We start from the raw sequence: 144,179 nt of genomic DNA on the forward strand, positions 1-144,179 counted from the left end.
ATTGTGCTTTGAATGATATTGCTACTTGCCACTGACTATACTTCTTAAAATTAATGAAAACCAAGCAGTTATTGTGTTGGACACTATTACGCAGAAAAAATAGTCTACATCGAAGCGCACATTTGTATATAGCACAGTGTGAATTTACTACCACCGTGCGGAATGGTACTGTACATAGTATCCTCTATAGCATCTTTAGGATTTTGAAGATATTCTTTCTTTCCCTGCTTTATGAAAAAAGTTAGAGAGATATTCTAACTTTTGCAAGACACCATTCGTTTTTTATTTACGCAAACTTATTTCATCATTTTTTGTGTTACCCTCAGTGGGATTTTAATTGTTCAGTCTTACATGACGCTAACAGGTTATTTTGTGTTGGTAGCATTATAACTATCACACATTTTTTTACAGTCTGTCATCTGCAAACAACATGACGATATCTCTTCTTCTGTTTCTCATCAATTTCAGACTGAAAATAGTGTTATTTAGCATGTTACGTACAATTTTAAGTCTTGTTTCCCGTTATTTCTAATATGTTAAGAAACTTATTTTCTTTGTTAACGTAAAAAAATGATTCAAATGGCTATGGGACTTAACATCTGAGGTCATCAGTCCCCTAAAACGTAGAACTACTTAAACCTAACCAACCTAAGGACATTACACACATCCATGCCCGGTTCCTGACTGACGCGCCTAGAACCGACTGTGAACATAAGTTTTAAACCTTATACTCGCATTTTCAATTATTAAAAAAATCTTTTGATAGAATACATTCACACGTGTTGTAACATATTCCAGATATGTTGCAGAGATCTTGGATGGTCTGTTAACGGTCTTGCAGAATCAGATCCCTCAATTTCTGAAGATTATCGGTGGTAATCTCAGTTGACGGCAGACCGGAACGGTACTCACTCGTTTGTGAAACGCTCATATAGTCTATATGTGATTTATAGCGTTGTCCCCAAAAGCTTGTGTCCAAACTTTGGTGCATTCCTGCAAGATTTTCTCACTTTCAAAACAAAGTTTTCTACAGATACATCACTCTATAAAGTCAGTCATCAGAGAACTGCAAATTCGCGAGAAAGCGACAATGAAATTATGCTCACCAACTACCAAAATGTGATAAATGTTTTAAATTTTTCCGTTGAACTTAAACCGAAAATTTAAGTCTTATTAGCGCTGTCACTTTCCACAGCGAACGTCATACGCGATATTTTCAGGTTCAGGACCTTGCTATCAGTATCTCTTTAAAAAGTATGTTGTGAGTAAAAATCAACAAATTATTCAGGTAGTGAAGGGAGACGAAAATTTAATAGTCATGGGTGACTGGAATTCAACAGTAGGAAAAGGAATAGAAGGGAACATAGTAGGAGAATATGGATTAGGGATAAGAAATGAAAGAGGAAGCCACCTGGTAGAAAAAACTACACCTTTTTAAAAGTTTTTTCTGGTGGTCGGGCAGCTTTCTAGTACACGTTATTGAAAATCCGTAGATATTGCTAAGAGTGCTCTAAAGCATATATTCAGGTTCTGGATCCTACTAATACGTCAGTATCTCTTTAAAACATTCGTCATTTAATATAAGTCAACAACACTTACCGAACGCTGCTCTTTTTAAAACATTTTTAGGGTGGGCGACAGTAGCCCCCCCCCCCCCCCCCCCCCCCGGTTGTTAATGCGCGTTATAGAAGATACGTTGATACTGATATGGTTAAAACGTACCTGTGATTAACCATCGGCAACAATGCGCAGCACCATTTATCCGTTAGGGTTCGGTGCCCTGTGGATATGGGCGACATTTATGATAATAAGCCACTAGAGGCGGAAGCTTTCCGGTGGGACTTCTGTTGCGTGAAGCGAATATTTTCGATGCGTAAATTAAAACGACTTGATATGTAAATGTCGTGGTTTGAGCCTGAAAATGAATCCCCTGCCTAACCAGCTGTCGGCTCTCTCATTAGTCAACAGTACTCTCCGGAAACGTCAGAGGTTTCGTTGGGTGGGTGGAATCAGTAGTTATAAAAATACTGTAGAGATTTAAAAAATTGTCGCGGGAGCGGTAGGTAACTATTCCGTATTTTAATTTAAATTCCCTCTTTGTGCGCTTAACATTTAATTTCACGAGTCCTGTTGGCGTAACTATTTGCCACGTGTTTTGATGTCGGCGGCGCTTGAAAGAAGGGCGGACACAAGCTCATCCGTTTGAAACGCTATAGGAGAGTTAATTCTGAAATTTGTAACGACGAGTAGTTGCAGCAGTGAAACAGACCTAAGATTTTTAGTGAAGAACCAGAAAAAGAGAGCGGATACCCGTATTACTACGCGCGTTCTTACGTACAGTTGTTTCGTAGGTAAACGAGATTATATCAGAGTGAAATTTTTTCCTGACAGCATTTCATGTGCTAAATACTAATGTACTAGAGGAGGGTATAAACTTTCATAATGCATAATAGAATTAACAGGATCTGTCACGAACTGTTAAATACAAATTGTTGAAGAGAGAAATTAATTTAATAAACTGTCCTAAGCTCTCTTGGTGTACGATCCATTTCCGTATATAAAATATTCCGAAGTAACAAGCTAGGTGTCGTATAGAGGCAAAAGTGTAATCGTCACAAGAGAAAAGACTGGTAGAATTTTCAAATTTATTTAAGAGTATAAACATATTTGTGTTTTTTGGTTTGGAATATATTAGTCGGCAGTCGTAATGGGTAAAACGAGGTCTGTTTTTTTTTGTTATGACAAAAGTGATTCACGTCAAGCGAAGAACTCAGTGTCCACACTGTCAAGGGGAATATACGAAAATTCTTTTTCAAATCCTAAAGTAATCATTAGTAATTTTTAATTTAGCTTTGACAGTGTGTTCTTCTAGAATTCTATATATATCAGTATTTTCTATTTTAGAGATGTAAATGGGGGAGATACACTAGGCAGACAACCTTGTAGGTAGTGCAACCAAAGGTATGAATAATCATCGTGGGTATAAATAAACCGCTTCAGTTGTATTTAGTCCTTTAGTGTTAGATCATTACCGATTTCATGGCACTAAAAACCATATGTTCAGGTGATCATCTGCTTAAAAATGAATTAAGAAGGCATAACAACCGAGAAACATCCATTGATATGATGACACACTGCTAGCAGATCTGTTTCGTTGCCGTAATATATGCATCTGATGTTTCTGTTTCAAGAGTTCCTTTAGGTTAGCATAATGTACGGCATTACTAATGAAAATAGATGCCAACTATCACCATCACATACTACGGATTGTTTTTCAAAGAAGTTTTTCTGCTTGTTACCTCAATATTCCTTGTTCTCATTCACCCTTCATGCGTCCCAAAAGACCACCGATCATTCGGCAGAGCTTGCGTATCACCAGTGGATGCCTGAGCCATCTATAGGCATGCTGTTTACTTTCTTGTCGTCAGCAAGAGACAGCATGTGGCCGTGTCCCCTGTTCGCGAGTGCGTATACCATAAACCGGAGAAGTCGAAAGTGCGGTTTTCAGGTTCTGCTTTTCCGTCAATAGCAATTTCTCTGACGTATTTGCACCAGGTAGAACATCACTCCATACTGTTGCAACCACTTCTTGGTTTTTGATGCTAGCTGCAAATTAGGTCTTAAAAGTTTTCCATTTATTTTCATCTTATCCGTAGATCACTGCGGTGTAATTTGTTTAGGCCCCATTCACCATACTGGATTGGGATCCATGCACCCGGCAGTTTTGATTTAGTGACATACCGCCTTTTAGAGGTATTTTTCTCTGACGGACAACAAGTGTTAGGTACAAAATTCCGAGTTTTTTACCTCCAATGTTTTAGTTACTTGAGTACAAATATTTTAATAATCTCATGTAAATGTTTTTAATAGATTTAAAACAATTAAAAGCTTAAAATAATTTTGTATAGTTATCGTATCAGTAGATGTCTCACTGTTTTCCTTCTTGATTTTTTGTCACGCAGATGTTCACCTGAAGATGTGGCTTTTAGTGCCATGAAATCGGTTGTGATCTAAAAATAAAGTATTAAATACAGCCGGAGCGGTTTATTAATACCCAAGAATATACATTAGAGTTTTACGTTCCTTTCAGGACGAGGTCATTAGAGGCATAAACGACCGTACACAACATAGTTATGGAAGGAAATTGCCTAAGCCCTTTTGTCTAAGGAACCATCTTGGTATTCGCCTTAATACGTCCAGCGGAGGTACGGAAAATCTAAATCAGGCTGACTGGATGAGGGTTTGATCGCCGCGATTCCCGAATGCCGCTTTAGTGTGCTCGCTACTGCATCTTCTCACTCGGTTCAAACATATGCAAGTTTATTGTACGTTTCGTAAAGTCCATCTTTCGCTATAACTACACCAGAAATACTCTCCGCTAAACATCGGAAGTTCTCTTGAGGAGTATAAAGGTAGTTGTAGTCAGTATCTTACCATATCGAATACACCAAAGAAGATTTATAATCCATCTATTTATTTGGATGTATACTCCTTACTTTTGAAATAAGTTTTCATAACAACGTCATGAAATCATCAAATTCTGTGGTTTCTTTTCCCCGGTTATTCGTGTCTTTCTAGTTGTTCTGAAGATTCTTTTGGAACTGTCCGCTGAATAGTCTTAGGTTCTGGGTGCCTTTTGATTTGAACTTTATGATTCACGGTCTTATGTTAGATCCGCCAGAAGCACTGATGTAGTCATCTCCATTTCAGTCGCTTTGAGAATTCAAAAGCTGTGTCTTGTCAACAGAGGCCAAGAGAGCCCATCCAGTAGCTACGTGATCAAACTAGGTGCACAACGGACCAACCGCTCAGTTATACTTATCTCGATAGCATGGTGGAGAATATTGTCAGCATTCTATTTTCTCGGTATTTAGTGTCACATTTCTTAAATATCAGTGTCTTATTCTAGAAGAATTCATTAAAAACAAGAAAAACTCTTTTCAACATTTTAAAATATAAAATAACTGATTGGATTACAATAATTTCAAAATGTGGGAATATGGAAAATCCTCCTCCCCCTTTTGTATTACTAGGATTAAGAAGTGTTTTCAAAATTACGTATCTCAAAATATTATTATACAGGATTGTACCAAAAGGTCCAAGAAATTTCAGTTTTGCTCGCGAATGGTTACGAGTACAATTAATTACCGCTAAGTGCCTCACCTTCTTGAATTAGTATGGGAGCTGAGTGGTTTCATTAGTAGTTGAGCGTACCCCACCCTTGGCCCTCCACCTCGTATAGTTGTTGACAAATCCAAAATGGAAAGCTCTGCAAGGTTACCAGACAAGCTGATCGCTCAGCTATTGTTGGGAATACGTCATCCTGGTTGACTGTGGGTGGGAAGAGCCCAGCCTGACTGGCCACACAATATGAGTTATGCACACCGTATGTATCCTGGCTCCAGCTGACTAGTTTACAGAACATCACGTTTACAACTCTCTCCGCCGATATGCAAGAAGCTTTGTTTTAGAGCGTTATTGTAATGTTACCGTCAGTTGATGAAGAAGAGCCAGACCGAGTACGGGACACGTATCGGCATTGTTGGGCAGAGAAAGGCAATGTTTTGGTAGAGATTACAGTGTGGTAGATTTTACCAGATGTAATGTTCTTTCAGATTTGTGACGTTCGATAAAGAAATGAGAAAACTGAAGTTGTGAATGCGAACCGTGAGTCTTACGTGGATAGCATAGCCTGTCAAAGACTTACGAGTCCTAGTCAGTCATATAGTACTAACGTATTCAGAAAGTTTCATAACTGAGCATGCAATGCTGCGGTGTAATAAATTCATCTTGATTAAGCCGTTACTAAATGAAGAGTAGAGGTAGTATTTCGAGCTCAACAGAAAATCCTTGGTGGCGGAAATGACATGTCAGAAATGCTAGTGCTAAGATATCGATGTAAAGTATGACGGACTGTGGCCATTAGCGGGAATATGTTAACAGATTAACGAAACATACAATATTTTATATTTAAAAAATAATAACCTTTCCTTAGTTGTACATCGTATTGTACAACAGCATATACTCAAAACATGCTTTTCAAGAACAATTGCACTAGTAAGCACAGAAAAATTCACATTTGCAATGCACCACATAAAACTTATTGCTGTCACTGCTCTCTATATACCTGAAAATTTTAACAGAACAAAAAGGTAGGAGCTTACCTAACAAGCAACTTCGTCTAATCGAAAGATTGCTCTTATTGTTGCTGTAAGTAGTATTTCAGTAGCTGCATTGAAAAAGCCTGTGGATTAAATTAAAGTCTCAGTCGTTTTTCTTTATTTTTAAAAATGGAAAGCAACTGAGGTAAGCTATTAACCGCTATTAAGCTAACTCGAGGTTTTAGATACAGATTGAGTTGATAAGGAAATAAACAATGTAACTGGACAGTATAAACATGAGAACATATTTCAGAGATGTTAACCTAACATGGCTAATGCGTTCTGATGCACATTATTAATTATAAAAAAATCTACATCCTTACAAACAGAATGGAATTAATATCTGCACTATATAGGAGAGACAAGATCTAGTTGACATAAGAGGTAATTTACATACAATTTGGTTCTTCCATCACTATAAACTCTCAGTGCTAGTATCTCCACAGCCAAAAAATCTAATGACGGTGTATCTTCCGTTTTAGTTTCAACGCGATGAGAACTCCCGAAGAGAAAGGACTCAAAGTTTCCTGATTTTCGGTCTCAGAAGTGCTTTCTATCAAGAATAGCTTTTGTTATTCTCTGAATCTCTTGAATATGTCGAGATGTTTTAAACTGTTGCAGCGGATAGAGATATCTATAACAACCGTTTCAACTACTGAATTACTTCATAAAACTTTTACGTAATGTTGAAGCAGACACCTCGCCTAAAAGTTGTGCTGGGGAAAATTGGCATCTTACGGTTAGTTATAGGGTACACAGCCATAGAGCAGGTCAAGTTTGCCAACCCACCCCTGACTGGCAGTCTTTTGTACAGTGGTATATGCTGATGTGGTTTTAACCAGTTTTAGATTGTTTTAGTTGCAGATTTGCCATGAGCAGTTCCAAAAAAATGTCTGAGGAGCAAAAAATTCTGTACGAAAAATTTTGACCAGTGTTCTCGTGAGAGTCTTTCCTCCTCATCCCCCCAGTGACACACCAACATCGAGGTGAATTGTCACACTGGAAGACTTTCACTTCTTTCCAAAAGTAGGACCACGAAGGAGTCCAACCTTGGCATGAAAATGTGGCACATAACCAATTTGACAGACACTGGCAATAAAAATATCTAAACGAAAAATATACGATCTAGTAGGCCTATTTTAGGCACAGCAGCTCAAAAAAGAAGAAGAACAAAAGTTCACAGGAAATGGGCTGAAATGGAAGAATCTGGATATGATGTATCGGATATAACAAGCAATGGCGAGTACTCGAATCAGTTCCCCATTAGACATAGACGCTGAAGAGGAATGTGAGCCCAAGCCTTCAGGGTCTAAAAGCTGCCCATCTTCACCAAATACACAGAAAGGCCCCATGAAAGCCATTTGAGGAGGATATTCGGAGCAATATAACGTGGATGACTTAATAGTGGTAAATTATAGTTGCAGATTATATCCTGGATAGATATTAGATATGGATGGTGATGAAGTAATTGTTTCCATTAGGGTGAAAGAAACGAAATTTTGGAGATGGACAGATATACCTTTCACAATTTTGCATAAACCAAAACAAATTGTGTGGTAATTAAAACATCCATATTATTTTTTTTACATTATGTATTGAAGTAGAAGTTTTATAGATACTAACATACGTTTATTTCTTTTTTCATAATTAATTAGTAGTGAAAGAATAGCACTATCTGTAAGCATTACATAAAAAATAGGAAAACAGGAAACTAAAAACTATTCCAGCCAGATACAGTCTCCAATAAGTAAAGTTGCGGGATGTGTGTTTAAGTCGTATTGTGCCGTTTTAATTACTTTTTAGGTGGTCAGGGCTTAGCCGTTGTCCAGCGGTAGTGTCTTTGATTACTAATCCAAACGTCCTCGGTCCTGGGTTCGAACCCCGCCACCGTTTAATTTCTGAATATAAATTACTAGCATTGTCCGCCGAAGACTTCCGGCATAAGAAGTCGCCCTCATTCTCCTAATGGCCTTGTCAAAGATGGCGGAGGAGCGGGCAACGGTTCAGGGCACTTTCTGCCCTTGGAGTGGGAAACTGCCCATAAGGGTGGAAGAACCAGCAATGATCAATGACATGGGGATGCAGAAGGCAACAGAAACCATTGTATTAAAGACACATAATGTGTATCAACAAGACATGTGGCCTGTAACTGAAAAAGTGTGTTGATGATCATGTCTCTATTGGCAAAAGATTCCGGAATAGCCCACCCATTCGGATCTCAAACAGGAACCTGCCAAGGGGGAGGTGACCATGAGAAAAAGATTGAATAATCAACGAAAGGATAACGCTCTGCGAGTCGGTATGTGGAATGCCAGAAGTCTTAATCTGGAAAGCGAAATGCAAAGGCTCAACCTACATATAATGGGAATCAGTGAAATGAAATGGAAAGAAGACAAGGATTTCTGGCCAGATGATTATAGGGTATAGCAGCAGAAAATGGCATAACAGGAGTAGGATTCGTTATGAATAGGAAGGTAGGCCAGTGAGTGTGCTACGGTGAACAGTTCAGTGACAGGGTTTTTCTCATCCGAATCAACAGCAGACCAACACCGACAACGATGGTTCAGATATACACGTCAATGTCACAAGCAGACGATAAAGAGATAGAGTAAGAATACTGAACGGGTAAGGGAGATGAAAATCTGATAATCAGGTAGCCTGGAACTCGGTTGTAGGGGAAGAAGCAGAAGAAAAGGTTATGGGAAAGTATGGGCTTAGTACTAGGAGTGAGAGAAGAGAAAGTCTAATTGGGTTTTCCCATAAATTTCGGCTATTAATAGCGAATACTCTGTACAATAATCGTAAGAGGAAGAGGTATACATGGAAAAGGCTGGGAGATACGGGAAGATTTCAGTTGGATTACATCATGCTCAGGCAGAAATTCCAAAATCAGATACTCGACTGTAAGGCGTGTCCAGGAGCAACATAGGCTCAGATCACAATTTAGTAATGTGAAGAATAAGCTGAAATTTACGAGACTACTCAGGAAGAATCTATCCTCAAACAAGTGGGATTCGGAGTATGAAGGAATGAAGAGATACGCTTGATGTTCTCTGAGGATATAAATACTGAGATAATAAAGAGCTCAGTAGGAGGTTCAGTTGAAGAGGAATGGAAATCTCTAAAAAGGGCAATGACAGAAGTTGGAAAGGAAAACAAAAGTACAAAGAAGATAACTGCGAAGAAACCATGGGTAACATAAGAAATATTTCAGTTGATCGGTGAAAGACGGAAGTACAAAAATGTTCAGGGAAATTCAGGAATACAGAAATAGAAGTCGATTGGGAATGAAATAAATAGGAAGTGCAAGGAAGCTAAGGCGAAATGGCTGCATGCAAAATGTGAAGAAATCGAAAAGGAAATGATTGTCGGAAAGACTAGCTCAGACTATAGAAAAGTCACAACTATGTTCAGTGAAATTAAAAGCAGGAGTGATAACATTAAGACTGCAATGGGAATTTCGCTATTAAATATAAAGGAGAGACCGGTAGGTCTAAAGAGTACACTGGCCTCTATGAACGGGAAAACAGGTCTAATGTAAAAGAAGGCGAAACAGGCGAGAAGAGATAGGGAATCTAGTATTAGAATCAGAACTTAAAAGAGCTTTTGAAGACTGAAAGACTTAAGATCAAATAAGTCAGAAGGGATGTATAACATTCCTTCAGAATGTGTGAAATCAATGTGGGAAGTGGCAACAAAACGAGTAATCTCGTTGGTGTATAGAATGTTTGAGTCTGGCGACATACCATCTGACTTTCGGATAAACATCATCCACACAATTCCGAAAATTGCAAAAACCGACAAGTGCGTTAATTATCGCACAGACAGCTTCATAGCTCATGCATCCAACTTGCTACCAAGAATAACATGCAGAAGAATGGGAAAGAAAATTACGGATGTCTTAGATGGCAATCAATTTGGATTCACGAAATGTAAAGGCACCAGAGACGCAGCTCCGACGTTGCGGTTGATAATGGAACTAAGATTAAAGAAAAATCAAGACAAGTTCATTGAATATGTCTATTTGGAAAAGCATTCTAAAATGTCAAATGACGCAAGACGTTCAAAATTCTGGAGAAAATAGGGGTAAGTTGTATGGAGAGATGAGTAATATACAACATGTACAAGAGCCAAGAGGGAATAGTAATAGTGGAAGACCAAAAAATAAGTGCTCATTTTAAAAATGGTGTAAGACAGGATGTAGTCTCTGGCTCCTACTGTTCAATGAAGAAAATAAAAGAAAGGTTCAAGAGTGGAATTAAAATTCAAGGTGAAAACATATAAATGATAAGATTCATTCAAAAAAATGGTTCAAATGGCTCTGAGCACTATAGGACTTAACATCTATGGTCATCAGTCCCCTAGAACGTAGAACTACTTAAACCTAAGTAACTTAAGGACATCACACAACACCCAGTCATCCCGAGGCAGAGAAAATCCCTGACCCTGCCGGGAATCGAACCCGGGAACCTGGGCGCGGGAAGCGAGAAAGCTACCGCACGAGCGATAAGATTCATTGATGACGGTGCTATACTCAGTGAAAGCGAAGAAGAATTACGTGATGTGCTGACTGGAATGAACGGTCTAATGAGTACAGAATATGGTTTGAGAATAGATGAAAGAAAGACGAAAGTAATGAGAAGTAGCAGAAACGAAAATATTGAGGAACTTAATATCAGGATGATGGTCACAAAATAGATGAAATTAAGGAAGTCTGCTACTTATACAATAAAATAACCCATGACGAATAGAACAATGAGGACATCGAAAGAGGACGAGCACTGGCAAAAGTCTACTAGTATCAAATAGAAGCCTTAATTTGAGGAAGAAATTTCTGAGAATGTACGTTTGTAGCACAGCATTATATGATGATGAAATATAGACTTGAAAAACCGTAGCAGAAGAGAATCGAAGCATTTGAGATGTGGTGCTACAGGCGAATGTTGAAAATTAGATGGACTAATAACATAAAGAATGATGAGGTTCTGCACAGAATCGGAGAGGAAAGGAATATGTGGAAAACACTGACAAGAAGAAGGGACAGAATGATAGGACACCTGTTAAGACATAAGGGAATAACTTCCATGGTATTAGAGGGAACTGTGGAGCGTAAAACTGTAGAGGAAGGTAGAAATTGGAATACAACCAGCAAATAATTGAGGACATGGGTTGCAAGTGCTGCTCTGACATGAAGAGGTTGTCGCAGGAGAGGAATTCGTGACGGGCCACATCAGACAAGTCAGAAGAGTGATGGCTCAAAAAAAAAAAAAAAAAAATGAAAATGGTGCATCTTTTAAATAATACATATCACCCGAAATTTTACTTACTGTCTAGATAAGGTAAATTATATATGTGATACAATTTTTTTCTAGAGCATGTGGCATACATACTTATATTAGGTGATTGTAGCATTTATTTTTGAATAACATGAAAGAGAATTATGTTGAAGATTTGTTGAAAAGGCTTCATTCGTGTGCTATCTTTGCTCATTGAGGATATCATGTGGAGCATTGCTTTTGTTTACAAAAATATCTATTTCTTCAAAAATACTCATAATATTGATTATATCAGAATACTGAATGATACGTAGCTGGCTTGCAGTGTTTTCCGTATAGTGCCACCCTTCTTGCAATGTGAGCATCAAAGGTACATTTCTTTAGTTTTTTAGGTGAAGAGCATCGCATTCCTTTTAAACCTCATTTGATAAGCTTATTCCAGTTTACCTTTGTAGATTTTGGGCAGAATTAACATTTAACCTGATATGTTACAGACTTCTTGTATGGAAGGGCTTGAGTGCCTAAATTACAAATAGTTTGTAGTTAGAGTTCATTGTTTGTGTAAAAACATATTTTTATGTTTGATATAGCAAAGAGAATTCGGGTTTTTAGGTGCTTATGTTGGTGACAAAAGGGTATTATGTGTATATGTCCCTTTACATTTTGCTTGAAAGTCTGTCTTATTTTGTTTCACTATACACCTGATGGTAAAATATTTTTGTTGCAACAAGATTTATAGCCGTGGCAAATTCCCAGAATAACAAAATATTAAACACTGGCCATCATTGTCTGAAGTCAAACTTGAGGAAAATATGGCAAATTTTTGTTCTGTCATTTTTAGTTGCATGTGTATTCAATATTTTGATGCATTTGTTATCTATTTCAGGCTGACTCACCCATTCTCAAATCACACACATAAATTTACAAAGTGCATATCATACAGAAATGTGTACCTACATTCTGTATGCCTATATCGCAGATACTTATACCTTATTATGGACCATAAATAGTTATACACCATGGTGCCAAAGGGCATGAATACAATTGTACAAAAAGTCCAAGTGAGAGCAACAGATATTTCTAATGATAAAACTGCCTGTGTGGCTTCTGTTACATTTGAACGAAACAACCAAAGTGACAAATATAATTTCTAATGGTCAAAAAGATACCTTAATAGATGTCACCTTCATACATATATGAATGTGCATATAGCTGCCTATTAGTTTTCCATGGCGCTGCCACAACCACTGCCATTTATTGATAAAACTTATACAATATAGAAAATTATCTGTTTAAACTACAATACATCTTAACAATTTTGTTTTACAAAATAACGTTGCATCTGGATCATACACACAAAACCAGGAGGTGATAACTAGGTTGTCCCCCTGTACACTACTCTATATTTTCATCACAAGGTACAAAATTTGAGATAATATTACAATACCAAAAATTGCTACGTTCCATACAGAAAGTTAATATTAAAATCTAAAATATCCTTCTCTTATTATATGTTATTCACATATGGTGTGTAGGAACAAAATAAGGTGGAACACAAAGGAGTAGATCTTTTTTACTAACCAGTGTTAAGTAGTGGACGAGACCTTTATTTGTCAGTGTTGTTGTCACAAACCACAAGCGGGCAACATATCTAAATCAAGAGTCACGACATTGTCCAGAATGTTTCAAAGAAGAGAAAAATGCTTGCAAAATTTGTCTTGCACATCTGGACTCACGAACTAAAACATGACTCATCGACGCCTGCTTGAATGTCAATAAATTGCAAAGTGAGGAAGTCATTACAGATGACGAGACAAGGTTTTTTCAGTATGAACCTGTCACAAAACATTAAAATCAGACAATTGTAAGATAATAATATTCTTAATGTTGACACGTGACTATCAAATCTCGCAGCTACGCATATACTGCCAGAAGGCTGTGTGACATGAAGCGTCACACTTTGACAACATAATGAGGTTCAAGCTAATGTGGCACAACATCCTAAAGAAGGATTTTTCTGACGGATCCTCATTGTTGTAACGTTCTGTGCGTTGTTAGGTGTGTTTTTGAGTGTATGTGGGCGGGTGGGGGGGAGAGGGGAGGGAGGGAAGAGACCAAGTAAAACACCTGAAGCATTACAACCACCATCTGAAGGGGGGATTGTACGCGAAATTCGTTGAAATTTGACAATTTCTGTTTTCTACTCCGTTATGCATTTTGGACTTTCCTGAATGTTTCAGCATATAATACATTAAAATCAGACAATTGTAAGATAATAATATTCTCAATGTTGACACGTGACTATCAAATCTCGCAGCTACGCATATACTGCCAGAAGTCTGTGAATTGCTTTGTCTTGTGCCTACTGCTGCGTCTCAGAACTTGGCATTACGAATAAACAAATCAGTCCCTGTTTCTGATGCTAGTTATCGTTGAAAGTAGTGTTATTATCTGCAATTTTTGTAGTAGGCTAACTTCTATTGCTTTTTATAGGTAAATAAAATGAGTAAGCGAAAAAGTAACTTCAAGAAACGCGAATTTGCGGGTAACAGATATGTGAGACCTGCATTTTCTTCTGAAGTACTTGAAAAGACGTGTGCTAGCAGTGAAGAAAACCATGTCATGCTTTGTGTCCACCTCCACTAAACATATAATATAGGCAAGCTGAATTTACTGGCACCCTGCATGAGTTTGCACATAAGCATTCTCTTCCTTTGGCAGTAATGGAGGCAATCAAGTCTATTTACAGAGATTTGGCAAATCGTGACCTATTAAAGAAGTGTTTCCATGAAAAGATCCAGAATGTGAATGAGTTCTTCAATAATGTTGTGTGGTGCCGTGTGCCTAAAAATGTATTTGTTGGCCTTATGACTCTAAAGTTAGCAGTGTATGGTGCTGTAATAACTTTTAATGGTGGGAAGTATGAAAGACTTAAGGTTGTGGAAAAGGTAGGGGTAAGATTTGGACAGAACACAGCTAAAGGACTGCAGGAAACGGATGAGCTTCGTGTACGTGAAGCAGAGTTAGCTGCTTAGCAAATGACAAAAGAAGGAAGAAAGAGAAGGAGGAGGCAAGCACTGGGCTGTTGTGACACTAAAGAAGATACTGACTATAGGCCTAGCCAATTCTAGTGCACAAAAGACGCATAAATGTAAGTCTGTATAAGAATTTGTAATAAAAAAAGCTTTAAACCTCAATATCTCTTAACTACATTTTTTGCAATAAATGACCCGTTTTCTAAAAAAGTACTGATGGTAGAGACATGAAATTTTCACAGCATTCCAAGTGTGAGATTCAACACATATGGAATAAATAATTAAAATATCCTGAGTTGTTTTGTTTTTATGTTCCTTTATTTTCAAAATTGTGTCAAAAAATTGGGTGTTTGAAAAAAAAAAAGATAATGGGCTCCACAATACAATTTTATTAATAATTCTAGTTCAGTGTATCTAGAAAGGTACATTCAATAATTATGGAAAATTGTAAGTTGGTGTCATAAATAGTTTCCTAGATAATGGGTCACAAAATTCGATAATTTAACATTGGTGGCGTAAGACATACAATGTCCCCTTAACGTTTCTCTTTTTTTTATTAGTCCAGTCTAGAAACTTTTATGAAATGAAGGGGCAGATATATTAGCTTATCAAAAGTATCCGGACACCACTATATAATGCGGAATTGACCACTACACCACGACAGGCGGACTTACCAGAAAAAAAGGAGGCAGCGAGTATTATGTTTTCAGTACAGAAGCAGTAACATCGGAATAGATCTGTCAGTAGAGCACAGTGATTTCGAACGTAGACAAGTCATTGGGAGTCACCTGAGTAACAAGTTCATCATCAGAGACATTTCAAGCCCTCTAAAGCAGCCCAGATCGACTGTTAGTGACGTGGTTGTGAAGCGGAAACGCGAAGGAACGACCACAGATAAACCACCCCAGACAGAGTTCATCTACTGCAGGATGGAGTGGTTGTAAAATATCGGATGAAATCAGCGGAAGAAATCACTCCTGAGTTTCAAAGTGCTACCGAAAGCCCAGTTGTCACAATGTCTGTCCTTAGGGAGTTGAAAGGTGTTGAATACAGTGGTCGAGCCATATATTTCTGTAGTCAGTGTTAAATGACGCTTGAGGTGACGTAAAGAGCGACGCTACTGCGCAGTGGATGACTGGAAATCTACATGTACGTGATTTTTCTGCTGTTCACAATAAAGTACCTGGCAAAGGGTTCAATGAACCACCTTCATGCTGTCTCTCTCTACCGTTCCACTCTCGAACGGCACGCGGGAAAAACAAGCACTTAAATTTTTCTGTGCGAGCCCTGATTTCTCTTATTTTATTGTGATGATCATTTCTCCCCAAGTAGGTGGGTGCCAACGGAATGTCTTAGCAGTCGGAGGAGAAAACTAATGATTGAAATTTCATGAGAAGATCCCGTCGCAACGAAAATCGCCTTTGTTTTAATGATTGCCACTCCAATTCACGTATCATGTCTGTGACACTTTCTCCCCTATTTCGCGATAATACAAAACGAGCTGCCCTACTTTGTACATTTTCGATGTCGTCGTCAGTCCCACCTGATGCGGATCCCACACCGCACAGCAGTACTCCAGAATAGGACGGACAAGTGTAGTGTAAGCAGTCTCTTTGGTAGACCTGTTGCACCTTCTAATTGTTCTGACAATGAATCATAGTCTTTGGTTTGCTCTACCCACAATATTATCTATGTGAGCGTTCCAATTTAGGTTATTTGTAATTGTAATCCCTAAGTATTTAGTTGAATTTACCGCCCTCAGATTTGTGTGACTTATCGCGTAATCCAAATTTAGCTGATTTCTTTTAGTACTCATGGGAATAACTTCACACTTTTCTTCATTCAGGGCCAATTGCCACTTTTCGCAACATACAGATATCTTATCTAAATCATTTTGCGAGTCGTTTTGATCATCTGATGACTTTACAAGATGGTAAATGACAGCATCATCTGCAAACAATCTAAGACGACTACCCAGATTGTCTCCTATGTCGATAATATGGATCAGCAACAATAGAAGGATTATAACACTTCCTTTGGGAACGCCGGATATTACTTCTGTTTTACTCTACGAATTTCCGTCTGTTACTACGAGCTGTGACCTTTCTGACAGGAAATCACGAATCCAGTCGCACAACTGAGGCGATACTCCGTAGGCACGCAGTTTGGTCAGAAGACGCTTGTGAGGAACGGTGTCGAAAGCCTTCTGGAAATCTAAAAATATGGAATCAATTTGACATCCCCTGTCGATAGCACTTATTACTTCATGAGTATAAAGAGCTAGTTGTGTTTCCCAAGAACGATATTTTCTGAATCCGTGCTTACTATATCTCAATAAATCGTTTTCTTCGAGGTACTTCATAATGTTCGAATACAGTATATGTTTTAAAACCCTACTGCAAATCGACATTAGTGATATAGGCCTGTAATTCAGCGGATTACTCCTCCTTCTCTTTTTGGATATTGGTGTGACTTGAGCAATTTTCCAGTCTTTACGTACGAATCTTTCTGTGAGCGAGTGAATGTATATAATTGCTAAATATGGAGCGCTTTTATCAGCATACTCAGAGGAACCTGACTGGTATACAATATGGACAGGAGGCCTTGCCTTTATTAAGTGATTTAAGCTGCCTTGTTATACCGAGGATATCTACTTCTGTGTTTCTTATCTTGGCAGTTGTTCTTGATTGGAATTCAGGAATATTTTCTTCGTCTTCTCTGGTGAAGGAGTTTCGGAAATAAGTGCTTTGGAGTGATGATTCACGCTGTGCGCTGGGGAAATCCGATGTTAGAGTTTGGGTTTATTGAATGCCTAAAGAACGTTACCTGCCATCAGTGAAATACTGGGGAGGTGGTGTTATGGGCTCTTTTTCGAAGTTACGGCGAGGTCCCATTATTGGTCTTAAGGAAACGGTAAATGCGGAAGGATATAAACATTTTTATAGCGTTGTGTACTGCGTACAGTATGAAACATTCCCTTTGAAAAATTAATGAATTACTGTGCTGATAAACTTCTACGTAATTTGATTTTCAAACAGCTGAGCAAAACTGAACGAACTCAGACATTACTCTCTTTACTTATTCTGATGAACACTAAAATGACACACAATATTTTTAGTGCAACGCAATCTCACTTCAAAAAATTCCTACAAAAGAATGGCCCTCACTAATATTAACCTATACCTTTCATGAATCACTTACCTCACAAAAATCTTCGCTACTCGAACTACTGCAATACAGCGAGCGCCACAACTGCCAGCTAAATAAAAGATTCTAACTACTGAAGGCACTAACTACTGATAGGCATAGTCAGCAAATGAAAGATTTTGATAGAGAACAAACAATGTATTTACCTTAATAATGTTCAAAAGTCATAATATATATATCAGTTCATGATATCCAGTATTACAAACTTACGCTTTCTGGCGGACACACGTCCAGATCGTCCGCTCTTGCAATTCTGCCATATCTCTCCCCACATCCACCACTGCTGGCGGCTCACCGCCAACTGCGCAGCGCTACACACTGTTCACATTCCACTGCCCAACACTACAATAGCAAATATTGCAACAATGCAAACCAGCCACAGGCTGCACACAGCACAGCCAGTGATTTTCATACAGAGCGCTATGTGGCGTTACCAACATAAAAACCTAAACAGCCTACTTACAAGTAAAGTTGGAGATGATGGTATCAGCATGGCAATAGACACTGTCGTAAAGCAGCATCTCTGAGGCAATGATTTGTGGACAACATAGTCCTGAAATGGACTGGCAGGTTCACGGTCTCGACAGGAACCTAGTGGAACATCTTTCTCAGAACGGCGACTTCGCTCGAGACACAAGGGTCCAAAATCACTGTCTTGTCTGGTTTCGGCTCTTGTGGAAGAATGGTCGACCATTCCTCCACAGACATTCAGATACCTCACTGAAAGTGTCTCCCGCAGCATTCAACAGCGGAGGGCTAATAATTGCTCGGATACTTTTGATTAGATAGTGTAAGAGCCAACTTCCTTCCTTTTACTTTATACACTACTGGCCATTAAAACTGCTACACCACGAAGATGACGTGCTACAGACACGAAATTTAACCGACAGCAAGAAGATGCTATGATATGCAGATGATTAGCTTTTCAGAGCATTCACACAAGGTTGGCGCCGGTGGCGACACCTACAACGTTTCCAACCGATTTCTTATATACAAACAGCAGCTGACCGGCGTTGCCTGGTGAAACGTTGTTGTGATGCCTCGTGTAAGGAGGAGAAATGCGTACCATCACGTTTCCGACTTTGATAAAGGTCGGATTGTAGCCTATCGCGACTGCGGTTTATCGTGTCGCGACATTGCTGCTCGCGTTGGTCGGGATCCAATGACTGGTAGCAGAATATGGAATCGGTGGGTTCAGGAGGGTAATACGGAACGCTGTGGAACGGCCTCGTAATCACTAGCAGTCGAGATGACAGGCATCTTATCCGCATGGTTGTAACGGATCGTGCAGCCACGTCCCGATCCATGAGTCAACAGATGGGGACGTTTGCAAGACAACAACCATCTGCACGAACAGTTCGACGACGTTTGCAGCAGCGTGGACTATCAGCTCGGAAGCCATGGCTGTGGTTACCCTTCACGTTGCATCACAGACAGGAGCGCCTGCGATGGTGTACTCAACGACGAACCTGGGTGCACGAATAGCAAAACGTCATTTTTCGGATGAATCCAGGTTCTGTTTACAGCATCATGATGGTCGCATCCGTGTTTGGCGACATCGCGGTGAACGCACATTGTAAGCGTGTATTCGTCATCGCCATACTGACGTATCACCCAGCGTGATGGTATGGGGTGCCTGTTGTTCGCATTGACGGCACTTTGAACAGTGGACGTTACATTTCAGATGTGTTACGACCCACGGCTCTACCCTTCATTCGATCCCTGGGAAACCCTACATTTCAGCAGGATAATGCACGACCGCATGTTGCAGGTCGTGTGCGGGCCTTTCTGGATACAGAAAATGTTCAACTGCTGCCCTGGCCAGCACATTCTCCAGATCTCTCACCAACTGAAAACGTCTGGTCAAAGGTGGCCGAGCAACTGGCACGTCACAATACGCCATTCACTACTCTTGATGAACTGTGGTATCGTGTTGAAGCTGCATGGGGAGCTGTACCTGTATACGCCATCCAAGCTCTGTTTGACACAATGCCCAGGCGTATCAAGGCCGTTATTACGGCCAGAGGTGGTTGTTCTGGGTACTGATTCCTCAGGATCTATGCACCCAAATTGCGTGAAAATTTAATCACATGTCAGTTTTAGTATAATATATTTGTCCAATGAATGCCCGTTTGTCATCCGCATTTCTTCTTGATGTAGCTATTTTAATGGCCAGTAGTGGAATCTGAAAATTACTGCACAACTGAAACTGTATAGGAATGGAAACAAAGTAAAGCGAAGTTTTACTTTATCCAGTGACTGACAATTTCGTAAAATGTTGCCATTTAGACCAAATTTGATCTGAATTGAGAACTTTTCACTATGAGACTTTTGAAATTTACGAGGCGTGTTTTTTAAGTAAGTACCGTTTTGAAATTAAAAAAAAGACGTGCTAAGATATCTCAATAATTTTATTTTTACATGAAAGCCTGTACCTTAATCTAGGCACTGACGCCATTACAGTCTGATTCTTCCTTGTTTACGTTGTGTACTGAGTGTTTAAGATGCCTTCGAAAATCGTGAGTCCCACCGACTGTGAAGTACGGGCTGTTATAAGATTTATTACTGCTAAAGGCCTAAAAGCGATCGATATTCATCGTGAGATCTATGCAGTTTACGGAGAAAATATTATGAGTGATGGAATGGTAAGAAAGCGGGTGAGAGCATTTAAAGATGGTCGCACAAATGTGCATGACGGACAACGGAGTGGGCGTCCTTCGGTCGTTAATGAAGTGGACAATAAAGTTAGAGAAAACAGATGCTTTACTTTTTCCTCCTTGCGGGATTACTTTCCTAATGTTTCTCGTAGTGTTTTGTATGGCATTGCGACAGAGCACTTGAATTACCGAAAATGGTGCGCACGTTGGATACCGAAAATGTTGACGGATGTGCACGAGACCAAACGTTTAGACAGTGCATTGACTTTCCTTGAGCGGTACCATAACGACGGTGATGATTTCTTAAGCCAAATTGTTATGGGCGATGAAACATGGGTGGCCTACGTCACACGAGAATCAAAGCAACAGTCCATGGAAGTTGAACAAGGGCATCGTTTTGCTGCAAGACAATGCCCGTCCGCAGACGAATCAGACCAAAGATCTTATCACATCTTTTCGATAGGAAACTCCGTACAGCCCCGATCTTGCGCCCAGTGACTACCATCTGTTCCTCCACTTGAAGACACACCTGGGCGGTCAGCGTCTTCGACGATAACGAAGTCAAAACAGTGGTGATACAGTAGTTAACAAGTCAGGCGACAGACTTCTGTGAGGAGGGTATTAAAAAACTGGTACAACGTTATGACAAGTGCCTCAATATTGACGGAAATTATGTAGAAAAGTAGATTAAGATACAGGCTTTCATGTAAAAATAAAATTATTGAGACATCTTAGCACGTCTTTCTTTAATGTTAAAACGGTACTTACTTAAAAAACACGCCTCGTATTTCACATTACGCATATGTGAAAAGTGTAGTTTAGAGTCATAAATCACACGCTCCAAAATAATGAAAACTGAGATGCCGATGTGTTCTTATATAGCTTTACACAAAGAACATAATTCACGAAACAATTATTCACATTTGGCACAAGATCCTTGAGAAAAGCGGTGTTCAACTTCATGGTTAGTTTCAAAAGTCTCATGATCCGCGGGATCTTGTGAGTTTTCCCCCGTACTCCATCTTGACCAATCAGGGATTAGGTCACTCGGCGCCATTTTCTTGTGTAGTAGTAAATATTGATGCCAGTGGAGTGTGTTTCTGTTCTGTTCAGTTATTTTGGGGAATATAATTCAATATAGTGGTTGGAATAAAACTGATTTGAGACACAAGTCATGGAAGAAAACGTTTCACCCGTTGGAGAAAGAGGAAGGCCAAGGAAACGTTCACAGCATCCAGAAATGTGGAAGCAAACGAATGAGGTTAGAATTTCCTGTTTCTTCATTGTTTTCAAATTAAACTGATTCTTGTTATTGGCTTGATTTGTTCCTCCACGTAAGAATGTATAAAAAATGGTTCAAATGGCTCTGAGCACTATGGGACTTAACATCTATGGTCATCAGTCTACATCTACATCTACATGACTACTCTGCAATTGACATTTAAGTGCTTGGCAGAGGGTTCATCGAACCACAATCATACTATATCTCTACCATTCCACTCCCGAACAGCGCGAGGGAAAAACGAACACCTAAACCTTTCTGTTCGAGCTCTGATTTCTCTTATTTTATTTTGATGATCATTCCTACCTATGTAGGCTGGGCTCAACAAAATATTTTCGCATTCGGAAGAGAAAGTTGGTGACTAAAATTTCGTAAATAGATCTCGCCGCGACGAAAAACGTCTTTGCTTTAATGACTTCCATCCCAATTCGCGTATCATATCTGCCACACTCTCTCCCATATTACGTGATAATACAAAACGAGCTGCCCTTTTTTGCACCCTTTCGATGTCCTCAGTCAATCCCACCTAGTAAGGATCCCACACCGCGCAGCAATATTCTAACAGAGGACGAACGAGTGTAGTGTAAGCTGTCTCTTTAGTGGTCTTGTTGCATCTTCTAAGTGTCCTGCCAATGAAACGCAACCTTTGGCTCGCCTTCCCCACAATATTATCTATGTGGTCTTTCCAACTGAAGTTGTTCGTAATTTTTACACCCAGGTACTTAGTTGAATTGACAGCCTTGAGAATTGTACTATTTATCGAGTAATGGAATTCCAACGGATTTCTTTTGGAACTCATGTGGATCACCTCACACTTTTCGTTATTTAGCGTCAACTGCCACCTGCCACACCATACAGCAATCTTTTCTAGAACTTAGAACTACATAAACCTAACTAACCTAAGGACATCACACAACACCCAGTCATCACGAGGCAGAGAAAATCCCTAACCCCTCCGGGAATCGAACCCGGGATCCCGGGCGCGAAGAATGTATAGGACTCTTTCTTGGAACTTAACAGTGAGGAATCGCAAATTCAATATTTTAAGTCCATTTTTGAAAAATAAACAGAACCTCACAGTGTAGTTCGTTCTATCATTATAGGTACAAACCTTCAGTGCTGCCCCCGTATCCGACATGTCAACACCGTGGAGGAGCATTTAATTGTTGTTCAGTTTCTATGAACGATATCAAAAACTTTCATGATCTGCATATCGAGTCGCAACACGATAGTTCCCACGAAACCAACATCGTCCAAACAGCTCAGTACCAAAACTCACAAGATCCAAAATGGGGATTGTCAAAAATTACATGTTCCATAGCTCATTAACAAAACCCACATGATCCATAATATAACCTTAAATAATTGTAATTTCTCAACAAGCAAATATAATCTGAAATATACGTAATGATTTATAGCCATTGTTCTTGCACATACTGATGTCAATATATGGGACATGCGCACGACGCATGTAAAACACGTTTTTAGTCATTTGTAAAAATTTATGTTTTTGGAGCATGTAAGTTATGCTTCTAACCTACTCAAAAGAATAACACGAGGCACACAATGTCAGATGAATTACGATAAAAAAAAAATAGAATACAGTGTTTACATATCCACAAGAGACGTATGTGACAGGTAGGCAGTTGAGAGGTGAGATTCGCGCCGGAAACCACGTCTTTGCCTTCCGCTGCTGAGGGACGTGTAGGGAGGGGGGGGGGGATATAGGGAGGGGAAGGGAGGGGCGGTAAGGCGTTGTGCGGGCCCGGGGGCACGCGCCCCCCTGAACGGTTTCCGGTGTCTGCGCAATGGAAGAGTGCTGTCGCCGCTCATCCCCCACATGTGTGCCTACCCACTTGATACGCACACCACGTGTGGACGCCGCTATTTTCACTTCTACACTCTTCTCATTCCTCGCTAAGCCAAGCCAAACTACGGTCATCCATTTGCAGATGAGGACAAAGTACTTGGCACGTGTGACAACTGAAAAAGTGCCGCTCTATATCTTATGTGGTTAATGTTTCTTCAGGTCACGGACACCGGTATTAAAGATTTCTGTATGATGAAAGTCCGAATATAGTAAGCTTCTAATAGAATTAACTCATCGTAGAATATATTACTCACTCCCTTCAACGACCACAGTGGTCGCCATGCAGTGTTTCGATCAGTGCAGAACTACCAGGGACTCAGCTGACTGTCCACTACTGATGTACGAGGGGCCTTCAATAAGTAATACCATATATTTTTCCAACAATTTCGGTTGAAAAAGCCGGCCGCTGTGGCCGAGCCGTTCTAGGCGCTTCAGTCCGGACTGCGCTGCTGCTACGGCCGCAGGTTCGAATCCTGCCTCGGGCATGGATATGTGTTATGTCTTTAGGTTTAAGTAGTTCCGATGTTAAGTCCCATAGTGCTTAGAGCCATTTGAATCATTTTTTTCGTTTGAAAATGTGGGGAATTTTCTGTGGGTCATCGTGTAATATTTCCACTTCAGCCCGTATAGTTTCATGAAGTTCCGAGAGCTGGAGTCCCTATACGTAGCCTTCGAAATGGCGTCTGTGCCGGAAGTACGTTCCAAGCAGATAGCTGTCATTGAGTTCCTTTTGGCGGAAATTCAGAGCGTCACAGACGTTCACAGTCGCTTGCAGGATGACAACAGAGGTCTGGCAGTGAGGAAAAGCACGATGAGTCGTTGAGCGCGTCCTCTACTATCATAGCAATGGAAATACTATCGGCGACAGTGCTGCTAAAGCAGAGTTGCTAAGCACAGCTTTTCAAGAACAGCTGCAACCGTGAATAAGTTAGAAGCATATATCCTCAGAGTAATGAAGCAACTTAAATCAATAAAAGCAAGTATTCCGGTCCAGACTGTATGCCGGTTAGGTTCCTTTCAGACCATGTTGATGCAATAGCTCCATACTTAACAATCATATACAAACGCTCGCTAGACGAAAGATCCGTGCCCAAACTTGGAAAAATTGCACAGGTCACACCAATATTCAGGAATGGCAGTAGGAGTAATTCACTGAACTACATGCCCATATCATTAACATCGAGCCGGCCGGGGTGGCCGAGCGGTTCTAGTTGCTACAGTTTGGAACCGCGTGACCGCTACGGTCGCAGGTTAGAATCCTGCTTCGGGCATGGATGAGTGTGATGTCCTTAGGTTAATTAGATTTAAGTAGTTCTAAGTTCTAGGGGACTGATGACCTCAGAAGTTAAGTCCCATAGTACTCAGAGCCATTTGAACCATTAACGTCGATATGCAACATCGTTCTTGTGAAACAGAACCAGCTCTTTACTCAAACGAATTGTTGAGTGTTACTGACAAGGGATTTCAAATTGATTCCTTATTTCTAGATTTCCTGAAAGTTTTTAACACTTACCACACAAATGACTTGTAGTGAAATAGCGTGCTTTTGAAAAATTGTCTCAGTCATGTGACTGCATTCGTGATTTCTTGTCAGAGAAGATGAAGTTTTTAGTAATTGATGGATAGTCACCCAGGAAAACTGAAATGACTTGTGGCGTTCCCCTAGATAGCGTTATGGGCCCTCTGCTGCTTTTTATCAATATAAACGATTTAGGAGACAATCTGAGCAGCTGTATTAGGTTGTTTGCAGATGATGCTATCGTCTATCGTCTAGTAAAGTCATCAGAACATAAAAAAATTTCAAAACGGAAAATATATCTGTATGGCGCGTAAAATTGGCAGTTGATCCTAAATAATGAAATGCATGAGGTCATCCACATAAGTGCTAAAAGGATTCTGTTAAACTTCGGTAACACGATAAATCAGTAAAATCTAAACGCCGTAAATTTAACAGGTGTACAACTTTGCTTCCGCCGTTTGCCGATAGGTGGTGACAACAGTAAGTAGCGGTCGAAAGAGACAGATCGCAGACGTCAGGCAGTTAGCTTGGACCTCGGTCAGCATAACCTTATTTAAACATTAGTCGATTTGTGTCTGCATCGTAAAGTTGTTCTTGACTGAAAATGTCAGTTTACGAGCGTAATTCTCGTCATCTGAGGGAGGTGTCACTGTTTTGTTCCAATATGAAGAAAACAGCGGCTGAGTCTGATAGAATGCTCTCAGGTACGTATAGCAAGGACGCTATTAGTGAAAGAACGTGTCGTGAGTGGTTTCAACGCTTCAATAACGCTAATTTTAACGTCGTAGACGGCATAGTGGTAGAAGAGAGAATGTTTTTGAAGATGCAGAATTGGAGACATTGCTGAATGAAGACTCGCGTCAAACCCAAGATGAATTGGCACGATTAGTGGGAGTGACACAGCAAGCCATTTCAAAACGTCTCAAGGCTATGGGCATGATTCAGAAAGAAGGAACTTGGATCCCATGTGAGCTGAAACCAAGAGACGTTGAGCGGCGTTTGTGCGTTTGTGAACAGTTGCTTCAGAGGCAAAAGAATTTCTGCATCGCATTGTGACCGGGGACAAAAAATGGGTTCATTAAGAACACACTAAACTCAAAAAACCATGGGGATATCCCGAACATGCTTCCACGTCGATTGCCAAACCGAATACTCACGGCTCCAAGATCATACTCTGCATTTGGTGGGGCGAGCTCGGTGTCGTGTACTACGAGGTGTTAAAACCAAGTGAAACCATCTCAGGTGCTCGTTATCGAACACAGTTAATGCGTTTGAGCAGAGCTTTAAAAGACAAACGAATGCAATTCAGCGAGAGGCACGATAAAGTGATTTTGCAGCACGACAACGCTCGACCCAACGTCGCAAAAGAGGCCAAAACGTACTTGGAAACGTTAAAATGGGAAGCCCTACCCCACCCCCCTTATTTTCCAGATATTGCTCCCTCTGACTATCAACTGTTGAGATCAATGGCGCATGGCGTGGCTGACCAACACCTCCGATCTCATGAAGAAGTCACAAATTGGATCGATTCGTGGATCGCTTAAAAAGACGAACAATTTTTTCGACGCGGGATTCGTACACTGCCCGAAAGATGGGAGAAAGTAGTGGCCAGCGATGGAAAATACTTTGAATCATACATGTAACCAATTTGCTTCATTAAAGCCTCAAATGTTGGGGAAAGCGGAAGCAAAGTTGTACACCTTTTAAATACCTAGGAATTGCAATTACGACCAACTTGAATTGCAAAGAACACGTAGAAAACGCTGGGGCGAAAGCAAACGAAGACTGCGTTTTATTGGAAGAACACTTAGAAAATGTAACAGATCTACTAAGGAGACTGCCTACACTACGCTTGTCCGTCCCCTTTTGAAGTACTCCTGTGTGGTGTGGGATCCTTACCAGACGGGATTAACGGAGTACATAGAGAAAGTTCAGAGAAGGGGGGTTCCTCATCGCCTAACAGAATACCATGAAGAGCATCGAAGGACCATTTTTACGGAGCTGCTTGGGTGTTACGAGGCTTATCATGACAATTTTTTGTCGAATATCGTCACAGACGATGAAAAATGGGATCATCACTTCGAACTGGGAACGAAACAGAATTCCGTGGAGAGGCACTACACCACCTCTCCTCCGAAGAAAAAGTTCAAAGCCACACCCTTAGTCGGAAATTGGAAATTTATGGTAAGTCCTATGGGACCAAACTGCTGAGGTCATCGGTTCCTAAGCTTACACGCTACTTAATCTAACTTAAACTAACTTACACTAAACACAACACACACACACCCATGCCCGAGGGAGGACCCGAACCTCCGACGGGAGCAGCCGGGCGAACCTTGACAAGGTGCCCTAGACCTCACTGCTTGCCCGCGCGGCTCAATCGGTAAAGTTATGGCGACAGTTTTCTGCGACGCTGAAGGGGTTGTTCTACGGCGACAGTCTTCTGCGACGCTGTAGGGGTTATTCTGTTTGATGTCCTCCTTCATGGTGCAATGATCAACTCTGAAGTGTATTGTGCTACCCTCCGGTAACTGAAGAAACATCAGCGTGTTCGTCGCCACAGAAATGCAGACGAGCTTCTCTCTCTCTCCAGGACAACGCAAGGCCTCACACAAGTCTTCGCACTCGAGACGAGCTCACAAAACTTCATTTGACTGCTCTTCTCTTCCTCATCCACCCTACAGCCCGGAACCCGCACCTTCCGATCTCCATCTGTTTGGCCAATGATGGATGCACTTGGCAGGAAGCAGTACGCGGATGATCGGGAGGTTATTGATTCAGCAAGACGTTGGTTCGGACATCGACCAGTAGAGTGGTACCATGCGGGCATACCGGCCCTCCCAATAAAGTGGCGTAAGGTCGTCCCATTGACTCGAGATTACGGTGAAAAATAGCATTTTGTAGCCAAAAAAGTGGGGAATGGAAATGAAATGGACGGGAGCCCCCTATTCGGTGGAGTTCGGCCACCAAGTTTGGCCAACAAGTGCAAGTCTTATTTCATTTGAGGCCACATTGGGCGCCTTTAGCGCCGGTGATGAGGATGAAATGATGATGATGACAACACAACACCCGGTCCCCGAGTGGAGAGAATCTCCAACCCGCCCGGGAATCGGACCCGGGCGCGCTTCATTGGGTTCTATTTTGTTAGTTGCATATCATCGGGGCAGACGTCTCATGACACCAATTCAGGTTGTTCGTTGATCCGTTCACTCAGTTTTTTTTATTATAGAGGGTAGCTAAACCTTCTGACCGAACACGCTGAGCTACCGTGCCGGCGGCTAAGCAGGCGGAATAGTTTGGAATAACACGGTGTATTGCAATAGTGAATAAAATCAATCTGCTTTCAGAAAAAGGCTTTGCATACTTATTGAACGCTCCTCATAAATCATGACAGTGTTGTGCTATGCATGTGTCTTTCGGTTGTATGGAACCAATGGAGCAAGATGTGTGGACGTGAGACATGACATAATGATAGAAAGGAGTTTGAGACCCAGTCGGCACAAATCCTCGCATGCCAGTTTTGTATAATACTTCTGTACCCATTGCAGCCGATGTCATAAAATTCGCTTTTCTCGAATAACTTGGAATAATGTTTCATACAGCTGCTAATAGTCAAATCGTATTTAATAATTTTTTTATGCGTTCTCAGCCAACGATATCCGACTTAACCCAGTTGTAGAGAATTCGTTAGATACTGTATTTGTATAATTTACTAAGCAGCAGACCACATCTACATCTACATCTACATGGATACTCTGCAAATCACATTTAAGTGCCTGGCAAAGGGGTTCATCGAACCACCTTCACAATTCTCTATATTCCAATCTCGTATAGTGCGCGGAAAGAATGAACACTTATATATTTACGTACGAGCTCTGATTTCCCCTTATTTTATCGTGGTGATCGTTCCTCCCTATGTAGGTCGGTGTCAACAAAATATTTTCGCATTCGGAGGAGAAAGTTGGTGATTGGAATTTCGTGAGAAGATTCCGTCGCAATGAAAAACGCCTTCTTTTAACGATTTCCAGCCCAAATCCTGTATCATTTCTGTGACACTCTCTCCCATATTTCGCGATAGTACAAAACATGCTGCCTTTCTTTGAACTTTTTCGATGTACTCCGTCAGTCCTATCTGGTATGGGTCCCATACCACGCAGCAGTATTCTAAAAGACCACGGGCAAGCGTAGTGTAGGCAGTCTCCTTAGTAGATCTGTTACATTTTCTAAGTGTCCTGCCAATAAAACGCAGTCTTTGGTTAGCCTTCCCCACAACATTTTCTATGTGTTCCTTCCAGTTTAAGTTGTTCGTAATTGTAATACCTAGGTATTTAGTTGAATTTACGGCTTTTAGATTAGACTGATTTATCGTGTAACCGAAGTTTAACGAGTTCATTTTAGTACTCCTGTGGATGACCTCACACTTTTCGTTATTCAGGGTCAACTGCCACTTTTCGCACCATTCAGATATTTTTTCTAAATCGTTCTGTAGTTTGTTTTGATCTTCTGATGACTTTATGAGTCGATAAACGACAGCGTCATCTCCAAACAACCGAAGACGGCTGCTCATATTGTCTCCCATATCGTTTATATACACTCCTGGAAATTGAAATAAGAACACCGTGAATTCATTGTCCCAGGAAGGGGAAACTTTATTGACACATTCCTGGGGTCAGATACATCACATGATCACACTGACAGAACCACAGGCACATAGACACAGGCAACAGAGCATGCACAATGTCGGCGCTAGTACAGTGTATATCCACCTTTCGCAGCAATGCAGGCTGCTATTCTCCCATGGAGACGATCGTAGAGATGCTGGATGTAGTCCTGTGGAACGGCTTGCCATGCCATTTCCACCTGGCGCCTCAGTTGGACCAGCGTTCGTGCTGGACGTGCAGACCGCGTGAGACGACGCTTCATCCAGTCCCAAACATACTCAATGGGGGACAGATCTGGAGATCTTGCTGGCCAGGGTAGTTGACTTACACCTTCTAGAGCACGTTGGGTGGCACGGGATACACGCGGACGTGCATTGTCCTGTTGGAACAGCAAGTTCCCTTGCCGGTCTAGGAATGGTAGAACGATGGGTTCGATGACGGTTTGGATGTACCGTGCACTACTCAGTGTCCCCTCGACGATCACCAGTGGTGTACGGCCAGTGTAGGAGATCGCTCCCCACACCATGATGCCGGGTGTTGGCCCTGTGTGCCTCGGTCGTATGCAGTCCTGATTGTGGCGCTCACCTGCACGGCGCCAAACACGCATACGACCATCATTGGCACCAAGGCAGAAGCGACTCTCATCGCTGAAGACGACACGTCTCCATTCGTCCCTCCATTCACGCCTGTCGCGACACCACTGGAGGCGGGCTGCACGATGTTGGGGCGTGAGCGGAAGACGGCCTAACGGTGTGCGGGACCGTAGCCCAGCTTCATGGAGACGGTTGCGAATGGTCCTCGCCGATACCCCAGGAGCAACAGTGTCCCTAATTTGCTGGGAAGTGGCGGTGCGGTCCCCTACGGCACTGCGTAGGATCCTACGGTCTTGGCGTGCATCCGTGCGTCGCTGCGGTCCGGTCCCAGGTCGACGGGCACGTGCACCTTCCGCCGACCACTGGCGACAACATCGATGTACTGTGGAGACCTCACGCCCCACGTGTTGAGCACTTCGGCGGTACGTCCACCCGGCCTCCCGCATGCCCACTATACGCCCTCGCTCAAAGTCCGTCAACTGCACATACGGTTCACGTCCACGCTGTCGCGGCATGCTACCAGTGTTAAAGACTGCGATGGAGCTCCGTATGCCACGGCAAACTGGCTGACACTGACGGCGGCGGTGCACAAATGCTGCGCAGCTAGCGCCATTCGACGGCCAACACCGCGGTTCCTGGTGTGTCCGCTGTGCCGTGCGTGTGATCATTGCTTGTACAGCCCTCTCGCAGTGTCCGGAGCAAGTATGGTGGGTCTGACACACCGGTGTCAATGTGTTCTTTTTTCCATTTCCAGGAGTGTAGATAAGGAACAGCAAAGGACGTATAACACTACCTTGGGGAACGCCAGAAATCACTTCTGTTTTACTCGATGACTTTCCGTCAGTTACTACGAACTGTGACCTCTCTGACAAGAAATCACAAATCCAGACACACAACTGAGACGATATTCCATAAGCACGCAGTTTTACTACGAGCCGCTTGTATGGTACAGTGTCAGAAGCCTTCCGGAAATCCATAAATACGGAATCGATCTGAAATCCCTTGTCAATAGCGCTCAACACTTCATTTGAATAAAGAGTTAGTTGTGTTTCACAGGAACGAAATTTTCTAAACCTATGTTGACTGTGTGTTAATAGAAATTCATAGTGTTCGAACACAATATTTCTAAAATCCTGCTACATATCGACGTTAACGATATGGGCCTGTAATTTAGTGGATTACTCATACTACCTTTCTTGAATATTGGTGTGACCTGTGCAACTTTCCAGTCTTTGGGTACGGATCTTTCGTCGAGCGAACGGTTGTATATGATTGTTAAGTATGGAGCTAATCCATCAGCATACTCCGAAAGGAACCTAATTGGTATACATTCTGGACGAGAAGACTTGCTTTTATTAAGTGATTTAAGTTGCTTCACTACTCCGAGGATATTTACTTCTACGTTACTCATGTTGGCAGCTGTTGTTGATTCGAATTCTGGAATATTTACTTCGTCTTCTTTTGTGAAGGCATTTCGGGAGACTGTGTTTAGTAACTCTGCTTTGGCAGCACTGTCTTCGATAGTATCTCCATTGCTATCGCGCAGAGGAGGCATTGATTATTTCTTGCAGCTAACGTACTTGACATACGACCCGAATCTCTTTGGATTTTCTGTCAGGTTTCGAGACAGAGTTTTGTTGTGGAAACTGTTATAAGCATCTCGCATTGAAGTCCGCGCTAAATTTCGAGCTTCTGTAAAAGATCCCCAATCTTGGGGATTTTGCGTCTGTTTAAATTTGGCATATTTGTTTCGTTGCTGCTGCAACAGTGTTCTAACCCGTTTTATGTACCAAGGAGGATCAGCTCCGTCGTTTGTTAATTTATTTGGTATAAAGCTCTAAATTGCTGCCGATACTATTTCTTTGAATGTAAACCACATCTGGTCTACACTTACATTATTAATTTGGAATGAGTGGAGATTGTCTTTCAGGAAGGCGTCAAGTGAATTTTTATCTGCTTTCTTGAATAGGTATATTTTTCGCTTATTTTTTGGGGATTTGGGGATTACAATATTCAATTTCGCTACGACAACCCTGTGTTCACTAATCCCTGAATCTGTTTTGATGCTCGTTAGTAACTCTGGGTTATTTGTTCCTAAGAGGTCTAGCGTGTTTTCAGAACCGTTTACTATTCGCGTGTGCTCATGAACTAACTGCTCGAAATAATTTTTAGAGAATGCGTTTAGCACAGTTTCGGATGATATTTTACGCGTACTTCCGGAATGAAACATGTATTTCCGCCAACATATCGGGGGCAAATTAAAGTCACCACCAACTACTATCGTATGAGTCGGGTGCGTGTTTGAAATCAAACTCAAGTTTTCACGTTCGATCAAATATAAAAGGTTCTAGATGGATTTAGAAATACCCCACAGTTTAATTCATCTTGGATTACGGCACTGAGGAACTGCTTCAAAAAGTCATAGGCAGCTGTTTCGATAGATTTCCTCTTCCTGAGACAACTGACGAGTGTCATTAAAAAAGTTAGATAGCCTTTCACCCATAACCATTTCAATTGTCTTTGAAAACCTTTATAATAGTGTGACTGGCCCATAGTTTTCTCTTGTGTGTCATCCTTTTTGTGAAGTAGCTTTAATATTCATAGTTTTAGTTTTATTGGGAATACTCCTATACTAAATTATATGGTCATTATACGTATCAGTTACTTGAAAGTCTGAGAGTCGTGATGATGGATCCACGTTTCGTCACCAGTAATGATCCTGTCTAAGAACTGGTCCCCTTCGTTACCATAGCGATCCAAATGTTTTTTGCAGATGTCCAAGAGCGTTTGTCTATTAAACTGTGTGAGTTGTTTTGGGACCAGTCTTGAATAACCTTTATGAAACCCAAGTCTGTTGTCGATGATTTGGTACGCAGAACCGTGACTAATTTGCAGACGATGGGCCGCTTCGTCAATAGTTAATCATCTGTCTACGAGAATCATTTCACGTGAACGCCCAGCGGTTTCTTCATTTGTGGCGGTAACGGTCGTCCGGCTCCTTCATCGTTCGTAACACTTGTGCGACCATTTCGGAATTTTTCAGTCTATTCGTAGAAACTCCATCGTGGAAAAACACTTTCCGGTACTGTACCGAAAGTCTTCGATGACTTTCGGCACCTTTATACGCCTTCTGACCAAAAAAAAAAAAAAAAAAATAAAAAAAAAAAAACGGATCACTGAACGTTGCCCCTTTTTGGTGCAAATAGACAGCGGAGGAGCCATGATTAACAGCACGGCAGCGATATCGAAACTAACCTAGCAGCTTGAAAATTGAAAAAGCATGCGTTATTAACGTAATACGACAGTACTACCAAAATAAACAAAATATAACTAAATTTGGAATAATAATTGACTTACCCTCGTATCAGTTAACTGAGAGTCTGTTTTGCTTAAAATCTGTTTCATTATCGTATATGAGATACCACTAAGATCACAGAAAGCTATTTTTTATTTACTTCTCTTAAAGTTACTGGATAAAGAAACTTCACGCCAATATCAGCATAATTTTTTGAACAAAGCCACAAGAGATTACCTCCATCAACGTAGTCCTATTGAGCTAGTTCCTCACCTCTCATGACACGATCTCGACTACAACCCTCTAAAATTTCTAGATTTTTATTATTGTAGAAGCTTCTCAAGCGAGACTTGGATCTTAAGAAACGGGAGATGTATTGATGTGACAGTGCTATAAATTCAGTTGTTGAAGGAAATACACTACTGGCCATTAAAATTGCTACACCAAGAAGAAATGCAGATGATAAACTGGTATTCATTGGACAAATATATTATACTAGAACTGACATGTCATTCCATTTTCACGCAATTTGGGTGCATAGATCCTGAGAAATCAGTACCCAGAACAACCACCTCTGGCCGTAATAACGGCCTTGATACACCTGGGCATTGAGTCAAACAGAGCTTGAATGGAGTGTACACGTACAGCTACCCATGCAGCTTCAACACGATACCACAGTTCATCAAGAGTAGTGACTGGCGTATTGTGACAAGCCAGTTGCTCGGCCACCATTGACCAGACGTTTTCAATTGGTGACAGATCTGTAGAATGTGCTGACCAGAGCAGCAGTCTAACATTTTCTGTATCCAGAAAGGCCCGTACAGGACCTACAACATGCGGTCGTGCATTATCCTGCTGAAATGTAGGGTTTCGCAGAGATCGAATGAAGGGTAGAGCCACGGGTCGCAAAACATCTGAAATGTAACGTCCACAGTTCAAAGTGCCATCAATGCGAACAAGAGGCGACCGAGACGTGTAACCAGTAGCACGCCATACTATCACGCCGGGTGATACGCCAGTATGGTGATGACTAATACACGCTTCCAATGTGCGGTCACCGCGATGTCGCCAAACACGGATGCGGACATCATGATGCTGTAAACAGAACCTGGTTTCATGCGAAAAAATAAAGTTTTGCCATTCGCGCACCCAGGTTCATCGTTGAGTACACCATAGCAGGCGCTCCTGTCTGTGATGCAGAGTCAAGGGTAACCGCAGCCACAGTCTCCGAGCTGACAGCCCATGCTGCTGCAAACGTCGTCGAACTGTTCGTGCAGATGGTTGTTGTCTTGCAAACGTCCCCATCTGTTGACTCAGGGATCGAGACGTGGTTGCACGACCCGTTACAGCCATGCGGATAAGATGCCTGTCATCTCGACTGCTAGTGATAAAAGGCCGTTGGGATTCAGCACAGCGTTTCGTATTACCCTCCTGAACCCACCGATTCCACATTCTGCTAACAGTCATTGGATCTCGAACAACGCGAGCAGCAATGTCACGATACGATAAATCGCAATCGCGATAGGCTACAATCCGACCTTTATCAAAGTCGTAAACGTGTTGGTACGCATTTCTCCTCCTTACACAACAACGTTTCACCAGGCAACGCCGGTCAACTGCTGTTTGTGTATGAGAAGTCGGTTTGAAACTTTCCTCATGTCAGCACGTTGTAGGTGTCGCCACGGGCGCCAACCTTGTGTGAATGCTCTGAAAAGCTAATCATTTGCATATCACAGCATCTTCTTCTTGACGTTTACATTTTGCGTCTGTAGCACGTCATCTTCGTGGTGTAGCAATTTTAAAGGCCAGTAGTGTAGGTATATTTAAGTTATATAGTGTGGCAATAACTTTATGATTGCAACACGAAACGATGTCGAACAGGCTTTTTTGAAACATTCTGCTCTCAGAAACATCGTAATATGACAGTTCACCTTTCGCCAAGAATCGATTCTGACATGATACGCACTGTAAGTGAATGGCATGTATACTGTGCAACGAAATTAAAACATAACTTTTTCGAAACTCCGCAATACCCACCCATCACGAAACTTGAGATTAAAGTTTGCATACAAAACTTCCTCTGTAACAGTGAACAGTAGTGACGTGCTGCCGGCCGGTGTGGCGAGCGGCTCTAGGCGCTTCAGTCTGGAACCGCGAGATCGCTGCGGTCGCAGGTTCGAAACCTGCCTCGGGCATGGATGTGTGTGATGTCCTTAGGTTAGTTAGGTTTAAGTACTTCTAAGCCGCTTTACGGCTGGAATCCGCCATGCCTAGGATTAGGAGGTGGGGTGCGCCCAACTACCGAATTGAGACACTCACTAACTTTGACACTAGGTTAAGATAGAGTAGACGTAGGATAAGCTAGGATAGAAATCATTAGTATAGTACTGCAGCGTACCATAACTTCGGCCAGCCCGGTGCCAGGGGCACGTTCACCGGGATTAGCTCGGTGAACAGGGCCAATAATGTAGGTTTATACTATTCTGGCACAAATGTAAACGCTGCAGGTAGAAGTAGCTTAGCATAAGTAGAATAAAACAACGTAGGAAGATAGACAGAAGCGCCCATAGTGTGAGCAACAGAGAAGTAATAGATTGTGTTAGCTGTAGTACTAATATAATACAAAATATAAATGTATCAAATCGGACCCACTAATTGCATAAGGTGGTGGGTTGTTTGTATCACATAAAATATTGAGAATAAAGATTTTTTTTTCAAAAAAAAAAAAAAAAAAAAAAAAAAAAAGAAAAAAGTTCTAGGGGACTGATGACCTCAAATGTTAAGTCCGATAGTGCTCAGAGCCATTTGAACCATTTGAAGTGGCGGGCTGCGACGTGAACCTCGGGTTAGGCAACTGTTCAAACGGCAACATGCGGAAAAAGGCCACAACTCACAAATTCATGTGAGCTTTAGGGTCCGTTAATGATGTCACATGGGTATCAAATTTTATCACAATTCCGCCTAACGCCGTCATGCACGTATTACGCGGTGTAACGTCGAAATACCTCCTTTCATCCACATCCCACCCCTTCTTTTGATGCCTCTGCGATGGAGGTCAGAGCAGTGACAACCGGCATTGAAACGACGCGGTTTCGGACACACCAATGCTACGAAACGACACGAGAGTTCATCACGGGGTGGCTTGGAGGGCGTCAGTGAACCCACACCTTCGCTTGTGGCGTTGGTCCCCACACATTTCGCAGTCGAAACCGACAATTCGCGGTGCAGTGAGCGACAGGAAGATATTCTTCACAGTGTTCGCCACTGCTGTCACCCCTGGGCGCTTCAGTCCTGCTTTGAAGGCACTGTGAGACTGACACCTTTGGATTGCAGCGGAACTGCAATTTTTGCTATGCTGTACAACTTGGAATCTCTAGGGACCGTCAAAAACCATTCGAGGAAATCTGAACGTGATCCAATGCAGTAAAGGGTTCACATGCTTCTTTATCCCTCCTTTCTTTCGCGTCTTCCTATGGCTTGATCACGGGAGAGAAGGTGGTAGAGCATTAAGACATGCAAAGTTCATGTGAACCGAGATCCTCCAGTTCGGAAACAGCCCTGGTGCCACACACTCATCTTAGTTGAGCTCGTTACAAGTGTACCTGTCACAAACTTTGACACACATCCAGCGCCTGAGGGTTAGGCAACCCTTCGATACCCCTTCACATTGTGTTTGCCTGCCTTCAGGTGCTAGAGCAGCAGCAAGGCATAATTTGTGTCGAAGTTTCTCATAGGAAAGTATGTAACGTGCTGACCTAAATAGCCGAACTGAGGAATCTTATAGGGACCCTTTGGCATTTTATTCATTTAATTCTTAATGTTGCAACCCCACCGTACATAAAGGTAGTCTGTTCCACGCTATATGCGTTCACAGAGACCAATTGATTAAGCTTCATGATTCAGTACCTCAAGTGCCTGATTTTAAGAAACTAGTTTAGCTTTAGGTTCTTTTTATACTATTTTGGTACTTATCCGATAGTACTATTCAAAATGACCTCTGTCGGTCATGATATTGTATGTCCTTTCAAGCAATTACATTAAGCCTGTCATATTAATTTGACCCTTTTATGGTCAATAGCGCTTAGTATTTAAAATAGTAACTTTACACGCTTATCCAAGCGTAGTCATCGAATACTATCACCGACACCAAGTAATTGAAAAATGGGTTATTCATCCCCCATATTTTTAGCCTGCTTCTGGCTGATGGTATTTTGTCTGTCCTGCGTGCAAGCGTTTTGACCATCCGTGGAATTTGCTACCCCTCATATATAGTTTCAGCCTATCCACGTTCTATAGTTCTATAAAACTGTCCTCGAGCGAGGACATTATACGTACACACGCATTAACTTCCTGCGCCTCTGACCCGGTCATGGGATCACTTTCGTAACGCATTTTATGCTAATCACTTGGAAGACGACGATTTCTCAATTTGTACAAGCGCGTTCGTTTCTGACATTCTCACAGCCTAGCTGCCGGCCCCACCTCAGTTTACCTGAGAGTCCGCGGGCCACCGAACTTTGGCTGGGGTGAAGGAGCACGCTTCTGACGTTTGAGCTAAGTACAGCTATTGACATGGTACACACGTACCGTTTATTTTACATTTTATGCGAGTCTTTTGCCATTTTGGGCGTTCTGTATAAATGTTGCACCATGCCTCTTTAGGCAGTTTGTAGTATTAGTGTGTTCCGAAGAAGGCGTGGTTATCTGCGCCGAAACCTAGGTCAACATTCGGTTTCTATTTGCAATCAAGGCGGATTCTTTATAATCATTAAATTACACTGCGAACTGTCGTTCCCGGCTGCGAAATGTGTGAGAATCAACGCTCCAAGGAAGGGAGTTGTTTCATTGACGCCCTTTGTGCCACCCCTTGAAGCGTTTTCGTCTCGATTTTTCCTCGACAATCCATAAGAAAACCAAATGGTTTCAACTTCAAAAGAAATGGTGAAGTGTGGGTAAGAGTGGATGTGACGACATTCACATCATACGACATGTGCATGATAGCGTTGGGCAGAACTGTTGAGAAATCTGGTGCCAAAGTGACATCATTAACCTACTTTGCAGCTAAGATGAACTTCTGGACTGTGGCCTTGATGCCTGGGGCATCATCGAGCCCGAGTGTGACATCACAGAGCTCCACGTTTTTCCATCATTACAGAAGATGGTTGTACGCAGCTAGGGTGTCGATTTAATTATCATTTCATTCCAGAGAAGCTGCACGGTCATCAACGGTGTCTGTTTTTTAGGGAACAGATACTACTTCATATATAGTTAAAATATGGCAACCCGACCATTGACCTTCTTGTGCGAACACACACACTATGCCCCAACTCTTACGGGACTCGGTAGAATGTCTTCCACGAGTAGTGAGTGTGTTAGGGTGAGACACTACGAATGTAGTGTGTGGACATACAAGGTGAGAATGTGGGTCTCGCGAGAGGCGTGAGCGAGATAGTCCATGCAGTCGCACTATCCTCTCTGCTCTCGGTGGCTGACATGTAAACAGGAGATCCCGGGTTCGAGTCCCGGTCGGGGCACACATTTTTAACATGTCCCCAATGATGTCTATCAACGCCTGTTTGCAGCTAGGGTGTCGATTTAATTATAATTTTGTTGTAGGCATCTTTGAGCCAAATTTCAAACGCAAGTGTTGCAATGGGTGGGAATTACGGGATTTCGGAAAAGTCATCCCTTAATATTGTTGTACATTTTAATTGGTGTACATGGATATGATGACTCGGAATACTTTTCCTTACTCAGCAGTGTGGCCGATGTTGTTTCGTTTTTCAATCGAACTTCAGCGGGCGTGCTGTCCGCAGCAGCAGTAGCAGCAGCACGCGGGTTGGCTAGCCTGGCGAGATGAGCTGCCAACGGCAGACAGCGCCGCGGCCGCTCGCGTGAGCTTTCACGTGCAACCACGCTGGCGAGCTCCGCTCCCACGGCTCTGACGCAAGCTGTGTGTTTCTGTTACAAGCCAATGGCCAGGTAGTGGCTTCCAAACGCGTATTACAACGCTGTGTATTATATGAGAGCACTTATAAACACAATCCTAACACTGGTAAATGTTGTACACAGTGTGTTGTATTAGCAGCTGGTTTTCACTTGATACGCCATCTTGATTTATGTAAGTCGACTAGCAGACATGAGAAGCATATTGACAGCTAATGTTGTCATGAAATGTTTCCCTCTAATATACAGAGGGGTCCAAAAAAATGTACCCACTGTTTAAATGTCCGTAACTGGCAAACTAATTGACGGAGTTGTCTCATCTTTGGTAGTGTAATAGTTTGTAGTTCCGGCAATCGCCACACAAGCGTTGCATTGCGTTATTTTATTTTGTCAGTGTTTTGTTCTTAGTTGCACCTAGTTACTCGAGTAAACATGGCTGGCGCAAGGCTTACATTCGATGAAAGGAAGTCAGTTTTGAAGTGGTATTTTGTGTACGAAAATATTAATGAGGTTCAACGGCAATGGTGAAATGAGTATCAAACAGAGCCACCGACACGCTTAACGATTCATCGCTTTCGAGAGAAATTTGAAGCCGAAAGCTGCGTTAAAGATGCACACAAACAACGATCTGGACGACCTGCGACACTAACAAGTCCAGTTAACTCCCATCGTGTATTACAATAATTCGCTCGCTCACCACAGAAGACAGTATACGGCGAATTTTGAAGACAGCAAAGTGGAAGTGCTACATCCCACGATTGCTACACGCAATGAAAGAGGACGACCCAGATCGTAGAATGGAGTACTGCGAGTGGTTTACTAACATGGTGCGCAACGATGAAGAGTTTGCAGAGATGATTGTGTGGTCTGATGAGGCACAGTTCAAACTCAACGGTACAGTAAATCGCCACAATTGCACTTAGTGGGCCGCCGAAAATCCGAACGTCCATGTAGGCAAAGCCGTGAATTTTCCAGGAGTAAATGTGTGGTGTGGATTGTCTTACCGGGGCTTGATTGGGCCATTCTTCTTTTACGGCACAGTCACCGGTGAAGTGTACCTTCAGAAGCTTCAGACTTCCATTTTACCTGCCATCCGAGACGGAAGAGTTTACTTTCAACAAGATGGTGCCCCAGCTCACTACCAAAATCGTGTTAGGGCGTATCTCGACGAAAATCTACCAGGAAGATGGATAGGCCGTAGAGGTGTTGTGGAGTATCCACCACGTTCCCCAGACCTAACTCCTCTGGACTTTTACCTGTGGAGAACACTAATGGACGTCGTTTATCTACAAAAGCGACGCACATTGGATGAACTTCGAGGATCCATCGTACATTCATGTGCAAATATCCAACTGAGCACGTTGCAGTCAGTAGTTCGTGCTGCAGTTCGGCGGCATCGTTTGTGTGTGACCTTTTCGAACACCTACCGTGATATCTTTAAGTTGGACTTTAAGCTACACTTTCACCAAAAATGAGACAACTCCGTCAATTAGTTTGCAAGTTATAGACTTTTAAACAGTGGATACATTTTTTTGGACCCCTCTGTATTTCTATGAAGCTGTTATGTCTTATTAGCTGTCCAGTTAATTTATTTTTTCTTCTCTGTATCATGTTAATCAATCTCTTTTTCTCTTTAATTTCTTTTATTATCTGTTCATTGCATTTTATTTCCCTCCATAATCATTTTATGATTCTTATCCTTGTCTATATGCTTTTAATTTTCTTTTTCTGAACTTAGCTGTACTGCAATTAATTGCAATAACACTGATAATTTAGCGCTACCTTCCAGTCGAACCTTCCCCATCAGCCAAACGTCTATAATTTTATGATTACATACCTCAACCGATAAAAATGGAACCCTTATAGGATCAGTTTCTTTTAGATCTGTCTGTCTATCCGACTTTTAGAAAGAATGTTCGTCAGGAACGGATAGACGTATCGAGTTGAGATTTATATGACTTACTAGCAAGGGAAACTACCCATAGCACCCACCTCAGATTTAGCGGTGAAATGGCCCAGTGGGCTGAACACAGATCAAACACGAAAACAGGAAGAAGATGTTCTGAACTGTGAGAAAATAAAGACAAAAGCAAAACAGAAACTGTGAACGGTCCAAGCTCAAGGTGTGGAATATCGATCGTATTGCAAGAATCATAGCATCGTGGCTGTGTGGTCATGGTGTTGGACTGTAGAGCGAGAGGTCCGTGTTCAGATCTCCCTTTCCGCCCGATCATGGACGTATCTGTTCTCCTTCTGTAGTCTTAACAATTGTCATACCATACACTGGTTACAGAATGAGTCACGTGGTAAGAATGTAATTACCATCGCAGGTATATGTCATGAACAGTAAAAGCGGGCAAGATGCCGCATAGGCCTCTCACAGAAACGAAAACAACAAATAAACGGGTATGAGCTATGAAACTTCCTGGCAGATTAAAACTGTGTGCCGGACCGAGACTCGAACTCGGGACCTCTGCCTTTCGCGGGCAAGTGCTCTACTAACTGAGCTACCCAAGCGCGACTAACGACCCGTCCTCACAGCTTCATTTCTGCCAGTACCTCGTCTCCTACCTTCCACACTTCGCAGAAGCTCTTCTGCGATGAGTCGTGCTTGGGTAGCTCAGTAAGTAGACTTGCCCGCGAATGACAAAGGTCCCAAGTTCAAGTCTCGATCCGGCACACAGTTTTAATCTGCCTGGAAGTTTCATATCAGGGTACACTCCGCTGCAGAGTGAAAATATCATTCTGGGGTATGAACTAAATTATAACAAAGGAATTCATGAGTAAAAACTTCCAAAACGGAACGCAAGAGTCATAACACGTGGTATTTGTGTGGGACTATAGGAGGTACGTATGTCTGGAGGTCCCTTCCTTACACCTCGCTGTTGCAAACAGACATTTCACTAAGACAGAGACACAAATTTAAATTCCGCAAACAGACATCTCAATGACCAGACTGACAGTCCAGAATTTTCTGAAAAAAATAAAATGGACCACGAGGGAGATTTGAACAAGAATCTCCCCTTGTGCAGTCCAACACCATGACCACATAACCACGACTCTGGGGCTATTGAAATTTGCTCGATGTTGCACATCTTGAGCTTGGACAATTCGCTGTTTCGATTTTGCTCCTTTCTTCACAGTTCAGTACACCTTCTCTCCGATGTCATGCTTGATCTGTGTTCAGTTTTTGATAGGCTATCCACTGTGTCATCTTACCTCTAAATCTGAGGGAGATGCGATGGGGAGTTTCCCTTGTAAGGTTAAATGACGATCAGTTTCGCTATCAAAAAGGTTAATGCCGAAGCTGTCTGTCTTTCCGAACTGAAAGAGAGTCGCAGTAGGAGTACAACAGCTCCTTCACTGTCCTTCGGAAAACCAAAAATATATTCGCCACGGTTTATCACTATAAATTAACTGCGTGTCCTCTACTGTTCCAAGCAAAATACAGTTTTGTCGATTCGTCTCCACCTAACGCTCTGGAGCCAGAACTAACAACGGAAATGACCAACACTCGCACAAAGCTGTTTTACAACGCAGAAGCCTACTTCGGCGTTCCGCTGACGTCACCGATGGCATGTCGACGACAGATTAATTCAGGAACTGCAAGCAAACGGTACATGAGTCGGCTAGCTCTTGTCTACGGGAACTGATCGCAGTGCGTTTCCTTAAATAGCTGTTCTCCAGGAAGAGACGTGCTGTCCCCTAGTAAATCGTGACCGGATGTAGGCGTGATCTTGCGATGCGGACAACGACCTCCTGCAGTTGCCTGGCTAGGTACCCGTTGGTCCGTAGCCCTTTATCAGAGGGCACACAAGCCAGACGTGTTAGACATGGCCCTCATCAAGGGCATTACATCGACACTCAACGTTGCCGTTGAAAACGATCTGCCCTCAAACCACCAACCTGTAATTCTTTACATTGAGAAAACACTGCAGCACATGGAACAATGCAGGATGTTGGACTACGGGCGTGCGAATTGGACATTGTTCAAGGGAACGCTCGATAGCCACATCCCACCCACACACGAAATTAACGAAACAGCACAAATTGACGAGGCAGTAGAAACCCTCACTAACGGCGTCCACGACGCAATGGCAGGCACCATACCTGATCGCACTTCACAACAACACAGTGCGGCCCTGCCCCAGGAAATCCTGGGCCTAATCTCAATGAGGAGTCGCCTCAGGAGACAACGGCAGCGCATAAGGCGTCAGTACTTCAAACGGCACATTAACAGGCTACATCATACACGATAAAATACAAACACATAGAACACAACAGTGGAACCAAAAACTCGAAGGGCTGGACACCGAGCGACCTGGGGTGTGGCAACTAGACCGACACTTCAACAGGGAGAAAATATATACCCCAACGCTTCAAGGGCCTGACGGATCTGCATACTCAGAGGAAGAGAAAGCAGAACTAATGGCCCGCAAACTCGCAGCGTTATTCACACCGAACCTGGTACCATCAGATCCAATGTTCACACTTGCTACTGACCAGGAGGTTACACGCATTCTAGCCCAACCATCGCGCGACGACATTCGACTTGCTAGCACAGCCGAAGACTCCTGGGCTATAATGCATTCCGCTGCTAGGAAAGCCCCTGGTCATGATGGCATTCAAAATCGTGTCCTCCAGGAGTTCACGGATAAAGCTACTGAGTACCTAACACCCATAACGAATGCCATACTAAAACACCAACACTTCCCCGCCTTTTGGAAGACGGCCAAGGTCCAGGAAGCCGGGGAAAGACCACAGCCTCTCACAAAATTACCGACCCATCAGCCTTCTGAGCTCGCTCAGTAAGCTTGTTGAGAAGGTGATTCTCAAACGCATCACTAGGCACTGCATAACAAATGACATCCTGAGACCGGAGCAATTCAGCTTCAGGAATCACCACTCCACAACACAACAATTCTTACGGGTCGTTATATAACACATGGCTTCAACACAAACAAAGCAACAGGGGCGGTGTTCCTGGACATCGAAATGGCTTTCGACCGTCTATGGCACAACGGCCTTATTCGCAAACTCAGCGACGCGGGATTCCCCGACGGGCTGGAGCGTCTAATACACTCATACCTCACAGACAGCAGTTTCAACACTGTCGTGCAGGGAAAACAATCATCACGACACGATATACACGCGAGAGTACCCCAGGGAAGCATCCTAGGGCCCCTACTGTTTAACCTCTACATAAACGATCTCCCAACCACACACAACACAACGATGGCAATCTACGCGGATGACACAGCCATCCTCGCGCAAGATTGGAAACCATCAAACATTACGTCACGCTCACAGACTGAACTCAGAGTGGCTGAGCCTTGGTTGGAGAAATGGCGTGTTAGAGTAAACGTCGACAAGTGTGAAGCCGTTCTGTTCACTAGAAGACCCAAGCAACTGCGCAAACACCGACACTCCAGACCAATAACTCTACATGCAAGCCCAATACGTTTCCGTGAGAAAGTCAAATACCTCGGTGTCTGGCTGGACCGGAAATTACTCTGGGGGGACCACATACAACGCATGACCAACCGAGCTAGCGCGACGCTCAAACAGCTCTACCCTATGCTCAACAGGCGTAGCACACTGAACAGAAGGGTGTCGAGGTCCATGTACATGACACTTATTCGACCCCTGATGACGTACGCAACTCCTGTCTGGAGATACGCTGCGCCTACACGCCTGCGCCGTCTGCAGCTCATACAAAACAAAGTACTCAAAATCATACGCAATGCTCCACGATACACACGCATCGCGGACCTTCACCGGGAATACCGACTTGAGACTCTCACGGAGATAATCCACAAACTCACCACAAGACTATACAGAAACTCCAGGCATTCCCAGAACCCGTTTATTCTGAATCTGGGGAACTACGGCCACAACCATAGATGGAAACATAAAAGACCAAAAGACATACTTGTAAGGACCTAACATCTATGGCCCAGCACACGCAAACACAACGGTACAGGTGAGCCCCTGTTAATCAGACGACATTACTGGATATCAAGCTGGAATACACTGCCGAATAACTGACACCACGCAGGGAAGCCGTACCGTACACTGCATGCAGACAAGCTCCACACATCCCCCATACAGTGAGATGATCTATGGCCGATATCCCACTACTATATAACGATCTTGATTGTTCCAGAAATGTAGCTGTTGCAGCAACTGGGATACATCGCCATCGCTTGCCACGGTAATGATGCATGATACCCACACTAACAAACCCAACCTTACACGAACTACCGCAGCTAGTAAGCCACTACTGCTCTTACTACCCATCCCGTTGTCGCAGAGGTTTTTTCCCTCGGCACGAGCCTTGGCACTTTTTTCCCTCTGCTCTTCAAATTGCTACCCTCATTCGCGTTTCGTCCACTATCTATCACCTGATGGACCGTGTTAATGCGTAGTCTTACCCAGACGCACGGATAACATCACAGCCCAGCGTCCTGTGATCTACTTACTAGATAACTAACATGTTGACGGAGGTAACAGTGGAACTTTTGGTTTGGTCACCACGTTGGTGCGGGCGTGGAGGGCCCCATCTCTTTAGCCCTTGGTGCGCCTCCTGGCGGTGTTGGGGCATATTGGAAAATCGCACGTAGCTGCTGCGGGCTGCGTGAGCGTTGCTTTCCGTGACTCGCGCTATAGCAGTCATGCGTGTTGCCACTGGTGTCCTGGGCGCTACAGAGGCCTAGGCGATGATGATGGATGCTAGTCTGAAGAAAAATCAAGACACGTTCATAGGATTTGTCGATCTAGAAAAAGTGTTCGATAAAGTGAAATGGAGCAAGATATTCGATATCCTGTGAAAAATATGGGCAAGCTGCAAGGAGAGACGGGTAATATACGATATGCACAAGAACCAAGATGAACAGTAAGAGTGCAACACCAAGAACGAAGTGCACGGATTAAAATTGGTGTGAGACAGGTATCTAGTCTTTCAGCTCTACTGTTCAATCTCGTATATGTCGAACAAGCAGTTACAGAAATGAAAGAAAGGCTCGAGAGTGCAATCAAAATTCGAGGTAAAAGGATATCAATGTTAAGTTTCTGGTAATCCATGAAGGAAAATGGGACATCAGCCGGACACGAATTACTTGAATAATGATAACAAAACCAACGGCTGTACTTGAATCTGATGTCGTTTATTCCTTTTAACACGTGCATGTGTAAAAAGAATAAACGAAGTTGGATTGACATATAGCCGTTAGTTTTGTTATCATTAGGCAAGTAATCAATGTTAAGATTCGCTGATAACATTGCTATCCTCAGTGAAAGTAAAGAAGAATTACAGGACATGTAGAACAGAATGAACAGCGTAATCAAAACAGGTTTTGCATTCAGAGTACATAGAAGAAAGGCGAAAGTAATGAGAAGTAGGAGAAATGAGAACAGCGAGAATTAACGTCAAGATTGGTGATCACAAAGTAGAGGAAGTTAAGGAATTCTGCTACCTAGACAATAAAATATCCCATGACGAATGGAGCAAGGAGAACATGAAAAGGAGACTATCATTGGTACAAAGGGGTTCCTCGGCAAGAAAACCCTGCAAGTATCAAACATAGGTCTTAATTTGACAAAGAAATTTCTGAGAATTACGTTTGGAGCATAGCATTGTATGTTAGTAAGACATGGACTGAGGAAAAACCGGAACAGTAGAGAAGGGAAGATTTTGGGAATTGGTGCTACAGAAGACTGTTGAAAGTTAGGTGACCGATGAAGTAAGGAAAGATGAGATTCTCTGCAGAAGCGGCAAGGAAAGGAACATGTGGAAGTCACTGACAAGAATAAATGACAGGATCATACGACATTTGTTAAGGCATCAAGGTAGAACTTCCATGATACTAGAGGGAGCTCTAGAGGGTAAACATTGTAGAGGAAGACATAGATTGGGATACATCCAGCAAATAATTGAGGATATAGGCTGCAAGTGCTACTCTGAGATGAAGAGGTTGTCACAGGAGAAGAATTCGTGGTAGGCTGCAACAAACCAGCAAAAAGACTTGACCAAAAAATGTGTATGGTCTGTTGTTTGTTAAAGATTTAAGCTTCTAAGTCAAGGCAGTCAAAAAATACGGCCTTTTATGTCATATTTTCACACTAGCAAACTCACTCATTAAAACCCACATGGTACTTCCCGTTGACCTAGAATCATGAAACTTCCCTAGAAGCAAGGTTTCACGCTATAACAAAAGGAAACAATCTGAAAAATTGTTAATTTGTCATTATAATACAAGACAAAATTTTCTTTCGTTATTTATTATCCGATTCAAACTTAAAATTAAAACATTCTCGAAAGTTAGATTGCAATCCATATGGTCCTCTTGTGTGCAGCGATCGTTGAATGTAGACAGTGGAGAAAAGAACAGCAATCTATCGCTAAATATGTCGTTTTATTACAGCAGATCTAGATTTCAGATATTACATAGTCATCTTCAGTGCTAAAAATTGCAAAACAGGAGAATCAGGAATGAATTTAATATAGTTAACAACGAATCGTAAGGTCAGCATAAACACCACACGGTTACTTATCATATAACAACAGGTGAGATTAATACAAAGTGTCATGTAGTAAGCAATATTGGTTGATGTAGAACATGCAGGAGTGTAATACGAAAGCAAGCCTTTGTTTACAAGGTTAACAGGAAAAAAATGTGACTTCAGAGATGTGTGGTGCTCTCTGTGGAGGCAACGGTGAACAATTAATAGTAATGAATCTATATATTTTTTAAAAAATTAAAAAAAAATGTACTGAACAATGAAACCTCAAGTAACTCCTGAAATTCTCGCGAACGACATCTTTCTACTGACAAAACTCGTCGAGATTCTCGGTTTCCGAGATGGATGAACTGTGCACACACATATGTAAATTTTTACGGCACTCACAGAGCGCGAGTGCTTCTCATACCTGGCCAGGCTAATGTTTTTGCGTCATTAATTCTGCGACTAGTATTGTGCAGCCTGCAACGACTTTCCTGCTGGGCCAGCCTCTTCAGCTCAGAGCAGCACGTACCAGTTACTTATTGGGTATATTCAGACTTCCGTCTTCCCCTACACCCTCTGCAGCTCCCTCTGGTGTTATCGGAGTTATTCCATGATATCTTTCAACATGTCGCTTCTTCTATTCAGTGTTTTCTACTATATTCCTTTCACATGCCAATTCTATTGGAGAACTTCTGCATTTCTCACTTTATCAGTTCATCTAATTTTTCACATCATTATACAGTAGAACAACTCAAATACTTCAATTCTCTGATTCCCAATTTTCTTATATTTCAAATTCAATTCCGTAAAATCCTGTGCTCGAAACGTACATTCTCAGGAATTTCTGCCTCAAATTAAAGTTGCTCATTGATAATAGCAGACTCCTTTTGCCAGGAGCGTTCTCTTATTCTTTCTTAGGTCCTCCATGCTTTGTCCGCCTTGCTTCCAAGGTAGGACAATTCCTTCACCTTATCTACTTCGTGGTTCCCAACTCTGAAGTTAAGTTTTCTCTTTCTGTAACTCCTCATCTGCAGATGAGAGTATTCATTCATTCAACAGGCCTGTAAGTCCTCCTCTCTTTCATAGCAATATCCTCATGGAATGTTACACTCGATGTCCTTTCACCTTCAATTTTAATACCACTCCTGACCGTTTCTTTTCTTTCCGTTATTTCTTCCTCGATGTTCTAATTGAACAGTAGCGAGAAAGACTGCATCCCTGTCTTACACAGTGTTTCAAAATGAATATGTGGGTTTTAAGGCTTTGTAGCACATATTTCATTCAACTTGCAATTATAAATGATACACCAGATGAAAGAGAAACACAAACAGTTTTTCTTACAATTATTTAGTGTGAACATCGATCACACATCAAGTCGATAGGCGAGTTGTTCCGAAACCTTGATCAATGTGTCAGGAGTAATTGTTGCAATAACACTGTATCTAAAGTCAGATAGATCAGCTGGTATCGGAGGCACAAACACATGATCGCGTCAGGTCGTGTGTGAACGTGGAGGTCATGCATAAAACGCTGTGTCAACTGGCCCCTTACATCCAACCCACCGGCCGGATACAACGTCGTTAAACCAGTCGCGTTCTGAGTTATGCAGTGAGGCGGCGCACCATCTTGCTCCCAAATAAAGATGTGTTGTTTAGCTTCTTCCCGTAGGCACGGGCCATAGCTGTAGCACATCAAGATAAGAAACATCAGTTACAGTTGATTCACCGAAAAAGAAAAGTCCATAAACTTTCCGCTGGGATATTTCTTGGGGCTAAGCGTGAAAGACTCCCACTAGTTCAACAAGTTTACCCGTCACTCTTTGTCATTCCATACTCTTCCCATTGCGCACAGGTATACAAACAAAATAGTTCGAGTTGCTCTTTCATTTGGTGTATTATTTACAATTGTAAGCTGAACGTAATAAATGCTACAACGTCTTAAAACCGGTATGTTCATTTTGAAACACCCTGTATATACCTTCTATTCCGAGAACCATTCATACTGTTCCATCTAGTCTCTTGTACATAATGTATGTTACCTGTCTTTTCCTATAACTTACACCTATTTTTCTGAGAAATTCCAAATATCTTGCTCCACTTTACATTGTCGAACGCTTTTTCTATGCCGACGAATCGTATGATAATGTCTTTATTTTTCTTTAATTAAACTGCGATGGTACGGGGTTTTACTGTGTCTGGACCCTGATCGCTCATCTTCTAAAGTTTCCTTGGAACCACGTCCTGTCCTGAAGCGACGTATAATGTGATTCATCCTGGGAAAAACTGTTTGCATTACACATGTCCGCAGGATACATAATATGTTCTGTTTCTTGGTGCAAATAGGGTTTTTTACAACAGGTCTGAGTGAGCCTACTAAATAAAACCATTTATTGCCTGAAATGTCTGTCCCGTATTCTCATGTTAACAATAGACAAGCTGCTACTAGTTCCGGCCTCACTCACATTTCTTGACGTAAAAGCATGTGCTTGTTCATAGTTTATGTTACAGGGTTCACTCACATTTCATGTTCTTTCAATAGTAGCCTGAATAAGTAAAAAGCTCGCGACCTGCTGTCTGAAGAATCGCAACTTATAGCATTCAGTGAATGGTTTGAAAATTCTACGATGCCTATCGGTTTTTGCATGCTCACTGAGTATACACAGTTTACCAATGCGCAGTAATCTGAAGTTCAGAATTATGATTGCATAGGACGCCACATGGAACTCCTTAGCTGATCCAAAGAAAGTCGCAAAACTATCTAAAACTCTAGAAACGTCTAGAAACATTGTTTTCACCTCTTCTCATCATTTTACGAACTACTCTGCTTCTAATGGTAAGTAAATTAAAAAATACTTGTAAATCACTAGGACACCTAGACAGCGATGCACACGCTACTAGAACTGAATTGAGAGTTCTCTAGAGGAGCGGCCCAAGTCTGTCCCCCCTCCTGAACACACGAACGTTCTCTATTCTGATTAGCAGGAACATGCAGCAGCAAGTCAGCTTCATAGCTTTTCGCAGACAGTCTGCTAATTTCCCTTCTTTCTCTTCTTGACCAGTGTCCAATTCAGAATTTCCTTTAATCATTTTCGTAACTTAGAATTTTCAGAACAGCAAATAAACTGAAAATAGTAAAATTTTTACTTCCGTAAGGACAGAAGCAAAGGTTTTGCTTATACGATCCTTAAACTGCATACCGTACATTAAGTCTATCATAACATGTATATCACTCACTGCTTGATTACGCAACCTGACTGACACGCTCATTTATCATAATTATTAACAAATTTCGATTACGTACAATCACTCTGTCCCTCACGCTTTCAGTGTAACAGAAGAAAATAACGAGGTCAAACCCTGAAAATAATAACTACTGTTTGAAAATTAAGTACATTACGTGACTTATGTTGGTAACAACAAAATATTGTGTAATATAAAGCAGAATCTCAAGGAATTAGAGTAATCTAGATTAAACATTTCTTCTGCTGCTATGGTTTCCAGAGATCACACTACACGCAAGAACGTAAGGAGTCCAACTATAACAGTAATGCCTCTGCTTTTACGTAATGTGAAGTCATTTAAAGAACATTCCCTCTTGCATTTGATAATATTTTAAGCTGCATGATTTAATCTTTCATCTTATTGCTCCGTCAGAATATTATTACTCCACAAATATCACTAACAGAAATTTTCAGTTCTCGTGAGTACTACTTGTCAAAGATGTCACATTTTCTTTACTACATGTCTATGGTCATAAATTTTTTTGTCATTAGACTACCGTTTTCGGTCTATAATGACCACCTTCAGATCTGTTTTATAACGACATGTCGTAATATACTGGATCCATTAGCACATGTTTCTATAAGACAGATCTGAACATGGTCGTTATAGGCCGATACCGGCAGTCCATGACAAAAAATTTGTGACCATAGACATGTAGTAAAGCACATTTATTCTACATTCGGGTCACTGTTCAATTCGCGACCATGGTGCAACTTGTGAAAGATGTCACACGTCGTGGTTATTTCCTGTAGGAAGACTATCACTCAGTCCTTCACTTTACATCCCCTTGTTTTAGATGGACTGGTTTATACTTTCTCGGTCCGACTATTTGAAAAAAAAAATCCGCGACTAAGGTGTAGATATTTACAATAACAATTCCATCACGATGTTTTATCTCAGAATAGTAGTGTACTCTTACACATGACCACTTATTTATGGATTCTTCCGTCGCTTCTTGATAGAACAATTCCATATTGAGGGTTGAATAACAGTTAGGCGATTTTTTGTTCTACTGATTTTTATTTGTATGAACTAGTTTTCGGCTTATTAAGCCATCTTCAGATAACTACTGGCTATTGTTTGCAAGGAGCTTGTGTTCTTACGAACCAAACATTCTGGACTAAGATACAGAGCACTTATATCCCATCTTTAGTTGTGGTATTGCTTTGAAATTGTCAAACGGGTCGTTTGACGTTTTGTTCCGTAAAACTGTTCTTTAACACAATAAATCAAATTTTATAATTTGTCAGTACCATGTACGACAACAATTAGAATTATTTAGAATATATATTACTACAAAATTACAATTTTTTTGGTATTTGTTGTGAACAGTTGCAAAGAGGGATACAATGCAAAGAGTGATGTTAAAAAATTTTAATTCAGCACTTCTTTTAGATCGGAGACAGCTTCTGTATATTCTGTGTTGCCCGGGGAAATACTGAAACACTGCCTGGCAGCTCGTAAGCTTGCATGCAAGAGATCAGTGAGTGAGATGATAATGAATCACTTGCATCCCTTATTCCAATCACTCAGAATACAGTCTTAATTCATCAATCTAGCGTTAATGATTTAAACTGAAAAAAAGAAGCAATATGCAAGGCGGATATAGTCGTACCATTACAGTGTGTACCGAGTTCAACGCTTTTTGTATATCAAGAAATACCGTGGTCAGCTGACTGCCTTGATCCATGGTGTTGGAGATACCATGCGAGGAAAGCAGCAGTTCGGAACTTCGCACGACCGGTATTTTGGGGATCGGTGCGGCTGTTGTCCACGTGGGCACCTGGTGCGCACCGATTCACACTGTGAGAGGGGAGCTGTCAACGCGATATCTCCGGTCTGTCACTCGCAGCCGGCGTGGAGCGCGTCACGCGCCACTTGCTGGCCTGTGCTCTGTGGCCCCGGCCGGCCACGACGCTCGCAGCCAACGGCGGTCCCTTCCTATAGCATCGGGAGCTGCCAGGTGGTAGTAATGAATATTCAATTACTCCAGTATGGGCGGTAATTATCGCATGGCAGCGAAACTTATAGATATTCTAGTTCGTTAAAGCCGAACCGATTATCGCTGGAAAAAAGTAGTTACAATTTTCGCCACCAGATGCAAATCTGGTGCTGTGAATGAAAGATGTACAGAAATGTTCCCATATGTAATGGATTAGGGACGGGACGTCGCAGAAAAGGTCAAACAAGTGCGAAATGCATAATATTGGTGTTTTATTAACTGCCACTTACACAGTTTGTATAATGTGAGCACCGGAGACGTCAACGAGAGGCTCTACAACTAGCGATTTGCGCCTGGTGAACAAAATTGGAACTAATTTTTTACAGCGCAAATCGGTTCCGCAACCCAACCTAACCTAACCAACGCATCAGAATATCTGCCAAGTTTCGCTGCCATACGAAATTACAGCCCAGGCTGCACATTAATTATAATTTCCTGCTAGATATGAAACTTCCTGGCAGATTAAAACTGTGTGCCGGATCGAGACCTGAACTCGGGACCTTTGCCTTTCGGGGGCAAGCGCTCTACCGACTGAGCTATCCAAGCACGATTCACGCCCCGTCCTCACAGCTTTAATTCCGCCAGTACCTCGTCTCCTACCTTCCAAACTTCACAGAAGATCTCCTGCAAACCTTGCAGAACTAGCACTCCTGGAAGAAAGGATATTACGGAGACATTGCTTAGCCACAGCCTTGGGGTTGTTTCCAGAATGAAATTTTCACTCTACAGCGGAGTGTGCGCTGATATGAAACTTCTTGGCAGATTAAAACTGTGTGCCGGACGGAGACTCGAACTCGGGACCTTTGCCTTTCGCGGGCAAGTGCTCTATGACTATTCATATTGCCCACCGTACACAGGCTGAGACGGCTGTGACACCGCAGATGTATCCACAATGAGTAAATACCGTATTTTTTAATATTGTGATGTAATTAAAAAATAAAAAAATAAATATTACTAAATATTATTAATATGCATATGTAAACACATTTTTGTAGGATATAATACGATTGTGTTATTAGAAATGTTCTGTGCTTAGATGAATTTTTAGGCTGTCGGACTTCGTTTCTTACTTCTTCAATTGTAGCTGCGGGCAGCGGAGTCCAAGTACATCGGCGCTTGTCATAGTTAAGAAAATCCTCCTTACTTTGAATCACTTCACTTGACCGAGTTAGGTGGCGCAGTGGTTAGCACACTGGACTCGCATTCGGGAGGACGACGGTTCAATCCCGGCACGGTAGCTCAGTGTGTTCGGCCAGAGGGTTTAGCTACCCTCTGTAATAAAAAACTGAGTGAACGGATCAACGAACAACCTGAACGAGTGTCATTGCACGCCCGCCACGTACAAAGTAAACGAACAATATAGAACAAGAAAAAGAACAAAATGAGATTTAAAAAATCCCGATTCCGGTCATCCTGATTTAGGTTTTCCGTGATTTACCTAAATTGCTCCAGGTGATGTGTTGGCAGAAGAGTCAACACCGTGTTGCTAGAGGAGGCCGAAATGCACGCGTTTAATTACACGCAGACTGGCGTGAGGTCTGGAACAATTAACTGTAATTAATATAGCCAATAAGGTACGTTGCTGCTGGAATACTTTAATCCATAATTGGTGTACATCGCTCTTGACGGTACATAATTACAATCTCAATATTAACTGGTAATGGCGCCTTGCTAGGTCGTAGCAAATGACGTAGCTGAAGGCTATGCTAACTATCGTCTCGGCAAATGAGAGCGTAATTTGTCAGTGAGCCATTCCTAGCAACGTCGGCTGTACAAATGGGGCGAGTGCTAGGAAGTCTCTCTCTAGACCTGCCGTGTGGTGGCGCTCGGTCTGCAATCACTGACAGTGGCGACACGCGGGTCCGGCGTATACTAATGGACCGCGGCCGATTTAAAGGCTACCACCTAGCAAATGTGGTGTCTGGCGGTGACACCACATTCCTCCCCCGCAAATCGGCGTACGGTTGTGTCATAAGGCTTCCGCCCGCCGTGGGGAGGACCCCATGTTGACGTATGCGACGAGGTGGGGAGCCTAACAACAGGCGAGGCTGTGCCACCCGCACTCTGCCATTCGGTCCGAGGGGAGTTAGGAAACGCCTGAAAACCTAGTCCAGGGTGCACGCCAACATGCGGTGTATGCGCCCGCAGAGAGACAGCAGAGGCCGAAGGGTCGACCTCCATCAGAACGGGGCACCCGACGGGCGAAGACGACAGCTGGTCCGGAGCGGGCAAGAGGTCCATGTCGGAGGACAGCTGGTCACGGGAAGCGATCGGCAGCGCGTGACCCAGGGAGGCGCCTGGCGGTTGCAGCGAAGCGTCAACTGCGGGCGTTGCCGGCGGGAGAACAGGCGGCGGCGGCGGCGGCGCGTCGCCATGGGGCAAAATGGGAGGCAGCGTCGTTAACACCCGGGGCTGAGGCGAGCCAGTAGATGGGTCCCCAGGGCGCTGACCGGACGGCACCGTCGCTGAAAGCAGACGGGGAGCGGCATAACCCTGGCGACGACAGAGGCGCAGCTGATTGAGATGCCGACGCACTTCACCAGAGGCCCCCAAAACCAGATAAATAGCAGCGAAGAATGCGCCCTGCGAGCCAACGCCGTGAACCGCGATAGTTGCGATAGTATACAACGTCGCCTGGAGCAAAAGCAGGTGGCTGCCGCTGATCAGGAACCTGATGCGGCGGATGTAGCAAAGACATCAAGGTTCGAAGAGGACGACCGTGCAACAACTCAGCCGGCGAGCGACCATCTCGGGGCTGAGAGCGATACGAGGACAAGAAGAGCAATAACGCGTGCTCCCGAGAATGCGACTCTTTCAACTTCAACATCTGTGACTTGAAAGTCCTGACCAAACGTTCAGCGGCACCGTTTGACTGATGCGAAAACGGCGCGGACGTCAGATATTGAATACCATTGGCCTTGCAGAATGACTGAAATTCTGCGGACATGAATTGTGGGCCATTGTCGGAAACAATAGTCTGTGGAAGACCTTCAATACAAAAGATAGCGGATAACGCTTGGATTGTGGCAGAGGACGTCGTGGAAGACATCCGGACAACAAAAGGAAAATTACTGAATGAATCTACCACAACCAACCATCGAGCATTCAAGAATCATGTACAAAAAATTGAATGAATGTTTTTTCTTTCATTTGTCTACACCTTACATCGCATTGACAATTAACGTCTCTGCCAACGCTTACGATCGATCGGTGTTTCATTTTTTGTTTTTTAATAAATCTTAATTTTACGATGTTCTGGAGGTCTTTCACCATCTACTTATACAATTGCCTCCACATTGTGCGATGACATGGTATGGAGAAGTACAGTTTTTTGTATGTCTTTATTTACATTTGCCGATAGGGGTCGATGCCCTTTATTTGTCGAATTTTCTTTTATTTAATGGAATGGATATGTCAGTTTATCCTATGTATGTTAAATTTCTAGAAGAAATTAAAAGATTATATACATAATATGATAGTCCATTAAATATTTGAACGTAGCGCACTAACAATAACGTTGAGTTTGCTTCATTCTCGCTGCCGGGTTTCTTGCTGGCGCACTGGCCGATTTGGCGGCTAAGATCTAGACCCTAACGGTCAAGATGCTAGATGCAACCGTTGCACATGCGTGCACTCGTTTACTTAGTATTGATTTCACATTGAGCGTCACACTTTTACCTGAGTGTCACATATCGAAGAATTACCGTGGCGTTTTTCTTCATTCTGGGTGTAGCGGGTGTGTACTTATTGTTCACAACCTGACGCCGTGGCAGAAGATCTCCATTTTTACGGCCCGGGCGTCATTTTTATCCGTCGTACTCGCATTTTCAGCGGGGAGAACCCCGACCAACAGCATCAGTTGATGAGGTAAGTACCTGCTCCAAGAGCTATAGTTCACTTGTTAAAGTATCAAGCGTTGTGAGCCACGATACTCAGAAATTACGAGGGTTGTCCTGAAAGTAAGTTCCGATCGGTCGCGAAATGTAAACCACTGGGAAAATCCGGTAAAGCTTTGCACAGATGTGTTGGGCAGTGTCTCCAGTATGCCTGTCGATCGTGTCGCATCCCTCTTCTCAGTTATGAGTGAACAGTGAGCACGCAAAGATGCGTAGGGAATAGCGTCTCCCGCCATGTGTGAGGACCTGGTTAGAGATTTCGCCTGTGTCAGGCAGCCCCCATAACACAACTGTCAAACAGTTCCGTCTTCATGCCGATTCTCGGCCGGGCACTGCAGAGGTAATGAAGACGTTCCTGCAGCGTTTCCGATGAGAAGTGTTTGATCACCCGCAATACAGTCCGTAATTGATTCCCTCTGAGTCTTGTCTCAGCTCACAAGAACCGCTGGCTATGAAGACAAAATTTTTCGACAGACAACGAGCTTCAGAGCAGTGCAGATAACTGGCCGAAATGACAGGCGGGTGCTTTCTATGACAAGGATATTGGAAAGTTGATACAGTACTACGACAGAACTCGAAGCTGGAGCGGCGACTATGTAGAGAAGTAGGTTGAAGGTGTACCTAACTGGTGCAAATAAAACGTTTCAGGTTTTCACTGTGGTTTCCATTTCGCGACCGGTCGGAACTTACTTTCTGGACAACCCTCGTATTTCGTTGCACACGCGTGTTCATGTCACCACAGTTGACCCTCCACTTGTTGAAAAACACATATAGCCGGCCAAAACATAGTATTAATTGCTTGTAGTTAAAGTTCATTTTTTCATATGGAGTTTGGTTTCCAATAAAAATTAATTCAAGTATTGAGTTACAACAATATACATAACATGATAGCTTATATCTATGGCTTACAATCCATCCATCACTTATACTACGAACATAAATTTCTTAAGTTTTAAAACGTCATAAAATTTTCATTTCAATTCGTTTGTTAGTTTCAACTTCTCTTCGTTCACATCACATGTACAAATTAATTACGTATCACATTATTATGAGAATTTAAGCATAAGATACATTTGTGTTTCATTTTATAGATCGACTTTCATCACTTATGGTAGCTCATTTCTTACTTAGGTAGAGGAGGTTGAAAAACATTGGAAATAGGACTAAAAGATTGCGCACTGCTGGTAGCCTAACTACGCTTGGTGCCGCCTCCTTGTTCGCGAGCCGCGCGTGTTAGCCATGCAGTCTGAGGCGCCTTGTCAAGGTTCGCGCGGTTACCCCGTGGGAGGTTCGAGTCCTCCCTAGGGTATGGGTGTGCGTGTTGTCCTTAGCGTAAGTTTAAGTTAGTGTAATTAGCGTGTAAGCCTAGGGACCGATGACCTCAGCGGTTTGGTCCCATAGAACCTTACCACAAATTTCCAAAAAATTACTTGTTTGGGAGGGAAGAAAGCAAATACTCATCTACTGGTTCAAGGATTTATGAGGAAATGTTACTCGTACAATGATGGACTAGTTGCCAAGGAGCTTTTGTTCCATTGGAATAATGTGTACAGACTAATCATTCACGTACTATCATGTTGTTTCTTCATGTGTTAGTGCTGTTTATTTCAATTCACGTGTAGCTTAGTGTGAAACATGGCGTTTTAACCATCGTAGACTTATTTTTCTCGATGAACTGGAAATGTCATTATTCGAGCTTCCATGTGACATGATAAAATTAATTGGTTTTTATAAAATCACGGGCTTAAACGTTTGTGTATACTCTGCAACGAATAGATACTGATTATTGTCACGGATATATACTGCGACGATGCATATTCCATTGCTCATTTGCGTTATGACTTTTGTATAATTATCTTTATACTAACTTGTTTACTCGAGGTGCGGCCCGTTTCTTCATTTGGTACCTGCTACCCTCGACGTAATTCTATTCTTCTGGGCCGTGACCAAGCACCGGTTGCTGAAAGAAAAAGCTTAAAACTAACTTGAAACTAATTGCATTTCGTAGCTCGGTGGTCACTGTTACATTTGGTCATTGTATACGTCCGCAGATAATTCCATACGTTGTTCAGATTCATAGATATTCGTTTATTCTGTTACCCATTACGATAATTTACTCTGCAAAGAAAATTATTTTACATTTCTCACTGTATTTGGTCGTTAGTCCTTAGTTTACACGTCTCGTATAGTTTTTCATAATACTTCCTTTTGCCTGTGAATACGTTGTATATTGCTTAATATTTAATTAACTCTCTGTGTACATATATCAATAGATTCCTTAGTTCTTAGATAGTAGATATAATTGTGCAGTATTTCCGTTTACTTTGTATTTAAGTTAAGTACTTGTATATACTGCATTCCTATTTGGTTCGCCTTCTGTCAGCCTGTCGCGCATGCACACGGGTCAATGCCTCCTCCTCTACTACTGACGCCAGCGAGTATTGTAGAACGCGGACGGCTGAGAGATAAGCTAATTTCGTTCATACTTTCATTCGCATGAAGCGGTGTGTTACTTCTCATTGCTGTTAATTTTATGCCTACGTGCAAAAGTCAGAAGAATTACTTATGCCTATACACATTACTTTATCTTAAAATAATCTCCAGAAGAAAAATTAGTGTTATGTACACTATGTACAATTATCTTGTGATAGAAATAAAAAATCCTACCTAGCTTCATCATTCTATAAAAGTTTTATGTCTTTGTGGGGGTGAAGACCCTTGTCTCTTCCTGTTTACTCATAAACTAACCTATATGTCCCAGGGTATCGTATTTTGGAAGTTACATATGGTCCTGGATAAAGTAATTGCTACTTCTTATTCAGTTTGACAGTTTTTGTCGATTTAGGATGCGTCCATAAGAGGACTCATTGCCCTTCAAAAATTGTGTATCACGTTTCAGTTTTTTATTATAAATTTTCCTTCTATACTCGGCCCTTGTTTCTAGTGTAACCATAGCCTCTCTGATTTTGTCTTGTAATGTCATTTCTGTAGTGTTCCTGTAGTGGGTATCTTTGGTAGGGGCGACCACAACTCATTCCTTTGTTTTGTGCGGAACATCAGTTCATTAGGTGTGAAACCTGTTGAAGAACGTGGAAGGCTATTGACAACTTGCATGAAGGGTGTTACGTATTCTACCCATCAGGTGTGTTTGTGAGGGGTGTACGTCCTAATAAACCGGTTAAATTCTTTAACGACTCGTTTTACTGGGTTTGCTTCTGGGTGATAAAGGCTTACTAATATATGCTTTATGCCCTATCTTTATATATATAATTCTACTGTACTTGCGTATGTCACTGAACTCCTCCTAAACAGCTGGACCGACTTGAATGAATTTTTTAGTATGCGTTTGGGTGGCGCCCTGGATGGCTTAGATCCACAAATCAATCCGACAGATGGCACTGCAGTCGGTATCTAGGTTATTTATCTACACTGCAACTAAACGGCTGGATCGACTTGAATCAATTTTTGTGTATGCATTCAAGTGGGGGCCTGAAAAATTTACATTCTTAACCCAACACGGTAGGTGACGTTGCATTTTTTTGGTTCCATATTGAGCGTATTATATTCAGATATACGTTGCGTGCATAGGACTTCGTTTATTTATCGACATTTTAATTTGAGTGTATTATATTAAGTGTGTTCTGTTATTTTCACATTTTAATTTTTTTGGTGTGTTTTGATATTTCAGGTGTCGCATTTCAGTGAATATTAAGCGTATTATATTTACATATAAGTTACGTACATAAAACAATGCCACGTCTTCGTGAAGGAGGAGGTAATATTGGTCGACAGACTCGGAATTCACAATTACTTCAGAACCGTCGGTTAAATAGATCGGCAGAAGATCAATTGACGGACACTGAAAATTTAAGAAACCAGGCTGCAATCAGATGTGCTAATGAAAGTCAAGAGCAACGCAACAAACGCCTTCGAGCGACAAAGACTGGCTAATCAACGAGTCGCCGACACATTCAGAACACGTGAACAACAGCGTTAGCAAGTATATCGCGCATTGACACGCGCATCACTTCTCCGCCTTGCGTTTGAATATGAGTCGGACATCGACTGTTTGTCACATTCACAAATTGTGATCGGTGCTATGAACAAACAATGCCAACACTGCCATGCACTCAAATACAAAGGTGAATCGGCCGGTTTAGCTGCGCGTCTGTTGTATTGCCACCATTGAATTCGCCGCCAGAAACATTGAAAACACTATTGGCTGGAGCTATATCTCAGTCTAAATTGTTTTTGCGTAAAATTCGCAAATTCAATTCGTACTTTCAAATGACATCATTTGGAGCAACAAAAATCGTTCAGAATGAGGATGGTCGCAATTTTCAATCAACGTTTAAGATTCAAGGCCATATGTATCATCAAATTGGTTCTTTAATGCCGATGCCTGATACCGCCTCAAAACTTCTACAAATCTACTTCATGGGTGATGAGGAGCAGCAAATAAACGCACGCTGCCAGTACAACCATATCGAGCAGATTGAGGAGCAAGAAATTGTCTGTATTTTAGAACCGTTTTTACAGAACCACAACCAGTTGGTCCGGTTGTTCAATACCGTTTCAAAAAGACTGCAAAACGACAACTTTACGATCGTACTATCTGGGCAGCACACGGGCCGATATAATGCATCGACCGTTAATGAAATTGCAGTTCTTATAGTTGGCGACGCATTTGAACGTCGAAATATATGAATCCAACGCAGAGATAGCACAGTGCATACGATTGAAGACAGTCATCACTCTTACTAAGCTTGCAATATCCGTTGATATTTAGGGAAGGGGATATCATTTAAATATCAAACAAAGAAATCCAGCAACAGGTACAATCTACACATGTCATTACCTAATATTTTATTTTTATGCAAGGTAAAACAATGTCGATTTGTGGGTTGGATCTAGAAAATCCGGTCTTTTCACATGGCCAAATATATGCGGCGTGTTCTTGCGTTGGAAAACCGTCAAGTTTATTCATTTATACTCCTCAGGAATTGACTACAAATGCTGTTCATCAACTCGCATTAAGATAAAATTAAACAAACATGATTGATTATAACGAGTTGATTTTAGAAAAATTGATGTTATTTCAACATAAAGAATAACGAAATTATTATTTTATTTGTCTTTCATTTCATACTTTATTTAATATCCTAATCGCTTGAAATATCATGCATGACAACGTCTGTCGGGTCCGCTAGTGAGATTATAAATTGTTTCCACTTTTGCCCAGCGAAATATGAAGCATTATCAGTTAGTAGTACCTTTGGTTTACCTACTCTTCTCAAACAGTCTCCCTCAATTTTTTTCTGATATTTGTGGCTGTTGCATTTTTAATGGCAGACACTTTGATATGTTTCGTGAAAATATCGTGTAGTGCTACAACGTATCTTACTCCTCCTTTACTTCTTGGACATGGACCAGCTGTGTCCAGGGTTACTGTATCGAGAGGGTTTTTGTATTCGGTGTAGCTCAGTATATTTTTTACACATTGGACTTTTTTGACTTTTGACATATTGCACACTTTCTTAGTACCTTTAAGACTTGTCTTCTCAAGTTTGGATAATAACGAAGTGTTGCAATTTTTTCAGTACATTTGCCTACTCCATACTGTCCCCATACTTCATGTCTGTGTCACACACACACACACACACACACACACACACACACACACACCATTGATTAAATTTTTCATGTTTCCTACGAAACAAAACTCTCTTTGTACTCCTGATTACATTTACTTACCTTTCCACCGTCCTGCTTAAAGTTTTGCATGACTTTCCTCCATCTGCGAGCTCACTGTTGTATAATTTTCATTTGCTTAAAAAAGTATGGTAATCAGACTGTTGTGTTGTACCTTGCATTAATAACGATTTGATTTCTGCATCTTGCTCTGTTAATTCACTCAATTCCTCTAAACCTTGTGGTAACGTAGACAAGGCATCTGCAATAACATTTTGACTTCCTTTAATATAAATAATTTCGAAATTGAATTTTTGTGAATATAGACACCACGTAGCTAATCTATGGTGCAATAGTTTACATGTTAAAAGAAATGACAATGACTGAAGGTCACAGTAAACTTTGGTATTCTTGCCCCACAAAAAATATTCAGACTTTTTAAATGCTCATATTACCACTAAAATTTCCAATTCTGACACATAGTAAAATCTTTCTGTTTCTGATAACGTGCGAATAGCAAAATTGATGATCTTGGGTACTTCCTTACCTTCTTCCTCTCGCATCTGGAGCAAGAATGCCTCCAGACATAGAGATAGGGCATCTATGCATAGTCAAAAATCCTTGAACATGTCAGGGTGGCTAAGAATGTTTGCATTGACTAACGCCTGCTTAGTGTTATTAAAGTCGTGTTGACACTTACCATCCCAAAACCAAAGCCTATTTTTTGGTAACAAGTGGAGCAATGCATCACTGTTCATCAGTTGCTGTGGTACGAATTTACGAAAAAGGGATGCTACTCCTAAAAAAGTGTGTTGTTTTTTATTCCTTGGAGCTGTACAATTGCGTATGGTATCAAGTTTTTTCGAATTAGGTAATATACCTTTTTCTGTCACAACATATTCTAAAAATCTGACTTGCTCCTTTCCAAAACTACAATCTTTTAAGCTGGCTGTTACACCGTAATCAGCAAAACGTTGAAGCACCTGTTCAATGAGCCTGATATGTTGTAACCAAGTGGACGTGGCTGTTAGCATGTCATCTACATAAACAGTGACTTTGATGATCAATTGTGGTCCCAAAACCTTGTCCAGTGCAGATATAAACACTCCTGCGCTACTGTTCAGTCCAAAAGGTAGAACACGGAAACCGTTAATTCTCTCACCAAAAACAAATGCATATTTTCGACTTTCTTCATGGAGCTTTATCTGCCAGTAGGACATCTTGAGATAGAGTATACTGAAACATTTTGTACTGTAAAACTTTAGAAGCTGTTCGTTCACGTTGTGTGGTCTTATGCTTACTGGCACTATAATATTATTGATACCTCTCACATCTGGACATCTGGAACTAATCTTATAGAACTGTCTGGTTTACTTACTGGTAATATTGGACTACATATGGTGAAAATGAAGGTTGTATGATTCCCCATATAATCATATGATTGATCTCTTCCCTTATTGCCTCTCGTTTTGCCCATGGAATAGGACATGACATTACACAAAATGTCTCATGTGGATAGACTTCAAATTTATGTTCATAGTCTTTGATTACTCCTGGCTCCTTATTGAAAACATTTGCTTACTTAAATATCAAGTTAGAAATTTACTGTCGTTGCATATCACGTAGTACCTCTGATTCACTTAGTTTCTGTTCTAACAGTTCGTAACTAACCTCAGTGTTTGCCCCTTGTTCAGTATCAGATTTGTTTGTGAAATATACACTATTACTTTTGACTGGCTTTTTTTTACTTTCATCAGGTGTTTTCAATAAATCAATAGAAAAAATCTGATCGTTTACATAAAAGTGACATTAACCATTACCTATGTCAATCTATGTACTGAATGTTCTACACGTGTCCATGTCAATAAGACTGACTACAAGTTTGTCAATTATAAGAAACTTGCACTTCACTGTAAAATGTTCATGGAATAAGTGCCTGATGCTTAACCAATTTAGTCTTACTGCCTGCAGCAGTTTGCACCTTGCAGTTTTGTACATAAAATGTTGGGAATTTTCCTCTCTTCTTCAATTCACAAAAAAATGCATTTGACATTAGATTGGTAGTTGAACCTGTATCTAAAATTAACTGTGTGTCAATGCTAAATATTTTCACCTTAATGATTGCTTGTATTTGTTCTTTCTGAACTTTATCTACAGTATCTAACTCATGCTGATACAAATCATCCTTGATGACACCTTGTTTACCAATCCTTATGAAACATGTTTGTAGTTTTGCTTTATCTCCACTCCCTGAGAGGTCAATAGCCTGGGGCTTAACTACGACCGGTTGGTGTTTTCCGACGGCGTAGTGTGACTTAATTCATTGCTTGGAGTAATTTCAGTTAGTTGCACTGAGTGTATACTTCGTCAAATTGTGTTGTTACCAGCTGTGCAGTTATTTTGCTGCCCAAAGGTCGGCTGCGGTACAGCGTGAGGCATGGCATTGTTGCCGCGCGTCGGCCACAGCTGCTGCTGAATGTTTCCATTCATTTTCGGCATAAGCCCTTGTTATGGTGAATTGTAATTCGCTCGTGCGTTGAAATTACCCACGTTGTTTTGAAAATTTCTTTTAAATCGTTTGTTTTTTCTGTTCTCGTTACCTCTGGGTATGCAACTTTGTGTTGTGTGTACCATCCTTGCTGTGTGTTTAGATCAATTTTTACTGACTGATTTACATAACTACATTGTTGTTGTGCCTGATTTTCTGCTGCTCTGTGGGGTACAGGTCTTTCCTCATAGATTAAGTCAATAGAATCGAGCACTGACAGAAAATATTCAGTGTCGTGCTCTGTCGTTGTGACTAATTTTTCTGTAATGTGCGATGGTAAACCGCTTTTCAAAATTTGTAACACGTCTGCCTGTGATATTAGGTTCGTCCAATAGCGTGTCTTGTTCAGGTATTTTTCAAAGTACCCACGTAGGCTACCATATTTGCCTTTGAACGGTGCGGGGTTGAAAACCTCACGTCTGAGTCTTTCTTGCACAGCCTCAGACCAGTATTTGTCGAGGAAAGCCCGTTCAAATTGGATATAAGTGCTGCAACGTTCGGCCACTTCAGTTGCCTATAAAAGAACGTCACCTTGCTTGTATCCCATCACAAATCTGATTTTCTGTGCTTCCGTCCAGTTTCGTGGAAATACATGACGAAAAGCACTGATCAATACTGCGGGATTCATTCTTTTACCTTCGGTACTGAATGTAGGGAACTGTCGCTGTCTTAGAGCATACCTTCGTCTGCAAAAATAGTTGATAGACATACGGCATTTTCGGTAGTGTTGATGTGGTTATTGTAGTTACCTGTAATTCCAGTTGGTAATTGCTCAGGTATTCGATTTGTGGTATGTTTACATTTTACACTCTACATCTGTCACTGCTACCTACTGTGGGACTCGTGACAATCTGTGGATAAATACCAAGAGGTTGTGGTTTGTTCACTGTAGCCAGTGAATTATTTACACGCATATTTCGAGATCCGGTAGTATTTTCTTCTAAAAGATTGCGAATCCTGTTTTCTGCGGCTTGCGGATTAATGTTTACCTTGAAACTTCCTGGCAGATTAAAACTGCGTGCCGGACCGAGAATCGAACTCGGAACCTTTGCAAAGGTCCCTAGTTCGAGTCTCGGTCCGGCAAGCAGTTTTAATCTGCCAGGAAGTTTCATATCAGCGCACACTCCGCTGCAGACTGAAAATCTCATTCTGGAATGTTTACCTTCTTCACTATTTCATTTCCTTTTTTCTGAATAGCCTTCTCTACTACATCTGTGTATAACTTGCAATCGCTTACTAACTTTTCTGCCACACACCGTCAGGTGGCTTGCGGAGTATGGATGTAGATGTATTACCGTTACGTATCGTACCTGCTCCAGCTTAACTAATAATATCACTCAGATTTTCATTGATATTCTCTCTCTCCATCTTAGCACATGCAGAGTCAACTTCTAATGCTGCTACTCTTAAAGTAAGCTCTTCTACAGTTAGAGGTACACCTTCATAGTCTCTGTTTAGTTTGTTAACGACATTGGTTACCTTTTTTACTGTTGAAACCAACTGGTTTTGTGTGGATTCAGTGTTTGTGTTTGCATCTGTGGTTTTCTTTATCTGTCGCTCTACTCGATCATGATGATCGTTAAAAGAATCTACCTTCTGTTTTAACTCCATAATGTTACTGTTAACGTCAGAAAGTACTTCATGCTTTACTCGTTTCTTCATAACATTCAATTTTTCGTCGATTTCAGTGCGAAAATTTTAGCCTAAGTCATCGAATTTCTGTGGGACCATGTCTTGCAAATCCTTGAATACTTGTTTTTGTTCTTGTTTCATTGTATTTAGAGCTTGTCTAACAGTGTTTTGTTGCTGTTTTACCGTGTTCATATCATGTGTGACGGTGTTCAGGTTCTGTGTCAAGTTATCAATTTTGGTATTCATATCTTGTTTCATATCACTGAAAGTGGTGTTCATATTGTATTTCATATCATCAGATTTCGTGTTTATGTTATCAAATTTCACGTTTATGTTAGATAATAACTGCCATAGTAGTGCTTCAGTTGTACTACTATGATTGCCGTCAGCTGTACTTTCTAAGTTAATATTTGCATTTTGAACAAGTGATGTTTGTAACGTGATGTCAAAATTCATATTAGAATCGCTCTCCAATGTTTCATTCATGAGAGGTACGTCGCTCTGGGAGATGCGTGATACTGTCTCGTCAATTGTAAACATTGGATCGTCAAGGTTATTCTGCTGAGGACCGTCGCTATCGTTTGTCACACCTGCGACACTCATTTCTGATCTACTTAAACTTTCTGCAGTAGGCATGCATGGCGCCTGAACTGCAGTTAATCGACCGCGCAATTCTACGCCATCTTCGCTGATGGTGTTTTCGCTATCAACAGTGGTCATATATTTTTCGGCCATGTTATATGAATATGCAAAAAGTAAAATTTTCACAAAAACGTTAAAATTTCATAAGCTAGTTATTACACTTGACAAATGTAATTTACGTAATGTCAAAGCCTGTTTTACGTCTATTATCATATGCAAACTATTATACTGCAATTTTTTTATGTTTTCCTGACAATATGTATCACATTGGAAAATCTCCTGTAAATTTCTCGCAAATAAAATTCAAGGCACGAATAATGAGGAAAAGGTTTCTGTCTACATCAAAAGAGGCGCTGCCAAGCATAACCATGCAAGCAACTTGCGTAGCCGTCCTACCTTTGCTGCGTCAAACAAAACAGCTTACTATGGAAAATTTTGCGTGACCTGGTTCCAATTCTTATTCCTTTCAAAAATTTTCTCCTCAATTTTGCCTTTTTGCGTTACTTGCTCCCTGTCGTGATTAATGCAAACTGAAAATACAGACAATTAATTTTTATGACCAGTAACAACGTCATAGAAATTTCTTACTATAACATTAATTAACAAACGCTACTCACAACCGGTGCCCTGAATTCCTGGCACACAGGTTGACAGTTGTGTTCCAATAAAAAATTAATAAATAAATATTACTAAATATTATTAAATATGCATATGAAAAAACATTTTTGTTGGATATAACACAATTGCGTTATTAGAAATGTTCTGTGCTTATACGAATTCTTAGGCTATCGGACTTCGTTTCTTACTTCTTCAATTGTAGCTGCAGGCAGCGGTCTCCAAGTACACCGGCGCTTGTCATAAATAACAAAATCCTCCTTCCCAGGATTCACTTCACTTGAATAAGAAATACTTAATACTGGTATCAAATTTTTTTCTTATTCCAAACCTGTGTGATACAAAATACTCGTAGCCCGTCATCCTCTGCACGGCACTACTTAACAGAACTCCTACATTCAAGAGAGTGTGTAAAAAAACAAAATCATGAACGAAAAAATGAATGAATGTTTTTCCTTTCATTTGTCTGCACCTTACCGCGCATTGGTACTTAACGTCTTTGCCAACGCTTATGATCGATCGGTGTTTCATTTTTTGATTTTTTAATAAATCTTAATTTTACGATATCTTTGGGGTCTTTCACCATGTACAAAAGATGGGGTCGATTAAATTAATTTGTGTTTCATGAAATGTGAGGTACATATGAAAAACACCTGTACAGATGAAAACTGGAAGTTTAACATTTTACAAAAGCTGGGTATGAATATTCAGTGTGTCCCCTTCTTGCTCCTCAGCGTAATAATCCATCCCAAGTAAGTACATTTTAGGAATAAATATTCCATCATTCTTGAACTATTTTACTATCATCAGGAGGAAATAATTACAAACAAAACATGTTTTACTCCGCTCTTGATTCCTGCTAGTTGTCTGAGGTCGGGTTTCTTATCTCATGGTTGAAGCACATTTCTTCACGTTTTTCGTCGTTTATGAACATCAGGTCAGCTGTTTACGACACAGCTTCTACAGACAAGTGAGACAAACTACAAATATCTTTAGACGAATGGTACACTATCTTTCAAGTAGTAAGTTGATCACAGATAGACTGTCATACTATCTTTACTCGTCGCGACCAAAGACGGATTCCTAAGATTCGCTCGCAACTCCAGTATTTACAATCTCTCATTTCCCGCGAAACAGAAACGTTTCAATTGGAATAATTGTGTAACTGCCACATTAATTTGGTCAAAATACACATTCTTAGAAGCACGAAGATTAGTGTTACAATAATATAGTTATGGTTATTAAGATTTTATTCAATTTTACAAAAGAAGATACTACAATGCGAAAGTTTTACTAACAATAACTTTCCGAACAACTTTTTTGGAAAAAAAACTTGCGCATTCAAAAGTGGAGAAAAGGAGTTTTCAATTGAGATATGTCAAGTATTATAAAAATAATTTGTGTAGAAATTATTGGCAGTACAAACTTCGTTGATATCGCAATTTTATCATATTCCTTTAAACAAAATGTGTTGAATATAAGTAACTGCGCTATTACAGTCGGTAGACATAACTTTATGAGAATAAGACAGTTTAACGTAAAAAATTTTAATTAAATTTCGACAGTTTCTGAAACATACATTACCTATCTAATAGACAGTATAAAAGGAATATAATGTTATTTGGAATATCAGTGCCTTTATTTTAACATAAAACATGTAATGACGAGCTTTTATTACTGTATGTTAAGCATATGTGTTATATTTGATTATAGCTTAAAAGAAATGCCACTTTTAGTTACAACACGTCCTGAATAAAAAACTGCTTATAAGTGATGACATGTATCGTACAGTTCAGGGAACATCTAAATGGTAGCCAGACACGCAGAAGGCCCGTGCTCCGTGCTTTTCAGAAACACCCAGTTCATTGAAATTTCTTAAATCAGCGTCTTATGTTCTTCTTGGTTAGTGTTTCATCGTTAAACCGGAGACGAAATTCTCTCTGTTCAGAATAACTGAGTCATTTTTCCTGAATTCAAGACCACGCCAATAATTGTGAGACAAGTTGCATACAGTGAAACGTAGACTTGGTACATAGCAAGTGTTTATTTGTTTAAATCTGCACTATGTCAAATCGATGTACCTCCTCGTATTAAATTGCTCTCAAAAGGTTGTAAAAAAGAACAAATAAAATTATTTCCAAATGTACTATTTTAGTTCTTAAAAAATAATAATATTTGTAGTCAATGCAGCTTAGCAAGTTGTCTGTATTGAGGTGATGGGACTGCTCTATATTTTGTTCAAGTACCTTACTAACTCAAGCTCAATAACTATAGTTCTTTATGAACTTTAAATTCACATTTGAATGATAGGGTGGGATTAGGGAATTATAACAATTTTGCATGAAATATCATTTTATTGTGTATACTTATACAGGGTGAATCACGTAAAATCTGTACCGCAACTATTTCAGAAATGGAAAGTGCTGTTGACGTGCGTTTTCGCAGAATGGCCTGGTAGTCAGGGGCACCTATTGTTACCCAATCAACAGGTTGTAAAAATATTTAGAAAGTGTATTTTTGTGTAAACATACAAGTTTTTAAATTGAACAATGCCTATTGACATTAACAAACTAAAAGTAAGCTAAACTAGAAGGTCAGTGGTGTTTGTTGCGGGACTACAGTGAGAGTCGTTTACGAGGTACCCTATTTTGGAGGATCCCCACATTGATATCTGTACAATACCTGATGTAGCACACACTAAAGAGCAACACTAGTTACGTGTGTCCTGACCAGTAATGAGCCAACTGACCATCACAGGTTGTGTTCAAAATAACCACCGGCGGCGACAATACGCGCTTCCAGTTTGGTATGGAACGACTGCCGCACACATGCTAGCATTTCTGCGTAGATGTCCGAGCAAGTTGCAGTAATACGTTGTTGCATATCATCGTGTGTCGTTGCATATCATCAGGTGTAGTTGGTATGTCTCTGTAGACCGTGTATTTCAGCTCTCACCACAGCATAAAGTCTACAGGCGCCAAATCAGGGGAAAGGTACGACCAAGGTACAGGTCCTCTTTGTCCAGTCCAGCGATTTGTAAACAATTCGTGAAGACATGTTGTAATACTTCATGCAATATGTGCTGGACAGCTATTATGTTGGTATCACAGGTCCCTCCTAGTATACAGAGGAACGTCTGTTAGGAGCCTGCGATACTAATGTGCATTCAGAGTTCCGTCTAAGAGAAACGGGCCTATGAGCTGATGGTTCACCCTCCCACAGCACACGTTTACGCTCCATGGACGCTGACGTTCCACCTGATGGAGCCAACAGGGATTGTCAACAGATCTCTAATGCATGTCTCGGTGGTTTACCTGCCCATGATTGGTAAATGTGGCTTCATCACTAAACAAGGTACATAATACATCTGGAGTTTCCTGTCTTAATGCCCACGTACAGAAGTTAACATCATTCTCATAATCGTTTCCATACAGCTCTTGGTGCAGAGAGATGTGATAGGGATGGAACCTATGTCGATGGAGAATGCGTAGGACTCTTGCCTGACTCATGCCACTTCCTCACGCAATTGCGGTTGCGGGGGAGCTACCGTGCGGATCGACTTCAACAACAGCTAGAACGTTTATTTCCCCCTCTTCTGTCGTCTCTTGTTTCCTTCGGTTACGTTGTCTAGGTGTTACCCCACCACTTTCACGACCAATGACCATCGCAGTCTGGTCCCTTCAATCTCACAAACCAACCAACCAACCACTTTCACATAACTGGTTGAAGATGCCGAGGTGGTTGACGACTATTCCGATATCTTGCCGCACACACAATGCAAGAACGAACTGCATTCCTCCTACATTCTCCATACACGACGTGCATATCGGCTTTCTCGGCATTGGTAAACCCTATCGTGCGCTCACGACCTACTGCTCGGACTGTAACACACTAACTAACTAGCAAGTCGCATTGCACTGAAGGAACACACAAGCACACTGTAAACAACCGTAACAACATCGTACATAGCAACTACGCAGGTTGATAGGCATGAACAAGTGTCGGTGTGGAAATTTTCAAAATACGATATCTGGTAAACGACTCGCACTAGGATCTTGCAGCAAACACCACTGGCAATTTAATTTACCTCATTTTAGATTGTTAATGTCATTTGGCATTGTTCCATTAAAAATATACTTTTTATGTATTATCACAATCTGTTTATTGGCTACCAATACGTGACCCTGACTACCAACCCATTCTCTGTACCAGCACATCAATAGCACTTTCCTTTTCCGCATTATTTGAGCTGCAAGTTTTAGGTGATTCAGCCTGTACGCGTTGTCAATCATAAACTCCCTCCCACACACATTCGACCGTATCATTCTCAGCTCTAGGACAGACCACCATTTCGGTGTGGGGAAGCGTGGTGCATTCAGCTCTTGTGAGGCCAAATGAGAAGCTGCTTGATTCAGAAATAGCGGCTATGGTCAAGAAAACTAACGATGGCCAGGAGAGCAGTGTACTGACCACTTGCCACTCCATATTCACATCCAGTAACGCATATGAGCTGAGAATGATACGGTCGAAGGCGTGTGCGAGGGAGTTTATGATTGACAACGGATACAGGCTGAATCACCTAAAACTTGCAGCTCAAATATTGCGGAAAGGGAAAGTGCTATTGATGTGCTGGTACAGAGAATGGGTTGGTAGTCAGGGTCACGTATTGGTAGCCAATAAACAGATTGTGATAATACATAAAAAGTATATTTTTAATGGAACAATGCCAAATGACATTAACAATCTAAAATGAGGTAAATTAAATTGCCAGTGGTGTTTGCTGCAAGATCCTAGTGCGAGTCGTTTACCAGATATCGTATTTTGAAAATTTCCACACCGACACTTGTTCATGCCTATCAACCTGCGTAGTTGCTATGTACGATGTTGTTACGGTTGTTTACAGTGTGCTTGTGTGTTCCTTCAGTGCAATGCGACTTGCTAGTTAGTTAGTGTGTTACAGTCCGAGCAGTAGGTCGTGAGCGCACGATAGGGTTTACCAATGCCGAGAAAGCCGATATGCACGTCGTGTATGGAGAATGTAGGAGGAATGCAGTTCGTTCTTGCATTGTGTGTGCGGCAAGATATCGGAATAGTCGTCAACCACCTCGGCATCTTCAACCAGTTATGTGAAAGTGGTTGGTTGGTTGGTTTGTGAGATTGAAGGGACCAGACTGCGATGGTCATTGGTCGTGAAAGTGGTGGGGTAACACCTAGACAACGTAACCGAAGGAAACAAGAGACGACAGAAGAGGGGGAAATAAACGTTCTAGCTGTTGTTGAAGTCGATCCGCACGGTAGCTCCCCCGCAACCGCAATTGCGTGAGGAAGTGGCATGAGTCAGGCAAGAGTCCTACGCATTCTCCATCGACATAGGTTCCATCCCTATCACATCTCTCTGCACCAAGAGCTGTATGGAAACGATTATGAGAATGATGTTAACTTCTGTACGTGGGCATTAAGACAGGAAACTCCAGATGTATTATGTACCTTGTTTAGTGATGAAGCCACATTTACCAATCATGGGCAGGTAAACCACCGAGACATGCATTAGAGATCTGTTGACAATCCCTGTTGGCTCCATCAGGTGGAACGTCAGCGTCCATGGAGCGTAAACGTGTGCTGTGGGAGGGTGAACCATCAGCTCATAGGCCCGTTTCTCTTAGACGGAACTCTGAATGCACATTAGTATCGCAGGCTCCTAACAGACGTTCCTCTGTATACTAGGAGGGACCTGTGATACCAACATAATAGCTGTCCAGCACATATTGCATGAAGTATTACAACATGTCTTCACGAATTGTTTACAAATCGCTGGACTGGACAAAGAGGACCTGTACCTTGGTCGTACCTTTCCCCTGATTTGGCGCCTGTAGACTTTATGCTGTGGTGAGAGCTGAAATACACGGTCTACAGAGACATACCAACTACACCTGATGATATGCAACGACACACGATGATATGCAACAACGTATTACTGCAACTTGCTCGGACATCTACGCAGAAATGCTAGCATGTGTGCGGCAGTCGTTCCATACCAAACTGGAAGCGCGTATTGTCGCCGCCGGTGGTTATTTTGAACACAACCTGTGATGGTCAGTTGGCTCATTACTGGTCAGGACACACGTAACTAGTGTTGCTCTTTAGTGTGTGCTACATCAGGTATTGTACAGATATCAATGTGGGGATCCTCCAAAATAGGGTACCTCGTAAACGACTCTCACTGTAGTCCCGCAACAAACACCACTGACCTTCTAGTTTAGCTTACTTTTAGTTTGTTAATGTCAATAGGCATTGTTCAATTTAAAAATTTGTATGTTTACACAAAAGTACACTTTCTAAATATTTTTACAACCTGTTGATTGGGTAACAATAGGTGCCCCTGACTACCAGGCCATTCTGCGAAAACGCACGTCAACAGCACTTTCCATTTCTGAAATAGTTGCGGTACAGATTTTACGTGATTCACCCTGTATAAGTATACACAATAAAATGATATTTCATGCAAAATTGTTATAATTCCCTAATCCCACCCTATCATTCAAATGTGAATTTAAAGTTCATAAAGAACTATAGTTATTGAGCTTGAGTTAGTAAGGTACTTGAACAAAATATAGAGCAGTCCCATCACCTCAATACAGACAACTTGCTAAGCTGCATTGACTACAAATATTATTATTTTTTAAGAACTAAAATAGTACATTTGGAAATAATTTTATTTGTTCTTTTTTACAACCTTTTGAGAGCAATTTAATACGAGGAGGTACATCGATTTGACATAGTGCAGATTTAAACAAATAAACACTTGCTATGTACCAAGTCTACGTTTCACTGTATGCAACTTGTCTCACAATTATTGGCGTGGTCTTGAATTCAGGAAAAATGACTCAGTTATTCTGAACAGAGAGAATTTCGTCTCCGGTTTAACGATGAAACACTAACCAAGAAGAACATAAGACGCTGATTTAAGAAATTTCAATGAACTGGGTGTTTCTGAAAAGCACGGAGCACGGGCCTTCTGCGTGTCTGGCTACCATTTAGATGTTCCCTGAACTGTAAGATACATGTCATCACTTATAAGAAGTTTTTTATTCAGGACGTGTTGTAACTAAAAGTGGCATTTCTTTTAAGCTATAATCAAATATAACACAAATGCTTAACATACAGTAATAAAAGCTCGTCATTACACGTTTTATGTTAAAATAAGGGAACTGATATTCCAAATAACATTATATTCCTTTTATACTGTCTATTAGATAGGTAATGTATGTTTCAGAAACTGTCGAAATTTTATTAAAATTTTTTACGTTAAACTGTCTTATTCTCATAAAGTTATGTCTACCGACTGTAATAGCGCAGTTACTTATATTCAACACATTTTGTTTAAAGGAATATGATAAAATTGCGATATCAACGAAGTTTGTACTGCCAATAATTTCTACACAAATTATTTTTATAATACTTGACATATCTCAATTGAAAACTCCTTTTCTCCACTTTTGAATGCGCAAGTTTTTTTTCCAAAAAAGTTGTTCGGAAAGTTATTGTTAGTAAAACTTTCGCATTGTAGTATCTTCTTTTGTAAAATTGAATAAAATCTTAATAACCATAACTATATTATTGTAACACTAATCTTCGTGCTTCTAAGAATGTGTATTTTGACCAAATTAATGTGGCAGTTACACAATTATTCCAATTGAAACGTTTCTGTTTCGCGGGAAATGAGAGATTGTAAATACTGGAGTTGCGAGCGAATCTTAGGAATCCGTCTTTGGTCGCGACGAGTAAAGATAGTATGACAGTCTATCTGTGATCAACTTACTACTTGAAAGATAGTGTACCATTCGTCTAAAGATATTTGTAGTTTGTCTCACTTGTCTGTAGAAGCTGTGTCGTAAACAGCTGACCTGATGTTCATAAACGACGAAAAACGTGAAGAAATGTGCTTCAACCATGAGATAAGAAACCCGACCTCAGACAACTAGCAGGAATCAAGAGCGGAGTAAAACATGTTTTGTTTGTAATTATTTCCTCCTGATGATAGTAAAATAGTTCAAGAATGATGGAATATTTATTCCTAAAATGTACTTACTTGGGATGGATTATTACGCTGAGGAGCAAGAAGGGGACACACTGAATATTCATACCCAGCTTTTGTAAAATGTTAAACTTCCAGTTTTCATCTGTACAGGGTTATTCATATGTAACTCACATTTCATGAAACACAAATTAATTTAATCGACCCCATCTTTTGTACATGGTGAAAGTCCCCTAGGATATCGTAAAATTAAGATTTATTAAAAAACAAAAAAATGAAACACCGATCGATCATAAGCGTTGGCAAAGACGTTAAGTATCAATGCACGGTAAGGTGCAGACAAATGAAAGGAAAAACATTCATTCATTTTTTCGTTCATGATTTGGTTTTTTTACACACTCTCTTGAATGTAGGAGTTCTGTTAAGTAGTGCCGTGCAGAAGATGACGGGCTACGAGTATTTTGTATCACACATGTTTGGAAAAAGAAAAAAAAATTGATATCAGTATTAAGTATTTCTTATTCAAGTGAAGTGAATCCTAGGAAGGAGGATTTTCTTATTTATGACAAGCGCCGGTGTACTTGGAGACCGCTGCCTGCAGCTACAATTGATGAAGTAAGAAACGAAGTCCGATAGCCTAAGAATTCGTATAAGCACAGAACATTTCTAATAACGCAATTGTGTTATATCCAACAAAAATGTTTTTTCATATGCATATTTAATAATATTTAATAATATTTATTTATTAATTTTTTATTGGAACACAACTGTCAACCTGTGTGCCAGGAATTCAGGGCACCGGTTGTGAGTAGAGTTTGTTAATTATTGTTATAGTAAGAAATTTCTATGACGTTGTTACTGGTCATAAAAATTAATTGTCTGTATTTTCAGTTTGCATTAATCACGACAGGGAGCAAGTAATGCAAAAAGGCAAAATTGAGGAGAAAATTTTTGAAAGGAATAAGAATTGGAACCAGGTCACGCAAAATTTTCCATAGTAAGCTGTTTTGTTTGACGCAGCAAAGGTAGGACGGCTACGCAAGTTGCTTGCATGGTTATGCTTGGCAGCGCCTCTTTTGATGTAGATAGAAACCTTTTCCTCACTATTCATGCCTTGAATTTTATTTGCGAGAAATTTACAGGAGTTTTTCAATGTGATACATATTGTCAGGAAAACATAAAAGAATTGCAGTATAATAGCTGGCGAAGAGTTCTCGGGCTTCCAGCCGGGTGGCGGTGTCTTCAGACTGCGACGTTTCGACAAGTGACATACTCATCATCTTCTGGCGAAGAAGAGAATTCTTCGCCAGCTGTATACGCCGGGAAAGCATACAGTCACACTTGCAGTATAATAGTTTGCATATCATAATAGACGTAAAACAGGCTGTGACATTACGTAAATTACATTTGTCAAGTGTAATAACTAGCTTATGAAATTTTAACGTTTTTGTGTAAATTTTATTTTTTGCATATTCATATAACATGGCCGAAAAATATATGACCACTGTTGATAGCGAAAACGCCATCAGCGAAGATGGCGTAGAATTGCGCGATCGATTAACTGCAGTTCAGGCGCCATGCATGCCTACTGCAGAAAGTTTAAGTAGATCAGAGATGAGTGTCGCAAGTGTGACAAACGATAGCGACGGTCCTCAGCAGAATAACCTTGACGATCCAATGTTTACAATTGACGAGACAGTATCACGCATCTCCCAGAGCGACATACCTCTCATGAATGAAACATTGGAGAGCGATTCTAATATGAATTTTGACAACACGTTACAAACATCACTTGTTCAAAATGCAAATATTAACTTAGAAAGTACAGCTGACGGCAATCATAGTAGTACAACTGAAGCACTACTATGGCAGTTATTATCTAACATAAACGTGAAATTTGATAACATAAACACGAAATCTGAAGATATGAAATACAATATTAACACCACTTTCAGTGATATGAAACAAGACATGAATACTAAAATTGATGACTTGACACAGAATCTGAACAACGTCACACATGATATGAACACGATAAAACAGCAACAAAACACCGTTAGACAAGCTCTAAATACAATGAAACAAGAACAAAAGCTAGTATTCAAGGATTTGCAAGACACGGTCCCACAGAAATTCGATGACTTAGTCTAAAACTTTCGCACTGAAATCGACGAAAGATTGAATGTTATGAAGAAACAAATAAAGCATGAAGTACTTTCTGACGTTAACAGTAACATGGAGTTAAAACAGAAGGTAGATTATTTTAACGACCATCATGATCGAGTAGAGCAACAGATAAAGGAAACCACAGATGCAAACACAAACACTGAATCTACACAAAACCCGTTGGTTTCGACAGTAAAAAAGGTAACCAATGTCGTTAACAAACTAAACAGAGACTATGAAGGTGTACCTCTAACTGTAGAAGAGCTTACTTTAAGAGTAGCAGCATTAGAAGTTGACTCAGCTTGTGCTAAGATGGAGAGAGAGAATATCAATGAAAATCTGAGTCATATTATTAGTTAAGCTGGAGCAGGTACGACACATAACGGTAATACATCTACATCTACATCCATACTCCGCAAGCCACCTGACGGTGTATGGCAGAAAAGTTAGTAACCGATTGCAGGTTATACACAGATGTAGTAGAGAAGGCTATTCAGAAAAAAGGAAATGAAATAGTGAAGAAGGTAAACATTCCAGAATGAGATATTCAGTCTATAGCGGAGTGTGCGGTGATATGAAACTTCCTGGCAGATTAAAACTGCGTGCCGGACCGAGACTCGAACTCGGCACGCAGTTTTAATCTGCCAGGAAGTTTCAAGGTAAACATTAATCCACAAGCCGCAGAAAACAGGATTCGCAATCTTTTAGAAGAAAATACTACCGGATCTCGAAATATGCGTGTAAATAATTCACTGGCTACAGTGAACAAACCACAACCTCTTGGTATTTATCCACAGATTGTCACGAGTCCCACAGTAGGTACCAGTGACAGCTGTAGAGTGCAAAATGTAAACACACCACAAATCGAATACCTGAGCAATTACCAACTGGAATTACAGGTAACTACAATAACCACATCAATACTACCGAAAATGCCGTGTGTCTATCAACTATCTTTGCAGACGAAGGTATGCTCTAAGACAGCGACAGTTTCCTACATTCAGTACCGAAGGTAAAAGAATGAATCCCGTAGTATTTATCAGTGCTTTTCGTCATGTATTTCCATCAAACTGGACGGAAGCACAGAAAATCAGATTTGTGATGGTATATAAGCAAGGTGACGTTCTTTTATAGGCAGCTGAAGTGGCCGAAAGTTGCAGCACTTATATTCAATTTGAACGGGCTTTCCTCGACAAATACTGGTCTGAGGCTGTGCAAGAAAGACTCAGACGTGAGGTTTTCAACCCCGCACCGTTCAAAGGCAAATATGGTAGCCTACGTGGGTACTTTGAAAAATACCTGAACAAGACACGCTACTGGACGAACCCAATATCACAGGCAGACGTGTTAAAATTTTTGAAAAGCCGTTTACCATCGCGCATTAGAGAAAAATTAGTCGCAACGACAGTGCACGACACTGAATATTTTCTGTCAGTGCTCGATTCTATCGACTTAATCTATGAGGAAAGACCTGTACCCAATAGAGCAGCAGAAAATCAGGCACAACAACAATGTATTCATGTAAATCTGTCAGTAAAAATTGATCTAAACACACAGCAAGGATGGTACACACAACACAAAGTTGCATACCCAGAGGTAACGAGAACAGAAAAAACAAACGATTTAAATGAAATTTTCAAAACAACGTGGGTAATTTCAACGCACGAGCGAATTACAGTTCACCATAACAAGGGCTTATGCCGAAAATGAATGGAAACATTCAGCAGCAGCTGTGGCCGACGCGCGGCAACAATGCCATGCCTCACGCTGTACCGCAGCCGACCTTTGGGCAGCAAAATAACTGCACAGCTGGTAACAACACAATTTGACGAAGTATACACTCAGTGCAACTAACTGAAATTACTCCAAGCAATGAATTAAGTCACACTACGCCGTCGGAAAACACCAACCGGTCGTAGTTAAGCCCCAGGCTATTGACCTCTCAGGGAGTGGAGATAAAGCAAAACTACAAACATGTTTCATAAGGATTGGTAAACAAGGTGTCATCAAGGATGATTTGTATCAGCATGAGTTAGATACTGTAGATAAAGTTCAGAAAGAACAAATACAAGCAATCATTAAGGTGAAAATATTTAGCATTGACACACAGTTAATTTTAGATACAGATTCAACTACCAATCTAATGTCAAATGCATTTTTTTGTGAATTGAAGAAGAGAGGAAAATTCCCAACATTTTCTGTACAAAACTGCAAGGTGCAAACTGCTGCAGGCAGTAAGACTAAATTGGTTAAGCATCAGGCACTTATTCCATGAACATTTTACAGTGAAGTGCAAGTTTCTTATAATTGACAAACTTATAGTCAGTCTTATTGACATGGACACGTCTAGAACATTCAAAACATAGATTGACATAGGTAATGGTAAATGTCACTTTTATGTAAACGATCAGATTTTTCTATTGATTTATTGAAAACACCTGATGAAAGAAAAAAAAAAGCCAGTCAAAAGTAATAGTACAATATTCCTTTCCAGCTGTATATTTCACAAACAAATCTGATACTGAACAAGGGACAAACACTGAGGTTAGTCACGAACTGTTAGAGCAGAAACTAAGTGAATCAGAGGTACTAGGTGATATGCAACGACAAGAAATTTCTAACTTTATATTTAAGTAAGCAAATGTTTTCAATAAGGAGCCAAGAGTAAGCAAAGACTATGAATATAAATTTGAAGTCTATCCACATGAGACATTTTGTGTAGTGTCATGTCCTATTCCATGGGCAAAACGAGAGGCAATAAGGGAAGAGATCAATCATATGATTAAATGGGGAGTTATACAACCTTCATTTTCACCATATTGTAGTCCAATATTACCAGTAAGTAAACCAGACAGTTCTATAAGATTAATTCCAGATGTCCAGATGTGAGAGGTATCAATAATATTATAGTGCCAGTAAGCATAAGACCATACAACGTGAACGAACAGCTTCTAAAGTTTTACAGTACAAAATGTTTCAGTATACTCTATCTCAAGATGTCCTACTGGCAAATAAAGCTCCATGAAGAAAGTCGAAAATATACATTTGTTTTTGGTGGGAGAATTAACGGATTCCGTGTTCTACCTTTTGGACTGAACAGTAGCGCAGGAGTGTTTATATCTGCATCTACATCTACATCTACATCTACATTGATACTCCGCAAGCCACCCAACGGTGTGTGGCGGAGGGCACTTTACGTGCCACTGTCATTACCTCCCTTTCCTGTTCCAGTCGCGTATGGTTCGCGGGAAGAACGACTGTCTGAAAGCCTCCGTGCGCGCTCTAATCTCTCTAATTTTACATTCGTGATCTCCTCGGGAAGTATAAGTAGGGGGAAGCAATATATTCGATACCTCATCCAGAAACGCACCCTCTCGAAACCTGGCGAGCAAGCTACACCGCGATGCAGAGCGCCTCTCTTGCAGAGTCTGCCACATGAGTTTATTAAACATCTCCGTAACGCTATCACGGTTACCAAATAACCCAGTGACGAAACGCGCCGCTCTTCTTTGGATCTTCTCTATCTCCTCCGTCAACCCGACCTGATACGGATCCCACACTGATGAGCAATACTCAAGTATAGGTCGAACGAGTGTTTTGTAAGCCACCTCCTTTGTTGATGGACTACATTTTCTAAGCACTCTCCCAATGAATCTCAACCTGGTACCCGCCTTACCAACAATTAGTTTTATATGATCATTCCACTTCAAATCGTTCCGTACGCATACTCCCAGATATTTTACAGAAGTAACTGCTACCAGTGTTTGTTCCGCTATCATATAATCATACAATAAAGGATCCTTCTTTCTATGTATTCGCAATACATTACATTTGTCTACGTTAAGGGTCAGTTGCCACTCCCTGCACCAAGTGCCTATCCGCTGCAGATCTTCCTGTATTTCGCTACAATTTTCTAATGCAGCAACTTCTCTGTATACTACAGCATCATCCACGAAAAGCCGCATGGAACTTCCGACACTATCTACTAAGTCATTTATATATATTGTGAAAAGCAATGGTCCCATAACACTCCCCTGTGGCACGCCAGAGGTTACTTTAACGTCTGTAGACGTCTCTCCATTGATAACAACATGCTGTTGCTGCACTGGACAAGGTTTTGGGACCACAGTTAATTAGTAAAGTCACTGTTTATGTAGATGACATGCTAACAGCCAGTCCACTTGGTTACAACATATCAGGCTCATTGAACAGGTGCTTCAACGATTTGCTGATTACGGAGTAACAACCAGCTTAAAAAATTCTAGTTTTGGAAAGGAGCAAGTCAGATTTTTAGAATATGTTGTGACAGAAAAAGGTATATTACCTAATTCGAAAAAAACTTGATGCCATACGCAATTGTACAGCTCCAAGGAATAAAAAACAACACACTTTTTTAGGAGTAGCATCCTTTTTTCGTAAATTCGTACCACAGCAACTGATGAACAGTGATGCATTGCTCCACTTGTTACCAAAAAATAGGCTTTGGTTTTGGGATGGTAAGTGTCAACACGACGTTAATAACTTAAAGCAGGCGTTAGTCAATGCAAACATTCTTGACCACCCTGACATGTTCAAGGATTTTTGTCTATGCATAGATGCCCTATCTCAATGTCTGAAGGCATTCTTGCTCCAGATGCGAGAGGAAGAAGGTAAGGAAGTACCCAAGATCATCAATTTTGCTATTCGCACGTTATCAGAAACAGAAAGATTTTACTATGTGTCAGAATTGGAAATTTTAGTGGTAATATGAGCATTTAAAAAGTCTGAATATTTTTTGTGGGGCAAGAATACCAAAGTTTACTGTGACCTTCAGTCATTGTCATTTCTTTTAACATCTAAACTATTACACCATAGATTAGCTACGTGGTGTCTATATTCACAAAAATCCAATTTCGAAATTATTTATATTAAAGGAAGTCAAAATGTTATTGCAGATGCCTTGTCTACGTTACCACAAGGTGAAGAATTGAGTGAATTAACAGAGCGAGATGCTGAAATCAAAACGTTATTAATGCAAGGTACAACACAACAGTCTGATTACCATACTTTTTTAAGCAAATGAAAATTATACAACAGTGAGCTCGCAGATGTAGGAAAGTCATGCAAAACTTTAAGCAGGACGGTGGAAAGGTAAGTAAATGGTATCAGGAGTCCAAAGGGGGTTTCTTTTCGTAGGAAACATGAAAAATCTGATCAATGGTGTGTGTGTGTGTGTGTGTGTGTGTGTGTGTGTGTGTGTGTGTGTATTCCTGAAGATTATATCGACGAATTTATAAGACACAGACATGAAGTATGGGGACATTATGGAGTAGCCAAATGTACTGAAAAAATTGCAACACTTCGTTATTATCCAAACTTGAGAAGACAAGTCTTAAAGGTACTAAGAAAGTGTGCAATATGTCAAAAGTCAAAAAAGTCCAATGTGTAAAAAATATACTGAGCTACACCGAATACAAAAACCCTCTCGATACAGTAACCCTGGACACAGCTGGTCCATGTCCAAGAAGTAAAGGAGGAGTAAGATACGTTGTAGCACTACACGATATTTTCACGAAACATATCAAAGTGTCTGCCATTAAAAATGCAACAGCCACAAATATCAGAAAAAAATTGAGGGAGACTGTTTGAGAAGAGTAGGTAAACCAAAGGTACTACTAACTGATAATGCTTCATATTTCGCTGGGCAAAAGTGGAAACAATTTATAATCTCACTAGCGGACCCGACAGACGTTGTCATGCATGATATTTCAAGCGATTAGGATATTAAACAAAGTATGAAATGAAGACAAATAAAATAATAATTTCGTTGTTCTTTGTGTTGAAATAACATCAATTTTTCTAAAAACAATTCGTTATAATCAATAATGTTTGTTTAATTTTATCTTAATGCGAGTTGATGAACAATATTTGTAGTCAATTCCTGAGAAGTATAAATGAATAAACTTGACCGTTTTCCAACGCAAGAACACGCCACATATACTTGGCCATGTGAAAAGACCGGATTTTCTAGATCCAACCCACAAATCGACATTGATTTACCTTGCATAAAAATAAAATATTAGGTAATGACATGTGTAGATTGTACCTGTTGCTGGATTTCTTTGTTTGATATTTAAATGATATCCCCTTCCCTAAATATCAACGGATATTGCAAGCTTAGTAAGAGTGATGACTGTCTTCAATCGTATGCACTGTGCTATCTCTGCGTTGGATTCATATATTTCGACGTTCAAATGCGTCGCCAACCATAAGAACTGCAATTTCATTAACGGTCGGTGCATTATATCGGCCCATGTGCTGCCCAGATAGTACTTTGTCTGCTTTGATGACGATCGTATAGTTGTCGTTTTGCAGTCTTTTTGAAACGGTATTGAACAACCGGACCAACTGGTTGTGGTTCTGTAAAAACGGTTCTAAAATACCCACAATTTTTTGCTCCTCCATCTGCTCGATATGGTTGTACTGGCAGCGTGCGTTTATTTGCTGCTCCTCATCACCCATGAAGTAGATTTGCAGAAGTTTTGAGGCGGTATCAGACATCGCATTAAAGAACCAATTTGATGATACACTTGGCCTTGAATCTTAAACGTTGCTTGAAAATTGCGACCATCCTCATTCTGAACGATTTTTGTTGCTCCAAAAGATGTCATTTGAACGCACGAATTGAATTTGCGAATTTTACGCAAAAACAATTTAGACTGAGATATAGCTCCAGCCAATAGTGTTTTCACTGTTTCTGGCGGCGAATTCAATGGTGGCAATACAACAGACGCGCAGCAATACCGGCCGATTCACCTTTGTATTTGAGTGCATGACAGTGTTGGCATTGTTTGTTCATAGCACGGATTACAATTTGTGAATGTGACAAACAGTCGATGTCCGACTCATATTCAAACGCAAGGCGGAGAAGTGATGCGCGTGTCAATGCGCGATATACTTGCTAACGCTGTTGTTCACGTGTTCTGAATGTGTCGGCGACTCGTTGATTAGCCAGTCTTTGTCGCTCGAAGGCGTTTGTTGCGTTGCTCTTGACTTTCATTAGCACATCTGATTGCAGCCTGGTTTCTTAAATTTTCAGTGTCCGTCAATTGATCTTCTGCCGATCTATTTAACCGACGGTTCTGAAGTAATTGTGAATTCCGAGTCGGTCGACCAATATTACCTCTTCGTCCACAAAGACGTGGCATTGTTTTATGTACGTAACTTATATGTGAATATAATACGCTTAATATTCACTGAAATGCGACACCTGAAATATCAAAACACACCAAAAAAATTAAACTGTCAAAATAACAGAACACACTTAATATAATACACTCAAATTAAAATGTCGATAAATAAACGAAGTCCTATGCACGCACCGCATATCTGAATATAATACGCTCAATATTGCACACAAAAATGCAACGTCACCTACCATGTTGGGTTAAGAATGTAAATTTTCCAGGCCCCCACTTGAATGCATACACAAAAATTTATTCAAGTCGATCAAGCCGTTTAGTTGCAGTGTAGATAAATAACCTAGATACCGACTGCAGTGCCATCTGCCGGGCTGATTTGTGAATCTAAGCCATCCAGGGCGCCACCCAAACGCATACTAAAAAATTCATTCAAGTCGGTCCAGCCGTTTAGGAGGAGTTCAGTGACATACACACGTACAGTAGAATTATATGTATAAAGATAGGGCATAAAGCATATATTAGTAAGCCGTTATCACCCAGAAGCAAGCCCAGTAGAACGAGTCTTTAAAGAATTTAACCGGTTTATTAGGACGTACACCCCTCACAAACACACCTGATGGGTAGAATACGTAACACCCTTCATGCAAGTTGTCAATAGCCTTCCACGTTCTTCAACAGGTTTCACACCTAATGAACTGATGTTCCGCACAAAACAAAGGAATGAGTTGTGGTCGCCCCTACCAAAGATACCCACTACAGGAACACTACAGAAATGACATTACAAGACAAAATCAGAGAGGCTATGGTTACACTAGAAACAAGGGCCGAGTATAGAAGGAAAATTTATAATAAAAAACTGAAACGTGATACACAATTTTTGAAGGGCAATGAGTCCTCTTATGGACGCATCCTAAATCGACAAAAATTGTCAAACTGAATAAGAAGTAGCAATTACTTTATCCAGGACCATATGTAATTTCCAAAATACGATACTCTGGGACGTACAGGTTAGTTTATGAGTAAACAGGAAGAGACAAGTGTCTTCACCCCCACAAAGACATAAAACTTTTATAGAAAGATGAAGCTAGGTAGGATTTTTTATTTCTATCACAAGATAATTGTACATAGTGTACATAAAACTAATTTTTCTTCTGGAGATTATTTTAAGTTAAAGTAATGTGTATAAGCATAAGTAATTCTTCTGACTTTTGCACGTAGGCATAAAATTAACAGCAATGAGAAGTAACACACCGCTTCATGCTAATGAAAGTATGAACGAAATTAGCTTATCTCTCAGCTGTCTGCGTTCAACAATACTCGCTGACGTCAGTAGTAGAGGAGGAGGCATTGACCCGTGCGCATGCGCGACAGGCTGACAGAAGGCGTACCAAAGAGGAATGCAGTATATACAAGTACTTAACTTAACTACAAAGTAAACGGAAATACTGAACAATTATATCTACTATCTAAGAACTATGGAACCTATTGATATATGTACACAGAGAGTTAATTAAATATTAAGCAATATACAACGTATTCACAGGCAAAAGGAAGTATTATGAAAAACTATACGAGATGTGTAAGCCAAGGAATAACGACCAAATACAGTGAGAAATGTAAAATAATTTTCTTTGCAGAGTAAATTATCAGAATGGGTAACAGAATAAACGAATATCTATGAATTTGAACAACGTATGGAATTATCTGCGGACGTATGCAATGATCAAATGTAACAGTGACCACCGAGCTACGAAATGCAATTAGTTTCAAGTTAGTTTTAAGTTTTTTCTTTCAGCAACCGGTGCTTCGTCACGGCCCAGAACAAGACAATTACGTCGAGGGTAGCAGGTACCAAATGAAGAAACGGGCCGCACCTCGAGTAAACAAGTTAATATAAAGATAATTATACAAACGTCATAACGCAAATGAACAAAGGAATATGCATCGTCGCAGTATATATCCGTGACAATTATCAGTATCTATTCGTTGCAGAGTATACACAAACGTTTAAGCCCGTGATTTTATAAAAACCAATTAATTTTATCATCTCACATGGAAGCTCGAATAATGACATTTCCAGTTCATCGAGAAAAATAAGTCTACGATGGTTAAAACGCCATGTTTCACACTAAGCTACACATGGATTGAAATAAACAGCACTAACACATGAAGAAACAACATGATACTACGTGAATGATTAGTCTGTACACATTATTCCAATGGAGCAAAAGCTCCTTGGCAACTAGTCCATCATTGTACGAGTAACACTTCCTTATAAATCCTTGAACCAGTAGATGAGTATTTCCTTTCTTCCCTCCCAAACAAGTAATTTTTTGGAAATTTGTGGTAAGGTTCTATGGGACCAAACCGCTGAGGTCATCGGTCCCTAGGCTTACACGCTAATTACACTAACTTAAACTTACGCTAAGGACAACACGCACACCCATGCACGAGGGAGGACTCGAACCTCCCACGGGGTAACCGCGCGAACCTTGACAAGACGCCTCAGACTGCATGGCTAACACGCGCGGCTCGCAATCAAGGAGGCGGCACCAAGCGTAGTTAGGCCACCAGCAGTGCGCAATCTTTTAGTCCTATTTCCAATGTTTTTCAACCTCCTCTACCTAAGTAAGAAATGAGCTACCATAAGTGATGAAAATCGATCTATAAAATGAAACACAAATGTATCTTATGCTTAAATTCTCATAATAATGTGATACGTAATTAATTTGTACATGTGATGTGAACGAAGAGAAGTTGAAACTAACAAACGAATTGAAATGAAAATTTTATGACGTTTTAAAACTTAAGAAATTTATGTTCGTAGTATAAGTGATGGATGGACTGTAAGCCATAGATATAAGCTATCATGTTATGTATATTGTTGTAACTCAATACTTGAATGAATTTTTATTGGAAACCAAACTCCATATGAAAAAATGAACTTTAACTACAAGCAATTAATACTATGTTTTGGCCGGCTATATGTGTCTTTCAACAAGGGTCAGCTGTGGTGACATGAACACGCGTGTGCAACGAAATACGAGGGTTGACCAGAAAGTAAGTTCCGACCGGTCGCGAAATGGAAACCACAGTGAAAACCAGAAACGTTTTATTTGCAACAGTTAGGTACACCTTCAACCTACTTCTCTACATAGTCGCCGCTCCAGCTTCGAGTTCTGTCGTAGTACTGTATCAACTTTCCAATATCTTGTCATAGAAAGCCCCTGCCTGTCATTTCGGCCAGTTATCTGCACTGCTCTGAAGCTCGTTGTCTGTCGAAAAATTTTGTCTTCATAGCCAGCGGCTCTTGTGAGCTGAGACAAGACTCAGAGGGAATCAATTACGGACTGTATTGCGGGCGATCAAACACTTCTCATCGGAAACGCTGCAGGAGCGTCTGCATTACCCCTGCAGTGCCCGGCCGAGAATCGGCATGAAGACGGAACTCCTCGACAGTTGTGTTATGGGGGCTATCTGACACAGGCGAAATCTCTAACCAGGTCCTCATACATGGCGGGAGACGCTATTCCCTACGCATCTTTGCGTGCTCACTGTTCACTCATAACTGAAAAGAGGGATGCGGCACGATCGACAGGCATACTGGAGACACTGCTCAACACATCTGTGCAAAGCTTTGCCGGATTTTCAGGTGGTTTGCATTTCGCGACCGATCGGAACTTACTTTCTGGACAACCCTTGTAATTTCTGAGTATCGTGGCTCACAACGCTTGATACTTTAACAAGTGAACTATAGCTCTTGGAGCAGGTACTTACCTCATCAACTGATGCTGCTGGTCGGGGTTCTCTCCGCTGAAAATGTGAGTACGACGGATAAAGGTGACGCCTGGGCCGTAAAAATGGAGATCTTCTGCCACGGCGTCAGGTTTTGAACAATAAGCGCACACCCGCTACACCCAGAATGAAGACAAACGCCACGGTAATTCTTCGATATGTGACACTCAGGTAAAAGTGCGACGCTCAATGTGAAAGCTCAATGGCGGGCGTCCGATGACACTCGTTCAGGGTGTTTGTTGATCCGTTCACTCAGTTTTTTATTACAGAGGGTAGCTAAACCCATTGGCCGAACACACTGAGCTACCGTGCCGGGATTGAACCGTCGTCCTCCCGAATGCGAGTCCAGTGTGCTAACCACTGCGCCACCTAACTCGGTCAAGTGAAGTGATTCAAAGTAAGGAGGATTTTCTTAACTATGACAAGCGCCGATGTACTTGGACTCCGCTGCCCGCAGCTACAATTGAAGAAGTAAGAAACGAAGTCCGACAGCCTAAAAATTCATCTAAGCACAGAACATTTCTAATAACACAATCGTATTATATCCTACAAAAATGTGTTTTCATATGCATATTTAATAATATTTAGTAATATTTATTTTTTTATTTTTTATTACAACATAATATAAAAAAATACGGTATTTACTCATTGTGGATACATCTGCGGTGTCAAAGCCGTCTCAACCTGTGTACGGTGGGCAATATGAATAGTCATATAGCACTTGCCCGCGAAAGGCAAAGGTCCCGAGTTCGAGTCTCGGTCCGGCACACAGTTTTAATCTGCCAAGAAGTTTCATATCAGCGCACACTCCGCTGTAGAGTGAAAATTTCATTCTGGAAACAACCCCAGGGCTGTGGCTAAGCAATGTCTCCGTAATATCCTTTCTTCCAGGAGTGCTAGTTCTGCAAGGTTCGCAGGAGAGCTTCTGTGAAGTTTGGAAGGTAGGAGACGAGGTACTGGCGGAATTAAAGCTGTGAGGACGGGGCGTGAATCGTGCTTGGGTAGCTCAGTCGGTAGAGCGCTTGCCCGCGAAAGACAAAGGTCCCGCGTTCGAGTCTCGATCCGGCACACAGTTTTAATCAGCCAGGAAGTTTCATATCTAGCAGGAGGTTATAATTAATGTGCAGCCTGGGCTGTAATTTCGTATGGCAGCGAAACTTGGCAGATATTCTGATGCGTTGGTTAGGTTAGGTTGGGTTGCGGAACCGATTTGCGCTGTAAAAAATTAGTTTCAATTTTGTTCACCAGGCGCAAATCGCTAGTTGTAGAGCCTCTCGTTCATATCTCTGGTGCTCTCATTATACAAACTGTGTAAGTGGCAGTTAATAAAACACCAATATTATGCGTTTCGCACTTGTTTGACCTTGTCTGCGACGTCCCGTCCCTAATCCATTACATACGGGAACATTTCTGTACATCTTTCATTCACAGCACCAGATTTGCATCTGGTGGCGAAAATTGTAACTACTTTTTTCCAGCGATAATCGGTTCGGCTTTAACGAACTAGAATATCTATAAGTTTCGCTGCCATGCGATAATTACCGCCCATACTGGAGTAATTGAATATTCATTACTACCACCTGGCAGCTCCCGATGCTATAGGAAGGGACCGCCGTTGGCTGCGAGCGTCGTGGCCGGCCGGGGCCACAGAGCACAGGCCAGCAAGTGGCGCGTGACGCGCTCCACGCCGGCTGCGAGTGACAGCCCGGAGATATCGCGTTGACAGCTCCCCTCTCACAGTGCGAATCGGGGCGCACCAGGTGCCCACGTGGACAACAGCCGCACCGATCCCCAAAATACCGGTCGTGCGAAGTTCCGAACTGCTGCTTTCCTCGCATGGCATCTCCAAAACCATGGATCAAGGCAGTCAGCTGAACACGGTATTTCTTGATATACAAAAAGCGTTGAACTCGGTACACACTGTAATGGTACGACTATATCCGCCTTGCATATTGCTTCTTTTTTTCAGTTTAAATCATTAACGCTAGATTGATGAATTAAGACTGTATTCTGAGTGATTGGAATAAGGGATGCAAGTGATTCATTATCATCTCACTCACTGATCTCTTGCATGCAAGCTTACGAGCTGCCAGGCAGTGTTTCAGTATTTCCCCGGGCAACACAGAATATACAGAAGCTGTCTCCGATCTAAAAGAAGTGCTGAATTAAAATTTTTTAACATCACTCTTTGCATTGTATCCCTCTTTGCAACTGTTCACAACAAATACCAAAAAAATTGTAATTTTGTAGTAATATATATTCTAAATAATTCTAATTGTTGTCGTACATGGTACTGACAAATTATAAAATGTGATTTATTATGTTAAAGAACAGTTTTACGGAACAAAACGTCAAACGACCCGTTTGACAATTTCAAAGCAATACCACAACTAAAGATGGGATATAAGTGCTCTGTATCTTAGTCCAGAATGTTTGGTTCGTAAGAACACAAGCTCCTTGCAAACAATAGCCAGTAGTTATCTGAAGATGGCTTAATAAGCCGAAAACTAGTTCATACAAATAAAAATCAGTAGAACAAAAAATCGCCTAACTGTTATTCAACCCTCAATATGGAATTGTTCTATCAAGAAGCGACGGAAGAATCCATAATAAGTGGTCATGTGTAAGAGTACACTACTATTCTGAGATAAAACATCGTGATGGAATTGTTATTGTAAATATCTACACCTTAGTCGCGGATTTTTTTTTTTCAAATAGTCGGACTGAGAAAGTATAAACCAGTCCATCTAAAACAAGGGGATGTAAAGTGAAGGACTGAGTGATAGTCTTCCTACAGGAAATAACCACGACGTGTGACATCTTTCACAAGTTGCACCATGGTCGCGAATTGAACACTGACCCGAATGTAGAATAAATGTGCTTTACTACATGTCTATGGTCACAAATTTTTTGTCATCGACTGCCGATTTCGGCCTATAATGACCATGTTCAGATCTGTTTTATAGAAACATGTGCTAATGGATCCAGTATATTACGACATGTCGTTATAAAACAGATCTGAAGGTGGTCATTATAGACCGAAAACGGTAGTCTAATGACAAAAAATTTATGACCATAGACGTGTAGTAAAGAAAATGTGACATCTTTGACAAGTAGTACTCACGAGAACTGAAAATTTCTGTTAGTGATATTTGTGCAGTAATAATATTCTGACGGAGCAATAAGATGAAAGATTAAATCATGCAGCTTAAAATATTATCAGATGCAAGAGGGAATGTTCTTTAAATGACTTCACATTACGTAAAAGCAGAGGCATTACTGTTATAATTGCACTCCTTACGATCTTGCGTGTAGTGTGATCTCTGGAAACCATAGCAGCAGAAGAAATGTTTAATCTAGATTACTCTAATTCCTTGAGATTCTGCTTTATATTACACAATATTTTGTTGTTACCAACATAAGTCACGTAATGTACTTAATTTTCAAACAGTAGTTATTATTTTCAGGGTTTGACCTCGTTATTTTCTTCTGTTACACTGAAAGAGTGAGGGACAGAGTGATTGTACGTAATCGAAATTTGTTAATAATTATGATAAATGAGCGTGTCAGTCAGGTTGCGTAATCAAGCAGTGAGTGATATACATGTTATGATAGACTTAATGTACGGTATGCAGTTTAAGGATCGTATAAGCAAAACCTTTGCTTCTGTCCTTACGGAAGTAAAAATTTTACTATTTTCAGTTTATTTGCTGTTCTGAAAATTCTAAGTTACGAAAATGATTAAAGGAAATTCTGAATTGGATACTGGTCAAGAAGAGAAAGAAGGGAAATTACCAGACTGTCTGCGAAAAGCTATGAAGCTGACTTGCTGCTGCATGTTCCTGCTAATCAGAATAGAGAACGTTCGTGTGTTCAGGAGGGGGGACAGACTTGGGCCGCTCCTCTAGAGAACTCTTAATTCAGTTCTAGTAGCGTGTGCATCGCTGTCTAGGTGTCCTAGTGATTTACAAGAATTTTTTAATTTACTTACCATTAGAAGCAGAGTAGTTCGTAAAATAATGATAACAGGTGAAAACAATGTTTGTAGACGTTTCTAGAGTTTTAGATAGTTTTGCGACTTTCTTTGGATCAGCTAAGGAGTTCCATGTGGCGTCCATGCAATCATAATTCTGAACTTCAGATTACTGCGCATTGGTAAACTGTGTGCTACTCAGTGAGCATGTCAAAACCGATAGGCATCGTAGAATTTTCAAACCATTCACTGAATGCTATAAGTTGCGATTCTTCAGACAGCAGGTCGCGAGCTTTTTACTTATTCAGGCTACTATTGAAAGAACATGAAATGTGAGTGAACCCTGTAACATAAACTATGAGCAAGCACATGCTTTTACGTCAAGAAATGAGAGTTAGGCCGGAACTAGTAGCAGCTTGTCTATTGTTAACATGAGAATACGGGACAGACATTTTAGGCAAGAAATGGTTTTATTTAGTAGGCTCACTCAGACCTGTTGTAAGAAACCCTCTTTGCACCAAGAAACAGAACATATTACGTATCCTGCTGACATGTGTAATGCAAACAGTTTTTCCCCTGGATGAATCACATTATACGTCGCTTCAGGACAGGACGTGGTTCCAAGGAAACTTTAGAAGATGAGCGATCAGGGTCCAGACACAGTAAAACCCCGTACCATCGCAGTTTAATTAAAGAAAAATAAAGACATTATCATACGATTCGTCGACATAGAGAAAGCGTTCGTCAATGTAAAGTGGAGCAAGATATTTGGAATTTCTCAGAAAAATAGGTGTAAGTTATAGGAAAAGACAGGTAACATACATTATGTACAAGAGACTAGATGGAACAATATGAATGGTTCTCGGAATAGAAGGTATATACAGGGTGTTTCAAAATGAACATACCGGTTTTAAGACGTTGTAGCATTTATTACGTTCAGCTTACAATTGTAAATAATACACCAAATGAAAGAGCAACTCGAACTATTTTGTTTGTATACCTGTGCGCAATGGGAAGAGTATGGAATGACAAAGAGTGACGGGTAAACTTGTTGAACTAGTGGGAGTCTTTCACGCTTAGCCCCAAGAAATATCCCAGCGGAAAGTTTATGGACTTTTCTTTTTCGGTGAATCAACTGTAACTGATGTTTCTTATCTTGATGTGCTACAGCTATGGCCCGTGCCTACGGGAAGAAGCTTAACAACACATCTTTATTTGGGAGCAAGATGGTGCGCCGCCTCACTGCATAACTCAGTACACGACTGGTTTAACGACGTTGTATCCGGCCGGTGGGTTGGATGTAAGGGGCCAGTTGACACAGCGTTTTATGCATGACCTCCACGTTCACACACGACCTGACGCGATCATGTGTTTGTGCCTCCGATACCAGATGATCTATCTGACTTTAGATACAGTGTTATTGCTACAGTTACTCCTGACACACTGATCAAGGTTTCGGAACAACTCGCCTATCGACTTGATGTGTGATCGATGTTCACACTGAATAATTGTAAGAAAAACTGTTTGTGTTTCTCTTTCATCTGGTGTATTATTTATAATTGCAAGTTGAATGTAATATGTGCTACAACGCCTTAAAACCCACATATTCATTTTGAAACGCTGTATACGACAGGGATGCAGTCTTTCTCGCTACTGTTCAATTAGAACATCGAGGAAGAAATGACGGAAAGAAAAGAAACGGTCAGGAGTGGTATTAAAATTGAAGGTGAAAGGACATCGAGTGTAACATTCCATGAGGATATTGCTATGAAAGTGAGGAGGACTTACAGGCCTGTTGAATGAATGAATACTCTCACCTGCAGATGAGGAGTTACAGAAAGAGAAAACTTAACTTCAGAGTTGGGAACCACGAAGTAGATAAGGTGAAGGAATTGTCCTACCTTGGAAGCAAGGCAGACGAAGCATGGACGACCTAAGAAAGAATAAGAGGACGCTCCTGGCAAAAGGAGTCTGCTATTATCAATGAGAAACTTTAATTTGAGGCAGAAATTCATGAGAATGTACGTTTCGGGCACAGGATTTTACGGAATTGAATACGAAATATAAGAAAATTGGGAATCAGAGAATTGAAGTATTTGAGTTGTTCTACTGTATAATGATGTGAAAAATTAGATGAACTGATAAAGCGAGAAATGCAGAAGTTCTCCAATAGAATTGGCATGTGAAAGGAATATAGTAGAAAACACTGAATAGAAGAAGCGACATGTTGAAAGATATCATGGAATAACTCCGATAACACCAGAGGGAGCTGCAGAGGGTGTAGGGGAAGACGGAAGTCTGAATATACCCAATAAGTAACTGGTACGTGCTGCTCTGAGCTGAAGAGGCTGGCCCAGCAGGAAAGTCGTTGCAGGCTGCACAATACTAGTCGCAGAATTAATGACGCAAAAACATTAGCCTGGCCAGGTATGAGAAGCACTCGCGCTCTGTGAGTGCCGTAAAAATTTACATATGTGTGTGCACAGTTCATCCATCTCGGAAACCGAGAATCTCGACGAGTTTTGTCAGTAGAAAGATGTCGTTCGCGAGAATTTCAGGAGTTACTTGAGGTTTCATTGTTCAGTACATTTTTTTTTAATTTTTTAAAAAATATATAGATTCATTACTATTAATTATTCTTTGTTGCCTCCACAGAGGGCACCACACATCTCTGAAGTCACATTTTATTCCTGTTAACCTTGTAAACAAAGGCTTGCTTTCGTATTACACTCCTGCATGTTCTACATCAACCAATATTGCTCACTACATGACACTTTGGATTAATGTCACCTGTTGTTATATGATATGTAACCGTGTGGTGTTTATGCTTGATCTTACGATTCGTTGTTAACTATATTAAATTCGTTCCTGATTCTCCTGTTTTGTAATTTTTAGCACTGAAGATGACTATGTAATATCTGAAATCTAGATCTGCTGTAATAAAACGACATATTTAGCGATAGATTGTTGTTCTTTTCTCCATTGTCTATATTCAACGATGGCTGCACACAAGAGGACCATATGGATTGCAATCTTACTTTCGAGAATGTTTTAATTTTAAGTTTGAATCGGATAATAAATAACGAAAGAAAATTTTGTCTTGTGTTATAATCACAAATTAACAATTTTCAGATTGTTAGCTTTTGTTATAACGTGAAACCTTGCTTCTTGGCAAATTTCATGATTCTAGGCCAACGGGAAGTGCCCTGTGGGTTTTAATGTGTGAGTTTGCTAGTGTGAAAATATGATATAAAAGGCCGTATTTTTTGACTGCCTTGACTTAGAAGCTTAAATCTTTAACATCAACAAGAGACCATACACATTTTTTGGTCAAGTCTTTTTGCTGGTTTGTTGCAGCCTACCACGAATTCCTCGCCTGTGACAACCTCTTCATCTCAGAGTAGCACTTGCAGCCTATATCCTCAATTATTTGCTGGATGTATCCCAATCTATGTCTTCCTCTACAATTTTTACCCTCTACAGCTCCCTCTAGTATCATGGAAGTTCTACCCTGATGCCTTAACAAATGTTCTATGATCCTGTCCTTTATTCTTGTCAGTGACTTCCACATGTTTCTTTCCTCGCAGCTTCTGCAGAGAATCTCATCTTTCCTTACTTTATCGGTACACCTAACTTTCAACAGTCTTCTGTAGCACCAATTCCCAAAATCTTCCCTTCTCTACTGTTCCGGTTTTTCCTCAGTCCATGTCTTACTAATATACAATGCTGTGCTCCAAACGTAATTCTCAGAAATTTCTTTGTCAAATTAAGACCTACGTTTGATACTTGCAGGGTTCTCTTGCCGAGGAATCCCTTTGTACCAATGATAGTCTCCTTTTCATGTTCCCCTTGCTCCATTCGTCATGGGATATTTTATTGCCTAGGTAGCAGAATTCCTTAACTTCCTCTACTTTGTGATCACCAATCTTGACGTTAATTCTCGCTGTTCTCATTTCTCCTACTTCTCATTACTTTCGCCTTTCTTCTATCTACTCTGAATGCAAAACCTGTTTTGATTACGCTGTTCATTCTGTTCTACATGTCCTGTAATTCTTCTTTACTTTCACTGAGGATAGCAATGTTATCAGCGAATCTTAACATTGATTACTTGCCTAATGATAACAAAACTAACGGCTATATTTCAATCCAACTTCGTTTATTCTTTTTACACACGCACGTGTTGAAAGGAATAAACGACATCGGATTCAAGTACAGCCGTTGATTTTGTTATCATTATTCAAGTAATTCGTGTCCGGCTGCTGTCCCATTTTCCTTCATGGATTACCAGAAACTTAACATTGATATCCTTTTACCTTGAATTTTGATTGCACTCTCGAGCCTTTCTTTCATTTCTGTAACTGCTTGTTCGACATATACAAGATTGAACAGTAGAGCTGAAAGACTAGATACCTGTCTCACACCATTTTTAATCCGTGCACTTCGTTCTTGGTGTTGCACTCTTACTGTTCATCTTGGTTCTTGCGCATATTGTATATTACCCGTCTCTCCTTGCAGCTTGCCCCTATTTTTCACAGGATATCGAATATCTTGCTCCATTTCACTTTATCGAACACTTTTTCTAGATCGACAAATCCTATGAACGTGTCTTGATTTTTCTTCAGACTAGCATCCATCATCATCGCCTAGGCCTCTGTAGCGCCCAGGACACCAGTGGCAACACGCATGACTGCTATAGCGCGAGTCACGGAAAGCAACGCTCACGCAGCCCGCGGCAGCTACGTGGGATTTTCCAATATACCCCAACACCGCCAGGAGGCGCACCAAGGGCTAAAGAGATGGGGCCCCTCCACGCCCGCACCAACGTGGTGACCAAACCAAAAGATCCACTGTCATCTCCGTCAACATGTTAGTTATCTAGTAAGTGGATCACAGGACGCTGGGCTGTAATGTTGTCCGTGCGTCTGGCTAAGACTACGCATTAACACGGTCCATCAGGTGATAGATAGTGGACGAAACGCGAATGAGGGTAGCAATTTGAAGAGCAGAGGGAAAAAAGTGCCGAGGCTCGTGCCGAGGGAAAAAACCTCTGCGACAGCGGATGAGTAGTAAGAGCAGTAGTGGCTTACTAGCTGCGATAGTTCGTGTAAGGTTGGGTTTGTTAGTGTGAGTATCATGCATCATTACCGTGGCAAGCGATGGCGATGTATCCCAGTTGCTGCAACAGCTACATTCCTGGAACAATCAAGATCGTTATATAGTAGTGGGATATCGGCCATAGATCATCTCACTGTATGGGGGATGTGTGGAGCTTGTCTGCATGCAGTGTACGGTACGGCTTCCCTGCGTGGTGTCAGTTATTCGGCAGTGTATTCCAGCTTGATATCCAGTAATGGCGTCTGATTAACAGGGGCTCGCCTGTATCGTTGTGTTTGCGTGTGCTTGGCCATAGATGTTAGGTCCTTACAAGTATGTCTTTTGGTCTTTTATGTTTCCATCTATGGTTGTGGTCGTAGTTCCCCAGATTCAGAATAAACGGGTTCTGGGAATGTCTGGAGTTTCTGTATAGTCTTGTGGTGAGTTTGTGGATTACCTCCGTGAGAGTCTCAAGTCGGTATTCCCGGTGAAGGTCCGCGATGCCTGTGTATCGTGGAGCATTGCTTATGATTTTGAGTACTTTGTTTTGTATGAGCTGCAGACGGCGCAGGCGTGTAGGCGTAGCGTATCCCCAGACAGGAGTTGCGTACGTCATCAGGGATCGAATAAGTGTCATGTACATGGACCTCGACACCCTTCTGTTCAGTGTGCTACGCCTGTTGAGCATAGGGTAGAGCTGTTTGAGCCTCGCGCTAGCTCGGTTGGTCATGTGTTGTATGTGGTCCCCCCAGAGTAATTTCCGGTCCAGCCAGACACCGAGGTATTTGACTTTCTCACGGAAACGTATTGGGCTTGCATGTAGAGTTATTGGTCTGGAGTGTCGGTGTTTGCGCAGTTGCTTCGGTCTTCTAGTGAACAGAACGGCTTCGCACTTGTCGACGTTTACTCTAACACGCCATTTCTCCAACCAAGGCTCAGCCACTCTGAGTGCAGTCTGTAAGCGTGACGTAATGTTTGAGGGTTTCCAATCTTGCGCGAGGATGGCTGTGTCATCCGCGTAGATTGCCATCGTTGTGTTGTGTGTGGTTGGGAGATCGTTTATGTAGAGGTTAAACAGTAGGGGCCCTAGGATGCTTCCCTGGGGTACTGCCGCGTGTATATCGTGTCGTGATGATTGTTTTCCCTGCACGTCAGTGTTGAAACTGCTGTCTGTGAGGTATGAGTGTATTAGACGCTCCAGCCCGTCGGGGAATCCCGCGTCGTTGAGTTTGCGAATAAGGCCGTTGTGCCATAGACGGTCGAAAGCCTTTTCGATGTCCACGAACACCGCCCCTGTTGCTTTGTTTGTGCTGAAGCCATGTGTTATATAACGACTCGTAAGAGTTGTTGTGTTGTGGAGTGGTGATTCCTGAAGCCGAATTGCTCCGGTCTCAGGATGTCATTTGTTATGCAGTGCCTAGTGATGCGTTTGAGAATCACCTTCTCAACAATCTTACTGAGCGAGCTCAAAAGGCTGATGGGTCGGTACTTTTGTGAGAGGCTGTGGTCTTTACCCGGCTTCCTGAACATCAGGACCTTGGTCGTCTTCCAAAAGGCGGGGAAGTGTTGGTGTTTTAGTATGGCATTCGTTACGGGTGTTAGGTACTCAGTAGCTTTATCCGTGAACTCCTGGAGGACACGGTTTTGAATGCCATCATGACCCGGGGCTTCCCTAGAAGCGGAATGCATTATAGCCCAGGAGACTTCGGCTGTGCTAGCATGTCGAATGTCGTCGCGCGATGATTGGGCTGGAATGCATGTAACGTCCTGGTCAGTAGCAAGTGTGAACAGTGGATCTGATGGTACCAGGTTCGGTGTGAATAACGCTGCGAGTTTGCGGGCCATTAGTTCTGGTATCTCTTCAGCTGAGTATGCAGATCCGTCAGGCCCTTGAAGTGTTGGGGTATATATTTTCTCCCTGTTGAAGTGTCGGTCTAGTTGCCACACCCCAGGTCGCGCGGTGTCCCGCCCTTCGAGTTTCTGGTTCCACTGTTGTGTTCTATGTGTTTGTATTTTATCATGTATGATGCCCTGTTAATGTACCGTTTGAAGTACTGACGCTTTGTGCGCTGCCATTGTCTCCTGAGGCGATTCATCATTGAGATTAGGCCCAGGATTTCCTGGGGCAGGGCCGCACTGTGTTGTTGTGAAGTGCGATCAGGTATGGTGCCCGCCATTGCGTCCTGGACGGCGTTAGTGAGGGTTTCTACTGCCTCGTCAATTTGTGCTGTTTTGTTAATATCGTGTATGGGTGGGATGTGGCTATCGAGCGTTTCCTTGAACAATGTCCAATTCGCACGCCCGTAGTCCAACATCCTGCATTGTTCCATGTGCTGCAGTGTTTCCTTAATGTAATGTATTACAGGTTGGTGGTTTGAGGGCAGATCGTTTTCAACGGCAACGTTGAGTGTCGCTGTAATGCCCATGTCTAACACGTCTGGCCTGTGTGCCCTCTGATAAAGGGCTACGGACCAACAGGTACCTAGCCAGGCAACAGCAGGAGGTAGTTGTCCGCATCGCAAGATCACGCCTACATCCGGTCACGATTTACTAGGGGACAGCACGTCTCTTCCTGGAGAACAGCTATTTAAGGAAACGCACTGCGATCAGTTCCCGTAGACAAGAGCTAGCCGACTCATGTACCGTTTGCTTGCAGTTCCTGAATTAATCTGTCGTCGACATGCCATCGGTGACGTCAGCGGAACGCCGAAGTAGGCTTCTGCGTTGTAAAACAGCTTTGTGCGAGTGTTGGTCATTTCCGTTGTTAGTTCTGGCTCCAGAGCGTTAGGTGGAGACGAATCGACAAAACTGTATTTTGCTTGGAACAGCAGAGGTTCAAATGGTTCAAATGGCTCTTAGCAGTATGCCACTTAACTTCTGAGGTCATCAGTCGCCTAGAACTCAGAACTAATTAAACCTAACTAACCTAAGGACATCACACACATCCATGCCCGAGGCAGGATTCGAACCTGCAACCGTAGCGGCCGCTCGGCTCCAGACTGTAGCGCGTAGAACCGCACGGCCACGGCGAACAGCAAAGGAGACGCAGTTAATTTATAGTGATAAACTTTGGCGAATATATGTTTGGTTTTCCGAAGGACAGTGAAGGAACTGTTGTATTCCTACTGCGACTCTCTTTCAGTTGGGAAAGACAGACAGCTTCGGCATTAACCTTTTTGATAGCCAAACTGATCGTCATTTAACCTTACATGGGAAACTCCCCATCGCATCTCCCTCAGATTTAGAGGTAAGATGACACAGTGGATAGCCTATCAAAAACTGAACACAGATCAAGCATGACATCGGAGAGAAGGTGTACTGAACTGTGAAGAAAGGAGCAAAATCGAAACAGCGAATTGTCCAAGCTCAAGATATGCAACATCCAGCAAATTTAATAGCCCCAGAGTCGTGGTTATGTGGTCATGGTGTTGGACTGCACAAGGGGAGATTCTTGTTCAAATCTCCCTCGTGGTCCATTTTATTTTTTTCAGAAAATTCTGAACTGTCAGTCTGGTCATTGAGGTGTCTGTTTACGGAATTTAAATTTGTGTCTCTGTCTTAGTGAAATGTCTGTTTGCAACAGCGAGGTGTAAGGAAGGGACCTCCAGACATTTAGGGCTATTACAAATGAGTGAAGCGATTTCATAAATTCACTGTAGCTCCATTCATTGACATATGGTCACGACACACTACAGATACGTAGAAAAACTCATAAAGTTTTGTTCAGTTGAAGCCGCACTTCAGGTTTCTGCCGCCAGAGCGCTCGAGAGCGCAGCGAGACAAAATGGCGACAGGAGCCGAGGAAGCGTATGTCTTGCTTGAAATGCACTCACATCAGTCAGTCATAACAGTGCAACGACACTTCAGGACGAAGTTCAACAAAGATCCACCAACTGCTAACTTCATTCGGCGATGGTATGCGCAGTTTAAAGCTTCTGGATGCCTCTTTAAGGGGAAATCAACGGGTCGGCCTGCAGTGAGTGAAGAAACGGTTGAACGCGTGCGGGCAAGTTTCACGCGTAGCCCGCGGAAGTCGACGAATAAAGCAAGCAGGGAGCTAAACGTACCACAGCCGACGGTTTGGAAAATCTTACGGAAAAGGCTAAAGCAGAAGCCTTACCGTTTACAATTGCTACAAGCCCTGACACCCGATGACAAAGTCAAACGCTTTGAATTTTCTGCGCAGTTGCAACAGCTCATGGAAGAGCATTCGTTCAGTGCGAAACTTGTTTTCAGTGATGCAACATTTTTTCTTAATGGTGAAGTGAACAGACACAATGTGCGAATCTGGGCGGTAGAGAATCCTCACGCATTCGTGCAGAAAATTCGCAATTCACCAAAAGTTAACGTGTTTTGTGCAATGTCACGGTTTAAAGTTTACGGCCCCGTTTTCTTCTGCGAAAAACACGTTACAGGACACGTGTATCTGGACGTGCTGGAAAATTGGCTCATGCCACAACTGGAGACCGACAGCGCCGACTTCATCTTTCAACAGGATGGTGCTCCACCGCACTTCCATCATGATGTTCGGCATTTCTTAAACAGGAGATTGGAAAACCGATGGATCGGTCGTGGCGGAGATCTTGATCAGCAATTCATGTCATGGCCTCCACGCTCTCCCGACTTAACCCCATGCGATTTCTTTCTGTGGGGTTATGTGATAGATTCAGTGTTTAAACCTCCTCTACCAAGAACTGCGAGCTCGCAATAACGATGCTTTCGAACTCATTGATGGGGACATGCTGCGCCGAGTGTGGGAGGAACTTGATTATTGGCTTGATGTCTGCCGAATCACTAAAGGGGCACATATCGAACGTTTGTGAATGCATAAAAAAACTTTTTGAGTTTTTGTATGTGTGTACAAAGCACTGTGAAAATATCTCAAATAATAAAGTTATTGTAGAGCTGTGAAATCGCTGCAATCATTTGTAATAACCCTGTACGTTCCTCCTATTAGTTCCACACAAATACCACGTGTTATGACTCTTGCGTTCCGTTTTGGATGTTTTGAGTCATGAATTCCTTTGTTATAATTTAGTTCATACCCCAGAATGATATTTTCACTCTGCAGCGGAGTGTGCCCTGATATGAAACTTCCTGGCAGATTAAAACTGTGTGCTGGACCGAGACTCGAACTTGGGACCTTTGGCTTTCGCGGGCAAGTGCTCTATTAACTGAGCTACCCATGCACGACTCTTTGCAGAAGAGCTTCTGTGAAGTGTGGAAGGTAGGAGACGAGGTACTGGCAGAAATGAAGCTGTGAGGGTGGGCCGTTAGTCACGCTTGGGTAGCTCAGTTAGTAGAGCACTTGCCCGCGAAAGGCAGAGGTCCCGAGTTCGAGTCTCGGTCTGGCACACAGTTTTAATCTGCCAGGAAATTTCATAGCTCATACCCGTTTATTTGTTGTTTTCGTTTCTGTGAGAGGCCTATGCGGCATCTCACCCGCTTTCACTGTTCATGACATATACCTGCGATGGTAATTACATTCTTACCACGTGACTCATTCTGTAACCAGTGTATGGTATGGCAATTTTTAATACTACAGAAGGAGAACAAGTACGTCCATGACCGGGCGGAAAGGGAGATCAGAACACGGACCTCTCGCTCTACAGTCCAACACCATGACCACACAATACGATCGATATTCCACACCTTGAGCTTGGACCGTTCACAGTTTCTGTTTTGCTTTTGTCTTTATTTTCTCACAGTTCAGTACATCTTCTTCCTGTTTTCGTGTTTGATCTGTGTTCAGCCCACTGGGCCATTTCACCGCTAAATCTGAGGTGGGTGCTATGGGTAGTTTCCCTTGCTAGTAAGTCATATAAATCTCAACTCGATACGTCTATCCGTTCCTGACGAACATTCTTTCTAAAAGTCGGATAGACAGACAGATCGAAAAGAAACTGATCCCATAAGGGTTCAATTTTTATCGGTTGAGGTATGTAATCATAAAATTATAGACGTTTGGCTGATGGGGAAGGTTCGACTGGAAGGTAGTGCTAAATTATCAGTGTTATTGCAATTCATTGCAGTACAGCTAAGTTCAGAAAAAGAAAATTAAAAGCATATAGACAAGGATAAGAATCATAAAACGATTATGGAGTGAAATAAAATGCAATGAACAGATAATAATAGAAATTAAAGAGAAAAGGAGATTGATTAACGTACTACAGAGAAGAAAAAATAAATTAACTGGACAGCTAATAAGACATAACAGCTTCATAGAAATACAGAGGGGTCCAAAAAAATGTATCCACTGTTTAAAAGTCTATAACTTGCAAACTAATTGACGGATTTGTCTCATTTTTGGTGAAAGTGTAGCTTAAAGGCCAACTTAAAGATATCACTGTAGGTGTTCGAAAAGGTCACCATTAACATCCATACACAAACGATGCCGCCGAACTGCAGCACGAACTACTGACTGCAACGTGCTCAGTTGGATATTTGCACATGAATGTACGATGGATCCTCGAAGTTCATCCAATGTGCGTGGCTTTTGTCGATAAACGACGTCCTTTAGTGTTCCCCACAGGTAAAAGTCCAGAGGAGTTAGGTCTGGGGAACGTGGTGGATACTCCACAGCACCTCTACGGGCCGTCCATCTTCCTGGTAGATTTTCGTCGAGATACGCCCTAACACGATTTTGGTAGTGAGCTGGGGCACCATCTTGTTGAAAGTAAACTCTTCCGTCTCGGATGGCAGGTAAAATGGAAGTCTGAAGCTTCTGAAGGTACACTTCACCGGTGACTGTGCCGTAAAAGAAGAATGGCCCAATCAAGCCCCGGTAAGACAATCCACACCACACATTTACTCCTGGAAAATTCACGGCTTTGTCTACATGGACGTTCGGATTTTCGGCGGCCCACTAAGTGCAATTGTGGCGATTTACTGTACCGTTGAGTTTGAACTGTGCCTCATCAGACCACACAATCATCTCTGCAAACTCTTCATCGTTGCGCACCATGTTAGTAAACCACTCGCAGTACTCCATTCTACGATCTGGGTCGTCCTCGTTCATTGCGTGTAGCAATCGTGGGATGTAGCACTTCCACTTTGCTGTCTTCAAAATTCGCCGAACACTTGAGCGACTCACTTCAGTTTCACGGGCACACTGTCTCACAGACTTCTGTGGTGAGCGATTTGTTGTAACACAAGACGGGAGTTAGCTGGACTTGATAGTCATAGGTCGTCCAGATCGTTGTTTGTGTACATCTTTAACACAGCCCTCGGCTTCAAATTTCTCACGAACGCGACGAATCGTTAAACGTGTCGGTGGCTCTGTTTGATATTTTACCATTGCCGTTGAAATTAATTTTTTTGTACTTAAAATACCACTTCAAAACTGACTTCCTTTCATCGAATGTGAGCCTTGCGCCAGCCATGTTTACTGGAGTAACTAGGTGCAACTAAGAACAAAACATTGACTATCTGGCGACTATCATCTGACAAAACAAAATAACGCAATGCAACGCTTGTGTGGCGATTGCCGGAACTACAAACTATTACACTACCAAAGATGAGACAACTCCGTCAATTAGTTTGACAGTTACGGACTTTTAAACGGTGGATACATTTTTTTGGACCCCTCTGTGTATTAGAGGAAAACATTTCATGACATCAGCTGTCGATATGCTTCTCATGTCTGCTAGTCGACTTACATAAATCAAGATGGCGTATCAAGGTGCAAGCCAGCTGCTAACACAACGTACTTTGTAAAACTTTTACCAGTGCCCGCATCTCGTGGTCGTGCGGTAGCGTTCTCGCTTCCCACGCCCGGGTTCGCGAGTTCGAATCCCGGCGGGGTCAGGGATTTTCTGTGCCTCGTGATGGCTGGGTGTTGTGTGCTGTCCTTAGGTTAGTTAGGTTTAAGTAGTTCTAAGTTCTAGGGGACTGATGACCATAGATGTTAAGTCCCATAGTGCTCAGAGCCATTTGAACCATTGAACCATTTACCAGGGTTAGGATTGTGTTTATAAGTGCTCTCATATAATACATAGCGCTATAATACGCGTTTGGAAGCCACTACCTGGCCATTGGCTTGTAACGGAAACACACAGCTTGCGTCAGAGCCGTGGGAGCGGAGCTCGCCAGCGAGGGTGCACGTGAAAGCTCACGCGAGCGGTCGTCGCACTGTCTGCAGCTGGCACCTCATCTCGCCAGGCTATCCACCCCGCCTGCTGCTGCGGACAGCACGCCTGCTGAAGTTTGATTTAAAAACAGAACAACATCCGCAACACTGCTGAGTAAGGGAAAGTATTCCGTGCCATCATATCCACGTACACCAATTAAACTGCACAACAAAATTAAGGGATCACTTTTCCGAAATCCCGTAATTCCCACCCACTGCAACGCTTGAGCTGCAAATTAGGCTCAAAGATGCCTACAACCTTTTTCTGTAATGATGGAAAAACGTGGCGCTCTGACGTCACAGTCGGGCTCGACGATGCCTCAAACACCAAGGCCACAGTCCAGAAGTTCATGTGAGCAGTAAAGTAGGTTAATGACGTCACTTTGGCACCAAATTTCACAACAATTCTGCCTAACGCTATCATGCACGTGTCGTATGATGTAAATGTCGTCACACCCACTCTTAGCCACGTTCCACCCTCTCTTATGAAGACTGTCATGGAGATCAGAACTGCAACACCATTTGGCTTTCTTATGGATTGTCGAGGAAAACTCGACACGAAAACGCCTCAAGAGGTGGCACTCCTTTCCGTGGAGCGCTGATTCTCACACATTTCGCGGCCAGGAACTACAGTTCGAAGTGTGTTAAGCAACAGGACGACGTTACAGACAACGTTCGACGCTGTTGCCATCCTCCGGAAGTTTCAACCCTACTCTAAGGGCATCGTGGTGCTACAGTCTCACTGAACATGATCTGATCCGTTGTGTGTGACTGCAGTGTGTGACAGCAGTTTTCGCTCCAGTATACAAGGTGGAACCACTGCAGACTGTGGAAAACCATTCGACGAAATCTGAACATGATCAGAAGGAGATATAAGTTTTTATGCTTTTTCGTTCCTGCTTTTTCTCTCCGTAGTATGGAGTGATGACTGACGGGGAAGAGAGGGGTTGCAACATTAAGACTTAAATGAATAAAACGCCAAAGGGTTCATATTTTGTTGTTGTTATGGTCTTTAGTCCTGAGATTGGTTTGATGCAGCTCTCCATGCTACTCTATCCTGTGCAAGCTTCTTCATCTCCCAGTACCTACTGCAGCCTACATCCTTCTGAATCTGCTTAGTGTAATCATCCCTTGGCCTCCCTCTACGATTTTTACCCTCCACGCTGCCCTCCAATACTAAATTGGTGATGCCTCGATGTCTCAGGACACTGAAAGAGTGAGGGACAGAGTGATTGTACGTAATCGATTTTCCCATATTTGCGTTTTTCCCATATTTGCGATTTTCCCATATTTGCGATTTTCCCATATTTGCGATTTTCCCATATTTGCATTTATCCTATATTTGCGTTTTTCCCATATTTGCGTTTTTCCCATTACTCATGAAGCCATCCTACCAACCGACAATTTCTTGTAGTCAAGTTGTGCCTCAAAATTCTCTTCTCCCATGTTTGCGATTTTCCGATTCTTGCGATTTTCCGATTTTTGTGATTTTCCCATATTTGCGATATTGCCATATTTCCGACTTTCCCATATTTGCGTTTTTCCCATATTTGCGTTTTTCCCATAATTGCGTTTTTCCCATTACTCATGAACCCATCCTACCAACCGATTCCTTCTTCTAGTCAAGTTGTGCCACAAAATTCTCTTCTGCAATATTTGCGATTTTCCCATATTTGCGATTTATCCCTATTTTCGATTTTCCCATATTAGCGATTTTCCCACATTTGCGATTTTCCCATATTTGCCATTTTCCCACATTTGCAATTTTCTCATATATGCATTTTTCCCATATTTGCGATTTTCCCATATTTGCGATTTTCCCATATTTGCGATTTTTCCATATTTGCGATTTTCCCATATTTGCATTTATCCTATATTTGCGTTTTTCCCATATTTGCGTTTTTCCCATTACTCATGAAGCCATCCTACCAACCGACAACTTCTTCTAGTCAAGTTGTGCCTCAAAATTCTCTTCTGCCATGTTTGCGATTTTCCGATTCTTGCGATTTTCCGATTTTTGTGATTTTCCCATATTTGCGATTTTGCCATATTTCCGACTTTCCCATATTTGCGTTTTTCCCATATTTGCGTTTTCCCATATTTGCGTTTTTCCCATAATTACGTTTTTCCCATTACTCATGAACCCATCCTACCAACCGATTCCTTCTTCTAGTCAAGTTGTGCCACAAAATTCTCTTCTGCCATATTTGCGATTTTCCCATATTCGCGATTTTCCCATATTTAGGATTTTCCCATATTTGCGATTTTCCCATATTTGCAATTTTCCCATATTTACGATTTTCCCATATTTGCGATTTTCCATACTTGCGATTTCCCCATATTTGCGTTTTTCCTATATCTGCATTTTTCCCATATTTGCATTTTTCCCACATTTGCGTTTTTTCCCACATTTGTGTTTTTCCCACATTTGTGTTCTTATCAGATTTTCGTTTTTCCCCATTTGCGTTTTTTCCATATTTGCGTGTTTCACATAATTGCGTTTTTCCCATTACTCATGAACCCATCCTACCAACCGATTCCTTCTTCTAGTCAAGTTGTGCCAGAAAATTCTCTTCTTCCATGTTTGCGATTTTCCGATTCTTGCGATTTTCCAATTTTTGTGATTTTCCCATATTTGCGATTTTGCCATATTTCCGATTTTCCCATATTTGCGTTTTTCCCATTCTTGCATTTTTCTCATATTTGCCTTTATCCCATATTTGCGCTTTTCCCATATTTGCAATTTTCCCGTATTTGCGATTTTGCCATATTTGCGATTTTCCAATATTTGCGACTTTCCCATATTTGCGTTTTTCCCAAATTTGCGTTTTTTCCATATTTACGTTTTTTCCATAATTGCGTTTTACCCATTACTCATGGACCCATCCTACCAACCGATTCCTTCTTCTAGTCAAGTTGTGCCACAAAATTCTCTTCTGCCATATTTGCGATTTTCCCATATTTGCGATTTTCGCATATTTGCGATTTTCCAATTTTTCCGATTTTCCCATATTTGCGATTTTCCCGTATTTGCGACTATCCCATATTTGCGTTTTTCCCATATTTGGATTTCCTATATTTGCGTTTTTCCCATAATTGCGTTTTTGCCATTACTCATGAACCCATCCTACCAACCGATTCCTTGTTCTAGTCATGTTGTGCCTCAAAATTCTCTTCTGGCATATTCGCGATTTTCAAATATTTGCGATTTTCCCATACTTGGGATTTCCCATATTTGCGATTTTCCCACATTTGCGATTTTCTCATATTTGCGTTTTTGCCGTATTCGCGTTTTTCCCATATTTGCGTTTTTCCAATATATGCATTTTCCCCATGTTTGCGTTTTTGCCATATTTGCGTTTTTGTCATATTTGCGTTTTTGCCAAATTTGCATTTCTCCCATATTAACATTTTTACTATTACCCAAGAACCCATCTAACCAACCGATTCCTTCTTCTAGGCGAGTTGTGCCACAAAATTCTCTTCTGCCATATTTGCGACTTTCCCATATTGGCGATTTTCCCATATTTGCGATTTTCTCGTATTTGCGATTTTCCCATATTTGCGATTTTCCCATATCTCCGTTTTTCCTATATTTGCGTTTTTCCCATTTTTGCGATTTTCCCATATTTGCGATTTTCCCACATTTGCGATTTTCCCATATTTGCCAATTTCCCACATTTGCAATTTTCTCATATTTGAATTTTTCCCATATTTGCGATTTTCCCATATTTGAGATTTTGCCATATTTGCGATTTTCCCATATTTGCGATTTTCCCATATTTGCGTTTTTCCCATAATTGCGTTTTTCATATATTTGCATTTTTCCCATAATTGCGTTTTGCCCATTACTCATGAATGTATCCTACCAACCGATTCCTTCTGCTATTCAAGCCACAAAATTCTCTTCTGCCATATTTGCGATTTTCCCATATTAGCGATTTTCCTATAATTGCGTTTTTCCCATATTTGCGTTTTTCTCATATTTGCGTTTTCCCCATATTTGCAATTCTCCCATATTTGCCTTTTCCCCATAATTGCTTTTTTCCCATTACTCATGAACGCATCCTACCAACCGAATCCTTCTTCTAGTCAAGTTGTGCCACAAAATTCTCTACTGCCATTTTTGCGATTTTCCCATATTTGCGATTTTCCCATTTTGCGATTTTCCCATATTTGCGATTTACCCAGATTTGCGATTTTCCCATATTTAACATTTTCCCAGATTTGCGTTTTTCCCATATTTACGTTTTTCCCATATTTGCGATTTTCCCATATTGAGATTTTGCCATATTTGCGATTTTCCCGTATTTGCGTTTTTCCCATATTTGCGTTTTTCACATATTTGCGTTTTTCCCATAATTGCGTTTTTCCCATTACTCATGAACGTATCCTACCAACCGATTCCTTCTTCTAGTCAAGCCATAAAATTCTCTTCTGCCATATTTGCGATTTTCCCATATATGCGATTTTCCCATATTTGCGATTGCCCATATTTGCGATTTTCAAATATTTGCCAATTTTCCCATATTCGCGTTTTACCCATATTTGTGTTTTTCCCATATTTGGGTTTTTCACATATATGCTTTTTTCCCTTATTTGCGTTTTTGCCATATATGTGTTTTGCCATATTTGCGTTTGTCCCATTGCTCATGAACACATCCTACTAACCAACAACTTCTTCTAGTCAAGATGTGCCACAAAATTCTCTTCTGCCATGTTTACGATTTTCCGATTCTTGCGATTTTTCGATTTTTGTGAATTTCCCATATTTGCGATTTTGCCATATTTTCGATTTTCCCATATTCGCATGTTTCCCATAATTGCGTTTTTCCAATATATGCATTTTCCCCATGTATGCGTTTTTGCCATATGTGTGTTTTTGTCATATTTGCGTTTTTCCCAAATTTGCGTTTTTCCCATATTAACGTTTTTCCCATTAATCATGAACCCATCTTACCAACCGATTCCATTTTGTAGTCTAGTTGTGCCACGAAATTCTCTTCTGCCATATCTGCGACTTTCCCATATTTGCGAATTTCCCATATTTGCGAATTTCCCATATTTGCGATTTTCCCATATTTGCGATTTTCTCATACTTGAGATTTTCGCATATTTGCATTTATCCAATATTTGCATTTTCCCATATTTGCATTTTCCCCAAATTTTCGTTTTTTCCCACATTTGTGTTTTTCCCACATTTACGTTTTTCCTAGATTTGCGTTTTTCCCCATTTGCGTTTTTCCCATATTTACGTGTTTACCATAATTGCTTTTTTCCTATTACTCATGAACCCATCCTACCATCTGATTCCTTCTTCTAGTCAAGTTGTGCCAGAAAATTCTCTTCGGCCATGTTTGCGATTTTCCGATTCTTGCGATTTTCCGATTTTTGTGATTTTCCCATATTTGCGATTTTCCCATATTTGCGATTTTCCCATATTTGCGTTTTTTACTTAATTGCGATTTTCCCATATTTGCTGTTTTACCCATATTTGCGTTTTTCCCATATTTGCAATTCTCCCATATTTGCGATTTTGCCATATTTGCGATTTTCCAATATTTGCGTTTTTCCCATATTTGCGTTTTTCCCATATTTGCGTTTTTCCCATATTTGGGTTTCTCCCATATATGCGTTTTTCCCATATTTGCGTTTTTCCAATATATGCATTTACCCCATGTTTGCGTTTTTGCCATATGTGCGTTTTTGTCATATTTGCGTTTTTCCCAAATTTGCGTTTTTCCCATATTAACGTTTTTCCCATTAATCATGAACCCATCTTACCAACCGATTCCTTTTTCTAGTCAAGTTGTGCCGCATAATTCTCTTCTGCCATATTTGCGATTTTCCAATATTTGCGATTTTCCCATTTTTGCGATTTTCCCATAATGGGATTTTCCCACATTTGCCATTTTCCCATATTTGCCATTTTCCCACATTTGCGATTTTCTCATATTTGCATTTTTCCCATATTTGCGATTTTCCCATATTTGCGATTTTCCCATACTTGCGATTTTCCCATATTTACGTTTTTCTCATATTTGCGTTTCTCCTATATTTGCGTTTTTCCCATATTAGCGATTTTAGCATATTTGAGATTTTGCCATATTTGCGATTTTGCCGTATTTGCGTGTTTCCCATATTTGCGTTTTTTCCATATTTGCGTTTTTCACATTTTTGCGTTTTTCCCATAATTGCGTTTTTCCCATTACTCAGGAACGTATCCTACCATTCGATTCCTTCTTCTAGTCAAGCCACAAAATTCTCTTCTGCCATATTTGCGATTTTCCCAAATTTGCGATTTTCCCATATTTTCGATTTACCCATATTTGTGATTTTCCCGTATTTGCGACTTTCCCATATTTGCGTTTTTCCCATATTTGCGTTTTTGACATATTTGCGTTTTTCCCATAATTGCGTTTTTCCCATTACTCATGAACGTATCCTACCAACCGATTCCTTCTTCTAGTCAAGCCACAAAATTCTCTTCTGCCAGATTTGCGATTTTCCCATATTTGCGATTTTCCCATATTTGCGTTTTTCCTATATTTGCGTTTTTCCCATATTTGCGTTTCTCCCACATTGCCTTTTTTCCCAGATTTGCGTTTTTCCCCATTTGCGTTATTCCCATATTTACATGTTTACCATAATTGCATTTTCCCCAATACTTATGAACCCATCCAACCAACCGATTCCTTCTTCTAGTCAAGTTGTGCCAGAAAATTCTCCTCTGCAGTGTTTGCGATATCCGATTCTTGCGATTTTCCGATTTTTGTGATTTTTCCCATACTAGCGATTTTTCCATATTTCCAATTTTTCCATATTTGCGTTTTTCCCATATTTGCGATTTTCCTGTAGTTGCTTTTTTTCCCATATTTGCGTTTTTCCCATATTTGTGTTCTTTCCATATTTGCAATTTTCCCATATTTGGATTTAGCCATATTTGCGATTTTGCAATATTTGCGACTTCCCATATTTGCATTTTTCCCATATTCGCGTTTTTCCCATATTTGCGTTTTTCCAATATATGCGTTTTCCCCATGTATGCGTTTTTGCCATATGTGTGTTTTTGTCATATTTGCGTTTTTCCCAGCTTTGCGTTTTTCCCATATTACCGTTTTTCCCATTATTCATGAACCCATCTTACCAACCTATTCTTTCTTGTAGTCTAGTTGTTTTTCCCCTAATGCGTTTTTCCCAAAATTGCGTTTTTCGACTAATTGCGTTTTTCCCTTATTTGCGTTTTTCCCATGTTTGCGTTTTTCCCATGTTTGCCTTTTTCCCATGTTTGCCTTTTTCCCATGTTTCTGTTTTCCCATGTTTACGTTTTTCCCATGTTTGCGTTTTTCCCATGTTTGCGTTTTTCCCATGTTTGCGTTTTTCCAATATTTGCGTTTTTCCCATATTTGTGTGTTTCCCATATTTGCGTTTTTCCCATATTTGCGTTTTTCCCATGTTTGCGTTTTTCCCATGTTTGCGTTTTTCCCATGTTTGCAATTTTCCCATTTTTGCGTTTTTCCCATACTTGTGTTTTTTACATATTTGCGTTTTTCCCATATTTGCGCTTTCGCCATATCCGCGTTTTTCCCATTACTCATGAACCCATGCTGCCAAACGATTTATTCTTCTAGTCAAGTTCTGCTATAATATTCTCTTTTGCCATATTTGAGATTTTCCCATATTTGCGATTTTCCCATATTGGCGATTTTCCCATAATTGTAATTTTCCCATAATTGTAATTTTCTCATATTTGCGATTTTCACATATTTACGATTTTCCCATATTTGCGATTTTCCAATATTTGCGTTTCTCCCATGTTTACAGTCTCCCATATTTACGTTCTCCCATATTTACGGTCTCCCATATTTACGGTCTCCCATATTTACGTTCTCCCATATTATGTTCTCCTCTATTTGCGTTTTCCCATATTTGCATTTACCTATATTTGCCTTTTTCCCATATTTGCGTTTTTCCCGTATATGCGTTTTTCCCGTATTTGCGTTTTCTCCGTATTTGCGTTTTTCCCCTATTTGCGTTTTTCCCCTATTTGCGTTTTTCCCCTATTTACGTTTTTCCCCTATTTACGTTTTTCCCATATTTGCGTTTTGCCCAATTTTCGTTTTTCCCATTGTTGCGTTTTTCCCATAATTGCTTTTTTCCCATAATTGCGTTGTTCCCATAATTGCGATTTTCCCATAATTACGTTTTTCCCATATTTGCGTTTTTCCCATATTTGCGTTTTTCTCATATTTGCGTTTTTCCCATATTTACGTTTTTCCCGTATTTGCGTTTTTCCCGTATTTGCGTATTTCCCGTATATGCGTTATTCCCGTATTTGCGTTTTTCCCGTATTTGTGTTTTTCTCCTATTTGCTTTTTTTCCCTATTTGCATTTTTCCCCTATTTGCGTTTTTCCGCTATTTGCGTTTTTCCCCTATTTGCGTTTTTCCCCTATTTGCGTTTTTCCCATATTTGCGTTTTTCCCCTATTTGCGTTTTCCCCATATTTGCGTTTTCCCCATATTTACGTTTTTCCCATATTTGCGTTTTCCACATATTTGCCTTTTTCCCATATTTGCGTTTTTCCCATATTTGCGTTTTTCCCATATTTGCGTTCCTAGCCCTATTTGCGTTGTTCCCCTAATTGCGTTTTTCCCCTAATTGCGTTTTTCCCCTATTGCGTTTTTCCCAAAATTGCGTTTGTCGACTAATTGCATTTTTCCCATATTTGCGTTTTTCCCATGTTTGCGTGTTTCCCATGTTTGTGTTTTTCCCATGTTTGCCTTTTCCCAATGTTTCTGTTTTTCCCATGTTTTCGTTTTTCCCATGTTTGCGTTCTTCACATGTTTGCGTTTTTCCCAGGTTTACGTTTTTCCCATGTTTGCGTTTTTCCAATATTTGCGTTTTTCCAATATTTGCGCTTTCCAATACCTGCGTTTTACCAATATTTGCGTTTTTCTTATATTTGCGTTTTCCCCATATTTGCGTTTTTCCCATCTTTGCGTTTTTCCCGTATTTGCGTTTTTCCCGTATTTGCGTTTTTCCCATATTTGCGTTTTTCCCATCTTTGCGTTTTTCCTATATTTGCGTTTTTCCCATATTTGCCTTTTTCCCATATTTGCGTTTTTCCCATATATGCGTTTTTGGCATATTTCCGTTTTTGGCATATTTGCGTTTTTCCCCTATTTGCGTTTTTCCCCTATTTGCGATTTTCGCCTATTTGCGGTTTTCCCATATTTGCGTTTTTCCCATATATGCCTTTTTCCCATATATGCGTTTTTGCCGTATATGCGTTTTTCCCATACATGCGTTTTTCCCTTATTTGCGTTTTTCCCCTATTTGCGTTTTTCAACTATTTGCGTTTTTCCCCTATTTGCGTTTTTCCCATAGTTGCGTTTTTCCCATATTTGCATTTTTCATATATTTGCGTTTTTCCCATATTTGCGGTTTTCCCATATTTGCGTTTCTCCCATATATGCCTTTCTCCCATATATGCGTTTTTGCCTTATATGCTTTTTTGCCATATATGCGTTTTTCCCGTATTTGCGTTTTTGCCGTATTTGCGTTTTTGCCATATTTGCGTTTTTCCCCTATTTGCGTTTTTCCCCTATTTGCGTTTTTGCTATAGTTGCGATTTTGCCATATTTGCGTTTTTCCCATATTTGCGTTTTTGCCATATTTGCGTTTTTGCCGTATTTGCGTTTTGCATGTTTGCCATAATTGTGTGTTTGCCATATTTGCGTTTTTGCCATATTTGCGTTCTTGCCATATTTGCGTTCTTGCCATATTTGCATTCTTGACATATTTGTGTTCTTGCCATATTTGCGTTCTTGCCATATTTGTGTTCTTTTCATATTTGTGATCTTGCCATATTTGTGTTCTAGCCATATTTGCGTTTTTGCCTTATTTGCGATTTTCCCATATTTGCGATTTTCCCATATTTGCGTTTCTCACATATTTGTGATTTCCCATATTTGCGATTTTCCCATAGTTGCGTTTTTCCCATAGTTGCCTTTTTCCCATAGTTGCGTTTTTCGTATAGTTGTGTTTTTCCCATAGTTGCTTTTTTCCCATAGTTGCGTTTTTCCCATAGTTGCGTTTTTCCCATAGTTGCTTTTTTCCCATAGTTGCTTTTTTCCCATAGTTGCTTTTTTCCCATTGTTGCTTTTTTCTCATATTTGCTTTTTTCCCATATTTGCTTGTTACCCATATTTGCATTTTTCCCATATTTGCATTTTGCCCATATTTGAGTTTTTCCCATATTTGCGTTTCTCCCATATTTGCGTTTTTGCCATATTTGCGTTTTTCCCACATTTGCGTTTTTCCCCTATTTGCGTTTTTCCCTTATTTGCGTTTTTCCCCTATTTGCGTTTTTCCCCTATTTGCGTTTTTCCCCTATTTGCGTTTTCCCCATAGTTGCTTTTTTCCCATAGTTGCTTTTTCCCATATTTGCTTGTTACCCATATTTTCATTTTTCCCAAATTTGAGTTTTGCCCATATTTTCGTTTTTCCCTCTTTTGCTTTTTCCCCTATTTGCTTTTTCCCCTATTTGCGTTTTTCCCCTATTTGCGTTTTTCCCAAATTTGCTTTTTTCCCATATTTGCGTTTTTCCCATATTTGCGTTTCTCCCATATTTGCATTTTTCCCATATTTGCATTTTGCCCATATTTGAGTTTTTCCCATATTTGCGTTTTTCCCATATTTGCGTTTCTCCCATATTTGCTTTTTTCCCACATTTGCGTTTATCCCATATTTGCGTTTTTCCCATATTTGCGTTTTTCCCATATTTGCGTTTCTCCCATATTTGCGTTTCTCCCATATTTGCATTTCTCCCATATTTGCATTTTTCCCATATTTGCGTTTTACCCATATTTGCGTTTTTCCCATATTTGCGTTTTTCCCATATTTGCGTTTTTCCCATATTTGCTTTTTTGCCATTACTCATGAACACATCCAGCCAAATGCGTCTTATTCTAGTCAAGTTGTGCCACAAAATTCTCTTCTGCCATATTTGCGATATTGCGATTATTGCGATATTCCGATTTTTGCGATTTTCCCATATTTGCGATGTTCCCATAGTTGCGTTTTTCCCATAGTTGCGTTTTTCCCATAGTTGCTTTTTCCCATAGTTGCGTTTTTCCCATAGTTGCGTTTTTCCCATAGTAGCTTTTTTCCCATAGTTGCTTTTTCTTATAGTTGCTTTTTTCCTATAGTTGCTTTTTCCCATATTTGCTTTTTACCCATATTTGCGTTTTTCCCATATTTGTGTTCCTTCCATATTTCCGATTTTCCCATATTTGCGATTTTCCTATATTTGCGATTTTCCTATATTTGCGTTTTTCCCATAATTGCGTTTTTCCCACATTTGCGTTTTTCCCATGTTTGCGTCGTTCCTATATTTGCGTTTTTCCCATATTTGCGTCGTTCCCATATTTGCGTTTTTCCCATATTTGCATTTTTGCCATTACTCATGAACCCATCCAGCCAACCGATTCCTTATTCTAGTCAAGTTGTGCCACAAAATTCTCTTCTGCCATATTTACTATATTTCGATTATTGCGATATTCCGATTATTGCGATAATCCGATTTTTGCGAATTTCCGATTTTTGCGATTTTCCCATATTTGCGATGTTCCCATAGTTGCGTTTTTCTTATAGTTGCGTTTTTCCCATAGTTGCGTCTTTACCATAGTTGCGTCTTTACCATAGTTGCGTTTTTCCCATAGTTGCGTTTTTCTAATAGTAGCTTTTTTCCCATAGTTGCTTTTTTCCATAGTTGCGTTTTTCCCATAGTTGCGTTTTCTTATAGTTGCTTTTTTCCTATAGTTGCTTTTTCCCCTATTTGCTTTTTACCCATATTTGCGTTTTTCCCGTATTTGCGTTTTTCCCATATTTGCGATTTTCCCATATTTGCGTTTTTCACATATTTGCGTTTTTCCCATATTTGCGTCGTTCCCATATTTGCGTTTTTCCCATATTTGCGTTTTTGCTATTACTCATGAATCCATCCAGCCAACCGATTCCTTATTCTAGTCAAGTTGTGCCACAAAATTGTCTTCTGCCATATTTTCGATATTCCGATTTTTGCGATATTCCGATTATTGCGATAATCCGATATTTGCAAGTTTCCGATTTTTACGAGTTTCCGATTTTTGCGAGTTTCCGATTTTTGCGACTTTCCGATTTTTGCGATTTTCCCATATTTGCGATGTTCCCATAGTTGCGTTTTTCCCATAGTTGCGTTTTTCCCATATCTGCGTATTTCCCATATCTGCGTATTTCCCATATCTCCGTATTTCCCATATTTGCATCTTTCCCATATTTGCGGTTTTCCCATATTTGCGTTTTTCCCATATTTGCGTTTGTCCCATATTTGCGTTTGTCCCATTTTTGCGTTTGTCCCATATTTGCGTTTGTCCCACATTTGTGTTTTTCCCACATTAGGGCTTTTCCCACATTTGCGTTTTCCCATATCTGCATATTTCCCATATCTGCGTATTTCCCATATCTGCGTATTTCCCATATCTGCGTATTTCCCATATCTGCGTATTTTTCCATATCTGCGTTTTTCGCATATTTGCGTTTTTCGCACAATTGCGTTTTTCCCACATTTGCGTTTTTCGCATAATTACGTTTTTCCCATATTTGCGTTTTTGCCATATATGCGTTATTCCCATTACTCATGAACCCATCCTACCAACTGATTCCTTCTTCTAGTCGTACCACAAAATTCTCTTCTGGCATATTTGCGATTTTCCCATATTTACGAATTTCCCATATTTGCGATTTTCCCATATTTGCAATTTTCCCATATTTGCTATTTTCTCATATTTTCGTTTTTGGCATATTTGAGTGTTTGCCACATTTGCGTATTTCCCATATTTGCGTTCTTCCCATATTTGCGTTTTTCCCATATTTGCGTTTTTCCCATATTTGCGTTTTTCCCATATTTGCGTTTTCCCCATTACTCATGAAGCCATTCTACCAACCTTTTCCTTCTTCTAGTCAAGTTGTGCCACAAAATTCTTTTCTGACACATTTGCTATTTTCCCATATTTGCGATATTCCCAGATTTGCCATTTTCCCAGATTTGCCTTTTTCCCATATTTACGATTTTCCCATATATGCAATTCGGCCATATTTCCGATTTTCACAAATTTGCGATATTCCCATATTTACATTCTTCCCATATTTACATCCTTCCCATATTTGCGGTTTTCCCGTGTTTGCGATTTTGCCATATTTGTGATTTTCCCATATTTGGGTTTTTCCCACATTTGCGTTTCTCCCACATTTGCGTTTCTCCCACATTTGCGTTTCAGCCACATTTGCGTTTTTCCCACATTATTGTTTTTCCCACAGTTGCGTTTTTCCCACAGTTGAGTTTTTCCCACATTTGCGTTTTTCCTACATTTGCGTTTTTCCCACATTTGCGTTTTTCCCGCATTTGCGTTTTTGGCATATTTGCGTTTTTGGCATATTTGCGTTTTTGGCATATTTGCTTTTTTGGTATAGTTGCGTTTTTGGCATATTTGCACTTTGGCCTATTTGCGTTTTTGGCGTATATGCATTTTTGCTACATATGCGTTTTTCCCACATTTGCGTTTCTCCCACATTTGCGTTTCTCCCACATTTGCTTTTTTTCCACATTTGCATTTTTTCACATTTGCGTTTTTTCCACATTTGCATTTTATCACATTTGCGTTTTTGCCACTTTTGCGTTTTTCTCACATTTTCTTTTTTCCCATATTTGCGTTTTTCCCATGTTTGCATTTTTCCCATATTTGCGATTTTCTCATATTTAGGTTTATCCCATATTCGCGTTTTTCCCATATTTCCGTTTTTTCTTTATTTGCGATTTTCCAGTATTTGCTATTTTCCAATATTTGCGATTATCCAATATTTGCAATTTTCCCATATTTCCGATTTTCCCATATTTGCGATTTTCCCATATTTGCGATTTTCCCATATTTGCTATTTTCTCATATTTTCGTTTGTGGCATATTTGAGTTTTTGCCACATTTGCGTATTTCCCATATTTGCATTCTTCCCATATTTGCGTTTTCCCCATTACTCATGAACCCATCCTACCAACCGATTCCTTCTTCTAGTCAAGTTGTGCCACAAAATTCTTTTCTGCCATATTTGCGATTTTCCCATATTTGCGATTTTCCCAGATTTGCCATTTTTTCAGATTTGCCATTATCGCAGATTTACCATTTTCCCAGATTTGCCATTTTCCCATATTTACGATTTTCCCATATATGCAATTCGGCCATATTTTCGATTTTCACAAATTTGCGATATTCCTGTATTTACATTCTTCCCATTTTTACATTCTTCCCATATTTGCGGTTTTCCCGTGTTTGCGTTTTTGCCATTTTTGCGTTTTTGCCATTTTTGCGTTTTTGCCAGTTTTGCGTTTTTGCCAGTGTTGCGTTTTTGCCAGTTTTGCGTTTTTGGCATTTTTTTGTCTTTGGCATTTTTTCGTCTTTGGCGTTTTTGGCATATCTGCGTTTCTGCCATATTTGCGATTTTCCAATATTTGCTATTTTCCAATATTTGCGATTTTCCAATATTTGCGATTTTCCCATATTTCCGATTTTCCCATATTTGCTTTTTTCCCATATTTGCGTTTTTCCCATATTTGTCTTTTTCCCATTTTTTGGTTTTTCCCATATTAGGGTTTCTCCCATATTTGGTTTTTTCCCATGTTTGGGTTTTTCTCATATTTGTGTTTTTCCCATATTTGGGTTTTTCCCATATTTGGGTTTTTCTCATATTTGGGTTTTTCCCACATTTGCGTTTTTTCCATATTTGCATTTTTCCCATATTTGCGTTTTTCCCATATTTGCAATTTTCCCATATTTGCGATTTTCCCATATTTGAGTTTTTCTCATAATTGTGTTTTTCCCATATTTGCGTTTTTGTGATATTTGCGTTTTGCCATATTTGCGTTTTGCCATATTTGCATTTTTGCCATATTTGCGTTTTTCCCGTTACTCATGAACCCATCCTGCCAACCGACTCATTATTCTAGTCAAGTTGTGCCACAAAATTCCCTTCCTCCATATTTCCGATTTTCCGAATTCTGCGAATTCCGATTTTCGCGATTTTCAGATATTTGCGATTTTCCCCATATTTCCGATTTTCCCATATTTCCGAGTTTCCCATATTTGCGTTTTCTCCCACATTTGCGTTTTTGCCATATTTGCATTTTTTCCATATGCGCGTTTTTTCCATATGTGCGTTTTTTCCCATATTTGCGTTTTTCCCATATTTGGGTTTTTCCCATGTTTGCGTTTTTCCCATAGTTGCGTTTTTCCCATATTTGCGTTTTTCAAATAGTTGCGTTTTTCCCATATTTGCGTTTTTCCCATTGTAAGTAGGCTTTTTATGTTTTCTTATTGGCAACGTTACGTAGCGCTCTGTATGAAAATCACTGGCTGTGCTGTGTGCAGTCGGTGGCTAGTTTGCATTGTTGTCTGCCATTGTAGTGTTGGGCAGCGGCAGCTGGATGTGAACAGCGCGTAGTGTTGCGCAGTTGGATGTGAGCCGCCAGCAGTGGTGGATGTGGAGAGAGAAATGGCGGAGTTTTGATATTTGTAAAAATGTATGTTATGATCTCCTATATATACACTCCTGGAAATGGAAAAAAGAACACATTGAGACCGGTGTGTCAGACCCACCATACTTGCTCCGGACACTGCGAGAGGGCTGTACAAGCAATGATCACACGCACGGCACAGCGGACACACCAGGAACCGCGGTGTTGGCCGTCGAATGGCGCTAGCTGGGCAGCATTTGTGCACCGCCGCCGTCAGTGTCAGCCAGTTTGCCGTGGCATACGGAGCTCCATCGCAGTCTTTAACACTGGTAGCATGCCGCGACAGCGTGGACGTGAACCGTATGTGCAGTTGACGGACTTTGAGCGAGGGCGTATAGTGGGCGTGCGGGAGGCCGGGTGGACGTACCGCCGAATTGCTCAACACGTGGGGCGTGAGGTCTCCACAGTACATCGATGTTGTCGCCAGTGGTCGGCGGAAGGTGCACGTGCCCGTCGACCTGGGACCGGACCGCAGCGACGCACGGATGCACGCCAAGACCGTAGGATCCTAGGCAGTGCCGTAGGGGACCGCACCGCCACTTCCCAGCAAATTAGGGACACTGTTGCTCCTGGGGTATCGGCGAGGACCATTCGCAACCGTCTCCATGAAGCTGGGCTACGGTCCCGCACACCGTTAGGCCGTCTTCCGCTCACGCCCCAACATCGTGCAGCCCGCCTCCAGTGGTGTCGCGACAGGCGTGAATGGAGGGACGAATGGAGACGTGTCGTCTTCAGCGATGAGAGTCGCTTCTGCCTTGGTGCCAATGATGGTCGTATGCGTGTTTGGCGCCGTGCAGGTGAGCGCCACAATCAGGACTGCATACGACCGAGGCACACAGGGCCAACACCCGGCATCATGGTGTGGGGAGCGATCTCCTACACTGGCCGTACACCACTGGTGATCGTCGAGGGGACACTGAATAGTGCACGGTACATCCAAACCGTCATCGAACCCATCGTTCTACCATTCCTAGACCGGCAAGGGAACTTGCTGTTCCAACAGGACAATGCGCGTCCGCATGTATCCAGTGCCACCCAACGTGCTCTAGAAGGTGTAAGTCAACTACCCTGGCCAGCAAGATCTCCGGATCTGTCCCCCATTGAGCATGTTTGGGACTGGATGAAGCGTCGTCTCACGCGGTCTGCACGTCCAGCACGAACGCTGGTCCAACTGAGGCGCCAGGTGGAAATGGCATGGCAAGCCGTTCCACAGGACTACATCCAGCATCTCTACGACGTCTCCTTGGGAGAATAGCAGCCTGCATTGCTGCGAAAGGTGGATATACACTGTACTAGTGCCGACATTGTGCATGCTCTGTTGCCTGTGTCTATGTGCCTGTGGTTCTGTCAGTGTGATCATGTGATGTATCTGACCCCAGGAATGTGTCAATAAAGTTTCCCCTTCCTGGGACAGTGAATTCACGGTGTTCTTATTTCAATTTCCAGGAGTGTATTATGACTTTTGATGATATTAAGGTAAATACATTGTTTGTTCTCTATTAATATCTTTCATTTGCTAACTGTCCCTATCAGTAGTTAGTGCCTTCCATAGTTTGAATCTTTTATTTAGCTGGCAGTAGTGGCGCCAGCTGTATTGCAGTAGTTCGAGTAACCAAGATTTTTGTGAGGTAAGCGATTTGTGAAACGCATAGGTTAATGTTAGTCAGGGCCATTCTTTCGTAGGGATTTTTTGAAAGTCAGATTGCGTAGCGCTAAAAATATTGTGCGTCAGTTTAAGCACAGTCATGTATAATTGTTCAAAGGGGACGTTTCACCATATTTGCGTTTTTCCCATATTTGCGTTTTTCCCACATTTGCGTTTTTCACACAATGGAACAAAATCTTCAAAAGTTAGACACAATGGAACAACACCAGAGACAAACACAGCAACATTTAGACACAATGGAACAAAATCTTCAAAAGTTAGACACCACACTTGAACAAACACGTGAAGATTTAACTACTGAGTTACATAACATTGAATCGAAATGTCAAAAAGTCTGTAATGACGTAAAATACACAAATTTGTGAGCATTTTCAAACTATTTTTACCGCGGCATGAAAATACATTACAGAATCACGAAGCAGCCATAAAAGAACTGCAAACCATTGTTCATGAAAATCATGAGACCTTGTGGGTTAAAATTGACTCAGTTGCATCTACCGATTCGGTTACGCAACTTGCAAAAACTCAGGAAAACTTGAAGGACACAGTAGATTCGATTTCAACACAAATGGACACCCTGAAACTTGGTTCAGAAAAACACACTGAGGAAATGTGTTCACTATCGGAGAAAGTAGCCGAAATTTCGGATCAGGTCACTAACTTAACTACAAAGGTAGATGATGATCTGAATGACACAAGACCTGTAGCCTTCACTGACACAGAAGAGTATGAACAAATTAGAAAATTCAAACAAAATCAAAATCAAATCAATACACAGTACAAAAGAGAAATCCGGGAAGTACAAGATCAGTCGACACAGGTAATACAAGAATTACATATTTCAGAGGACACTCGCGCTCCAGTACGGGAAGAGGGACATAGAAATACGGAACAACCACAAAATAATAACACAGGACACTTCGGAAATTATGAAAGAAATTGGCAAGGCGCATTGGATTTTGAGTTGGAACCGCCGACACAACGTAACAATGACCGATATGCTACTCACCGACACGATGATTTTGACTATAAGCTGTTCATTACTACACGCAAATTCAAAACGTTTAAGAATTCTGCCAACGACATTCATCCAAAAGTGTGGCTCCATCAATTCTCTCATTGTTTTCCTTCCAACTGGTCATTGGAGCACAGGTTAGAATTTATGTGTGGCTACTTGGAGAATGAACCAGCTGTAAGAATGCGATCGGTCATTCACGATTGTCACAGTGAAGGGGAATTTTATCATGCCTTCCTCTCAGCGTATTGGTCTCAAGCTACACAAGACCGAGTAAAACATAGCATCATAATGATGAAACGTTTCGAACAATCTGAATTTTCCAGTCTTATGAAATATTTTGAAGACATGTTGCATAAAAATCAGTATCTTTCAAACCCCTAAAGCCCCTCAGAACTCATCCGCATTTGCTTAATCAAATTACCTGAACATTTACGGCATATTATTTTAGCAGGACGTTGCAAAGACGACATTGAAGCTTTTCAGGGACTGTTACAAGAACTGGAAATTGACACTGACAATCGCGGAACGCGAAAACAGGAGCACAACAATTACAGGTCACATCTGTCACAATTCTGCGATGACAGAAATAATACACGACAAGGCTATTCTTATAACGTAAATCGTGACCAAAACAGACACCATCCGTATGACAACCGTTGGCAGAGTAGTAATAATTACAGGGAAAGATCACCTCTCCGCGGTAATGACTATTACAGAGACAATCAGAGAAACAGACAATATGGGAACCAAAATAATTATTATTACAGGAGACAGAATAACTTTAGACGCAACGGTCCAGCGCGCAGTTATGATTCAGGGAGAAATTCTTCACCACTTAACCGACAAGAAAGAAACTACAGGAACTACCGACATGACGACAGACGATGTGATCGTAACGACAGACCTGAATTGCATCAGAACTGGTGGGATTTAAACAGGGCAGGCTCTCTCGTCACGGTGAATTTGTAGAAGTTAGGTCTCCAAATCCCAATAACGACGCGCGCCAACAAAGAGACAATAGGCAATGACTCACACCGCTGGCAGCCACAAAACGTACTTATGAAACTGACGACGCAGCTGCCGTAGCTAGTAATTACGTAAAAATGGAAGACTTTAGGGACATCTTACTCCAGGAACACGACGTAAAACTTAACAACATTGCATATCCTGTGGTTCACATTACTGTAAATGACGTAAAATTTACGGCAGTACCTGACTCTATCAGTCCCATTTCAGTAATTAGTGAAACATCTTTTAGCAAATGCAACAAATCGAACGATTGCCCCACACTTCCGTTACGTAAGATTAAATTACAAGGTGCAATCATTGGAAAAAGTGTAGATGTACGCCAACAAACCAACTTAGAATTCTTTTGTCAAAGCCACAGCTTCTCTATGAACTTTCTTATTGTTCCATTATTGTCGACGGAAATTATACTGGGAGTATACTTTTTGAATGAATACAAAGCAATCTTAAACTTTCACGATGCTGAAATAAGTTTAGAGAAAGAAGGTAAGTCAGTAGCTTTGAAATTTGAAGATTGGCTCTCAAACCATGACGAAGAAATTAATCGGCTTTACCTCCTGTTAGACAACAGTTCGGTATTTTCGACGGAACTTGACACTAACAATCACTCTGCAAGTACTGACAGGCATGATATCGACGGCATATTTGAAATTAATGAGTTAATTCAGAATAAAATTCAAAGAATTGAGAATTGTAATGACACTGATAGGCAGAACGTTTTTGGGATTTTACAAGAACATTCCACAGTTTTTACTCACAAAACAGGAACAATCAAGGGATTTCAATACCAATTTCGTGTTCGTGAGCATACTAAATTTTGTGTTAGACCATACGTAATTCCAGCACATTATAGGGACCGCGTTAGAACAGAAATACAATCTATGCTTGACGAGGGCATTATTGAGCCTGCAGTAAGCTCATACAACAATCCATTACATGTTGTTGAGAAGAAAAATGGATCAATTAGACTTGTCTTAGATTCGAGACAAATCAATATTATCATTATTCCTGAAACAGACAGGCCGCAAACGTTGGAAGAATTTCTTCAAAATTTTAATGGTGTAAAAGTGTTGTCTTCCATTGATCTCAGATCCAGCTTTTATCAGATCGAACTTCATCCAGAATGTAGAAAATACACAGCTTTCCTTTGTTCGGCGTTTGTTATCAGCTTCAGAAACTTCCCTTTGGTTTGAACATTTCTTCAGCAGCATTCATTCGCGGGCTAAATTCCATATTACCGGAGCTCTTAAAACGTCACATCACCTTATATGTGGACGCTATTCTAATAGCAGAAGCTTCATGGAAACAACATAATCGCATACTCAACAGTTTGTTACAAATTTTTGCAGAATCTGGAATTACAGTTAACTTGGAAAAGTCTGAATTCGGTAGGTCAAAGGTGAGGTTTTTGGGATATATTATTTCTTCTGAAGGCATTCAGCCGGATCCTGAAAAGTTAGAAGCAATCAGAGCCATTCCAGTTCCATCCACAAAAAGACAAGTCAGCAGTTTTCTAGGTCTCGTAAATTTTTACCGTCGTTTTCTGAATATGCAAATTCTTGTTACACCAAAACTTTGTTCTCTCACTGAAAAAAATACTATTTGGAACTGGGACGAACAAGCACAGTTGGAATTCAATTCTTTGAAAGAATCGCTACTTAATGCGCCAATACTAGCTCATCCAGATCTGTCACAAGATTTCTACCTTAGCACGGATTCTTCTAAAGTCGGTCTTGGTGCCCATTTATTTCAAGAAGCCATAGAAAATGACACTACCGTTCAGAAAACCATTGCTTTTGCTAGCCGAGTGCTAACAAAATCTGAAAAAAATTATTCCGTTACTGAATTAGAAGCTTTAGCTATCGTTTGGGCATTTAACAAGTTCCGTTTCTTTCTTTCTGGTAAGCACGTAAAAGTATACAGTGATCATCGTGCATTACAATTTCTTATGTCTTCAAAACTAAATCATGACAGGTTAAAACGTTGGGCATTGTTTCTGCAAGAATTCCACTTCACAATAGTCTACATTCCCGGCAAGGAAAACATTGTTGCGGACGCACTGTCACGCGCACCGACTGGGCTTGAGAAAAGTAACACAGAAGGCAACCTCGAGAAAAATTTGAGTATTCTTTACATTCAGAAAGTCGCCTTTGAAAACTTCATCACCACATCTTTAAAGGACATTGCTCACGAACAAGATAAAGATCCGATTTGGAAAGACATCAAGAGCAAATGGCATGAAAAGACACACACACAGATTTGGCATTATTATCTGGTTAGAAACAACATACTGTTCAAGCGCTGCACTGTTGATGACAAGCTATGGGTACTTTGCATTCCTGACGATTTTGTTAATAAGCTCATTTGGTACATTCATTTCAGCTACGCACATTTTGGCCCACGAAAATGTTATCATATTCTTCGAACGACTTGTTATTTTAACAATATGGAAAAGAGAATTCGAAGAGTCTTGTCTATTTGTAAACTTTGTCAAAAGGCGAAACCATCTACTATCTCCCATCGTGCTCCGCTGTTTCCTATCATTCCTTCTAAATTATAAGAATTTGCTGCTGTTGATCTCTTGGGACCGCTTGTCAGAACATCTAATGGATTTGCTTACGTTCTAGTCACTGTCGAACTTACTTCAAAATTTGTTTCTTTCACACCGTTACGTAAAGCCACTGGACGGTCTGTATCCAACGCCTTTGTTAAAAATTTCTTACGTGAAGTTGGCCACGTTGCTAAAGTCATTTCAGATAACGCACCGCAATTCAGATCTGCTGTTTGGTCACGCATGCTTCGGAATCATAAAATCAAACCTGTTTTTATTTCATTGTACTCACCACATTGTAACCCATCTGAACGGATTATGAAAGAAATCAATAAGCTTTGCAGACTTTATTGTCACAGAAAGCATCAGCATTGGGACAGATATTTACACTTATTTCAAAATATGCTGAATGAAATGCCTCATGATTCCACTGCTTTGCCACCTACTCTTGTACTAAAGAATGAAGAACCACCGAACAGAATCAGAGAGCTTGTACCTTTCCCGAATACACGTAAACTTCGACACAAAGACATAATTGATTTGGCTCTTAAAAATATAAAATCTGCAGCAGACAAAAGGAGAAAACTACACGGTAAAGCAAATGCAAAGAAATTGTATATTGGTCAGAAAGTTCACATTAAAGCTCATTCATTGTCACATAAGAAGAAACACTTGAGTCACAAATTCTTTCTAGTTTACAATGGACCTTACAGAATCCGACGTATACCACATGATAATTGCATTGAAGTTGAAACTCTGCGTACTAGGAAGAGTAAAGGTTTACACCACACTTCACATGTAAAACCGTTTATTGAAAGATAATCTGCTTTTTAACTTTGTCTTTGCCATATAACTTTTCACTTTACATTGCTAGTATGCTTTGTCAGACTTAGAATCTGTTAACATACAACAATGTTTGAAGTTAAATATCCAGTCTAGAACCTAGGGAACATTTTTAAACAGAAATTACGAATGCATTGTTATAGTGAACAGACGACACAGTGTTGTATTTGTACATTCTTGCTTGTTAGTTGCACGATTACGTAACGACTATAAGGCTCACGTACTTAGAACATATACTGGTACTGCTAATGAGATTCTAATGCAACATTTTGGTTTACTTGAAAATACATTCTGGGTTTAAAGTACTTTCTGTGAGATACCAGATGAACCAGTGGTTAGTTTATGTGACAGCTACACGATTTTATCACGACGCTACTAATGAGTGACAATTTACAACGTTGCTTTTGCGGTGTATCTGTTTTATATCTGCACAGTTTTTCTGTATTATTCTGGAAAGTAAAACATGTTTTAGTAGTAACTTTTGTGGTATAGCTACAATGAGACAGCCCTTTCCGTAGCACAACAATACGTTACAGCACAGTAATTTCTTCATCACAACAATAAGCGTAATAACTAAGATATCTATACGCAAAGCATTTCACTTTTGTTTATCATGAGGTAAGTACATTGACGTCTGCAGAACTTAGCTTTCAGAGGACAATAACTACGACACTTCCACAGAGATTATCTCACAACAAGATGCACAGTTTAGCGCTACAGTACACGTATTTGAGTGACTAATTTTATACTTAAAACATTTATTTTTAAAGATATTTGAAGTACAATGATACAAAGGTTTTCTGTAATAATTTCATTCCATTATTGTAATCTGTAACACCTGAGGGTATAATTACATTAATACTCAGGGGGGTACACGCCTACTTTGTGTACCATGTGTTTGGCAAGCACAAGGAGCCCTAGCTAATATGGTATTTGCTTATACAACTTTACACATCGGTACCATATTTCTCTAACAAAGAATTACACAGCTATCTGATTATTTGACAGAGAAACAAACATTCTTTTTACTACATCAGTGACAGATCTTTACGCAATTACACAGTTGGATAACTTCACACTTATGAAACTGTATTTTGTCTGTACTTTGTAAACTGTTCATATTTTTTCGGAACCATTGTGATACTATGAGAGCTTTGAATGATGTATTTGGTATGGGATCATGATTTTTAAAGTGCGTTTGAGGCAGATGACACTTTTGACATGAGCAGAGAATTTTTTTAGGTTTTGAAATTATTGGAGGAAGCTACGAAGATTTTGAGAGTTGACTGAGGTGTTATGATGTCATTATTACGATGATGATGTGTACTATGCTGTTGCCATATGTTTATGATCAATAAGCTGATGCTATATGAGTTATTTGATTATGCTACGTATCTGTTATGATGAAATATTGAAGAAGTGTCGACGAATATTTATATGTGTAATAAGGTAAGGAGTAATGAATAGTGGTTAGGGACTCTGACTTGTGAAAAAAGGATGCTGGAAACCAAGAATCGTACTTTAAGAGTTATGAAATGTGTGTAAATGCGTGAATGTATCGCAATGCCGGCGAAAATTTTTTGGACACTGTTATATTCATAAGATTTTGTATCTACACATTTGCAACGCAAATTCTCGACCTCTGAAATTTTTTATATGAGACTGCCACTGTAGCAGAAACTGCTGTCGTAAATATTTCCGTAAGAAAGTTAAGTGACCACCTGCACGTAATGCGTCGTGGGCACCCAGCTGTGTCAGACGCCTGGAGAAAAAGCCATTAGTGTGTGTGCCATTTCAGAGGCACAGGTGGAAAAGACAAAAAAGGGAGGCCATTATCCTCGTTATTGACATTCCTTTGTAGAAAGCACTGCAAATACGACACGCTCATTACTTGGAAAGATACTTACATCTGCACACCTGATTATGACAAGCGTCTTTCTCGAGAATTGAGAGAATTTTTACTGCCTTATGAAATGTCATATGGCTAATGAATAATGTTTCATGCCGTCCTTTGTACATATTTGCTCAAGTTCTTTAATATCTAGTTTCTAGCTGCACTGCAGCATTGGTTAAAATAAAATGTAATATATGTACTAACATAGTTATTTTATGCCTACAGATCCAGTCAATAAGAAATTTATGATCTACTTCCAAGAAAATGAGGGCACATAAATAGACGTTTCCCTTCACAGGAATTGCATAAATAATTTCTTTACGATTTGGTAACTTATCCGCTAGTGTAAGTTCTCGTGATGCATCACTCTAGTGTTAAGATGTGACATAGGTATTAGACATGGCCATTTTCAGTGTAATATTTTTTCTGCTTGAGTTATGTCATGTTTAGATATAAGTTATTTCATTTGCTGCTGCTGTTTGCCAGGCATAATGTTACTGAATTTGACTTTGTATTACGCTGTTAAGCCAGTTTTACTACGCATTTATTTTTCTTGTTTGCTGCACACTGCCTTATATTAGTTGTAATATTGCAATTGCTTTGCCAGTTTGAATTTTTTGTCATTGATGTTTGTGTTACTTGTTTTGTGCTGCTGCATTGCCTCGTCCCTTAGTTTAGCATCTGAGCTCAGTAGATTTAAGTTAGCTTAAGAGGGGGTAGACTATATAAGAAACTAACTATGATGAATTGGAAGAAATGCATTGAGAAGATATAAGAAAATGGTTTGCCCAAAAAAAAGTTGTGTACAGTGGAGAAAAACTATTTTGAAAGAGGATGTGAGCAGAATACAGAAAGTAGGCTTAGATAGTACTTTTGGGAATAATGATAAACAAAGGGAGATCTCCATGCAAAATACAGCAGTAAAACAAACCCTTTCCTTTCCTTTTGTGTCATCCCTCTATATGTTTGTGTACCCTTGTGTATTTGTGTTTTTCCTGTCTTTATGTGTTTAACTGATGAGAGCTATGTTGTAGAATTTTTCTAATACTATGTTATTTACTTTGTAAAGATGTTGAGACATTATTTATTCTGTTTTGTTGCTCATATGTGAAGGTGATGTTTCAAAAGTTATTCTGATCTTTATGTATGTACTTATGTCATTATTTTTGTAACACTGATGTATATGTTTATTTCTATTCTTTTGTAACGCCTGTGTTACTACAAATGTTATCTGTATTGTTATGTTCTTTACTGATGTATTTTGTACCTTTGTAATTGTATTCTTATGTTATAAAATTGTAATTGACACCAGTTCATCATATTATTAACTTGTAAGTTACATTTCACTGCACACGTTTCTGTTGGTCATAGTATATGGACAATATGTGAGAAGTAGGGACTGTTAGTGTTTGCACGTGTGTTAATAATTCAGCAAGGGACTGGATAACAGCATTGCTGGTTCTAAGGACAATTCCAAAAATTTCGTGAGTGTACAAGTGGTGGTTTATGGACTTGCTATATTGTCTGCAAGACTTCTAAGGACAATTCCAAAAACTTTGTGCGTGCACAAGTGGTGGTTATGGACTTGCTATATTCTCCACAAGACTCTTTGATGGTGATTGTGCACTTGCACAGTCGCAGCAGATGGCTGCTGGCCATCTCTACAAGGACTACATTGGGGCTGCATCTTTGATGGCCCACCAATACCATTATTTATACAAGGACTACAGTGGGTCTGCACATCTGGTGGCCCACTAATATCGTAATCTCTACCAGGACTACAATGGGTATGCTCTGTGATGACCTACCTACCAATATTCTTCAAAACTTCGACTGACTCTGCTGTGGGTTTGCTCTGTTGTGGCCCATTACCTGTCAGCATGTCAAGAGTCAGCACTGTCTTTCCATTGGAAGGACAACACTACTTCTTCAAGACTGCATGGAAATCCACTACTTCCGTGTGCATTGTCTTTTACTGCTCAGACTTTGAGAAAAGAAACGGCAGTTTTACTGTGATGAATGATCAGGACTATCTTTATGGACTGTGAGAAAATTTTAGCTTTTGACCAACATTGTATCAATAAGTGTGTGCATTTGATTTCCTTGTTATTGTAATTATGAAAAATTTTATCAAATCATTACTGGCCACTGTCCAAAACAATTTAAAAAATTTTTTGTGGGGAGCATGGGGGCTATGTAAGTAGGCTGTTTATGTTTTCTTATTGGCAACGTTACGTAGCGCTCTGTATGAAAATCACTGGCTGTGCTGTGTGCAGACTCTGGCTAGTTTGCATTGTTGTCTGCCATTGTAGTGTTGGGCAGCGGCAGCTGGATGTGAACAGCGCGTAGCGTTGCGCAGTTGGAGGTGAGCTGAGAGCAGTGGTGGATGTGGAGAGAGAAATGGCGGAGTTTTGATATTTGTAAAAATGGATGTTATGAACTCCTATATAAATTATGACTTTTGATGATATTAAGGTAAATACATTGTATGTTCTCTATTAACATCTTTCATTTGCTAACTATCCCTATCAGTAGTTAGTGCCTTCCATAGTTTGAATCTTTTTTTTAGCTGGCAGTAGTGGCGCCAGCTGTATTGCAGTAGTTCGAGTAACCAAGATTTTTGTGAGGTAAGCGATTTGTGAAACGCATAGGTTAATGTTAGTAAGGGCCATTCTTTCGTAGGGATTTTTAGAAAGTCAGATTGCGTAGCGCTAAAAATATTGTGTGTCAGTTTAAGCACAGTCATGTATAATTGTTCAAAGGGGACGTTTCACCATATTTGCGTTTTTCCCATATTTGCGTTTTTCCCACATTTGCGTTTTTCCCTCATTTACGTTTTTCCCACATTTGCGTTTTTCCTACATTTGCGTTTTTCCTACATTTGCGTTTTTCCCATATTTGCGTTTTTCCCATATTTGCGTTTTTCCCATATTTCAATTTTCCCATATTTGCGTTACTCCCATATTTCAGTTTTGCAATATTTACGTTTTAGCCATATTTGCGTTTTTTCCATATTTGCGTTTTTGCCATATATGCGTTTTTCCCATATTTCGGTTTTTTCCATTACTCATGAACCCATCCTACCAACCGAATCCTTCTTCTAGTCAAGTTGTACCACAAAATTCTCTTCTGCCATATTTACAATTTTCCCATATTTGCGATTTTCCCATATTTGCGATTTTCATATATTTGCGATTTTCGCATATTTGCGATTTTCATATATTTGCGATTTTCCCATATTTGCGATTTTCCCATATTTGCGATTTCCCCATTTTTGCGATTTTCCCATTTTTGCGATTTCCCAAATTTGCGATTTTCCTATGTTTGCGATTTTCCCATATTTGCGATATCCCATATTTGCAACATCCAATATTTGCGTCATCCTATATTTGCGTTTTTCCTATAAATGCGTTTCTCCCATATTTGCGTTTTTCCCATATATGCGTTATTCCCATATTTGCGATTTTCCCATATTTGCGAGTTTCCCATATTTGCGATTTTTCCATACTTGCGATTTTCCCATATTTGAGTTTTTCCCATATTTCAGTTTTTCCCATATTTGCGTTTTTCCCATATTTGAGTTTTTGCCATATTTGTGTTTTTCACATATTTGCATTATTCCCATATTTGCGTTTTGCCATATTTGCGTTTTTGCCATATTTGCGTTTTTGCCATATTTGCGTTTTTGCCATATTTGTTTTTTGCCATATTTGTTTTTTGCCATATTTTCGTTTTTTCCATATTTGGGTTTTAGCCATATTTGCGTTTTTTCCATATTTGCGTTTTTGCCATATATGCGATTTTCCCATATTTCGGTTTTTTCCATTACTCATGAACCCATCCTACCAACCGATTCCTCCTTCTCGTCAAGTTGTGCCACAAAATTCTCTTCTCCCATATTTGCTATTTTCTGGTTTTTTGCGATTTTACGATTTTTGCGATTTTCCCTCATTTGCGATTACAACCACATTTGCGACTTTCCCATATTTGCGATTTTCCCATATTTGCGATTATTCCATATTTGCGATTTTCCCATATTTGCGATTTTCCCATATTTGCGATTAATCCATATTTGCGATTTTCCCATATTTGCGATTTTCCCATATTTGCGATTATCTCATATTGGTGATTTTCCCATATTTACGATTTTCCCATATTTCCGTTTTCCCATATTTGCTTAATTCCCATATTTCCGCTTTTGCAATATTTACGTTTTAGCCATATTTGCGTTTTTACCATATTTTGGTTTTTCCCATATTTCGGTTTTTACCATTACTCATGAACCCATCCTACCAACCAAATGCTTCTTCTAGTCAAGTTGTACCACAAAATTCTCTTCTGAAATATTTACAATTTTTTCATATATGCGATTTTCCCATATTTGCGGTTTTCGCATAATTATGATTTTCCCATTTTTGCGATTTTCCCATTTTTGCGATTTTCCCATATTTGCGATTATCTCATATTGGCGATTTTCCCATATTTACGATTTTCCCATATTTCCGTTTTCCCATATTTGCTTAATTCCCATATTTCCGCTTTTGCAATATTTACGTTTTAGCCATATTTGCGTTTTTACCATATTTTCGTTTTTCCCATATTTCGGTTTTTACCATTACTCATGAACCCATCCTACCAACCAAATGCTTCTTCTAGTCAAGTTGTACCACAAAATTCTCTTTTGCCATATTTACAATTTTCCCATATATGCGATTTTCCCATATTTGCGATTTTCGCATAATTGTGATTCTCCGATTTTTGCGATTTTCCCATTTTTGCGATTTTCCCATTTCGCGTGTTTCCCATATTTGCGTTTTTCACATATTTGCGACTTTCCCATATTTGCGATTTTGCCATATTTGTGATTTTCTGATATTAGCGTATTCCCCATATTTGCGAATTTCCCATATTTTGCGTTTTTCCCATAGTTGCGAATTTCCCATATTTGAGCTGTACACATATTTGAGTTTTTCCCATATTTGAGATTTTCCCACATTTGCGTTTTTGCCACATTTGCGTTTTTCCTACATTTGCGTTTTTCCCATATTTGCGATTATCCCTTATTTCCGTGTTTCCCTTACTTGCGATTTTCCCATATTTTCGATTTTCCCATATTAGCGTTTTTCCAATATATGCGTTTTTCATATTACTCATGAACCCATCTTACCAAAAGATTCCTTCTTCTAGTTAAGTTGTGCCACAAAATTCTCTTCTCCCGTATTTGCTATTTTCCGGTTTTTTGCGATTTTACGATTTTTGCGATTTTCCCTTATTTGCGATTATCCCATATTTGCGATTTTCCCATATTTGCGATTTTCCCATATTTGTGATTATCCCATATTTGTGATTTTCCCATATTTGCGATTTTCCCATATTTGCATTTTCCCATATTTGCGATTTTACCATATTTGCGATTTTCCCATATTTTCATTTTTCCATATTGGCATTATTCCCGTATTTCCGCTTTTGCAATATTTACGTTTTAGCCATATTTGCGTTTTGCCATATTTGCGTTTTTCCCATATTTCGGTTTTTACCATTACTGATGAACCCATCCTACGAACCAAATCCTTCTTCTAGTCAAGTTGTACCACAAAATTCTCTTCTGCCATATTTACAATTTTCCCATATATGCGATTTTCCCATATTTGCGATTTTCGCATAATTGTGATTTCCCCATTCTTGCGATTTTCCCATTTTTGCGATTTTCCCATTATGCGTTTTTCCCATATTTGCGTTTTTCCCATATTTCCGATTTTCCCATATTTGCGATTGTCCCATATTCGCGATTTTCCCATATTAGCGATTTTCCCATATTTGAGTTTTTTCCATTATTTACAATTTCCCCATATTTGCGTTTTTCCCATATTTGCGATTTTCCCATATTTGCGATATTCCCATATTTCCGATTTTCCCATATTAGCATATTTCCCATGTTTGCGACTTTCCCATATCTTGCGTTTTTTCCATATTTGCGTTTTTCCCATATTTGCGTTTTTCCCATATTTCGGTTTTTACCATTACTCATGAACCCATCCTACCAACCAAATCCTTCTTCTAGTCAAGTTGTACCACAAAATTCTCTTCTGCCATATTTACAATTTTCCCATATATGCGATTTTCCCATATTTGCGATTTTCGCATAATTGTGATTTTCCCATTCTTGCGATTTTCCCATTTTTGCGATTTTCCCATTTTGCGTTTTTTTCATATTTGCGTTTTTCCCATATTTGCGATTTTCCCATATTTGCGATTGTCCCATATTCGTGATTTTCCCATATTAGCGATTTTCCCATATTTGAGTTTATCCCATAATTTACAATTTCCCCATATTTGCGTTTTTCTCATTTTTGCGATTTTCCCATATTTGCGATTTTCCCATATTTCCGATTTTCCCATATTAGCATATTTCCCATGTTTGCGATTTTCCCATATTTTGCGTTTTTTCCATATTTGCGTTTTTCCCATATTTGCGTTTTTCCCATACTTGCGATTTTCCCATATTTGAGCTTTTCCCATTTTTGAGTTTTTCCCATATTTGAGATTTTCCCACATTTGCGTTTTTGCCATATTTGCGTTTTTCCTACATTTGCGTTTTTCCCATATTTGCGATTATCCCTTATTTCCGTGTTTCCCTTACTTGCGATTTTCCCATATTTTCGATTTTCCCATATTTGCGTTTATCATATTACTCATGAACCCATCTTACTAACCGATTCCTTCTTCTAGTCAAGTTGTGCCACAAAATTATCTTCTCCCATATTTGCTATTTTCCAGTTTTTTGCGATTTTACGATTTTCCCTTATTTGCGACTATCCCATATTTGCGATTTTCCCATATTTGCGATTTTCCCATATTTGCGATTTTCCCATTTTTGTGATATTCCCATTTTTGCGATTTTCCCATTTTTGCGATTTTCCGATATTTGCGATTTTCCCATTTTTGCGATTTTCCCATATTTGCGATTTTCCCATATTTGCGATTTTCTCATATTGGTGATTTTCCCATATTTACGATTTTCCCATATTTCCGTCTTCCCGTATTTGCTTAATTCCCGTATTTCCGCTTTTGCAATATTTACGTTTTAGACATATTTGCGTTTTTACCATATTTTCGTTTTTCCCATATTTCGTTTTTTACCATTACTCATGAACCCATCCTACCAACCAAATGCTTCTTCTAGTCAAGTTGTACCACAAAATTCTCTTCTGAAATATTTACAATTTTTTCATATATGCGATTTTCCCATATTTGCGGTTTTCGCATAATTCTGATTTTCCCATTTTTGCGATTTTCCCATTTTTGCGATTTTCCCAATTCGCGTTTTTCCCATATTTGCGTTTTTCATATTACTCATGAACCAATCATACCAACCGATTCCTCCTTCTAGTCAAGTTGTGCCACAAAATTCTCTTCTCCCATATTTGCTATTTTCCGGTTTTTTGCGATTTTACGATTTTTGCGATTTTCCCTTATTTGCGGTTACCCCATATTTGCGATTTTCCCATATTTGCGATTATCCCGTATTTGCGATTTTCCCATATTTGCGATTTTCCCATATTTGCGATTTTCCCATATTTGCGATTATCTCATATTGGCGATTTTCCCATATTTACGATTTTCCCATATTTCCGTTTTCCCATATTTGCTTAATTCCCATATTTCCGCTTTTGCAATATTTACGTTTTAGCCATATTTGCGTTTTTACCATATTTTCGTTTTTCCCATATTTCGGTTTTTACCATTACTCATGAACCCATCCTACCAACCAAATGCTTCTTCAAGTCAAGTTGTACCACAAAATTCTCTTCTGAAATATTTACAATTTTCCCATATATGCGATTTTCCCACATTTGCGATTTGCGCATAATTGTGATCTTCCGATTTTTGCGATTTTCCCATTTTTGCGATTTTCCCATTTCATGTTTTTCCCATATTTGCGTTTTTCCCATATTTGCGACTTTCCCATATTTGCGATTTTCCCATATTTCCGATTTTCCCATATTAGCATATTTCCCATGTTTGCGATTTTCCCATATTTTGTGTTTTTACCATATTTGCGTTTTTCCCATATTTGCGTTTTTCCCATACTTGCGATTTTCCCATTTTTGAGCTTTTCCCATATTTGAGTTTTTCCCATATTTGAGATTTTCCCATATTTGCGTTTTTGCCATATTTGCGGTTTTCCCACATTTGCGTTTTTCCCATGTTTGCGATAATCCCTTATTTCCGTGTTTCCCTTACTTGCGATTTTCCCATATTTTCGATTTTCCCATATTTGCGTTTTTCCAATGTTTGCGTTTTTCATATTACTCATGAACCCATCTTACCAACCGATTCCTTCTTCTAGTCAAGTTGTGCCACAAAATTATCTTCTCCCATATTTGCTATTTTCCGGTTTTTTGCGATTTCACGATTTTTGCGATTTTCCCTTATTTGCGACTATGCCATATTTGCGATTTTCCCATATTTGCGATTTTCCCATATTTGCGATTATCCCATATTTGTGATTTTCCCATATTTGCGATTTTCCCATTTTTGTGATATTCCCATTTTTGCGATTTTCCCATTTTTGCGATTTTCCCATATTTGCGATTATCCCATATTTGCAATTTTCCCATATTTACGATTTTCCCATATTTCCATTTTCCCATATTTGCTTTATTCCCATATTTCCGCTTTTGCAATATTTACGTTTTAGCCTTATTTGCGTTTTTGCCATATTTTCGATTTTCCCATATTTCGGTTTTTACCATTACTCATGAACCCATCCTACCAACCAAATGCTTCTTCTAGTCAAGTTGTACCACAAAATTCTCTTTTGCCATATTTACAATTTTTTCATATATGCGATTTTCCCATATTTGCGATTTTCGCATAATTGTGATTTTCCGATTTTTGCGTTTTCCCATTTTTGCGATTTTCCCATTTCGCGTGTTTCCCATATTTGCGTTTTTCCCATATTTGCGATTTTCCCATATTTGCGATTTTGCCATATTTGTGATTTTCCGATATTAGTGTATTCCCCATATTTGCGAATTTCCCATATTTTGCGTTTTTCCCATAGTTGCGAATTTCCCATATTTGAGCTGTACGCATATTTGAGTTATTCCCACATTTGAGATTTTCCCACATTTGCGTTTTTGCCACATTTGCGTTTTTCTTACATTTGCGTTTTTCCCATATTTGCGATTATCCCTTATTCCCGTGTTTCCCTTACTTGCGATTTTCCCATATTTTCGATTTTCCCATATTAGCGTTTTTCCAATATATGCGTTTTTCATATTACTCATGAACCCATCTTACCAAAAGATTCCTTCTTCTAGTTAAGTTGTGCCACAAAATTCTCTTCTCCCGTATTTGCTATTTTCCGGTTTTTTGCGATTTTACGATTTTTGCGATTTTCCCTTATTTGCGATTATCCCATATTTGCGATTTTCCCATATTTGTGATTATCCCATATTTGTGATTTTCCCATATTTGCGATTTTCCCATATTTGCGATTTTCCCATATTTGCGATTTTACCATATTTGCAATTTTCACATATTTTCCTTTTTCCCATATTGGCGTTATTCCCGTATTTCCGCTTTTGCAATATTTACGTTTTAGCAATATTTGCGTTTTTGCGATATTTGCGTTTTTCCCATATTTCGGTTTTACCATTACTAATGAACCCATCCTACCAACCAAATCCTTCTTCTAGTCAAGTTGTACCACAAAATTCTCTTCTGCCATATTTACAATTTTCCCATATATGCGATTTTCCTATATTTGCGATTTTCGCATAATTGTGATTTTCCCATTCTTGCGATTTATCCATTTTTGCGATTTTCCCATTTTGCGTTTTCCCATATTTGCGTTTTTCCCATATTTGCGATTTTCCCATATTTGCGATTGTCCCATATTCGCGATTTTCCCATATTAGCGATTTTCCCATATTTGAGTTTATCCCATAATTTACAATTTCCCCATATTTGCGTTTTTCTCATTTTTGCGATTTTCCCATATTTGCGATTTTCCCATATTTCCGATTTTCCCATATTAGCATATTTCCCATGTTTGCGATTTTCCCATATTTTGCGTTTTTTCCATATTTGCGTTTTTCCCATATTTGCGTTTTTCCCATACTTGCGATTTTCCCATATTTGAGCTTTTCCCATTTTTGAGTTTTTCCCATATTTGAGATTTTCCCACATTTGCGTTTTTGCCATATTTGCGTTTTTCCTACATTTGCGTTTTTCCCATATTTGCGATTATCCCTTATTTCCGTGTTTACCTTACTTGCGATTTTCCCATATTTTCGATTTTCCCATATTTGCGTTTATCATATTACTCATGAACCCATCTTACTAACCGATTCCTTCTTCTAGTCAAGTTGTGCCACAAAATTATCTTCTCCCATATTTGCTATTTTCCAGTTTTTTGCGATTTTACGATTTTCCCTTATTTGCGACTATCCCATATTTGCGATTTTCCCATATTTGCCATTTTCCCATATTTGCGATTTTCCCATTTTTGTGATATTCCCATTTTTGCGATTTTCCCATTTTTGCGATTTTCCCATATTTGCGATTTTCCCATTTTTGCGATTTTCCCATATTTGCGATTTTCCCATATTTGCGATTTTCTCATATTGGTGATTTTCCCATATTTACGATTTTCCCATATTTCCGTCTTCCCGTATTTGCTTAATTCCCGTATTTCCGCTTTTGCAATATTTACGTTTTAGACATATTTGCGTTTTTACCATATTTTCGTTTTTCCCATATTTCGTTTTTTACCATTACTCATGAACCCATCCTACCAACCAAATGCTTCTTCTAGTCAAGTTGTACCACAAAATTCTCTTCTGAAATATTTACAATTTTTTCATATATGCGATTTTCCCATATTTGCGGTTTTCGCATAATTCTGATTTTCCCATTTTTGCGATTTTCCCATTTTTGCGATTTTCCCATTTTTGCGATTTTCCCATTTCATGTTTTTCCCATATTTGCGTTTTTCCCATATTTGCGATTTTCCCATATTTGCGATTTTCCTATATTTGTTATTTTCCGATGTTAGCGTATTCCCCAAATTTGCGATTTTCCATAAATTTTGCGTTTTTCCCATATTTGCGTTTTTCCCATACTTGCGAATTTCCCATATTTGAGCTGTTCCCATATTTGAGTTTTTCCCATATTTGAGATTTTCGCACATTTGCGTTTTTGCCACATTTGTGTTTTTCCTACATTTGCGTTTTTCCCATATTTGCGATTATCCCTTATTTCCGTTTTTCCCTTACTTGCGATTTTCCCATATTTTTGATTTTCCCATATTTTCGATTTTCCCATATTAGCGTTTTTCCAATATTTGCGTTTTTCATATTACTCATGAACCCATCTTACCAAAAGATTCCTTCTTCTAGTTAAGTTGTGCCACAAAATTATCTTCTCCCGTATTTGCTATTTTCCGGTTTTTTGCGATTTTGCGATTTTTGCGATTTTCCCTTATTTGCGATTATCCCATATTTGCGATTTTCCCATATTTGCGATTTTCCCATATTTGAGATTATCCAATATTTGTGATTTTCCCATATTTGCGATTTTCCCATATTTGCGATTTTGCCATATTTGCGATTTTACCATATTTGCGATTTTCCCATATTTCCATTTTCCCATATTGGCGTGATTCCCGTATTTCCGCTTTTGCAATATTTACGTTTTAGCCATATTTGCGTTTTTGCCATATTTGCGTTTTTCCCATATTTCGGTTTTTACCATTACTCACGAACCCATCCTACCAACCAAATCCTTCTTCTAGTCAAGTTGTACCACAAAATTCTCTTCTGCCATATTTACAATTTTCCCATATATGCGATTTTCCCATATTTGCGATTTTCGCATAATTGTGATTTTCCCATTCTTGCGATTTTCCCATTTTTGCGATTTTCCCATTTTGCGTTTTTCCCATATTTGCGTTTTTCCCATATTTGCGATTTTCCCATATTTGCGATTGTCCCATATTCGCGATTTTCCCATATTAGCGATTTTCCCATATTTGAGTTTTTCCCATAATTTACAATTTCCCCATATTTGCGATTTTCCTATATTTGCGATTTTCATATATTTGCGATTTTCCCATATTTGCGATTTTCCCATTTTTGTGATTTTCCCATTTTTGCGATTTTCCCATTTTTGTGATTTTCCCATATTTGCGATTTTCCCATAATTGCGATTTTCTTATGTTTGCGATTTTCCCATATTTGCGAAAGCCCATATTTGCGATATCCCATATTTGCGACATCCCATATTTGCGTTTTTCCCATATTTGCGTTTTTCCCATATTTACGTTTTTCCCATATTTGCGTTTTTTTCATATTTGCGTTTTTCCCATATTTGCGATTTTCCCATGGTTGCCATTTTCCAATATTCGCGATTTTCCCATATTTGCGATATTCCCATACTTGAGATTTTCCCATATTTGAGATTTTCCCATATTTGAGTTTTTCCCATATTTTTTTTCCTGTATTTAAGTATTTCTTATATTTGCGTTTTTTCCCATATTTACGTTTTTGCCATATTTGCGTTTTTCCCATATTTGCGTTTTTTCCATATTTGCGGTTTTGCCATATTTGCGTTTTTCCCATTACTCATGGACTCATCCTGCCATCCGATTCCTTATTCTAGTCAAGTTTTGCCACAAAATTCTGTTCTGCCATATTTTCGATTTTCCGATTCTTGTGATTTTCAGATATTTGCGATTTTCCCCATATTTCCGATATTCCCATATTTGCGTTTTTTCCCTTATTTGCGTTTTTCCCATATTTGCATTTCTCCCATATTTGCGTATTTCCTATATTTGGTTATTTCCCATATTTGAGTTTTTCCCATATTTGCGTTTGTCCCAT

The sequence above is a fragment of the Schistocerca serialis genome, chromosome 1 (genome assembly GCF_023864345.2).
Source record: "Schistocerca serialis cubense isolate TAMUIC-IGC-003099 chromosome 1, iqSchSeri2.2, whole genome shotgun sequence".
NCBI lineage: Eukaryota > Metazoa > Arthropoda > Insecta > Orthoptera > Acrididae > Schistocerca > Schistocerca serialis.